Source organism: Fundulus heteroclitus, chromosome 22 (assembly GCF_011125445.2).
Source record: "Fundulus heteroclitus isolate FHET01 chromosome 22, MU-UCD_Fhet_4.1, whole genome shotgun sequence".
In the NCBI taxonomy this organism is placed as follows: domain Eukaryota; kingdom Metazoa; phylum Chordata; class Actinopteri; order Cyprinodontiformes; family Fundulidae; genus Fundulus; species Fundulus heteroclitus.
Genome location: NC_046382.1, coordinates 23,528,376 through 23,631,852, shown reverse-complemented (window position 1 = coordinate 23,631,852; position 103,477 = coordinate 23,528,376). Strand labels below are relative to the sequence as shown.

At 41.0% G+C, this 103,477-nt stretch overlaps 4 protein-coding genes and 1 long non-coding RNA gene across 11 annotated transcripts in view; 2 read left to right on the top strand and 3 right to left on the bottom strand.

Annotated features, from left to right (window-relative positions):
* Window positions 1-1,394: 1,394 nt before the first annotated feature.
* On the bottom strand, window positions 1,395-2,380 carry LOC118557030. Its single transcript, XR_004927546.1, has 3 exons — window positions 2,005-2,380; window positions 1,524-1,579; window positions 1,395-1,434 (listed from the first exon to the last, which is right to left on the bottom strand). It is a non-coding gene; the product is annotated as an uncharacterized LOC118557030 (long non-coding RNA).
* Window positions 2,381-7,269: 4,889 nt separating this feature from the next.
* Window positions 7,270-16,193, top strand: LOC105924876 (centrosomal protein of 55 kDa). 3 transcript variants are annotated; one of them, XM_036125900.1, is made up of 10 exons: window positions 7,270-7,516; window positions 9,279-9,443; window positions 10,121-10,240; window positions 11,112-11,183; window positions 11,353-11,503; window positions 11,755-11,863; window positions 11,933-12,125; window positions 14,828-14,902; window positions 15,169-15,291; window positions 15,693-16,193. In XM_036125900.1, exons 2-10 carry the CDS (start codon window positions 9,291-9,293, stop codon window positions 15,882-15,884), a joined length of 1,188 nt encoding a protein of 395 aa, XP_035981793.1. In that variant the 5' UTR covers window positions 7,270-7,516; window positions 9,279-9,290; the 3' UTR covers window positions 15,885-16,193. The 3 variants fall into 3 exon arrangements, with proteins under 3 accessions (XP_035981793.1, XP_012716103.2, XP_021171158.2); XM_012860649.3 differs by having other exon boundaries at window positions 11,752-11,863; XM_021315483.2 differs by lacking the exon at window positions 14,828-14,902 and having other exon boundaries at window positions 11,752-11,863.
* Window positions 16,194-20,174: 3,981 nt separating this feature from the next.
* Window positions 20,175-30,515, top strand: LOC105938669 (leucine-rich glioma-inactivated protein 1). The gene is made up of 8 exons (XM_021307575.2): window positions 20,175-21,218; window positions 21,396-21,467; window positions 21,927-21,998; window positions 22,098-22,169; window positions 27,748-27,819; window positions 28,197-28,366; window positions 28,449-28,613; window positions 28,681-30,515. Exons 1-8 carry the CDS (start codon window positions 21,022-21,024, stop codon window positions 29,496-29,498), a joined length of 1,638 nt encoding a protein of 545 aa, XP_021163250.2. The 5' UTR covers window positions 20,175-21,021; the 3' UTR covers window positions 29,499-30,515.
* Window positions 30,516-32,688: 2,173 nt separating this feature from the next.
* mark1 (MAP/microtubule affinity-regulating kinase 1) lies at window positions 32,689-77,142 on the bottom strand. Of its 5 annotated transcripts, XM_021307532.2 has the most exons (20): window positions 76,757-77,142; window positions 71,582-71,782; window positions 61,740-61,793; window positions 46,761-46,809; window positions 45,893-45,958; window positions 45,607-45,677; window positions 43,752-43,808; window positions 43,399-43,635; window positions 42,201-42,320; window positions 41,473-41,572; window positions 41,265-41,377; window positions 40,971-41,172; window positions 40,106-40,287; window positions 38,090-38,181; window positions 37,818-37,958; window positions 37,488-37,739; window positions 36,142-36,168; window positions 35,425-35,469; window positions 34,042-34,417; window positions 32,689-33,760 (listed from the first exon to the last, which is right to left on the bottom strand). In XM_021307532.2, exons 1-19 carry the CDS (start codon window positions 76,805-76,807, stop codon window positions 34,072-34,074), a joined length of 2,406 nt encoding a protein of 801 aa, XP_021163207.2. In that variant the 5' UTR covers window positions 76,808-77,142; the 3' UTR covers window positions 32,689-33,760; window positions 34,042-34,071. The 5 variants fall into 5 exon arrangements, with proteins under 5 accessions (XP_021163207.2, XP_021163206.2, XP_012735942.2 ...); XM_021307531.2 differs by having other exon boundaries at window positions 32,689-34,417; XM_012880488.3 differs by having other exon boundaries at window positions 32,689-34,417; window positions 41,019-41,172; window positions 76,757-77,140.
* Window positions 77,143-93,655: 16,513 nt separating this feature from the next.
* The window catches only part of LOC118557062 (EGF-containing fibulin-like extracellular matrix protein 1), an 11,089-nt gene continuing 1,267 nt past the window's right edge, over window positions 93,656-103,477 (bottom strand). The window contains 8 exon segments of the mRNA XM_036126051.1: window positions 93,656-95,434; window positions 96,167-96,359; window positions 96,437-96,563; window positions 97,242-97,361; window positions 97,479-97,598; window positions 102,782-102,901; window positions 103,042-103,050; window positions 103,053-103,197. Coding sequence (XP_035981944.1) covers window positions 95,273-95,434; window positions 96,167-96,359; window positions 96,437-96,563; window positions 97,242-97,361; window positions 97,479-97,598; window positions 102,782-102,901; window positions 103,042-103,050; window positions 103,053-103,197 — 996 coding nt within the window. The 3' untranslated portion in view covers window positions 93,656-95,272.

Genomic DNA, 103,477 nt, shown 5'->3' with positions numbered 1-103,477 from the left:
CCTGCTGCACCTAGTCAGTGAACCAGCCTTCCAACCAGCTGAAGTACCACATCCTACATAGAGTTTTACAAAAGGAATAAACTCTTTTCTTTAAAAAAAGTTTGTAATTAAATTTATTTTACATTTACTACTGCTTTTAGTCTGTGCTCTATTCTTCAGTTGTTTTTAATAGTTATACTTTAAATAAGGAATCTAGTTCATTACAAATGCAAAATTATCTACTACTACTACTATATAATAATAATAATAATATAATAATTAACACCATCTTTTATTATTATTATTATTATTATTATTTATTATTATATTATTTTATTAGTATATTATTATTATTATATTATTATTATTAATTCCTGTTTGCAGTTTTCCAAAAACCATGTAGGGACATAGCAAACATAGAAGTAGGGTTTCTGGTGAGATCAACAAAAGCTTAACTATTTGACCCATATCAAAATGTTATGCTGTTGTAAAACTAACGCTATGTGTCATATGCAGCTGTCTAACAAAGCATGGACATTTGTGCTGGACATGACAAAATGTGTGAAAAATTCAAAGTGTATGGACACTAAAACCTTTAAAATGCCATTACTGGCCAAGCTGCAGTCCTCACAGCTGTGCGAAGGAAGAAGAAGAAGCTCTCTTGACCATGAAGAACATTTAGCATCATTCTTGGGTGAGGCAGACACCCCAAATGCCTCACCCTCCACCTCTTGGCTCAGCAAACAGTTTACATTGTTACAATCAGTCACTGGAATGACTCAGTGGCTTTTATGACATGGCCTCCCCTAAAGACTCAAACTTGTGCAAGAACCTAGCCACATCTTATTACCAGAGCAATAAGCAAGCCGTCACAGCACTATGTGTTGTGATAGATGTGCGTTTAGAAAACAACATGTTTTATTTCTATTCAAGGAAACATTTCCATTGTTGTTACATGAGCATACTCTTTTACAGTCTCAACATGGTTGGAGTGAGTCTTAAGACTGAGTAAAGTTTCAACATGCTGTCCAGCATCTAGAGGAAAAGTACACTGTTTTCAACTAAGGTTTAAAGGATAATTATGTCACTGTAATCAGGCATCTTAAATCTGAAAAGATAACATTTCAAGCTGGGGATGGGTGGGGGGTGTTTCCCCTTTGCCTGGCAAGAAACAGTTATCTTTTGTTTTCCCCCTTTCTTTCCTTTTCTAATTTCACACAGATGTTCTCATGGGAATGCCTTGCTCCCCAGAGCCATTCTCCTCACCGTGCATAAATGACCCAGCTTGAACCGAAACCCATTGCACTCCAAAGTCTATCATTCAGAGTATACAAAAGTGACAGCGTTTCATACCACACTTACTTATGCTTTCCCAAGTGTTTCATAGTCCTTCACAATCACATCGATGTATGAACACGCATCCAGAGGAGAGCCTTTCAGGTCAAACTCAAGTACCTGTAATTCCACATAAAGAGCAGTTTAAACAGTCAATGACTTATTTAACTTGTAAAGTAAATAATTATTTTAAAATAAAATCAACTTACTTCATTCCAAACTGGATTCAACTCATTGTTAATTGCTTTGGTTTTCTTCTTTTCACCTGAAACCATAATAAGGGAAATCTTGTTTTTATCATTATCATTATTATTATGGCTTCTTGGCTCCTGTTGTGGCGTTTTTCCAGGTCTTTTTCTTCTGTTTTTGCATTCCTAATAATAACAATTAAGTAACGATAATAGATACGTTAAAGAACAGGCACAACACCCCAAACAGAGAGGCTATACAGGCTTATGACCTTATAAGGATGTGCCTTCACCATTTTGTGAATCACTGTCAAAATATTCAACTTTAGCCCTGTGGTAAAAAAAAAAAAAAATGCCTTAACTTCCAGCTTTATTATGAGAAGTCTGCAACCAAAACATTTTATTTAGAGAATGGGATTGATCAAAACTGCGTTAAGACTGTTTGCATCTCATTCGCGTGACAAAGGGGGGGAAAAAGTCAAATTAACAGGAGATTTCTCACCTCTGAAGAGAACAGTAGTAATTGGATCTGGGTTTCCAATTTTCTTTTTAGGAATCCCACTCGCAGACTCGACAATGACCCGCAACATGGTGACACAAATGAAGAGAGAGGAGAAAAAAAAAAAAGAAAAAAGTTTGCTGTCACATATTCCGTCAGGAGGGCTGAAGTCCTCAGAGAGAACTGAGATGCAGGGAGGGGAGGACTGGACTACAAGAGGAAACCCTCATTCATGAGTCATATAGCGACCAAAACGCAATTTACCTTTGTGTGGCTTCAAATGAGGAACAAAGATGGACCTGCACACAAGAGCCAGTCTATAGATATTCAATTTGTCTCAAAACTTTTAATCCCAGCGTAGTTAAAATGGGTCAAAGCAGTCTAGGTTTAATACAGTGAAACATCGCCCTCTAGTGAAGATATTGATATTGGTTCAGTAGTTCAAACTTATTCTACGCCAGAGGGCGCTGTTGCATCTGTTCACTCTTCCATGACTTCCTCTCAAAGACACATGAAGCTGGACTGAAACACCGATGGTTGCGCATTCTGATGGCTCTTAGATTGCGACCAAGCTGTAACTTAAAGAAAAATCCGAGTGCCTTTTCTTTTACTCTTTCAGAAAATAACCATGATTAATAACTGCATATACGTTGAGCTAAAACACAGATGGTCACATATTTTTTGATACTATGTCAAGAAAATGCGACTTTACAAAAATCAGTTCAATTCAGTGAAATCCATATCAATTATATAGTGCCAATTCAAAGCAAATGTCTTTTGAATGCAATTCACATGACAGGACCAATTAATGCCTACTCATACAGAAACATAATCAGATCTGTCCAACACATACAGACATATTCAAATTCAATTACACATTTTCGAATATGATCCTAGTTATAAAGCAAAGCTGAGTTATGTTTTTTAATTTAGTTGTTTTTTGTGAATTGCTTTGCTCCAATATAGAATCTAACAGTATGAATCCTAAAATACATAATCTTCAGTATGTTATTTAAATTACCCAAGAAAGGTCTTAAAATTGCCCATATCAACATATGTAGTCTCAGAAATAAATTAAGTGATTTAACAGAGATATTGCAACCAAATAATTTGCACATATTGGCAGTGTCGGAGACTCATTTAGACTCTTCATTTGATGATGCAACTTTAAGGATTGATGGATACAACATTTTTAGGAATGACAGGAATATATATGGAGGAGGAGTTGCTATCTATATACAGAATCATACACCTGTTCAAGTGATGCCAGACTTAATGTATTCTAGTATTGAAGTTATTTGGTTAAAAGTTAGTCTGAAACATCTAAAACCAATACTTATAGGATGCTGTTACAGGCCTCCAAATGCGAATAGTGAATATTTGGACAAAATATGTGATATGTTAGATCATGTTAGTAGTATGAATATGGAAATTTATTTGATGGGTGATTTTAACATAGACTGGAATTCTTCTGACTGTCCGAGGAAAAGCAAATTAATGGGCACAGCAATAGCATGTGGATTATTACAGATAATTAATAAACCAACAAGAATATGTACAAAAAAGGATGGTACTCGATTTGTAGTTTATAAATAGACTACAAATGTGCTCAAATAGCTTTTCGGTGCCAGTTAGTTTTAGTGACCACAATCTTATTGCAATTGTAAGAAAAACAAAAGTTCCAAAATTGGTTCCAAAAATAATAATGAAAAGGTCATTTAGAAGATTTAATCATTTAAAATATGAAAATGGTGTAAGAAATACAAACTGGTCAGAGGTAATTCTACAAAAGGATCCAGAGAAGGCCTTTCAGCTTTTTGATCAAACCTTAATGAGAATTGTAGAAAATCATGTACCAATTAAAAAGTTTACTGTTCGAAATGTTAACACCCCATGGTTGGATCAAGAATTAAAAGATCTTATGAAAGAGAGAGAGCTAGCCAAAAAAGCAGCAATTATATCTAAATTTAAATAGGACTGGCAAGTTTATTGTAAACTTAGAAATTTTGTAACTAAGGTAAATAACAAGAATTTTTTTTATATATAATTCTATATGAAAAACATTCTAGCAATAAAACATGATAGTAAACAATTATGGAATACACTGAATAATATATTAAGAGGAAATAATAAATCAATTCCAGCTTATTTAGAACATGAAGGTGAATTTTTTACTAGACCAAGTGATATAGCAAATCATCTTAATGATTATTTCATGAACAAAATAAACAAACTAAAAGATACTTCACAGCCATACAAGACAGAGTTATCAAATACACTAATAAATAAGATTATGAAAGACAAAACCTGTAGCTTTAAATTTAAGAGTGTAAGTGTTTCTAAAGTGGAATTACTTCTGATGAATTGTAAAAAAAAAAAAAAAAAACACCTGGTGTGGACTACCTTGATTATACGTTGCTTAAACCAATAGTTGCTATTATTGCTCCTATTATTGCTGATATAAATAATTTGTGTTTCATGCACAATATATGTTTGCAAGAATGGAAAATATGTAAAGTAGTGCCAATACCTAAAAATAAGAAAATGCCCTTTTCTAGATCAAACAGTAGACCAATAAGTTTATTACCAATTCTTGGTAAAATAATGGAAAGAATTGTTCATGAACAGATTCAATCTTATTTTAAGAATAATGATTTGATTACAACGTTTCAGCATGCATATAGAGAAAAACACTCAACAGCCACTGCCCTGACTCAGATGGTTGATGACTGGTTCAAGGATATGGAGGAGAGAAAAATAATGGGTGTTGTAATGCTTGATTTCACTGCAGCATTTGCACCACAAATTACTGATAAAAAAACTGGAGTATTAGGGCTTTTCACAAACTGCATTATTATGGATGGAAAGTTATTTGTCGGATAGAAGACAACTAGTTTATTTTAATGGCAGTTTTTCAAATGTAAGGGCTGTGGAACACGGGGTGCCTCAAGGAAGTTGTCTTGGGCCGCTCCTGTACACAATCTTTACAAATGATCTTCCATCTGTTTTAGAAAAGGCAAGAATCTCAATGTTTGCAGATGATTCCACCATATATTTAGCACAAACTAATATTAGTGAGTTAAATACAAAACTACAAAGAGAGCTACAGTTAGTGATGGACTGGATAAGGAGTAACAAATTGGTTCTCAATGTATCTAAAACTACCTGTTTAGTGGTTTGAACTCCTTTTTCTTTACTTTCCAAACCGAAACTTGAACTCACCATAGAGCAAAATTCTGTGGATCAAAAACAAGAGGCTGAACTGTTGGGAGTGATAATTGATAATAGATTGTGTTGGGATAGACATGTTCAGAACTTGTTAACTAAAATGGGTAATAGTTTATCGGTCATTAAAAGGTGTTCAAAATATTTTACACCGCAGGTTGTTACACGAGTACTTGATGCTTTGTTTTTTTCACATCTTGATTATTGCTCAGTGGTTTGGTCAAATACTTCATCAATTAATATAAAAAAAAATACAAGTAATTCAGAATAAAGCTGCACGTGTTGCCCTTTCATGTGGGTTTAGATCAAATGTGGACAAAATGCATGATAGTCTTTTATGGTTAAAAGTTAAAAACAGATTGGTGTATTCAGTAATGGTATTTCTATATAATGTTATAACAAATAAAACACCTTTCATTTTATATACAAAACTATCCTTTAGTACTGATACACATTATTATCCAACAAGACATGCAGTAAGATTATTTATGTTACTTTTTAATGATAAAAGGCGTTAAATGTAAATATGTATTAAATTTTGTGTAAATGTCTTGTATGTATAGTGTGTAATGTGATGTAATACATTGTATTGTCACATGGAAGACTGAAGGACCCCAGGAAGAATAGCTTTTAGCTGATGCTAAAGCTAATGGGGATCCTAATAAAACAAACAAACAAACAAAGGAAACCTCCATCTGAACCCGGTTTAGAAAGAGAGACTATCTGCCATGATTCACAAGTGGTTGAGAGGACAGCAAGCAGACAGAGAAAAAAAACATGCATATTATATTATCTCAGGTTCTGTAAATTGGAGTTATTTTTACCACTGTTAAACTTGAATATACGTTTTAATTTTTATTCGTGGCGTTTCTTTTGAACTAAATTTAGATTAGACTAGGTTGCTCTTTTTTCATTACTATTTTTTGTGTTTAACCTACTGTGGAACAATAAATAAATGTCATCTTATCTTATCTTTAAACAGTAACACTGATCCAGGATTACTTTGTGAAAAATTAATACACAGAGCTCTTTGCAGTAATTCAAATAGTGGCATTGTTTAGGCGAGAAACAGGGTTGTCAGATCTGACAGTTTCCAGCCCAAGCACAAGGTAAAACCCGCCCAACTAAACAAAAAAAGACAATCTTGTACAAATTAACCTCTCTTAAACTCATGTTACAGTAACTGCATCAAACTATTACACACATATTAAAGAACATGCAATTAACTGCACTAATGCAAAGAAAACCCCTCATAAAATGTGCAATCAGGCAACAAAACAACCTACACAGAAAGATAATTTTCCCAATCATGTTGTCGTAGCAACCGCAAACAAGTTATCTAGCCTATCATTGTATATCTAACAAAAATGTATATCTCTCATTCTTTCTCTTACCGAGTATAGATCAATCTAACGTTTCTCTTTCACATATAGTCAGAAAATATTTTGAAGGTGATCAGTTGAGCACTTATCCCAATCTATTCACAATATTGACCATTTCATAGTGACACTTGTTTAACCAGTGACTATTAATCTTTGATGATGTCAGGTTTAACAGTTTTTTGTTTGTTGGGTTATTGTTGTTGTTGTTGTTTTCTTGCCACACAAAAACTATTTTAAAATAATTTTCCTATAAAAACTTCCTAAAAACCCGCCAAATTGAGCGAAAAGCAGCCCCATTTTAACAACCTGAGCAAGGCTATATTTTTCCTTCCCATATTCAGCAGAAGCCCACTTGGGTGGAAACACCTCCAGAAAAACCAGGAGACCTACAGTGTGAGAATGAAGTTTTGGTGTCAATATCACATGAAACTAAGTTATTCAGGTAGTCTTTCAATTTAAAATATAACATTTAAAACTCTATTCTAACTCTATAACTGAACCAAATATGCTCATGCGATTTTTCTTTGTTATCATTATTATTGTATTACAACTTTTTAGACATAGACTGAGAGAAAAACATATATTTCTTTTATACATTCTGAGTCAGCGGCTGTTCAGTGAGCAACAGCGCCCCCTGGAGTCCAAATACCAAAGAGTCGCTGAACCTGCCGCCGCAAATTGAGCTCGTCCCCGCTGGACCTAAACCATCCCAAGTACTTGTCCTGCTTTGATTTAACTTTCCATTGAAGTTAACCTAAACAGAACGTCGTGATAAAACGTTGCTAAGAGGAAATAATTGTTGTTAAAACGGAAGTTATCGCGCCGAACGCCTGTATTTATTTATTTGGTTTTAAAAAGCAGAGGTCAGAAAAACAACGCCGCAGCTTGACAACTGCCAACATCCTCAGGTAATTTTAAATAAACCAATTTCAATAGATTATGTTTAATTGGGTGTGAAAAACATAAAAAAAAAAAAAACCAACAACAAAAAAAACTACATGGTAAAATTTCACCACAGCACCGTTAGCGTTAGCTTCATTTGTCCAGCTAGCTACGTTTTTTACACTACAGTCAGACCGACTTATGAACCAAGGGAAACAATTATAATTTAATTTTAACTGTAAAAACAAGTTTATCTATATGACAACTTTGCCTCTACTGGCTTGTAAAAATAGGCAAAAAATTATTTTGTTCTAGCTAATATCTCTCCCACAAACACATTCAGCTGCATGCTAGCCCAAGTTAACCAGGGCCAGTTTTAGACAAAGTTGTGTATAATATTCTTTTGTCTAGAAATATATTCAGTGCTGATTTTTTTTCCTTTTTAAAAGGTGAGCAAAGTTCAAACATGCCGGGGCTGGTTACTGGCATCAAAGTTTTTTTTATTATACCATTCATGGGATTTAAACTGATTTTAATGAGAGGAACGAGGAAAAGGCACTTGTAAATTTCAGCTAAATTTAGTGGGATTTTATCCTCGATTTTACTTGACTCTGTTTCAAAAATAAAAATAAATCTTATATATACATATTACTATAGCTGTAGCAATCAATATATTCTTTTATTTCAGCACCAGTAGAAATAAATGCTGCTTTTTAGGTTTTAAATAAAAGCAATTAGATCATGTTACACATTTTGGTTTTACATTTCTGTCTTTGTTTTGAGATAATGCTGTATTATTATTTTATATAAGATTATTATACTGTTAGAATCTCATCCCAACCCCTGCCTAAACTGCTAGTAATTAAATGATCGGTTAAGGAAGAAGAAAAAAGTAAAGTTGATGCAAATAGGAAAATTACAAAGTTGTGAAATATGTTTGTAAACCATAGTAAAAGAAAAGTCAAAACTCTTGTAAAATGTAAATTCTTTTTGAACATCTAAATACATCTGATTGCTTTACATCAGTGTTCTAGAGGAAATATATTATTGCAAAAGATCCTTAACAATGGAACAGGTCCATATAATTAGGAATAAAGTCTGACATAAGTATGATAATACAGCAGTAATAAGGGCCTTTAAGTGTATAATTGTTAATTGCCATTCATTTGGTGACAAATACTTTTAGCCAGCTCTATGTTTGCCATACAGGACCCTATCTTGTGAACATAAGGCAAGATGAGTTTGTTTGTATTGTAGATTTCAGCAACAAGGCAATTCAAAGTGCTTTACAGGATGAAATCATAAGAAAAATCACATAAAAAACGACATTGCTGTGACATAGTAAAGAAAACTTGGACTACAGAGTAAAATCAATGATGCTTCAGCTAAAGGTTTAAATAGAACACCCAAAGGCAACTTTAAACAAATGGGTTTTTGGCCTTGATTTTTTATTTTTATTTTTTTAAACAGGGTTTTAGCATTTTTGCCAGACTGGGAGTTTGTTTTAGATTAGTGGAACATGAAAACTGAATGCTGCTTCTCGATTTGTGATTCTGGTTCTGGGGAACCAAAGTAGACTTGAACCAGAAGACCTAAGGTGGTCTGAAAGCTTGATACAACAACTGTTCTTAAATATATCATGGTGCTAAGCCATTCAGTGATTTATAAACAAACTGAAGTGTTTCCCAGTCTATTTTTCGAGATACAGGGATCCAGTGTTAAGGACCTCAGAACTGGGGTTATGTGCTATACTTTGCAATTTTTTAACTGGCTCTAAACTTCTCTTAGGTGGTGAGAAAGATGGCAGCCTATAAATGTAATCGCTCGCTCAGGAAAAAGCTCAGCTCAGACCTTGTAAAGATCATCAGCAGCCTAAGGAAGGAGAATGTCTATCTGAAGAAGACTCTAGCTGAGGTGTCCCGTCATCACGCAGAACATAATAAGCTCGTGGAGGTGAGCACACAGCTAGGGATGGATGATAAGTTAATAACAATATATTGATTGCTAGACGAATATCAAAGCTAGAAAAAAAAGGGTGAATAAAAAGTTCAATAGAATAAGTTTCCTTTTGCATTCTAGCCTATAATGTATATATATATATATATATATATATATATATATACATTATAGGCTAGAATGCAATATATAATGTGTAAATATAATGTAAATTAATATTACAGTCATCACTTTCTCCCAACCAATCACAAATTCAAAGCCACGCAGTCACCAAGCGCCGTCCTTTCAAAGGAACAAAGAGCATGCTTTTTTTTGTCTTTTTTAAAAACTTGCAGGTTTAGTAAAAAGTTGGTTGAATAAAGGGTTGAGTTTGAATTCAGTGATTGTGTGTTCTGTATCTACAAAAATGTGGCAAAGCATCCGCATAAAATGGCCACGGTTGCACTTACAATATATGTTTTGAATTTGTTGATAATTATTTATATTGATCAAAGTGATTTCTATTCTATCGACATGCTTTTTTTTTTCTATATCGTCCATTCCTACACATAGCTGAGTTTTAGGTGTTGTTCCAAAAAACGGCTGCTAGCTTCAAGGGTTCTGCTATATTTCTATAGAATAGTAATGTTTTCCTTGACTTCTGAAACCACTTTTTTCTGTTGCCCTACCGACAGAGACTCCTGGCTCTGGAAACTCTGCGGCTGGAGAGTTGTCAGCAGCTTCCAACAAAGGATGAAAAAACATCTTCGTCCTCTGAGGATCTCTGCACCAAAGAGATGAACTCTGTGGACGGAGTGAGTAGGGGGGTTATGTAAAGGTGTATCCCGTTTTGCCAGAGATGTCAATAAACATTGCAAATAGGCTTTGGGCCATTAGGTGTCGATGAGGTGTCGCAGAAACTCAAGCTGGACTGAACCACGGGTTTATTTTATCGCATGTTAACACAGTGGATGAAAAAAGCTGTTTGCATTTTTGGAAACATGGCTGGTTTGTGTTGGGCAGGAAATGAGACCACGAAACGTCCGTTCAAGACTTTTCACATCTTTAATCTGACATATATGTTGGACGTTTCAACTGAGAAACAAAAAATCTGTTAAGGGAAAACACTTAAAAACACTACAAGGATTATCCATTACAAATACCGAACATATGAAATCTTAATTTTCTCCTCACATTAAGGTGAAGACTTTCTTTTTTTTTTAATGGGATTGTGAATTATCCTGAAAATACTTCAGCATTCAGGCAGTAAAATACAAAGTTCTGCTGCTTTCAGTTTTAATTTAGGAGATCCCTTGTCATACCTGGTTCAAACCACTAGATGGCAGCAGTTTCCCCTCTCTTGCATTTTTGGCCAATCACGTCTAATGGCTGTTCCTATTTTAATTTATTCTATTTTATTTTATTAAATTTTTCACTCAAGGGCGAGCCACCAGAATTGACGGAGACTCCTGGATAGGTGTCGAAACGTTTTCAGAAAGAACTGAACAAAGGTCCGGTGGCCTCCAATTTGCTGTTGCTATGACCCGGATAACTGTGAATTTGCACAGGAATCCAAATTTCCCTTTCTTTTTCTTTTTTCCCCAGTTACAGATGAAATGATGCTGATATCAGTGGTTGATTTTCAAATGTGGGATGCTCTGCTGTATGTATCTTTTTGTCTTGCAGGATTCCCCTTCAGAAAAAGAGGTTTCCTCCAATGACGAAGCTGTTTTACATCTTCAAAATAAGCTCAATGATGCAAGTGTTCCCAAACAAACTTTACTCGCTTTATTTATTGACGTAAAAAAAAAAAAAAAAAGGATGACTGTGTCCAATTCATTTTTCTCGCTGAGTGCTTCTTCATATCCTGGTGCAGCTGTCTTTTTGTGTTCTTCTTCTTATTATTTTTTTCATCCAATTCTTCAAGGCTTTGGAAAAGAACCAGCAGTGGCTGGAATATGACCAGCAGAGAGAGGCCTACGTGAGGGCAATTCTGGACAAAATGTTATGGCTGGAGAAGCAGCTGAATGAAGCCAATCAGGCCCACTCACAGCAGCACAATGAGGAGCATTCAGATGGTGAGGCAAAGGGACAGTGGGCAGCAAGCGCTCACCACTGATGCAACAGTGGGCAGCCCACTGTCACAACAAGTATTTTTAAGATATCAAGATTGTGCTGTAGTAGACCAGAGTATAGAGCCAATATCGCCATCTGCAACAGTTTGAAGATGATGTGGTTTAATAGTGCATGGAAAACACGTTTTAAGACGATGAACAGCGTTTTTCATCAGGTGTCTGTCTCCTAACTTGTGATTCGTTCCTTACAGAAGAGGCACCAAAAAAGAATAGGGAGCGCTTTGAAAGTTTCCTGAAGGAGGTGGATCTGCTTCATAAACAGGTTGAAGTGGTTCATCGGAAGCTGATCAGTGCTGAAGAAAGGTATGTGAGCTGGAAAATAACAACACACTTTCAGTCCTGCCTAGAACTTCATAAGAACGTCATAATTAGGTTCAGAGAAAGGGAGAAAGAGCTGGAGGCTCTCACACACCAGTTAAAGAGCGACACAGCAAGTAAAGGAAGCCCACAAGAAGAATGCAGCAACCCCGAGGAGGAGGAAGAACAACAGCTGAAGGAGGAGACTGAGGAGCTTCAAGCTCAGCTGAAGGAGGAGAAGCGAAGGTCTACCAGCTTTGAGCTGCAGGTACATTTTGATACCACACAATACAGCTTGTGCTTCACCTGAAGTTAGAGGCTTGAGGAACCAGGCTGTGTAATGTGGTGACTTATAACTGGTAGCCTGATATAGTATTGCCCCATCTTATGAGAGCACTCGGATTTGTAAAGTACCCAGATTGTTCCACGAAGGTTCTGGGTTAGTTATGTCAAGTAAGTTCAGGGAACGTACCCATTGTGTTCTGGTAAGGTACTTGGTGTGTTGCAGGAAGTTTCCATGTTAGAAGGAACCATATAATACGACCTGTTTGATGAAAGCACCTGGTATTATCTGAGAAATGTACCTGTAGGTTATGTAACACTACAAGGTAAGTCTAGAGAAAGTACTGAGTAGGTTTCAGGAACGTCAAAGTTCTGAGAAGGTACCTTTTATAAGTGCTGGAAAAATACTTGGTTCCACAAAGTTGCCTGATAAGTTCCAGGAAATTACCGTGTTATGAGTCAACTTACAATACAACCTGGTTCTTAAAAGTGTTATGTTAGTAACTTGAAAGAACCCTGTGAGTTCCCTTAAATATCTGATATGTTTAATAAAATTCCTGGAAAATTCGCATTAAGTTTATTAAAAGTACTGAGTCAGTTCCCAAAAATGACATTGAACGTTTCAAAAATGTTTTCGGCTAATCTTGGAAAATTACCAGAAGGGACCCAGTAGGGCTGGGTAATTTATCAAGAAAAAATATTGAGATTTTTTTAAAGAGATATTAGATGAGACGAGTTAATATTGAGATGGTCTACGCTGCGTTATAATTTTACCTTTATGTGTTCCAGTAGGTTTTTTTTCCCCAGCCATTTCTCATGTTTATCTTCAGCTGTTTGTTAAAACACGTGCCTGTGAGACATTTGGGATAAAGCTTTGATTCAGAGATGCCTTTTTTTTTTTGGTTTCTTTCTAAAAACAAAAACATATCAAGATAAATATTTTATATCAGCTTTCAGCCTAAAAATATCAGGACACTATTTTTGGTCCATAACACCCAGCCCTAGGACCCAGTAAGTTCCAGACGGTACGTTGTAGGGAAGTACTTGGTATGTTCTGGTGGGGCTGGACGGTATAGAAAAAAAGCATATCGATAAAATAGAACTCATATTGATCGAAATCGATAATCATTAAAAAATTCAAACCATATTTTAGATGCAGCTCCAGCCATTTTATGCTGTTGCTTTTTTTATAAAAGGACACGTGGCTGTGTCTCATTCCGCCTACTTCTACACTTCGAACACTTAGTTTTAAGTAGGTAGTGTAGATACCACAAAAAGTCAGTGCACTGAAAGTACCCGGGTGACCCCCTAAAAACGGGCACAAAATACAGTGTGTAACGATGGACCCTACTCGCACTAAACGGACGCCATCTTGACTACAAAGCGGAAAGGGAGGGGCTAAGGACGTCGGGAAGATGTTTCCATTTTGAAAATAATGGCGGACAATTCAGCCGAGACAGCCGGAGCTGCGACACCGCAATCATATAAATGTAAGTTATGGTGGTAATACGAGGCATTGTACTCGATAGGCGTTTGTAAAATACACGAACATACCTCATGTTCCGCCAATATTTGGAGGATCCTGCGTTGACGTCGGAGGCGATGTAATTTCAACATGCTGTGAATGTAAACGATTGTTGCTTTTATAAAAAAAAAAACGCCGGCATATATTTTTTGGCGGTCTGAAAATTTTTTTTTTTTTTTTTTTTTTTTTTTTTTTTTGTCCCAGTGTCCTGTCTAGCAATGTGGCAATAAAAATTGATATCTTAATGCCAAATAGAGCTCGACAGATTTTACTTTCACAAGTGGAGCAAACAGCTTTCGCCATAATGCTCCACTTGATTTGTGCGTGTAAATAGCTTTATTGTGATTCCTGCAGGGAGAATTTCAAATTATATGGACACTACAATGGGAAAGTAGGAGAGTAAAAGAAAAACAAGAAGAGAAAAAAAAAGAGAAAGAAGAGGTGAAAGAAAGAAGAGATAAAAGGAAGAGAATGATAAAACGTCCTCTGTCTGCTCCATCACCTGGAAAGAGACACAAAAAGAACAGCACAACCAACAGACATAAAGCAACAAATACAATCGTGTAACACCTTGATACCATTGCTAAATCATATGTATTATTATTATTTAAGCTGACATGTGTAATGTGATACCTGAAAAAAAAGTAAAAGAAAGTAAATAAATTATAGCCTTTCTGTATATAAGTGAACATTTAATACCTGGGACCCAGCACCTGTGGGAGATGTGAAAGTGCGCTAGTTTAGGTGAAAATTATCCAGAAGGAAATGGCTTGATAGTGATTGTGGAGAACCGAAGACCCACCTTCCCCGAGCACAGAGGCAGGCGTCAGGTGACCCATAACCCCGGACTCCCAAAGGGGCCCCCAAAGCAGTGCGCCCGAGAGGGGCCTTCACAGGAAATCTGCAACCTACTTGATAGGCTAGAATGCAAAAGGAAGAAAAACTGTTCTAAAAACTGTTCTGGTAAAGTTCCTGGTAAGTACTTCAAAAGTTTTAGAGACCACTTTAGGTAACCACTTGGTTTCTGGGATAGTAACCGTTAAATCCAAGGATGTACGGGTTGTTAATATGTATTGCCACCATAATCGGCCATGTTTCCATTCATGTGAGGATATGAAGCCCCTAAACTAGAAGACAAAAAAAGAAATCTGCTTGTTTCTCAGGCAAGCCTCTATCAGAGGTACATGTTAAACCATCACCATGCAGACCAGGAAAAGATTGCAGACCTAGAGAGACAGGTAGGACAGAAACGCTTATTTTCCACTTGCTGTTTCAGTTCTGATGTCTTTACTCAGAGTCGGCCCTCGTCCACACATCCACAGATTGATGACAATGTGTCGTTTAGTGCTTCCCTCCATGAAGTTATACTTATACAGAGATCCATGACATGGTTCTGAAAAGCAGTCTTCTGATATTGGTGAATGTTGGAAAAATGTGCGACCAGTAGCTCTACAGCTTAGCAGGTTTTTCTTTTTTTTTTCTTCTTTTTTTTTTTCAATCCCAGCTCAGGATTTCTTCACAAGACCTTGAGGACGCAAAGCGGGACTCTTCCTATTTAAAGAAGCAAATGCTCAGAATTCTGAAGAAGCTGCCAAAAACAAAAGGCAAAAACCCAAAACAGTCAAAGGTTTGGCACGAATACAGCGAGGAACACAGATATCAGTTCTTATCTGTGATGAAACTTAAAGCTGTATCAAAAATGTCTCCAGAACGCATTTGGAACAAATCAAAAAAATGGCTGCTCTTTGCTCAGCGGTCTGCTGCTACGCTAACTGCTTCTTGTTTGGGCTTGAAGTTGAAGACAGCAAAGCCTCACGCCGAACAGCCAAAGTTCTTATCAAAGTCAGATTTAGGTGCTCTATCGGTGGCTCTATAAGCTTAACTGCGACACTTTCATTACCGTCCTATAATCTTCTTTGTAAATTCAGTGCAGCTTTGAGTCTCACAGGATAAGAATTACAGATTCACCTAGAAGTCCTTTTTTTTTAAGCCAATCCTTAATCTGAAATGACGTTTGGTTTTATTCAGAGAGACCAGCGGGACGTCGGCGTATGTGAAGAGGCGAGCCCAGACCCCTGGATCCCCAGAGGCAGCCTGGCATCCCTCTCTCACAGCAGCGCGCTGGATGAAAGTTTCCTGGAGTGTCCCACCTGCCAGGCCGAGTACCCCGCCAGCCAGTACCGAGAGCTGCTAACGCACCTGGAGATGTGTCTCGAGTGAACCCACATAAGAAAGTTCACTTGTGTGTCTTTTGTTAGAAGGCCGCCGCACAGTGTGACCACAAGTTCAGGCTTTGTTCAAACTTTGGCTTCGCTGCCATGTTGTTTTCGCCCGCTATTCTGCGATGATTTAAGGTTGGAACAGAATTTTTTTGTAAGCCTTGTTTTGGTTTAAATAAATTACCTTTGAGATTTCTGTTGTTTCTTTGTGAAAACCCACGTGAACTAACTGGAAATCCCAGAATTTGTTTATATATTTGACAAAAACCTGAAAATGGGCTCTCTATAGCCCCTTAGTGGAAGGCTGGTTGACACGGCAGGATTTTTAGCCCAATTTTTACCCCGATCCTCCCCTTCTGAGAGGCACCGATTATCGCCATGTCTCTTAAGATACTCTTAAGAGACATTCGTGCCGTGTGTGGTGTGTTAGGAGCCATCAGGTCCGCTCGGTGGAACGTCTGGACCGCACTGACTCATGTTTTGAGTTTCTACCTCAGTTTAAGTTTCTGTTTTGGTTTAGTTATTCTCTTAATTTAACCGATTCTGTTATAGTTTTGGGTTTTGTTCCAGTTTGGGGTTTGTCTTGATTTGTCCTGAAACAGTTCAAGTTAACCTGTTTTCACCTGCCAGTCATTCAGTTCACCTCTCAGTAAACATCCTGTCTGTTTTCCTGTCCCTCCCCTTTCACCAGTCACCATCCCATCAGCTTCGGTTTACTTTCAGTCACTTCCCTTCTTTTGATTAGTTCCACCTGTTTTCTTTAATTAGTCTCTACTCCGTTCACCTGTTCACTCCCCTATTTATACGTGCTTCACTCCTCTGTTCCGGGCCAGATCATTTCCGTGCCTATTGGTGAATCCTGTTCTCTGTTCTTTTGCCTGTTGACCTGACCCGATTAGCCTCTGGATTTCTGAGCCAGCCAGACCCCTGATTTACCTGTTTGTTCTGACTGCCTGACCGGATCTGATTTTTGTTTATTGGAGCTTGCCTGTCCCCTGTTCTTGATTATTTAGTTTCACCATTCATCAGCTTTTAACTATTTTTTTTTTTTTTTTTGGACTCTGTTGTTCCATTTTTGGCTAGATGCCCATTTAAGTTCTGACTGTCCGTTATTTGTTTAATAAATTTCCTTTCTCTTCATCTCTACTTGCCTGGCTGAATACCGGATCCTGCAAATCCCGTTCGCGACACTGACCTCAACTTGGGGATATTCAACATTCAATATTCTTGCCCCACTATCCTGTTGAATGTGACATGCAGCCAATCAGAAAGCGAGGTGAGGGATTCCCGGAGAGAAAAAGACAAACTAACTCACTTCCAATTCAAAGTGCAACAAGAGTAGAGCCCCCGACCACGTCGTCTCCGTTTCTTTATCCAACGCCTTTTCTTTTTGACATGTTTTTTCTCTGTTAAAATCAGTCCACAAACTATCGCCATTGTTCTTCCTGGACTTCCATGTTTATTTACTCTGTACTCACATTGGATATTGAGAGGGTACGCCAGATTTCCCGTCAGATCTGAATGAGCTTAAGCAAAAGTTTGTATGTGGTGTGTTGAGCTCGCCCCCAGACCGGACACCACACACTACGAACAAACCTGTTTTATCTAAGATTTGACAATCGCCCGACTATGTTAGAATCCTGCCGCGTGAACCAGAGCCACAACAAAGTGAAGGCTAACACTACCATTCCCTCCTGTTTTCGCACCTCCAAGTTCCAAACGTGTAGTGCTTATAAAGTATGATTAATCATACACATACGTCCCAAATATTTTCCAGCTGGAGAAGTACATTAAGCCGGTAGAAAAACGAAGTCACGAGTCGCAGGACAGTCGCCCCAAATTCCACTGAAAGAATGGAGACGCACACTGTGGCCCATATATTTCTGGACACTCTGCTTTCCATTCTGCTGATGAATGATGACATTTATGAAACACCATCACTAAGCAGCGCAAACAATGAAGTCCAGTGTTCTCCATGTTCTGCCGCAGAACTAAAGTGAGAAAAACACTTTCTTTGCTCGGCTTCTCCAACCACTTCTTTTCTCCCTCTCTCTCCCTGAGAAGAAGGTTTCGTTCTTACTAAACAGCACACAAGCGCGCTAACTACGCCTTCCAGAACATGGCTCCGCTCCTCTAAACGTTCCTGCTTTCATTTCTACAGGCGAAATGATGTTATCGTGGCAAACTGGCACTGGGCATCTAATAGCGTAATCACATCAGGGACGCAGAGGCAGGAGGTGGACAACAGAGTGTATTTATTTAGAGACCTTTCAAAAAGCTTCTTCCCAGACGGATCTGGTGCATGCACAGCGGGTAAACATATTAATCCTACAGCTCTAATGGGATCTGAAGAATTATACGGCGAAGAAGACCTTATGGAGCTCCCAGGCGTCCCCTCTGCATGCATTTCTGGAAATTAAATCTTTTTAACATGGTGTTCTGCAGACAAGCAGAGAGGAACCCGACCACAAGGAGGGACACATCTCTGCTGGTTGTCTTCATGATTATAGCTTACAGATAATAATAGCCCACAAAATGTGAATGTTGCATACGGCCAATATAAAAAAAGCATTTTTCTATGCAGAATGTCAGCCTTCTAAAAAAAGCATGTCCATGTGCAGTAACGTATATGCACTATTTTAATTCTCGCGTTACATGGAGGGAATGGGCCCGGTGCTTTGCTTTACGTGTTAAGGAAGTCCAGGTTGGTTTTCTGGCGTCTGGTGCATCTCATGTTCCTCCCAACAATACTTCAGAGATCCAACAGGTATTGGTACTTTTTCTGCGTTTTGGCCGTCGCCAAGTCCTGGTGGGAAAAGAAAGCAGTGTCTCCCATAAAGCTTGTCAGCAGAGGGAAACACAAAGTGCTCAAGAATTTCCTGGCAGACTGCACCGCTGGCTTTGGACTTGATGTAACACAGAGGCCCGTCACCACCAGATATCTTTCTAAAAGAAAAAGTAAAAAAACAAACAAAACAGCTGGACTTTTTTCCGAAGTTTGAAGACGTTTCGCTTCCCATCCAGAAAGCTTTCTCAATTCAAATGTCTGGAGTAGTGTGGGGTTCCAAGCTTTATATTATTACAGATAACGTGCAAATTAAAACGTTGAAAACTTTCAACTTTCGAAAACTTACAACACAGCAATCGGGTTGATTCCTTCCAATTTTCACCTCTATCCTCGCCTCCATGCAGGTGATCACAACATCTCCCCTGTAAACCAGGCCAACGATGACCCTAACGACTCCCCAATTTCAAAAGGGTGGAGCAGTTTCGGTTTAATGTGCATGTTATCTAAGCCACAACAAGGCCTTTTTGGGCAATACTGTAGAATCTTCACCAGCACCAGATATCTTGGCCTCCTCAAATCAGCTCCTCGTGGAAACCTTTACACTGTATCTCACTCACCGTGGCTTCTGCGTTTACACACTCCGTCCCCCCCTCCGTTTCCCCCCAGACTTTAGGAGCACAATTTCTAAATGAAATGCCAAATCTGTAAAGAAGACTTTGGACAACTGATCACCCTCTTTCTTCTTAGCAACTGTGAGACCCTTCTGAAATTTCTGGAGTGGATAACCGAAGGAACAATAATGTTGTAGATCATGTCCTCAAGACTCAGGCTGTATTTCACGGCTTATGTTTTTGTTTTGTTTTTCAAAAAAAATCTTTCAAGAAGTTTGCTTCACAATCCTGTGAAGACTGTCCCGTGTTTATCTCTCTTGCTTGTGCACCTTCCTCTATCACACTGTTTCCTTCCACTCAACTTTCCCTTAATCTGTTTGGGTACAGCTCTCTGTAAGAAGCCACCTTTCATAGAAACGAGCTTTTCTGGTTTACCCTACTTATGGAGGGTGTCAGTGACCCATCCACACATAGTCTGCTGGGTGTAAGCAATTAAACAACCAAACAATTAAACATGTCTACTAAAAAAAAAACGCTTTTTTATTGGCTTTATATAATATTCTAATTCTCAAAAAATAAATAAATTGATAAGAACTGTTTTTTTTATTACCTGTAAGTCATAGCTATCAGAATGAATGCTTGAAATATCACTGTGTGTAACAATATGACTCATATGAGTCGGACTTTTTAGATTGAATTAGTGAAAGACGGGAACTTTCTGGTGATAATCTGACAGAGACATGGATTAGCAGACCGCGGGGCGTCTCCCATTAACAGATGTCTGGAGAACAGGTGGACTTCCCCACCATAGGCATTATATAATTATTATATTATGTCTATGTTCCCCCACACCCTTTAATTACTTACTGGCCGCAAACATTTTGCGTCTCCCAGTCACCATGGCAACCGGGTGGAAACCCGGAAATGCGCCAAAACATTTCCAATTTATCTGCCACGGTCGCGCGCAGGTCCAGCTATTTACCTGTAATTGAGGCTAATGGGTTCGTAACGAGGCGGTGTGCTGCAGGTGCATTTCCATCAGACGGCGGCGATCAATTTTAACCCGGTTTTGCAACCCGCTTCCCGCATAAACAGCTTAGGGAGCGTCTGCGCCACAATATAGGCACCGATCTGCTGGTTCGTGGCGGACTTTATTTTATAATGTACATATATGCTGGTGGTACATTTACTAATTGATTGACGAGAGGAGGAGGGGTGGAAATAACATCCACAGATCCGCGCTTGTCCATTGGGCGGAATCCTCCAGGCGCCTGTCAGTGAGCGGGTAGCGTTGGCTGAGACCATAGGCGTGGTTTTGGACAGAGATGCTCCGTCTGCTCCCGCTGGGATCCCCACCTGCCCTCACGCCGAGTCTGTCACAGCGCCAGCTGGCGTCCTCCTCTGCTCCACGCACCACAACACAACACACTTCTGACTACTTTTTCATCTGTGCCACACAGGAGACGCGCTCGTCGTGTTTTGTCCGGGCTGTGGTGTGATTGCAGATCAGAGGGGACTCCCGGTTCGATCGCCCTCCCATCCCCTCCCCAGATCGGCGGCGAAGAAGGCGCGAAGCCCCGTTTTGGTGGAGACAGCGAGGAGCGGACGGCGGTCGCTTGGCCTCCAGGCAGCAGCAGCGGCGGCGGCGGCGGCGGCAGGGGGAAGGAAGCACGGCGGAGACCCTGGTTCATGTGTAGGGCTGCTCGACGCGCAAGTCGTGCCCGCCGCGGTTCACCAGGATGGAAAAAACACGCAGAATACCCAGGAGATCGCTCTGGCTCGGCTTACTTGTGGCGGCGGCTGTTGCACTTTCCGCGGAGGGCAAGAGAGCCAGGCAGCAGCGCTGTCCCATGTCCTGCACATGCACCAAAGATAACGCGTTGTGCGAAAGCGCAGTGTCGATTCCTCGCAGCTTTCCCCCCGATGTCACATCTCTGTGAGTGGGTTTTAACCAGGGTATTGCTTTGTTATGAACATGTATGACCAGCGGCTTTACTGCTGCAGCAGCACAGCAATGCATTCCCAACGAACAGACTGCAATAACCATGACACAAAAAAAAATCTGCTGTGGAACTGAACAGTGTGTTTTTTTTGTCGCATTTTACTCCCACAGATCATTTGTCAAGTCGGAATTCACCGAGATCGCTAAGGAGAGCTTTATGCACACCCCCGCCCTGCATCTCCTGTGAGAAATCTCTCCTGAGCCTTTTAATGTTGCTGTTTGTTGCATGCTGTCATTTTCCTGAGAGCTTGATCAACGCCATGTTTAATTTCCCAAGACGTTTTCCTTCTGTTGCAACACTTTAGACTGATTGGACAAGAAAGCAAAAGAAACCTACACGATTACTTTTCCCTCACAGCTATCAGGATCCCTGCTGCTCTCAGCATGCATCCAAGTCTTGCCACATACATGTGTCTGTATGTGCCTGCTCACACAGATGTATTCCAGGGGATTTCCTTCTTTATCTGAGTCATACTTTGGCTCTGACTAAGCCCCTAAAAAGCAACTGTGTAAGACTGCCTGAAGGAATCCTCAAAATGCTTTAGTCAGTATTGTGAGGTGTTTTACGGTGGCATAGAGATGCGTTTTCTCAGTGTTGTGCTCTGACAGTAAAGTGACCAACACCGGGATCTCTCTGCACAGCCTGTTCACAGCAAACAACCTGGAATCTATCAACGAGGACGCCTTCCTTGGACTTCCCCATCTCGAATATCTGTGAGTTGATGTGAGAAATTGCATCGTTAACATTCCTTCTACTGGACAATTTGTCTTTCTTTGCTGATGCAGTTTACCCTACACCTTTTTTTATTTCAGGTTTATAGAAAACAACCAAATCCAGTCGATATCACCGTATGCTTTCCGGGGCCTGAAAACCCTGGTGCACCTGTAAGTACTTATGTTTCTGCAAAGAACGTAAAAACAAGATATGCGCGCATCAAACATACTATTAATAACATGTGTGTGTGTGTGTGTGTGTGTGTAGAGGGGGCCCATGACCCAATAAAATGCCGAGAAAGGTTATTACACTGTTTGTATTTTCCACAGAGACATTTCTCCAAGCAATGCGCAGCTGGTGAAATGATTAGAAAGCAAAATCTTAACATCCTTGCTACGTGACTGGCCAACACATTTACATGTTCTTATTTATTGTTGGCTTCCTGAATTTTCATATCCCTTGTACTTATACATTTACCTTGTTACATTTCTACATTTGACATGTTACAAACACAAATCTTTATGTATTTTATGGAGTCTATGTGATAGCTCAGCATAAAGCAGAGCATAAAAGAAATGGGGGAAAAATTATATTTTTTTTTTCAAATGAAAAGATGTAAAAACTCTGGAAAGCATCTGTATTTAGCCCCCCTAATTAGTGAACAGTCAATTTGTGTGTAATTTAATCTCAGTATAAATCCAGTTGTTCTGTGAAGGCCTCTGGTTTGCCAAAGGACATGAGTGAGCAGACCGCTTCATGCCAAAAGAGAAAGATCAGGGATGCAGTTGCAGATAAGTTTAAGGGTTAGAGTTGAAGTGGACACAGCAGATACGTGAATCAAGGTGCTCTGGCAACAAACACAATGGTAATGAACAAACTAGCCCCACAGTATAACATGCATCATGCTGTGTGGGCTGTGTTTCCTTCAGCAGGGACAGGGAAACTGATCAGAGTTGATGGGGAGATGGATGGAGAGAACTACAGACATATCTAGGAAAATAAAAAACTTGTCAGATGCTGCAGAGGATCTGAGCACTGTTTAAATGCCAAAGCCTAGCTGAGGATTGTTGCTGACCATGCTCCGGTGGAGTGGACGCTCATCTTCCTGCTGGAGAGCAACCCTAGAAATAAAGCAGCGCTACAGGGAAATGGCTTAAATCAAAATACATTCACGTTTTAGAACAGTCTTCACCTAAGTGTCTTATTCTTATATTAAAGTCCAATTGCAATTTGCCAGTTGGACAGGGAAGCTGTTTTGAGTTCACCACCAGCCTGAATACAGAGCAAAGCTGGAGGAGAATCTATGAGAGGCTGCAAAACATTTGAGCCTGGGGCTGAGGTTAGTCTTCGAGCAGGAAAACAGCCGTGCTTGTGCAGCCGGAGCTAAAATAGAACGGGTTAAATCAGGGATCTACAACCATTACCACCCAAAGAGCCATTTTTTCCCCAGTCCAGGTAATAAAACTTGCTTAGAGCTGTGAATGCATTGTTATGCTATCTTTTGAAAAAGACAACTTTTGATATCTACAATAGAATAATTGTTGTAATTTGTGAAGAACCACTGTTTTATTCTTTATTTTTCCCAACCTTAATGATAAGAAATACAGCTCTAAATGTATCAATGGTATTTTTAGTCTTAGTCTGTTGTGGATATTCCCTGCAATTATTCTCTGAAAAAAAAGGTTTACACTGGCATTTGTTATTATATCTACATTTTAAAACAATTGGTTGTCAATAATTTTTGCCAGTTATTAAAGCAGCACAGTGTAGCATTTAGCCACGGGTGCCGCTAGACTTGTAACTTCCAGGTTTAGTGCCCATGAAAGGAACTGGCAACACTGCACTGTTGCAAAAGTAAACAGTCTCTCTCCGCATTTTGAAATGTGATAGCAGACCACTTTGAACAAGCAGATTGACAAGTCATGGAGTGACTTTAAAGACAAGGCCACATTCACCCCTCTGGCTTAAATCCTACATCAGAGAACCAAAATAAGTCTGATTAGGTACGTGTCATATCTGGGGTTTTTTTTGTTAGGCAGTCTGAGCTCAGACTGCCGTAACCTAGAACGGGTCACACGATCCATTCAGCGATGGATCTGACCGTCAAAAGTTACATAGCCGAGTTTCTGAGAAGGGTAGCCCCAGTGGAACAGCCATATGCATCATGTGCTGTATATTGACCTGAAAAATCATTTAATATATCTCAAATTAAGCTAATGCTTAGGTCAAAACTTACACTGTGCTGCTTTAAGTATATGCTTTGTGAATAGTCCAAAGACCCACTTGTGGCTCTGGAGCCATAGTTTGCAGACACCTGGGTTATATTGAAGCGTATTCATGCTATATAATAGCCTACTCAAATTCGAGAACTAACTCCAACAGAGCATTAGAGGCAGGGTTTGAAAATCGATGTTTACAGATGCTCTTCATCCAATATCTAGAGCCATTTTCTGACAGGAATTGGAATACATTTCCATCTCTAAATGTGCAAAGCTTGAATTAGTGTAAAGCTAGGTGGCATCAGTGAAGAACATGAAAAAGATAGGGTCAGATGGATCAGATTACTCACTGTGTCGACCTCTGAAAAGGAAAAGCCAAAAAAAGAAATAATGTGCAAAACTGGCAGACATATCCCTCAGAGTTGTAGCTGTAATTGCAGGGGAAGGTGTTACCGATTCAGGGGCGGTGAATACAGATGCACAACACATTCTAAAGGTGTTTTTTTTTTTTGTATAACCTAAGTCTAAGCATTATTTTTCTTCAACTACTCAATAATGCAGTACACTGTGTGACTCTGTCACATACAACCCTAATAAAATGTATTTGAGTTTGAGGTTGCAATCTGACAAAATGTGGAGGAGTTCCAGGGGTTTGAATACTTTTCCAAGGCACTGTACACTCACCTGGTAGAGTAAGGTTCAGGTTGACTTGATGGCTTCATGCAGTTGTTTTTCAATTAAATAAAAATGTATTTTATTTATATAGCGCCAATTCACAACACGTCATCACAAGGAACTTTACAAACTCAAATTCAATCAAATCATACCAAATGATCAAAAAGTTTCCTGTCTAAGGAAACCCAGCAGATTACATCAAGTCTTGACAGGCAACATTCACTCCTCCTGAAAGAGCGTAGTGGCACAGTGGACAGCCGTCTACATTGTCCATGGCTTTGCAGCAATCCCTTATACTGATCATGCATGAAGCGACAGTGGAGAGGAAAACTCCCCTTCAGCAGAAAGACAGAACCTCCAGCAGAACCAGGCTTTAGTAGGTTAATTCAAATTTTGCCGTTTCCATCAATCCCCTGTAATGTGATTCTTCAAAATGCTCATTAAAAAATGTTGATGGAAACATGACTATTGATCCAGGAATCTTTTCTATGTTAAATGGTAATAGCGGATGATCTGCCCCACTGGATAGAGTCACAGCTAACAGAACACCAGACCTGATGTACCTGCTATAAAAAAAAAGAACAAAAAGTTAAAAGTTGAAATAACAAATAATGCCAGTTGGAGAACAGTAGGAGAACTCAGCAGAGCGAGATAGATAGATCTAGATGTGCTCTACCAGCCTGTGCCTTTAGCAGCATAACTACAGAGATAACTCAGGATAACCTAAGCCACTCTAATTACAAGCTTTATCAAAATGGAAAGTTTTAAGATTAGTCTTAAAAGTAGACAGGGTGTCTGCCTCACAGACCAAAACTGGGAGTTGGTTCCACAGGAGAGGAGCCTGATAGCTAAAGGATCTGCCTCCCATTCTACTTTTAGAGACTCTAGGAACCACCAGCAGACCTGCAGTCTGAGAGCGAAGTGCTCTGTTAGGAACATACGGGGTAATCAGAGCTCTGATATATGATGGAGCTTGATTATTAAGGGCTTTATACGTTAGAAGAAGAATTTTAAATTCTGTTCTTGATTTAACAGGAAGCCAGTGAAGGGAAGCTAAAATAGGAGAAATATGATCCCTCTTGTTGATTTTCATCAGAACTCTTGCTGCAGTATTTTGGATCAGCTGAAGGCTTTGAACTGCATTTTGAGGACTTTCATTTTTTTTTTCTGCTTTTATTACCAACGACCAATTTAATGCCATCCAGATTACGTGATTGATTAAGAAGTTTATTTTTTAAGAACTCTGGTCCAAAGATGACTTCTGTCTTGTCAGAATTTTAAAGCAGAAAATGTAAAGTCATCCAGGTTTTGATGCCATCAAGACATACCTGTAGTCGAAGTAATTGATTTGATTCGTCAGGATTTATGGATAAATATAGCTGAGTGTCATCAGCATAACAGTGAAAATTAATCCCAAACTGTCTGATAATTTTACCAATCGGAAGCATATATATATTTATATTTCAGATTTGTCAGCTACACAACTGCAACGAATAACCCCTATGCATTCAGCACTTGGTTGGGTCTCCTTTTGTATGAATTACTGCATCAGTGAGGCGTGGCATGGAGGCGATCAGCCTGTGGTTCTGCTGAGGTGTAATGGAAGCCCTGGTTGCTCTGATTGGTGCCTTCAGGTCATCTGTATTGTTTGATCTTGTGTCTTTCATCTTCTTCTTGAAAACAGCCCGTATATCTTCTATGGGTCAGTTGGCTGGCCAATCAAATGAGACAGGTCATGGTTATTGAACACATGATTTGGGTTTTTTCATTATCTTTGGCAGTGCGGGCAGGTGCCAAGTCCTGCTGCAAAATGAAATCAGCATCTCCATACAGCTTCTCTGCAGAGGGAAACATGAAGTGCTCTAGAATTTCCTGGTAGATCTCTGCATTGACTGTGGACTTCAGTAAACATAGCGGACCAACACCAGCAGTCGACATGGCACCCCAGACCTTCACTGATCATGGAAACTTTTCACTAGATTACAAGCAAGGTGGATTCTGGGCCTCTTCATGCTTCTCCCAGACTTTGGAATCTTGATTTCCAAATTAAATGCAAACTTTACTTTTATTTGAAAAGAAGACTTTGAACAAGAGCTGCACAATATATTGTGAATATATTGGCATTCCAATATGTATGTGCAATGTCAATATCACAAAGGCAATAATTGAGGCCTGAAATAGTTCAATTATCATGAACTTGGATTATTTTATTTTTTTTAATGTGATATTTAACCTGTATAGGACAGAGTCTCACGGCAGTGAACGCTTAAATGGGACGCAATGCCATTGCCTAAACTTCTAAAAGGCACAAAGTGTAAGATGCACAGATTAAAGAGAGAAAAGATAGAAGCATATACTTGAACTGATATTGTCATTACAATATTTACCAATATTATTGCCACTAGAAGATTTTCTAACATCATGCAGCCCTACTTTGGATCAACGAGCAACAGTACAGTTCATTTTTTCCTTAGCCCAGGTAAGATGCATCTGACGTTGTCTGGGGTTCAGGAGTGGCTTGATAAGAGAAATATGACATTTACTTTCTGAAATGAGTGACAACAAATATTAAACTTTTTCATGATTTTCAAAATTTTTGAGTTGTACCTGTATTATTTATATATATATATATATATATATATATATATATATATATATATATATATATATATATGTATATGTGTTTTTTTTTTGTTTTTTTTTAAGTGAAATTTTTAATGAAAAATATCATTTGTGTTTAAGATTTAGCTTGTACAGTCTAGTCTCTAAAAAACATTACTTTATGATGAGAGAAAGATGTAAGTGGACTTTAAATTAACTGGTGATGGAAATATGTTTTTTCCCCCTTCTTCAGGAGCTTGGCCAACAACAATCTAGAGACTCTCCCCAGAGATTTGTTCAACGGTCTGGAGGCCTTAACAAAAGTGTAGGTATAATTTGTGTGTCAAAGACCGATGTTGTACGATGAATGATCAGCTGTCTGAGCAACCTTCTATTTCTAGAACCACACATCATTTACTGCTCCTCTTCTGCCGAGGTTTGACAAATGCGTGGGCAGCTGAAGCTTTTAGCACCATTAATATTGCATGCATTAGAATGAGAGAGAAAGTCAGCAGTGAGCCTGCAGGTCATTATCCGGGGAGGATGATCAGTCTTCCTTGATGCCGAAGAAGCCTCAAAGTGAAGATGTGAGACAGAGAGAGAGAGAGAGAGCCACCATCTGGAGCTTTAGAGCGTTAAACTCAGTGTAGAACTGGAGGAGTGAAGCTTACAGCTTTTCACACAATGGTTTTGTCCCCTCAGAGACTTGCGTGGGAATCACTTCATGTGTGACTGTAAGCTGAGGTGGTTAGTGGAGTGGATATACAGCACCAATGCCACCGTGGACCAGATCTACTGCAAAGGCCCGTCCTCACAGCTGGACAAGAAGATCAACGGCCTGTCGCCTCAGTCCTTCGACTGCATCACCACAGGTGGAGGGTTGAGTCCTCACATTTGTCCTTCGCTGAGGATTTGACAGCTTCTGTAAAGCGTTTTTGTCTGTTTCTCGTGCAGAGTTTGCGCCCTACCAGTCCCTGAAATTTGAATCCATATCGGTGGAAGCGTTTTCTTTCAGGAACGATCAGTATGTCGTCTTTGCCCAGCCATTCATGGGGAAGTGCGGCTTCCTCGAATGGGATCACGTCGAGATGAACTTCAGAAACTTTGACGATATTGACAGTAAGTAAGGTGAACTAGCGACGTAACTACAACTAAAACTGGCATTAAAATACGAATGTTGTTTCAGGTACATCCACTGTTATCTGCAAACCTCTAGTCATCGACAACCAGCTGTTCATCGTCGTGGCTCAGCTGTTCGGAGGCTCCCACATCTACAAGCGGGACACCTCTGCCAACAAATTCATCAAGCTCCAGGGCATCGACGTCCTGAAAATCCGCAAGCCAAATGACGTCGAGACGTTCCGCATCGATGGCGAGTCCTTCTTCGTCATAGCAGATAGCTCCAAGGCCGGCTCCACCACCATCTACAAGTGGAACGGAAACGGCTTCTACTCCCACCAGTCCCTCCACGACTGGTACCGCGACACCGACGTGGAGTACCTGGAGATCTCCTCCAAACCTCACCTGATCCTGTCCAGCAGCTCCCAGAGGCCCGTCATCTACCAGTGGAACAAAGCCACCAAGCATTTCGACAGACGAACCGACATCCCGGAGATGGAGGACGTTTACGCCGTGAAGCACTTTCAGGTCAGATCCGACCTCTACATCTGCCTGACGCGCTTCATCGGCGACTCCAAGGTGATGCGCTGGGACGGGGCCCTCTTCAGAGAGTTACAGACCATGCCTTCCCGAGGCTCCATGGTGTTCCAGCCCTTCACTGTGGGCAGCTGGCAGTACGCCATCCTGGGCAGCGACTACTCTTTCACCCAGGTGTACCGCTGGGATGCCAAGAAGGGCGAGTTTGTTCGCTTCCAGGAGCTGAACATTCAGGCGCCGAGGGCCTTTTCTCCAGTTTCCATTGACAACCGGCAGTTTCTGCTGGCCTCCAGTTTCAAAGGGAAGACTCAGATCTACGAGCATTTAATCATTGATCTGAGCAATTGAGAGATTGTTCCGTTTTTGTTTTTTAAATCTATTGAATGGTTAGTTATTTTTGTGATCTTTTTGTGTACAAGAAGAAGTCTGTAATAGCAGATGGAGCGCTGAACTCATATTTATGGTCCTACCTTTAGAAATTTATATTCATTTATTTTTAAACTATCACAATCTCTGCATGATAACTTTAAAGATAAAAAGTATATGTTTCTTAACCCAAATATTTGTCTGAGAGGCATGCGTCTTAGGTTAAGGTTAGATCCGACAGTTTCTCAAGTCGCTGATGCATGAAGGGCCAGAAGCGGGCCTTCGGTAACCCAACAAATCTTAAATTGGCCTTAAATAGTTTATAACAATTTGTGATCAAGCTTTTAGAATATTTAACATAGTTTATATTGTTATTCTCTATGAAGTAAGGATTTACAGAAGATAACCAGACTTTTTAAACTGTTAACACGTTTTAACTGAACAAATCTGCCAAAACGCAATGTTTACATTTTACTGTCTTTCCACTTGTACGCTACAAAAGATTTGTAAATGATGCTTTTGTAAGTTTAGAGAGGGTCCAAGGCAGATAGTTGCATTTGTTCCAAGATGATTTCATTTTGTTGTGCATAAAATTTAAGAAAAATTATATACAGGAGCTTTCAACACATTCCTAATTCTTTCCTGCCACTTTAGCCCATTCTTAAAGTTTGATAGCAGAAGTTTACTTTGAAGTGGCCAGACTTAAAGTATGGAGCTAAACCAACAGTACGGAAGGATTCATCTATTGGCGGATAGATGGTTAACTGGATGGTGGGCAAAACCGGCATGCAGTTGAATGCATGGAAGGACGGTCAACTGAATGGATGACAAAAGGTTTGGCAAATAGAACTGCAAATGGACAGACGGTTGAATAATCATGAGCAAACAGATGGAAGGACAAAGGGAATGAATGTACTTATAGGATGAATGATGGACAGACTGAAAGATAAAGAGACAAACGGATGGACTTTGAAACAATGAAACTGGTAAAAAAAAAAAGTAAGTACAAATTTTTCTGGCGTCAGCTCTGCTGTTCTGTTTCCACCTAGACCTCTGAATCATATATATATATATATATATATATACATTTTCTAACATGTCTATCTCTTGTGGGGTCACGAGGGATGCTGGTGCCTATCTCTAGCTGTCAATGGGCGAGAGGCAGGGTACACCCTGAGCAGGTGGCCAGTCTATACTGTGTGTGTGTATATATATATATATATATATATATATATATATATATATATATATATATATATATATATATATATATATATATATATATATATGTATACACACACATGCATACATACATGTTGAGAGTCTCCCTGTATATCCTTGAAACTTCCACTTTTATTGTTAATGGTCTGTAAAAGTGTTTAAAGTATTTCTCAGTTTTTCATAACTGACAACTATCTGAACTGTTTTCATCCTCTTTAAAAAAAAAAGGCACTGAAATGAAAAAAAGAGACTACTGTTCATATTCTTCAACTATCATGTGCGCAAAATACATAATTTGTGTCTTGACTTAGAGGTATTTTATGTTATTTACAGTCAATAAAAGAGTTACTTCATCTGAGCTTTGTGCATGATATAACTGGAGTGTGACATCCCGGAGTTGAAGAAACCATCATAAACTTGCTTCAATGAACCCACTGTCATTTAGACAGGGCAGACAGCTCTGTGAGGAACATGTTATTTGATTTCTCCAGTGCGTTTTACACAATTCAGCCTGATTTGCTTTGTCAGAGACTCCAAAAGACTCATGTGGAGGCCTCGACAATAACCTGGATCAGAGACTACCCGACAAAAAACACTGTACTCTCACCGTTCATTTTCACTCTTTACACCTCAGACTTTCAGTACAAGACAGACTCCTGTCATCTGCAGAAATTCTGATGATGCATCAGAGATGGACAGGGAGCTGAGCACATGGAGCTGGCATGGTGTAGAAATACTCATTCGGAATGTGGATAAAACAAAGGAGATGGTTGTAGATTTCAGGAGAAACAGGAACAGGACCAACATGATTACCATACTGGGAGACGAAGCGGAGGTGGTGGAGGAGTAGAAACACCTCAGTGTTGACTTCCTGAGGAAGCTTAGGTCCTTCAGGGCTTGCAAAAGGATGCTGCAGTTCTTCCATCAGTCTGATGTGGAGAGTGTGATCTCTTAACCTGACCCTAGCCAATTGAATTTCGCTCCGCCTAGCTCCACTCATCCATCTGGGACAGATCCATAGGAATGGCGTTTCAGAAGGCTGGGCCTTATCAAAAATCCTTGCATATGATTGGATAAGCCACTTGTCTGTCATCTTTATCGATGTGCTATTTCAACCACTCACACCAAAGCCAATCCGTGACCCGTGTGAGAGCGACTCCGGAAAAAAAAACTTGCCAAATCCGGTCGGGAGAAGGGCGAAAACATCGTTTCCTCCAACAAAAGCCTTCAGAGCCGTTCTCTAATGTTCTTTTAATGAAACAATATTAGGTAGATTGGACAACATGGAAGAAATAGCAGCATCAATGTTAACGCTTGCTTCCTCGATGTGAGCCGCCATTGCTGTCTAAATCAAAACAGTCTCACGGTCGCTTCTCCATTACGTCACATCTATGAAACTCCAGCCCTGCTTCCTGATTGGCTAGACAATAAAATTGGTTGAAGAAATCACTCTCTATGGGAGAGGTTCCAAATGGATGTGAGTGAAGCTAGGCGGAGCTAAGCGGAACGAAATTCATCTGGCTCGTCAGGTTAGTGATCTCTGCCATCATCTGTTGTGGTAGCAGCAGCAGAGCAACTCAAAGAAGCTCAACAAGCTGATAAAGAAGGCCAGCTTTGTTCTAGGGACTCTTCTAGAACCTCTGGAGATGAATTTGCAAAAAAGGATTCTTCATAAAATGAAGAACATTATGGACAACTCTAAGCATCCTCTTCATCAGACTGTTGAACAGTCTGATGAAGAGAGAGAGTCTGATGAAGACAACAACAGTGTCTTCAGTCAGAGGCTTCTCCAGATCGCTACAGGAGATCCTTCCTGCAACAGCTTGCTGAAGAATCCCCATGAGTTACACCAATATTTAACTTCCCTTTGGGATCAATAAAATATTTTTGAATTTGAATCGAGACCGCAGAGCACGTCGCCGTCAACCTGACAAAAACATGACAAACTGAATAAATACAAACAAATAAAATTCTTTTAATCTTCTCCGACAAAGTGCACGCCTCAAATCTACAAAGCAGCACATTACAACGTAATGGAATAAATACAACTGAATTTAAAAAGAAAAAAAAAAAAAAAGAAATGTTGAGAGATACACAAGTACCTGCACAATCACACTTTTTGCAGTGAGTATAAATCTGGCTCTTTAGAAAGGCTCCGCAGCAAAGTTTCAGTCATGGGGCTCCTCGAGCGTCGCCGATCCTTTTGGATGGAGACGTCTGACGCGTCCTAAAGCAAACCAGTTTAAACCACGCGTCTTCGTAGCTGGAGACTACCCAACCAACGTGAAAGAAACAACCGGTGTGCACTCTCATGTTCATACACATCACCCTGGAATACTTGTGCAACCGCAGCAGGGCTCCCCCTGCAGGGAGAAAAATAAAGTGAACACGTCTTCAGCCTGAACTGAACTTCCAACTCAAGTCTGTGTGGTGCAACTTAGTGTTAGTTCTTTTTTGTTTTGTTTTTTTTTTTTCTTTCTCCATAGGCAAACATAACATAAAAAGGCAAGGGAACGTCGCATCCCTTCATTATCCACAAAATAATTTAGTCCTCTTTAAATAAAACTGGGGGGAAAAAAAACACTTTTTCAAATGGTGGTTCTTACAAAACAAGGAAAAAAAAAAGGATAAAAACAATTTCAGACAAAGAGGAATGCTCTAAGAGGCATGAACCGTAGAAGGAAAGAACTCAATCCCATGAAAAAAAAAAAAATATTAACAATAAAATTCTGTACAGAACTAAAAATCAATATACAGTACAGTACCTGCAGATGTTATGCATACAGTACAATTCTCTTTTTACATAATTTTAGTATGAGCTCCAGCCTGATCTATATACTGCCTTAACATAGGTTGGAAAGCGGTTACGTTAGCTTACAGTAATTTCAATGGTTATTCAGCGAGGACAGCAGATCTCAGAAAGTATTTAGAAAAAACGGACTGAAAACTTATTGCCGGATGGTCATCTTCGGTTGCATACTGCATGTGTTACATGACTGCGTCCTTCGACATGGAGCAGCAGGCTGACGGGGGAAACGGCGCCGAGGAGAGAGAGAGCGAGAGAGAGAGAGAAAGAGAGAGAGAGAGAGGGGGAAAAAAGGCTAGGGGTTAGTTGGTTTTTGCTATCTTAGTGAGTCTCCCTACCCTGTACAGTACATTCGCGGGCCAGTGCTGCACGCTAACCAGCCGGATCCACCTTGATTCTGCGCGGTGGGGTAGTGGCGGCGGCAATTCCGTGCTGATTTTTGTCCTGTGTGAGTCAACACTAATCCAGTGATGGGGCTAGAGCCTAACCAGAGCTCACCCAAAGGCCCGGGCGGTGTTCCATCTGCCGTCACAGTTTGAGCTCGTTGGCAATCTTGCAGGCGATGTTCTTAAAGGCGATGGACGTGCCCGATATCCTCTTGAAGCGCACGCCGTTGAGCGAAAGGCGGGGCAGCTTGCACACCTCCATCTCCCACTGGACCAGATTGTCCTGCCGCGCGTCGCCATGGACGCAGAACAGCAGGAAGCGCTCGCGCTGCTCGTAGTCGCAGCTGTTGGCGTCCAGGACCTTGCGGATCTCTCGCATCATGTCGGCGGGGTCCATGGAGGAGGTGGTCTTCATGCTCCAGGTGAAACGCAGTGAGCGGGGCTTGGAGTCCCGACCGGCGTCCTCCTTGGTGTCGCCTGACGCACTCCTGAAACCACACATTAGATGGGCAGAAAAAAAAAATAGATTTTTATGAATTTAGAAGTTAGATACAGGCTCTCCGTGATGAAATGGGGAGGAAGCAGTTTTAATGATGCCTAAGATAAAAGTTCTGTTTTAAAATAGTTAAAATCTACTTTGTAACCATGCAAATAAAGTATTTTTGTTCATCAGCTGCTGCGGAAGCAAGCTGTTTTGGGAACCCTGGGAACTCTTATTTGATTGGCTCAGGAACCAGGAAGTAAGCACAGGACTACACTTTGAACCAAAGTAATTTCGCACTGTACCTCTAGGTTTGAAAGGAGAAAAACGTGACTAAGACGTTGTTGATGGAGAGGAACGATTGTTTATAGGGAATGTTTCTTAGACTTAGACAGCTTTTATTTGTCAAATTGTATGCACAGAGTGCGTACAGAACGAAATTTTGTTTGCATACAGCTTGGAAATCACAGTGAATTGCAGTAAATTACAGGGTAAAGTAATTTACAGCATAAAATTACAGGATAAAGTGCAGCAGTGATTTAACAGTACAACAACTGAAATGTAAACAGTGCAAGAGAAAGAGACAGTGAGCGATCACAGAGTACAGGTGAGTATTTATTTCTTCCATCCCGGGTGAGAAATTAGAATGATTTAAGTTAATTTTACAGTAAAATTCCCACTTATTGCTCCTCATTCTCAAGATTACATTTCTATAGTTAAATCAGATATAAGAATAAAATCTGTGTGGGTGAGGAAAACCATGTGACTGACTGAAGTGATGAAAATGACTACTATTACTATGAATATTAATTACATTATGGCTCCACTTCCAGCTACTAACAGTACTTCCAGCACATTTTTAACACATTTGATTTAAACTGCGATGATACTGAAAGCAGTGAAGCACTTGCACGTCACCGTCATATTAATTTGATCTTAATAATTAACGCAATGATCATGATATGAAACTTTTAAATGCCCACCGTGACTGGAGCCACTCAGGTAAATGCTCACCTTGGCGTTTCAGTCCTGGCGCTGGCCTCGCCCTCACTAGGCACCCTGAAATAAAACCAAAATTGACACGTTATCTCTGATTTAGTGTCAACACCCCCCCACCCCCCACCCCCTACCCACCCACCAGCCAGCCGCCAAAACCGGCTCAATCATGACTGAACACGGGCGAGGGAGTCAGGCATCATGCCAGGAAAGAGTCCACACTCCTGGGTGTCAGAGCGCAGCACGCATTGAGGTGACGTTTCATCAGTAAAGCTGACATAAACCATGTGCATCAACCCATCTGTTGGAACACACCTTTCCTTAATCTCCACTGAGGCGTAAAGAGAGGAAAAGCGCTCGTACACGTAACACAGCTTGATTTCTGTTATCTCAATCGTTTCTCTACAGCTCTGCGTCGAAGACGGGAGAGAGTAAGGAGAGGGCAGCTCGCCACTGCAGCCGCACACACCTCGTGGCTTTTCTAGGGACGGGGGCAGGGGGGAGCTGTGACGTTCTGGCCATAAAACGAAGGAGGACACAAGGGGAGGAAGATAACACGGCATAACAAGGGTGTCAGTAGGCGAGGATGTGGCGGGCAAGTACATGGAGAAGTTCAAAAACACACGGGCCGCCGTGGGCAAAGACGGGGATGTTTTCTGAGTTACTGTTTTAGACAGGGGGAAGGGGGTTGGGGGGGATGGGGGGGCATGTGCAGCAAGCGTTTAGTTCTCCTACCTCCGGGTTGACCTGAAAGACATAGTTCTATGCGGGGAGAAAAGGAGAGAAAGCTGTAAGCTACAAGCAGGGGGCAGCTTGGAAGTGACACTCGCATGAAGAGGCTCAGTACACTGGTACCAACAGAGAGTTGGCAGACAATACCCATCAAGGCATTTCTTCTGTTTTTTTTATCTTATTTTATTTGTTTTTACAAAAAAAAGATGCACCAATAAGAGGTTTTTGTCCCCCAGACATTTTTTAAACCACCGATATTGATTTAGCCCATTCTTATTTCTCCTTATGAATGGTAATACATTAAGCTGCTGCATATATTGAATTTAGCCCTCCTGCTATGAATGGTCATTAATTGTTTGTATCAGGAGCAGAAGCACTGCAAACCAGGACTTTCTATCATTTGAAAACAAAGAGAACAATCATAGAGTTTAGCATCTTGTATTGACGAGAAGCGAGGGAGGGACAGCTTGGATTACAAAAAAAACCTTCCGTCTCCATACCTCTTCCTTAAAGAATATAGATCCTTACCGTAAGATTTTGACAAGGAATCCAACATTTCTAAATTTAGTACTGGCTGCAAAATATATCACAAATGAATAAGTAATGCAAAGAGCAGCTTGGATAAGAATGCTAAATATGCCACGAGACCTAGCTTTCCATGCTGGTAATAGATTTGGTGATGTTTCTGGTTAAATACAGCAGGAAAGGCCTCAGGAGCCACTGAAATACTACAACCAAGTTGTTTATTTGCTAATAAAAAAAAGCATATTTGATCAAATGTCACTTTTTCAATAAAAAAATAGGCTGGATAGTCTAATCACTATCTGGGGTCTAGGTTTATAGTGAATCTAAAGCAAAAAGACATCAACAATGTTTAGTTGTTTATTTATCGCCATTTATTGAAACACCATGACAGACAGAAACTAAAATGCTCAAAGATAACACTGAGCAACTTAGTTCAGCCGTCAGGTTATCTGTTAAAAGTCTTGCTCTCGCTCGCTCTCTTGCAATCTGCATTGACTACAGATAAAAATACAGTTTTCTTTTAAAATAGCTCTGTGCTTGCTTTACTTACAAGACACAGAAAATGGCTAATTCAGTCTTTTTCACTCAGGAACAACTTTCTCATTTTTTTTGTCCTGATGATCTGGAAGATCTGGTAACTGATTAGAAAAATGTGGATATTTCCAACCAGCCTGCTGTCAGTCAGGGCTTTGTAAGCTAAAATTGTGAGATTCTGGCAATCAGGCGACCACCATCTTTTCAGCTAAAACATTTTGACAAAACCCTAAAACTGTTCAAGCAGGCAAAAAAAAAAAACTACGAATCATTTGATTAACTTCACTGACCTGCGAACAAACTTTGAGGTGATCTTGCTGATGATTCCCGTGGACGTGCCCCTGCGTTGCTGCGCCAGCGCCCCCGTGTCGTGGGACAGCGTGGGCGAGGCCGGGGGGCCGTTGTAGGTGGCGCTGCGGCGGTCTCTGAGCTGAGCTCCGTGAAAGGTGCTGCGGCTTGTTGTGCCGCGGGGGAAACGGTTCTTCTCGGGGGTGCTAATACTGTGCACAGATGGGGAGGTGGACGGATCGCGTGGCGAGGAGCTGCAACGTAAAGCAAGTCGTTAATAATTCACGTCTTGCCTCGGCCTGCGGCAGCGCAGATGCTCAGCCGCAGCTCACCTAGCTTTCAGCTCCGTGTTGTCATCAATGGGGGGCAGTGTGCTTTTTGAAGGATGCCCCGACGCCGACATGGACTTCGTGTGACGAGGTCGTGTGGCGCTCAGCGCGGTGGAGGGCGTGCTTCCTGACACCTCCGTTAAACTGAGGATTGAGAGCAGAGGGCGTTATCATATTAGGACTAAACTGTGGGAATTCATAAAACAAAAAGCAATAAGCTGGAAATTAAACAAAGAGGAACCCCAAGGGCTAAAATAGCCCTGTGGTTGTTTAACCTGCTGTCTTTGCCGTTTGGAATCGCCGAATAGCGGTCGGTGGAGGATCGTTCGCACACGTACGTGTTCCTGCGAGTCATTGAGCCATTGGTCTGTTGGTGGAGAGAAACACGATGAACAATCTCACGGTAACGGCTTTATTCAGTTTTACACAAGTCAGAAATCTGCCTGCCACCATGTATAAAGAATGAGTGTACTTTTAATATCGCCTCTAAATAAAAAAAAACAACAACAACAAAAAAGACGTAAAATGTTTCGTCCTTTTTCGCATGGGAAAAATAACTGTGTCCTTATAAGCAAAAACATAATGCGGCCACCGTTTAATCATGAACCAAGTGTAATCAACAACACTTTGGTTTTCATTTCAGCACCACCACCCAGGGGTGGTTGCTGCCAAATCAGCAAAATCCACAAATCACATACAGTGTCTTGCAAAAATATTCAACACGTTTTCTGTTATCTTGTCCCATTTTGTTGTTTGCCTCACATTAAAAAGAAACACATCTTCAAAGTCATAGGCATGTTCTGTAACTTAAATGGTGCTAACTCTCCAACAACCCATGTTCATTCCAGGCTGTGAGGAAACAAAACATGGAAAATGCTAGGCTGGCCGCAATAAACAATAAATCAATTAATCTCACAGTAAATAATTAACATGATTAACCAGTCGGTCGAGGCAGATGACCGTTCATACTGAGCCTGGTTCTGCCGGAGGTTTTCCTTCCCGTTAATGGGGAGTTTTTCTTTCCACTGTCGCTTCATGCTTGCTCAGTATGAGGGATTGCTGCAAAGCCATGTACAATGCAGATGACTCTCCCTGTGGCTCTACGCTTCTCCAGGAGTGAATGCTGCTTGTCGGGACTTTGAAGCAATCAATTGGTTCCCTTATATAGGACATTTTTGACCAATCTGTATAATATGATTGAATTTGACTGTAAAGTGCCTTGAGATGACATGTTTCATGAATTGGCGCTATGTATAAATATAATTGAATTGAAGTGATAAATGAAAGATAAGCTCCATCCTTCGCTTATGCATGTTCCCCCTGTGTTTTCCTCTGCAATCTCTGAGACTGGATAGCAAAATGTTTCAGTACAGTGCACTGGTCCCTACTCACCGCTCCCTTCTGGTTTTCTCAGTAGGAGGAGTTAAATCTTGTCAGGTAGACACATGCTCAAAGTTTAGCATGAGAGCCTCATGAGGGAGAGCCAGAGAAACACCAGTTTAAAAAGAAAATGGAAATGGTGTGGAACCGCTGCAGTGTGGGAGTTTTTTTGACGCCGGCCAACGGCTTAATCTCTCTGAGCTGGTATGTCGAGAGGGTGTGCTTGTGTTATTCTGCTATTATCATATTAGTTAGAAAAATGCCTCCCAATGACAATATTATGGTTTGTCGCAAGAATTTTTAGGAAGATTAATCGTCCAGCAAAATGTGTTATCGTGGCAGGCCTAGAAAATGCCTGCCACGATAACAAATGGTGGGGGGTGAATACTTTGTACTTTGCCGCTGTAACTAGAACAACTCGAAGTAAACTAGAAAAAAATCCCCAAACCAACACTTGATGCCCTAATCCAGAAAAAGAAGAAGAGATTGTTAAAATTAAACTGTATGATCATGGTGAATGCAGTATAACACTTTGTTAGTTTTACACAAACTGATCAACTTTTGCTGTGCCTGCCACAAAGCAGGGCTGCAAACCATATGGTGAAAATATGGCCATCACAATATCAGGGGACACAATATCAGGGGACTGTTCAGGGTGAAATAATCGTTGGATAATATATTCCAAGAGTCAGGAGGTCTCACTTTGCACCCCAACGTAATATTTAGCCTGCTGGATGGAGTCTGACTGCGCTAGACGCTCACACCTGACACAGACAACGGAGCTCAATATGCAAAGGATTATATTGTGCCGGGCTTCATAATCGCAAGAGTTTCATCATGGCAGAGTTTACAAATAACATTGTCATCACATTTTGCAGGCTCCTAACTGCAGTCTCCGTTTACTTCCTCACCCCCACAGCACTTGAGGCTTTCTTCCTCTCCTGCACTCCCAGCGGCGAAGCAGGGACGTCTCCTTTGGAGGTGCTGAGCTCGAGCCGGCGCGCCCCGTCCCACTCCTCTCTGTGGTCACTTTCCACGCTCAGGGCCTGGTTGCGCTTCGAGTACGACACTGCTGGTGGCACCGACGGACCCACTGGAAGAAGCACGCACACGTGTGAATATTTTTAATACGACCCCTTAGAAAAAGGGCTTCAACATCTAAGATTTTGGGGAGATATAAAAAAAACAAAAAAAACAGCAGACAAGGTCTTTACCACAACAGCATTACGCAAAGCCACTCAAAACCAGGATTCACACGGGATCACATTTGTCAGGGTGTGATACGAGACAACACTTCGGTGTTCTAACATGTAAAGCTACAGAAGCCAAGGTAAACAAGTACGAAAAGCGGAGCTGCTGTCCCTCCTCATGCTTTGAGGTGCCGGTCCAAAAACGAGCTGCGGAAAAGCAGCCTGCCACAAGATGGCGCCACAAACAACGGCTCCCACATGACATAGGTGGAAACCGCCTGGCAACCAGAGAGGTATTCCAGCTGAGTCACTGATTGAGCATTGAGGAGACCGATTATGAAAATGCAATTGCTTTAAAAGCATTCCAGTTAAAATATTGTCTTTTTTAATTTTTTTTTTAATCTGAGCTTAATATTTAAATCTTAAACAGTTGCATTTCTAAACCTGGTGTGCCTCTTCGTTCTGTCTCGGCGTAGCATGGTCAATGCTTCGTCAACTAATCAGTGACTCAGGCCAACGTCCCCCCCCCCTACACAACACGCAGTTCGCAGCACTCTCAGACCCGGGATGTAAGAGGTTACTTTACTTGGCTTCTCTACGACACCACCACCACCACCACCATCATCATCCCCACCATGATCACTGTAGCGGCGCTGCTTCTGATTGGCCGAGATGCTGCGTGTGACCTTGGGATGGGCAGGGGAAATGCTGGAGCTGTTGTTGATGTCGCTGGTCGGCCGCTGACGCTGGCCCAGGACGCTGTTGGTCAGAGGCTCGCTGCCCTCGAACTGCGGCGTGACAGAAGAGCGGTGAGGGCTTACGGTCACGTGAGATTACGCACATTGTTGGGAAGGACACGCGGGAGATACAGCAAACTCACCTCTGGAGCTTTCCGGCCTAGCAGCAGGTACGTGGCCATGACGTCATCGTACTTCTGGTTTTGTAGCGAGTCGGTGATCTCTTCTTTAGGGAAACCCATGGTCACCATGAGCTCTGGTTGGACGAAAAGGAGAAACGTGAAGGGTCTGAGTCTGAGCAGCGGACGCGATCAAAGAAACAAAAAGCACCTTAGCACAAGCGAGACTCACCTATTCTGGACGAGTCGTTGAAATCAGACTCGGGTTCGATGTAGGGTTTGAGCTCCTCGTCGTCGTGACCCACATTCATCCAGTGGTCTTTCATGATTTGCTGACAGAGAAACGAGAACATCAGAACTCCATATTCTCAACTATAATTTCAATCGCTAATGATTAATATTAGCTACTCATGACATATATCCTGCGATTGTACAGCACAGAACAGGAAGAAATGCATGACCAAATCGCAATCTGAACCCAACACTGAGGGAGAAAGCTTTTTATTGAACTGCAGTCTGGTTCTGAGAGCAGGGGCCGTCGTTACTGCACAGGACGCAGACACTGCAGTGTCTTTCTATGGACACAATTTGTTCTTCATTCTTGAATCTGTGGAAAATACCGCATATTTCTTCCCTTTCAGATGTTGTTCATCTGGTGAAGATGTTTTTGTTTTTTTTTTACAACTCAACATTTCCATTTTCCTGATCTTAGCAAACGCTGCACACTTTCATGTAATGGACAGAGACAAGAAATGGAAAGAAAATGTGGAAAAAGTGAAAAAAAAAAAAAACAAAACAGTAAACCTTGAGATTTACTGATGAAGTGAAGCTGAGACATCGAGGATGAGGAAATAAATTGAGGGGAAAAAAACTATTTCTGAACGTTTGACAGCACCCTCTCTGCAAATCACAGGGTTGCCTGATTGCGGAAGCAGGCTGAATGTAAACAAACGGCGATACCTCTAAACTGCCTCGTTTGACGGGGTTGAGCACCAGAAGCTTCTTCAGCAGGTTTTCACAGTCTGTGGACATGTAAAAAGGAATGCGGTACTTTCCCCGCAGAACCCGCTCCCGAAGTTCCTGCAACACCAGGCAAAACAAAAGAGATCATTAAGACAGGTGGATCACTTTTCAGGTATTTTAAACACCTAAAACCAGAATATAACCAGGGTTTAAAGTTGTTAAATCAACTGAGAGGAACATAATTCCAATAGATGTACAGTTTATGATTGCTTCCACTTTGTTTGTTGCTCTGTAGAGTTGAGGGGGAGTTAGGTTATCATTTTAGATTACATGTAATAATGATTTGCAAAATTTTGCCAAACAAATAAAATAAGCACTCAACGGTGAACACACATTAAAGTTAATTAATTACTTATTGAAAATAATATTTAGAACCTCTTGAAATTAATAAAGCTTGGTGATTCCTCTTTACGATCACTCAATCAGATACCTTTTGCTGTCCAAACAAGTCTAAAATCTGATTTATTTACCGAGATTCATGATCAAATATAAAGAATCATATATTAAAATATAAGTTTAACCTGCATAGCTGCTTTTAAAAAGCATTTAGATTTACTTTAAGCAACCTAACTCCATGACTGATGTGTAGAAACATCAAAGCCGAGTCTGATCTGGAGATAAAGTCTGCTACAGAGATAAAAAATCCAGTAGCTTTCTAAGATGACCTGACTAGTTAAAATGTAAACATCTTTTAATAAAGTCTATAAAGCTTTTTTTTTTTTTGGAATTAACTAAAAGCTAAGTGTGAAAATGCCTCAAATCTCTGATCAGGTCAGAACATTTCTCATTTTAAGTCACTTTCAAAGAGACAACTACTGCACTCATTTTATTTCAGACCTCAAACATTTTTTTATTTGTTTATACTCTCATTATTTTTACATAATCGGGAAATATAAAAAGATCTCAATCTGACTAATCGTGGTTTGAGCTTTTAAATTAATCTATAAATCAGGATGTGCTTCAATAAGGAGCTACGTTAAGTTTAACGAGCAGAGCCCACAGTGGTAAGATCCGTTTATCTTAATGTGATAAAACCTTTATTTTCAAGCTTTGAGGCAAACAACATTTTCCAGAAAGGCTCGTCCCCCCATCTGTCAGCAGGATTAAACGATGCTTCCCAGAGGAAAAGGCCCACCTTTAGGTTCTGTCCGTCAAAAGGCAACGACCCGCTGACCAGTGTGTAGAGGATAACGCCAAGACTCCACACGTCCACCTCAGGACCGTCGTACTTTTTACCCTGAAAGAGTTCAGGAGCTGCGTACGGCGGGGAGCCACAGAACGTGTCCAGTTTACTGCCCACGGTGAACTCGTTGCTGAAGCCAAAGTCGGCTATCTTGATGTTCATGTCTGCGTCCAGCAACAAGTTCTCAGCCTGGGAGAGGGGACAGAAGTGAGGATTGTAAAAAAACAAAACACAGACCGACAGCAGAGGCTTGTCTTAGGATGGACCGCTAAGAGATGAGCACAAGACAAGAGAACTTAAATCACCTTTAAATCTCTGTGAACTATCCTCCTCTGATGGCAGTACTGCACTGCAGACACGATCTGAAACGCAAACAAGCGTAACGGGTCGCTACGTTAAACACCAGGATGGAAAAGAAACCTGAGTGAGATGAAAGCAAACATACCGAATCTATAAAAGTCCCACTGATATTTAGGAAGAGCTCCATTTCAGCTGCTTCCTTCCCGATTCTCTGTTTTGTGTGTTGATGCTGAGGGATAGTTCATCTTAACGTGATTCTGGCATGCAGACAGAGGCTATAGTGGCACAACTAAGATTTTTACGGGAAATTAAAGCTAATCTTTGAAGTACACACAAATATGTGAGTGAATATTTTTTGGCACACCAAACATCATTATTTTCAACTGAATAATCTTTGACATCAGCTATCATCTTTGTCAAGCATAAAACGAGTGCAAAATAAATGCATTTCTCCAGCAATCCAATTGTAGCCTGTGATTTTTTTTTTACACTAATTTATGCACGTTCTTTAGAGTGTTCGGATGTTCTGTTACAGTTTTCTATTTCCTATTTTTCTAAGTTTCATATGTAAAATTAAACCGAGCCACGTTAACGACATAACGTCCTTCTGGAATTAACGAAGGATTCAAAATTATTGATTTATAGACTGAACAGGACGGCCGAAACCAAATGTCCTATGCTCTGTGAACGCACCATATTTAACCGCTAACATAAAACTCTCTTCGGTGTGGAAGTCATTATTGGGTGAATATTGCTGATAATGAGGCATTTTCAGCATCAGCGAGGCGTTTGAAACTGTAACTCAGAGAAAGAGCCAAAAGGTGGGAGACGCTGCTAGGAACAAAGCTGCATTTTCTATGGCGGCATGGCTGCCACTCATTTAGCCAAATAGTGAGACTTCGTAGCAAACAGGAAGGGTAAATTCATCACAACATCATGCAGACAATGTTGCCGACCTTTTGAACATCTCAGTTAAGCCAAGAGTCTGCATTCTCTGGGAAACATACACACACAGATGCTTCCCTTTCCATTTAGTGACGCTAACAATGCTAATAGCTAATATAAAATGCTATAGACAGTTTGAAAGATCAACCATCTTTTTTTTTTCAATAAAGTTAAAACTACTTTTACAGTGACAACTCTTACACACACACACACACACACACACCTAGTGTAACACACAAATATTTAAGGACCGTTCATGGCTGGAAGAAAATGTTTTAAATCCCGTTTATCAAAGTTCTTGAAGCGAAATCGGCTGCAACCTCTCAACGTACCATTGGTACACCAATATATCAAGTGCAGCATTGCTCTGATCAAGATGTTTATACAATATTGTCCATAAAGGAGAGGGCCAAATCATTCATTTCAGGCTCCTTCCTGATCTAAAGTGTGTCTTGTGCCAAATTGGGATTTGCGCAGTTTGCTGTTAGTATTTCAGCCGGCCAGGAAATTTCACATATTCCAGATTATCAACAATATCTATCAAAAAGTACACATGCTGCTGTAGGGTTAGGATTTTGAGCTTGTTTGACCATATCTTTGAGTTGTTTTACACACAAGCAGAAGACTTTTTATAAAGACATCTGGCCAAAAATGACCAATAAAAAAAAAAAGTGTTCATGATACAGGTAGCCATATCAAACGCAACCTTAGCAATGTAAAAGCCGGTGGAATATTGCTACACAAGAGGCACCACTAGGGGTCAGCAGAGACCACTGGGATGGAGGCTTCAGCCGAAGCTGTGTGCACTCCACCTTCCCTCTGCAGTCGGTGACAAAGCAGGATTTTGGTGTATGCAGTCTTTCTCCAGAAACAATAAAGTAATGATGCCCAGGCGCTGCAACACTGGTGACTCACCTGCCTGAACTTGGCCCTGGCCTCCTTCTCCTTCATCCTGCCGTGAGCCACAAGGTAGTCAAATACTTCTCCTGTGGTAAGAATAGACACAAAATAAGGATTTTATATTCATTTGAAATCAATCAGCATCCCAGTTTTAGTTTTGAGCAATCCCTGAACATGTTAGATATTTGTAAGGACGATACCTATCTAAAGCATCCTGGACTGTGAGGGACTTCCACTCACCCACATAAAAAAATATAAAAAGCGACCTAGTTAAAGAAACGTGCAATGAGGCCATACTCACCTCCACTGGCATACTCCATCACCAAATAAAGTGTCTTATCAGTTTCGATCACCTCAAACAATTTTACTGCAAAAAAAGAAAAGGAAGCAGGAATTAAACAAGTTAAATGACGTTTAGAATTAAGACTTTAATAAGTGGGCCTTTAATCTTAAGAGTCAAAATAACAAGACTTCAGACAGGCAGCATGTAGCTAATTTATAAATGTATCCTTGGAGTTTCTGCATGGTTCAATCAGTTAGATTTACTGACTTTAGAGAACTTTCAATGTTTGTAAAGATTTGAATTTAAGGCCTGTGTAAATTATGAAAAATAACTGATGGGCAACATTACATAATATTGCAAGTACACTATGATCTTAATTCCAGTAAATGACTAAATTTCAATATAAGCAGGAGGATTCATTCGATGGATACAGGGAATAGTAAAAGTCTGTGTCTTGCTGAGGTTTTTTCCCGAAACATCAAGAATCGGCCAAATTAGTCAAACAACAAACAGAACAAAACTTAGTTTGCTGATGATTCCCGCAGAAATGATTTTAAAATGTATTTAATTTCTGTAAGCTCCCTAAAGAAGCAATCCATAAATGCTTGTTCAAATTTCAGATTTAATTTTAGACCAATTAAAGAATATCTACATGTATCTAAATGTATTTAAGGCTTAAAATTCAAATGGTTGCATGAAGACTTTTTAAGAACTGTAGAAACCCTGATCTTTGGAAAAGCTCAAACACAGGAAGACTAAATGTCTGGAAAAGAAAAATCAGAAATTGGTTACCTCTAATTAAGGTTTGTTTATTTCTTTAGCGAGATGCAGAGGTCAACTTTAACTGGGAAATCTGGATTCATCGGGGTGCAGCATGTTTACTCACCTATATTAGGATGATTCAGTAGCTTCATTATTCTAACTTCCCTGAAAAGCTGTGGAGACACAGAGGAGCACTTTAATCCATGCAGAACCGACATCTAATGACTTTATGAGCAATAAAACACGAGCGTCACCCATCTTCCTGGAGGGAGCAAAACGAAGGGAATGCAACTATAAGCCGCGTCTTAATCGGCGTTACACCAGCAGAGGACATGAGCACCGCAGCTCTACTATGCTGTGAAAAGCAATACGGCTGATGCCGTGATGCACTAAACTCATCCCAGCAGAGATACGGTGCAGAATTACAACTCCGGTGAGAGGCTGCAGGGGAAGGAGCCGGCCCTGTGGCCGTCACTGCAGCCACTCACAGGCTGCCAGCATCCGCAGAGGAGCAGCAAAGACCCACTGCTCCTTGGCAGCTGTAAACCTTCACAGGCTTTGAGTTTCAGGTTCCAGAGAATGGTTAAATCCTTGTGGCGCCTTTTTCTTGCATCTCCACCAGAGTAACCTGTGTTCTCAGACAAGAGGATAATCTGTGAGCTCGTCTTTAAAAAAAAAACTGCATCTCTTTAGTCTTTGTGCGACTGTTTAAGGTCAGCTGAGCGGCTGCAGCCACGCAGAGGTGCTGTTGAATCATTTACATTCTGCTGGGGACTCAACGTTTGCTCAGGCTGTGTTCGAGTGTCAGATGTCAGTACCGACATGACAGGGATTTGCACCTACACAACGGTTCAGCCACATGAGACACAACACAGATTTTGCTCTTTGCTGACTTGGCTAGACATAAAAAGCCGAGTTCATTTTTTATATTATCATTACGCAGGGAAAACTGCCTTCATCCCTTATATTGTGAAGGTGTAGATCTCCGACTTGCGTTTGGTTGGGTTTAATCCTCGTACACAACTGAATGCAAGCAACTTTCTTAATGGCACTTTGGGTATTACATAAGTTCCAGGATGGTGTGTGTTTCTAGGTCAAACGCAGCTATTATAGCAGTGTGAGCAGGCCTAGCTCTGCAGGACTTCCAGCTACAGCCTTATTATTAAAAACACTGCTGCACTAAATCTTTCCCTTGTTCTGTCTCTACTTGCTTTTTTTTTGTGTGACAGCTTTCACCTTATGGATCCAAAATATTGCACAAGAAGCTGCAGCAGACAGATTAAAGGTTCCTACATTGTTCTGAAAGTCTGACAAGCGAGTATTGGCTTTCTTTTTGTCCAAAGTCTGGTGTAGATTATTCCTCAGTGCCACAGAGCCAATACAGACTAAACAGCAGGCCACACATTTCCCTTCATTACAGTAAACATAGCGACTGGGATTTATTTGTCATAAAAAATATTATATTTATTATTTGTTATAATAAATATTATTTATTTAATTTTAAAAGCATTCTTTCAATTTTTCACCTATTTTGGCTTTAAATACAACAAATCACCTTTGGGTTCTTCAGCAGAAGGCTTAGAAGGACCCACACTATTTTTTTCTTTTTTTTTTTTCTTTGTCAATATATTTCACACCTTTGTTTCTCGTAATGGACAGAAATGTTTCAAGAACCGAACTCTGAATGGGTGTTTGGTTTTCTCCAACAGATCACGCCGTTTCTGAACTGAAATGTCACTTTGGTAAAACCAGCCTTTTCACTTGAACTTCACATTGCCAGGAAACACATTTGCATAAGGCCTCAAAAGGAGTCTAGTTGTGTGAGCCTAAAACAAAAGCTGTTTTCATACTTCACTTTAGGCTTAAACAACAGGAAAAACATATTTTTTAGAACACGGTTCGGCTTCATTTCAGTTTCTCAGCATGCATCTACCACGAACGCCGGCGTTTCTCACCAACAAGCTGAAAAATCAGAGGAGAGTGAGCATATAAACAGGGGGTCTTAATGAAAATGAATATATAACTGTTTTTCAAACAAAACGTAATGAACGGTTCTCCAAGTCAATAATAAGATATTTATAAAGTAATAATATATATAAATTAGTCAGTTAGTAATCAAAATCTGCCATTTCTCCCTGTGATCGGCATACAAAGCACAGAGAAATCCAATGTGTAAACAAGTCTGGAAAAGGACGAAAAACAAAAAACTGCATACTTTTTTGACTTCACTTAAAACAAACAAAACTTTAAATAAAATGATAAATGTAAATAAAATCAGAATAAATTTAGAGATTATTGGTCCACCGACCCTACACCAGTTATTAGCGGTAGCATTAGCGGTATTAGCATTAGCATTAGTGATTTCTGTTTTTCTTTGAGGCTTTCCTGCTGATTTTAGATAAATAAATGTAAAACACTTATTGCAAAAGAGCATGCAAAAAATAACATATATAGTCTATGTTTCTTAATACAAATGGCTGCTTTTAATTCAAGTATTGCTAGATTATTATTTTTGCTCCAGCTAATAATCCTCTCATTTTAAACAGATTTTTACTAAACTCAAAACAAAAAGTACACCAGGGAACATATTTAGTGACACTTATAAAGTTTACAAATAGGATTTTTTGTTTTCATTTTGATGGATTTAATGGACAAAAAAGATTTTCTGGGGGATTAGACTGGCCAATCACCAGTTAGTCAATCAAGGGAAAATTTATATATTTCCCTGTAACAGATGGTTTATTCATCTGTTACAGGGAAATATATTCTTGGGATATTCTTGTAGTCCTTATACTTCAATCAAGAAACCTGAAGCACATTTTTCCAGCTAATATTTTGTTACATTAAATTGGTAAACTTAAAGCATAGCTGACACAAATGACTTTGTCGTAGCCCCTAGGAAAACCACAATAAGCTCGACATGAACCGATCAGACTTTAAGGGCCAATTTTCAGTAATCGGCTGTTGTAACACTTTGTCCTGCCGATAGAGATTTTGAACGATTCAGATTTTCCTTAAACATCAATAATAATAATAACAATAATAATAATATTGGAAGATGTAGGAACAGCATAGTTATCTTCTATTCTTCCTGCTTTGAGCCGTCAGTTATTTTCACACTTTGTGTGTGCGAGAGCAGTCATTGGGAAAACTCACTAATTTTAAAACAAAGATTGATCACAGAGGTCACATGTCTCCAAAAGGCAGCCAAAAATCCTAGTTCCCAATCTGGCATGTTCCTTTAAGGAGGCTAAAAAGCTCAAGCAAATAAAACAGCTCAACTCTCCTGAAACACATTCAGACTTCCTGTTATCTTAGATAAGTGTTGCTCTCTCTCACTCTCTGCAGCCTTAATGAATGGCAGACATGTCTCAACCTGTTGTAGAAAATAAATTGTCCTTTTAAAAGGCTTCTTACATCTTTTGTGTTTCCTCCAACTCAATATTTTAGACACTTTTCTGAAACTAAAACATCAAACTTTTAATCTTCTTCCAAAGGGAACTTGCCTTCCCCTCATATATTGGTTTTTATTCAACCTTTATTTAAAACTGAGATGTACTGTTTTTAAAAGCACCAATTAATGAACGACCTAATCTGTTTTATTGAAGTTACATCATTATGTGTTATTTATTACAACTTTTTAGGCATCATGTTGCATATTAGTAAAAAACTTCATTAATATTGTGTTTAAACTCCAAAAACCAAAGCGTGTTTAAAAAGATTAGACAGTCTGAATTTGCTATTTGTCCATATTTACCTGAGTTTACCTGAGTATGCCACATTATCAATAATTGTGCAATATTTACTATGGTATTTTAACTTTTTATTTCTGGTGTTCATTTAGAACTAACTTTAGATTAGACTAGTTTGTTCCTGTTTTCATTATTAATTATTGTGTGTAACTCTATCTGTGTCTTTGCCACTGTCATGGCCAAGTTTCTCTATTGTGGGACAATAAAAGAGTCTCTTATCTTATATCTGTTCACAAGCATCTTGAGGTTCCTTAGTTTCTATATAACAAACATCTCCTATGTGGCTAACCCTGCTCCATATTCATCAGCTGCCGCACCGACCTGAGAGGTTCCCCCATGGTAACAAAGTCAATTAGAGAGGAATCGCACAGACACAAAACCCGGAAGATGCCCCGCATGACGAGACAAACATAAGTCACTGTAGGGTCAATGTCAAGCATCACTCAGGAGAGGAATCTCTTTATTATTCTGGATGACGGACTTACGAGTCAATATTTGATCTCGAGCTCACGTCCAAACTGTCTTGCACCCCCACCCCCCCTTCCCCCTGTATTGTTTGCGTCACTGCCCTAAAGCTCCTCACATGGGAAGCACGCGTGCAGTCACTTGGAAACAAAAATTAGAACAAACCTGAGCAGGGCTGTGGAAAACAGCAGCAAACACAGATCTCATCGATACACACTCAATACGGATGTAGCCACCATGAAGGCCGACGGGAGATAATGAGTTGGAGATCTTTGATCCGGTCTGCTATCATTATCGATAATATCTACAGACACAGTGGGGAGTTGCGCTGAGGGATACAGGGCTTCTGAAGGTGTGCTGTGTATGCGGTGAGTGAGTAACTGCAGAAGTGCCATCATATAGATATCAATTTATTACAACTAGCGTTTTAGCCGATAAGTTGGAAGAAAATGATTACAAAACAAAATGTGCATCCCCCAAGAGGACACACCGCGTTCAATGCGACTGAAGCGCTGTAGTCTGTGCCAGTGACCTACTTCCACCCACCCAGAGGCACCCAAACTAGCCTTAATTACAGCAGAGTCCACATGCAGGAGGAGCAGAACAGAGGATATCTGACAGGGGACACTTGCGGGAACAGGCTGGGCTATTTCGGTCACGACAGCGGCACAGCTGCTCGTCCCGCGTGGAGATTATTGATAGAACGAGGAGCCTGCAAACCCTCTTCCGTCGAATGGGTTTCTGTTTTGTACTAACGGTACCTTTAGAAACTTCATAGCAGTAAATATTCCCTCTTTGTTGTTTGACAAAGCAATGGAGAGAGAGAAACACGCAGGCAGAGAGACAGAGGAATAAAAAAAAAGCTTCCCTGATAGACTTGCACCAATCGATCGGCTATGATCATTGACAAGCAGCTCAAATAAAGAAAAATATGTTTTTTTTTCTGTGTATTAAACGCGTCCAAACTAAGAAACCCAACAACTCTCAACCTTTAAAATCACATCGACCAAATGCATCTACTTTGACAAAAAAAAGTACATTTTAAATGAAATTCAAGGGAAGAATAGGGTGACATACTTTAATACACATATGTGGATTAACTTGTGATTCCTTTGATAGAGATAGTCATTTTGAACTCAACGGAAAATAAAGAACCCCCAGTGAGGGGTTGGGGGATGGAGTTAATTTTCTGCCACACCGAGGCAGTTAACCGTACCGAGCTTGGTTCTTACGACCATTTACACGTCACGCTAGCACAGTTCCTCGCCTCCTATTGACGATCTGCGGTACTACTGCTCTCTAAGATTGAAGGAGGGAATTAAGCAAATAAAAATGATGGCGCCCGTAACATTCATGAAGTTATGCTTGGTTATAATTGTGATATTTAGTTGTTTGCGGAGAGTCAGGCGAAGAAGGCAACCTTTAGTGAATTTACTTTTGGCTTTTGGTACGTGGATAAGACAAACGAACGTCTAATAAGGGCTTACAGACGCAGGAAACAACGACAGACGTTGAGGTTCATCACACTGCTAAGCAGAATCATTACTGGAAATTGTGTGGCACGATAAGGAAGCTAGTATTATTATGAATGTCTGAAACCGCAAAATTAGTCATCTGACTGTAAGGAGATGACGCAGTCTGCTCATGCACTCTTTGTTATCAGAAAACCGTGAAACCGGTCCGAGCCCACCCATCGAACTGGTCTAGATTTAGCGCGGTCCGGTTGTGTCTGGCGCGGTTCAGTTCAGTTTGCGTCCCATTTACACTCAATAGTTATCTCAGTTACTGAGCTCGGACCTGTCTCGGCACGGTTAAAAAAGGGTATTGTAAATGGGGCTCAAGTCCCAGGATCACTAAACCCAGGCAGGGTGGCCACCGAATCTTATGTCTCCATAACTGGACCTTAGCTGATGAGCGACAGCTAGCATGCTTTGTGCTCCAAACGAGAGCGGTGAATGTCAAGTAGCACAAGCAAATTTCTGAATGAGCTGTAACAGAAGGACTGGCAGATCCAAGAAGGATTTAGTTTTAGTTACAGATGATGTAAGAGATTTTGGACTCAACAATTAAATATAAATAGGGTAAACTGTTAGTTTGGGATGCGGAGACAGCATATAATGCTTTAAGTTCACGTTCTCAGGTATTTATTGTCTATTTTTTGTTAAGCTAAAAGGTCTTGGATCTGTTATTATTGATGGCGTACAAACGGCGGTCTGAGGTGGCGTGTTTAGTTTGTGTGTGATACTATGATTTAAAGTAGCATTGTAGCCTTGTGAATTATAATCGAAATAGAATGGCAAAGAGCCCAAAGAGTCACACCTCTACCCGAGGCACAGTTTTTTCTGCTTCATGTTTTATAGCCTTTAGATAAAAAAATAATAATTGGTCTAGTCAGACTTGAGAAAAAAAAAGTCTGTTGAGTGAGTCTCTTGTCTGACATTCAGATAACTGTCCTAACCTGTCCTCGACTCCCCAGGATATGAGAATAAAAAAAAAAAGGAGAGTCTGTCTTCATCCATCTCTGCTTCAGCAAACCCGTTACTACCCACAACAATTTTAGAAAGAAAACCCTCATCGAGTGCAACTTATTTAAACTCTTATATTGAAGTCGGGCAGCACTAAATGCCATCAGACGCTGCAAATGTTAGCAGCTCCAGCATTTGATTTGTACTATGATTCAGACAACAGTCCTGTCTGCCTAATCACATTCCACTCATCTGGTCAAGACTAAAGCTCCTCTAGCCAATGAACCGTGAAGCATTTGATTGGCTAACGCAGAGTGGCAGGAGGAGGACAGACGTAAACAACAGCCACGATGAGAGGCTGACCCCACGGTGGGGTATTTTGCGACGGGCAGGAAACAACAAAACGCGGCGGCCCATTTTCAGATTTCATTAAACTTGTTGTTGGACTTTCTGTTGCTTTAGTCTTGTTTACAGATCAGACGAGCGAGCTAGCGGTGGGTGGTGGGATGGGTGCAGCGTGTGTTTTAGTGGAAGAGGGGATTAACCGTAAGGCCTATTTAGGGGTTGAAACGCCTTAAAACCATGACAACGTCAGCATCCCGGATCACAGATGACATGTGATGCGTTTCCTGCGGTGGCTGTAAGGAGGAGCTTTGGAAAGCTCAGCTGATCTCATTTCCTGTCCTGACCACTACAGACTCAGACCAGGGCCACTGAGTCATGAAGAATCAGCACCGGGGTTCATTTCTAAGTCATGACTCTATCTATGAAGCTGTCGTTAAAACATCAGGAGAACAGGCTTTAGAAAAGAACAATTTTAATAAAGATTTGACCTCTTTGTATCGGCGCAGCGAAACAAAGGAAATTGCTTGTCAGTGTAGGACGACGCTTATCCAGCTAAATCGACAAATTAATGTCAGCGCACAGGCGCAGGATTGTAAAAATGTGAGCGAAATGTTGCTAAAACCGTGACTCTGGCTTACTGAGGAGCTGCCAGTCCAATGTGTCATGCAGCTTTATCTGTGTGCATAAATGAGCCCGTACAGGATCTGCTCGCTGAGCCTGCAGTGCCAGATGGTGAGCCCACAGCCTGGCTCCTTTGGGAAAATAAAATGAAAAATCAGTGGCATTTGACAGGCTAACATGAAAGAGCAACCACTAGCGGTGAGTGGAGGAGTCATGCTGCCAAATCAGACACTAGGCTCCCACAAAAAAAAAAAACCTAGAACAACAGCAAAAACTAAAGAAAAAGCAGCTTTCCTTCGCCAGATTTACCATGATTGCAAAATGTCTCATCAACCCCAAGTCAGATTAAGATAATGATGAAACATGTTTTTCTTAGGTCCATAATATAAGGCAGCATGTGCCCTATTAAGGTAGCCCGATAGCAGCAGCAATGTCATGCTATTATATGAAAACAAATACCGGATTGCTAATTGTTCTGGACTTATTCATTAAAAGAGCATTTCTTGCTTCAAGTCATTACAAATAGATTAATGGTAATGTGGTGTGTGTGTGTGTGTGTGTGTGTGTGTGTGTGTGTGTGTGTGTGTGTGTGTGTGTGTGTGTGTGTGTGTGTGTGTGTGTGTGTGTGTGTGTGTGTGTGTGTCAGAATCTCATTATTAATGTTAGGGGCAGAGCACAATTACAATAGTACTGTAGAGCATGTAATAAAAAACAAATGGATTGATCATCCTCTATGACACTACGCACCAAAGGCACTATATGAGCTTTGTCACCATTTTTTATTTTATTTAACTTTTATTTAACCAGATTAAAACCCATTGAGATCAAGACCTCTTTCACATGATACATACAGGGCGTCTCTCATCTGAAGCGCATACTGTATCTTCTTCCAAAAATACTTAAGAGATAAACTCGGGTGTAATATTTCTAGGAACTTTAGGAAATATTTCTATTGAACTGTTGACACTGTTTACATCTACCAAACCTTTTTAGGTTAAAGAATGTGTTTCCTTTGTAGGAAATGAAAAACAGAATTAGGAAAAAAAGGGAAATCAAATTACACAGGGCTTTAATTTTCCACTTTCCACACCAGGTTGTGATGTACTCTGTAACTGGATACCTGTAGTTCTTACCTCGCGCATTTTGATGTAAAAGTGTTTTGTTGCACTAAATGTTCAGCTGATTTTACCTTGCGTTTAACAAAAGCACTCTCTAGTTATTTGGCAACACAATAAGGTTGAGCATTGCTTTTTGCAGAAAGAAATGCAGCAGCTTAGGATCATAAACAAACTATTGCAGGCATAAAGGGCTCTTTGTTTGCCTGTGATTAGTAAGGAAACTTAATAAAAGGGATTCACTCATAACTGGCTGTTCTGGATCTTTGACTTTATTTAGACAACAAATTTGGATCTTTGAAATAACTGTTCTCAAATGTGATTCTCAAAGGGTTGGTGCTTTGTTCTTGTGTTTCAGAATGACAGCTCTATCACACACAGGTCCCTTGTGCTCCCAGTATGAATTAATAATAACCACTCACATTAGGAAGACAAGAAATAAATATACAAATGCCGGTAATTATAGTTCTAAAAGAGTCAGAATCAGCATCAGCCGGTCAGAGCTTTGGGAAAACGCATGATCGATAATTGGCAACAAAAATATGAATGCTGCATTTCTGATAATCAGTACTCTGCGTCAATCCTTCCAATAAAAACAAAACTTCTCCGCCTCATCCAGTCTTTTACATCAGGTCACATTTGTAGCCCGCTACATTGACACCATATGCCATAAATGACGCCTCTCTGGAGATTTCCAAAGGTGCCGGGTGCTCAGCGATACACTGCCAAGAAAATAATGCCATGATTTGGCTCAGATATACCTGAAGTCAAATGGAAGAAACTGGAGACTGGGTAAACCACCAAATTAATATTTTCCTTTATCAGTGATTACTTATTTAATCAGATCCAATAAATATTAATTAAGAATAAACAAGTTATTTGGGAGAAAAGGACTTCTGCTGGTCCACTTGCCTTAGTAAAAAAAATCTAACAACCAACAATCGCATGAGCAAATAACCCCCTGAGGCAGAGGGCAAAATTCCTGTTTCTTTACATTAACCTCAGGGTTCAGGTTCAGTACAAAGTTTAGATTCAATGAGAAAACTGCTTTCAATTAAAATAACTCATGGAACAAGTCAGCTTTCAAAGAAAGCAAAGAGCATTCTCACACGTTTTACTTGACGCTAGTAGCAGGTAGGGCTGAGAATCTTTAGGAATTTGGCAAATCAATTTGATGACAATTCAGCAACTAAGATGCAATTATAAATCCACTCAAATAACTTTGAGAAGAGGTTCACCTTTTTCTGTGTGAAAGGGGGGCCTCTAGCTTCACTAGCCTCATGTGCTTCTGGTTAAGGCCGTTGTTTTACTTCAACCTGTCCAAACCTGTCATGTTGTTCCCCTTGGTTGGTTTTTTTCAAAGGATCTTTTCAAATTCAGACATCCTGCATAAGGCATGGACCTTCTCAGAAGCAGGATGTGCGAAAGTATCCTTGTGCCTTTGATACTGACGAGAAACCGTTTTGGGTGCCGCAGTAAGTCGATCACAGTTCCACCTTCTGGGTTCCTCAAAATTGGGTCACAAATGAACATTGAGATGATCCAGTTTTGACGTTTGATAATCAAGTCAGAATCATCCATGTCCTCAATCGGAGGCATCGAGAACTCGTTTATCTCACCCAACCCTGGTAGCAGCCTATAGAAACTATTTCCTCAGGTTTTATGATGACTAACCTGGACCACTATGTCAGTAATGTCAGGTGGAAGATTTGAATATGTTGTCTTAAACTGGAAATCCTTTTGTCATCCCTGTAATGTAAAGGTCCCAGTGTGAGCACAGCGAGCCCTAAAGGCCGTGGTGACTGAACTGAAATTAATAATGTCTAGACCTCTTAATTAGAAGACAGCCTCAAACAAAACAACCAAAAATAACAAATGAACACAAGAAAAAGGCCAAAATATTCTTGTTTTTATTTTTTTTTAAATATATAGTTTTTAAATAAGACTGAGCTTCATTTCAAATTAATTCATTTGGAACCTACTGGATAACCATGAAAACCAGTAGAAGAGGCCAGTTCTTTGGCAAATTTTCTGCGTTTTTATGTTTTAATTTTGGTACAAGCGTCATTGAAATGCATTAACGTCAGAAAGGCAACTAAGCAAAAAATGGCTTGGAGGTAGAGACTCTCTTTACTGTAGCCACTCTAAAGCTTTCACAAGGATAGCACAGGGCAGGGCGGGTCAGCGAGACAATCGATTCAGTCCAGGAGACAGCTGCTGCATTAAAAGACAAGCTTCTGCATTGCAGATGCCACATCTGTATACCATTACAGGAACCTACAGCACAGAGCGGACGGCATCATAATGGATGGCATTACACACACGCAAAGCAAAAACACAAAACAGGTGTCTAAACTTTGTGCAGTCGAAACAAGCGATCAAAAGGAGCATATCTGCACACACACACATACTCCATGTGCGCTCGTGCGATGACATCAGTCGCAGCTCATCTTCCATAAAAAGCTATAAGAGTTCTCCATATTGACCCTCCTGGGTCTGCTGCAGCTGACATATGAAAGGCGCGCTGAATAATTGATCACAGCCCTCCTGATTGGTCTGCAGGCTCGCATGATACATATGACCTACTGCGTGTGCCATCACCAGGCAGCGGACAACACCAGCAGCAGAAAATGAAATCATTCGCGACCTCGACGAGGCCCAAACGGGTTGAGTCCGTCACCTTAGGAGCAGAATCTCAATGAGATGCCTTAAAATGTTTAGCAACCCACAGATTAGAAACTGCACAATGGAGGATTAAACAAAAGAGCTCTGGCGACGAGATTTCCCTCAGTCAGACTGGATCGCACTGATCGGTTAAGGAACAGCAGTGGGGTCCTATTAGGATCCAACACAATCACAGATGTTTATTAGTGGTGAAGAACTATGGCAGGAACATAGCGGTGGTAATGTCTCAGACTAGGAAAAAAAGAAAACACAGCCTGCATCTATAAGTCCCCAGCAGTCATTCACATCCCCCTTATTCATTCACTTCATTATATTTGCTCTGCCTGACTTTTTTTTTTCAGACAAAAGCAAAGACTCAGAAGACATTTTCAAGAAATTCCTTTGTTTTGATATACTCCTCTTTAAACTGCTTGCTAAGAGCCATATATTCCGTTTCTTTGGGTTTGCAGACATAAGTGGTGGCCACAATAAAAAGGATGAGGAAAAACCCTTGAAATAAATTCAGATTTAATTGCTGTAGCATAATGTCTAACCATAAAATTAGGAAAAAAAATCTCAAACTAAGAAACTGCTTTAACATAAACACACCTGACTACTATATCTGGAACACCAACAAATCCTTTATAAGTGCAACTTAAACATTTTATGATTTCTGCTTCACTGTTTTAAGTTGATCAGAGTTCCAAGGAATGACAATTTGGCAATTAATTACTTTATTTTTCCAGTAGCGATAAATGACCTTGAGGCCCATTTTTTTTTTAGCCACAGACTGAATGAAGACCTTTGCTTATTTTTCCACCACCAACAATGGGTCAGTAGATTTCAGGGATGTACATTTCCAAGATCAAAGTTGGAATCATTAAAAGAAAAGCCTTTTTAGCTAGAACTTAGGTGGAAATTAAGGCCTGTTCACGGCAGGATTTTAGAATAGTCGGATGATTTTAAAAGCCTGAGAGACACTAAACATAAAGTTAAAACATCTTAGATAAAACAGGTTTGCTCGTACAGTGTGCGGTGTCAGGTTGGACAGCGAGCACAACCCACCGCACATGAACAAATTTCACTTAAGATCATTCAGATGTCAGACGGAAAATCTTGTGAATCCTCTCAAGATCAAAAGTAAGTTCATAGTAAATAAACATGAATGGTGGGGGAGAATAATGGCTATAAGTTGTGGACTGACGCTAGGATATCGGGCAAGACAAACCAACATGTTCAATATCCCCGATTTGAGGTTGGAGCCGTCCTCATGTTCTACTGAGTGGATCAGATCGTTCTTAACACACCAGATTATCTTAAGAGACATACTGAGATGCGCCTCTCGGAAGGGGGAGATCGGGGCAAAAACTGGGCTAAACATCATGCCATGTGAACCAGCCTTTAGGTGGGAAAGTGAAGATTCTCACCAGGCCAAACTTCTAAATCCAATATGGCCGCCTTGGAGTTAAAACTACATTAAAAACTGATAATTTGTACTTTTGGCTACTTGTTTTTCGTTAAACCGTCCATAAACACAGTAATATACAAGTTCTTATACAGAACATGTTACAATATTTAAGAGTAGACCAAGCGGAGAAAGACACAGGCTATTAGCTTATAATGCTAATAGCAGTTAGCCTGGTTAGTGTTCACATCAAACAATAAATTCTACTGGGCTTTTTTTAAACTCTGAACTTGGAAAAAGTTAGGGTAGATTTAATGTTTCTCCCAGATCCAAGTACTGACTCTCCTGCTCCCCCCCACAGCAATATTTGAACGGCATTATTGAAACGCAGCAATATATACATTTATTCAGTAGAGAAATGGCCACTGTATTACAGTGTGGTGGGTAGCTTGTTGTGCTTCTTTTTGGCTTGTTTTCATAGAGATGGTCCTTTGTTGTCCCTAGTGTGGGAGGAGTAGTGACCGGGTGGTTAGAGCAGCGTACTTGTGCTCTGAGAAGGTCAAAAGTACCCGGTTCAATCCCCGCAGACGTGCCCTGACCAAGACCCTTAGCCCCAGATTGCTCCCCGGGTGCTATAATAACTTCCCACTGCTCCCTAAGGGATGGATTAAAAGCAGAAGACACATTTCGTTGGAATGTACAATTCCAGTGACAAGATTTCTTCTTCTTCTTGTCTATCTCACAAAAACTGGCAACACTGATCATTAGCCACATGGCTATCGCTGCGCTACTCACATGTGATTATAAAACACTTTTTTATTTTGGAGGATTATGACATAGTGGTGCCAGCAAAAAAACACAAAGAAAACCTTTGTCTAAGGAGGCAAATAGGAGAAAACAAGAGTTGGATCAGGACAGAGCTCACAGAATAGTGGATTTGGTCAAGTTTAATGTTACTATTGTGAGTTTAGATAGCCAAACGTTTCCGCTCCCTGCACCTAGGAAAATTCCTAACTGTGCAGACAGTCCTGTGCGGAAAAACATGGCAGATGAGCAAGATGTCTATATTAATAAGGTTTGTAATTGTGATACGCTCAAAGACCATCGTGATCAACAAATTGTTAACAATCCCTGGACAGAAATCCCTGGACAGAAATCCCTGGACAGAAATCCCTGTTACGCTTGGAAAGTAAGAGGCTTTAAAATGTTGGGAACACCTGTGTTTCTACTTCTACATGTAGTGGGGTGTAGTATGTAGGCGTGGGAGCACAATGCTGCCCCCTAAAGTCTAGGAGAATAGTGCTACTTAGGAGGAAAAGCCACACGGAGCATAAATGCTGCGGACATTGTGTTCACACGTCTCCTCTCAGAGCGGAGTGTAAGCGCCTCAAGCATAAACCAGCCTTTAAGCATAGGAACCTGTAGCAACGTACCCTGCTGCTGTAGTTGATCACTAAAAAACATATTCTGTAATAAGTGTGCCACTGGTGATTTTACCAAGGTCTTTTTCTAAATGTGGAATTTCTTTTACGCGACCGAACAAAGGTATTCAAATTATACGATTTGTGTTTGCTGCGTTTAAGTGATTTGATTTGGTTTAAACTTTTTCACTCATTAACTGTGGTGCAAATAAATGCAACAGACACTGTAACTTCTGTGCGCTGCACTTAATTTACAATGAGGCTTCTTTTCCTGTTATTATAAAGCAATGAGAGACAAAGAGCAGAGAGAGCGAGCATGGCAATGACAAAGTCACGGCCATGACATGAATTCCTCAGATCCGCGCACACATGGTTTATTTTTAGACCTACAGCCGGTGATGGTATATAGATACAGTAGCAGCAGCAGCTGCTTTTGTTCCACGTAATCTAATCTACCTTTAGGGTTAAACAGTATCTGTGTAGATGTATGGAACCATGTATTTGTAATCAGCTGAAAGATCCCAATTGTGACTCTGCAATCTGTCTAAGCTCTTTCTTCTAATTGGTCCTGACCGCTAGACGAGTGACAACCAGGCCAGCAGGTGTATTTTTAGCCACTCATCTCCACAAACCAACAGAGTCGAGAGCTAAAAAGCAGGCAGGCTGGGGTTTAAACGTGCCTTGTGGTCTCTCCTGACTACATCTGATTACATTATGTAAAACAGCACATCCTGAGTTCAAAGAGCAGAGAAGCAGAGCAGCGGGAGTCTAGGAATGACTAATGGAAAAGACTGTGAGCGCTGTAACCAAGACATTAGTGTTTCCAAGTGGCAATAAAACACCAACTCACCTTCTGTAGACTGGTCGGATTCAGCTGGGTTTTGTCTATAATCTTCACCGCTACCTAAACAGAGAAAGAAGGACAGAAGAAGAAAAAGTGAATCAACAAGACTAAAGCAGATTCTGATTTTATTTATGCAAAAACAAATTCTGTTCCACATGGTATAAAGTGGCTCTATATTCTGTCTGCACACACAAAGAGCAGAAAACCTAGTTAGAAGAGAGACTGGTGCAGGTGAGCTTGTGCATGCACAGCGGTCAGGTCAGTGCCGTTGCACCTGACAGTGCAGCGATTGACTGCTGGCAGCGGGCTGATCCATCCGCCTCAATAATCGCCCCAAAGTGCACGGTGAAACAGACACGCTCTCCTCACTTTCCCAGAGCTCAGCAGCTTTTACAAAACCATGAGCTGAGCGATACTGCAGAGTCACCAGTGAGCCCACACAATATGCTGATAAGAGATTGACGGAGCACTCTCAACAATCCAATGTGATTACACTCAAATGCTTGTGAAATATATACAAGCCTATTTTCTGGAGAAAAAAAACAACTACTTAAAGTGTTTTGTTTGGGGGAGGGGGGTTTCCTCGCTCACAAAGACTCAAGAGTTTCTGAATTGTTAAGAATAGCAGCTGTTTTGTGGTCTAACCACAGACAATTAGGCCTTAATCCATTTTAGCCACATCTTAGGAGGCACTGGGATGCTTTGAAGATAATGTACAGAGCTGATCTGCTGGTTAATGCTGGATGGTTAGAAGCCCCAGAGAGGTGGATTGTCTTTGTTGTCCTTCCAAGTTTTTGCATTTGACAATTAAAAAAGTATAATCTCTATGAACAGATATGTGCAATTTAGACTACAGAAACTGTGTGTAAAGGGAACAACTTCATATAGTAACATTTCTGGATTTCTTGCCTTTTTTTATACCCTGATAAACAAATTATCAAATACATGTCTTCAAACAATGTTAAAATAAAACAGAGCTGTTTGGGCCTCAGGGGCCAGAGTTGTACATGTTTTGTCGTTACCATGATACCAGGTTCAATTAATGGAATTACAACCTGCGCTTACTATAAAGTTCTGCAGGACACTGACGATAATGCATCTAAATCAAGTGTTCAAGCCGGCAAAAAAAAAATCCAACACATGCAGGAGTCCAGGCTATGAGCACTGGAATTGGCAGAACTGATTCAAAAAGAGTAAAGACTGTAAAGATAAGATAAGATAAGATAAGATAAATTTTATTAATCTCACAGTGGAGAAATTCACGTGTCACATCGGCTCAATAATCAAAACAAGGTGCCAAAAGGAGGAAATGGTGCATTAGGTATATACAGTGCGTCCACATATATACAGTGGACCGAGAGAGAAAAAAAAAGAAATAAAGCAGAGATTTAAGATGACTTATGTACATTTAGGAGACTTATATACATATGGATTTTGCGTTGGTGCAAAGACTTGACGCAAGTAATTTAGCTAAGAAATTTAATAGGAGAGCAGGTTGCTAACTTTCATCAACCATATGCAGTCTAGGTTTAGACTGCATATGGCGACTGCTAAAATAAAGGTTTGTACTCCAAAGATAATTAACACAATCCACATATAACACTTCATCGTCCTGAACAGAATACCTGTGGTGAAACAGCACCACGCTGTACAGATGCCATTGTTCAATAGGGAGAGGAAAGGTCTCTACATGTTAATAGGAAGTCGTTCCTCCCCACCATCACCACATGCTTGCTCTGGGTGACGGTCGTTGCAAAGTCAAAGAGTCAATGAGATCTGCTAGGTTCAGATCAAATTTACCGATTGACATTTTAAAATGCTAACTGGCCATTTGACTATATTGAAAAAAGTAATGTAATTAGACCTTAATCTCACTATATAATCAGATTGTAGGGGAATTAATTGGATTGATATGAAATGGGAATGAACTGTATTCTACATAATTGACGTGAATTTGACCTGCTTATCTTGTAAAATGCTCAGATTTTGTGAACTGGCAATATATAAACACAATGCATACAAGTTAAGGCAAACATTCTTCATCCTTAACTAAAATACAAAACAAGACAGTGTTATTTCTTTGAGACATTAGCTGTTGTTATTTGGGGATGATTGTTCCCCTTTCAGGTCAGTCTCATAAATAAAAGCTTTTGAATTGTGGGACCATCTTCAAGATGTTCCGTGGAAGCACAATCGTGAGAAGACAAACTGCCTTTGGAGATACTATGACAGCTATAATTACAATTTATAATGACTTCGGCTCTGGCCTTCTGAGAGCATAATACGCATGCTTCAGTGGACGCAGACTGTATTGAGACTCCAAGCAGCACATTGAAGGGGAAAACCAGAGAGCAAAATGCTGAGTCATGGCACAGAGATTGCAGGTTATTCATCCCGAACAGGGTTTCCCCAAGACCAGCAGTACCGAGATTCAATTTCATCCAAAGCCTGAAGCAACACCCCATCGTGACTCCGACGTTGAGCTGCTGAAAGGAACACAGTCCTGCAGAGGCAGCAAGAGAGCCAAGACAACAGAAAGGCTCAGAGAGTGGAGAAACAAAAGTGTGCAGGTGGTGTCTATTTGTAGCTTGTCTTAGGTGGGCAGGTACTCTGAGACTTTCTGCTTCCTGCAAACACGGGCTCATGTTAAGAGTTTAAACGCTGCTCTATCTGCATGTTAAAATTATCCTCTCCGTCTCATTCTTTCATTCTGCGCGTTGCAGCAGACGTTGTCATCGTTAAACAATGTTGTGAAACAAACGCTTTTAAGCTCATTTGACAACGACGTGGATGGACGCAAAGTTTGCATTAATTGTGCGGCATGATCACGCTAATGGGTGAATAATTCATCTCAACAGCGACAGAAGGCCAATGTGCATCTCTGTTAATTATGCAGGGCGCTTGTAACTCAGCGGCCATATGCTCCTCGCCGTACGCCCGCCTCGTCATCGCGCACGCCTCTAAAACACGTGCAGATTTGTGCCGACGATGTGAAGGGGAAAATGTAGCCGTGACGCCACATAAGTGCCTGAAATGCTGTGCTACACTTTTATCCCTCTCCGAGCGCTTTCTGCACGAGCACTCGTACATGATTTAGGACGTAGTTACACAACGAAAAGAGCAGCATCACTGCTGCTAAAAAGAGACAGCAGTGTTTGAAATCAATATTAGCGCCGTGACACGCCAAATGTACAAGAAGCCGCATAATGTTTCTTACTCCCAGCTGTAGATCAAAGCAGATTATGAATAATGAATGCCTGCTTCTCCAGCAAATATGCTATTGACTTCAGCTTCTTCATATTGACGTGCGCTCCTTCAACTCTGCAGTGACACAGCTTTACCTTCTTCCTTGCAGTGCTCTGCTGGGTTAAGTTATTCTCTGTACTGTATGTGAGAAATGTGAGATCCTACAAACCAGAGATTTAAACATTTTTAAAAGAACCAAGCTACTGCCAACACCCTTAAATAACAACAACAAAAAAAAGCTTAAACAAGGGTCAAATGGAATGTCCGTTTTTCTTACTGTTGCTGTAGAACCATGAAACAAATGAATTTAAGACCATAAAGTAATTTAATAGAAGGGCAGAATATTTATTCAGTCTAAAGAAGTTTTTACGTGTTTAGTTTGGAATAAACTGAACATGCAAAGCAGCTAGTTAAGCCGGGAATCATGCTAAAGCTAACGGCTAACAGTTAGCTGACTTTCTGCTGGGGTAACAAGTCCTGGCAAAACATATGGAAACACAACTCCACCAAGTACGTTCAGTCAACTGTAGGAAAAAAAAAACATTACCTGCACAGGTCTAGTTACGCACACAAGTCTGGAGTTCAAACAGAGCGCTTAAAGACTTTAAAACAACCACAGCTGAAACAGAGTGCTGCAAATTATAAACATAAATTAAAAGAACAAGAATATATAAATATGGCATAGGAGCCATAAAAGATTAAACACGACAAACAACAATTAAAACCAACAAGGTCAAAAACTAAAGCCTTACTGGTGCTAGAAGCCAAAGAATAGGAGTTTTAGACGTGTTTTAAAGGTAAGCAGTGAAGCAGCCTCTCTGATGTGCAGGGGGAGGTTACTCCACAATAGAGGAGCAGCAGTAGAGAAAGCCCTGTCCCCTCTGAGCTTCCTCCCGGGCCTCGGTACCTGCAGGACCTGCTGTTCAGCCAATGGAAATGGAGATGCTCAGAGAGGTTCAACACTTAAAAACAAGAAGAATACTTTTAAAATGAGCTCTAAAATGCACAGGCAACTGGTGGCGTGAGGCCAGAATAGGGGTGATACGCCCTGTTTTTGGAGTACCGGTTAAAAGATGCGCATCTGCAGACCACAGAGAGCATTGACTGACTCACTCCACTTTGGTAGTTGATTTACACACAGGCAGCCATGTTGGAGGGTACCTGGATCACGGTTTCCAGTCCCAATTCAGAAAATTTCCCCCTTTTTCAACAACACGTATTTGCACAACGCCAAAACAGGCTGCCTCCGCTGCAGATTTCTGCTACATTTCCTTTTGTGTTCCCTGGTTTGGTAAAAGCAACGTGACGGAGCTGGTCATCTCTACATGTAGGACATGTTTCTCACAAATATTTATCATCCAGTAAATTAGGCCAATGCTTGAAACGTCTTTAAAATCAAATCAAGCTGTAGCTTAGTGAGTGATAAGTTAAGCACAAGTGGTGCTTATCATCTGTTGTGGAGAATCTGCTTCTTTCAGAGGGCGGTGTGCAGAGCAGATCTGTAAACACGATGCAAGTGAGTCACCTGAAAATTTTCTATCACCCGATCTCTAGAGACACAGAAGGAGAAAGAAGCTGCTGCTTCTGCCAGCTCAGAGCATCTTGCTGGTACATGGATGCTTCATAGCCAAGGAAACTGTCAAATGTCAAAGAAAACTGACAGATGGGGGGAGGGGGGGGGGAGCATAGGCCCAACAGAATCAAAATAATCTATCGGTGGCCCAGATTTATTTCAACATCAGTCGACTTTCCACCAAGAAACTTTTTTTAAATGTTGCAGCTTTGATACCCGTTCCATCAACCCACATTGTCCTCAGTTTTTCTTCTGTCTCCATCAAGATGTTCCTACCGCTTCCCATGAGCTTTAGCATCCAAGACACTAAAATCTATACACACGTGCGGGCATCGTAGGTAGTCAGTTCATCCATCTGGACAAATATATCATGTGAATGTGGAGTGAAAATACATCAAACTGGACATATAAGAGTCTAGATGTTGCTTTTAGACTGCAATGATGCACATGCTGAATGCAGCTCCTACTGTATAACAAAAACAACACAACAGTGTAGTTAACATCTGTTTCAAACAACTAAAACAAGCTAATATCCTTTAGTAATCCAACCGTTTTTCTATCAGCCGTTTGTAAGTGTTTAGTAAGGTATGCAGGCCAGAATCCTGGTAGGCCCGTGCTTCCATAACACTGCCTTCAGCTTTTATAGGTGCTGTTGTTTCCATCTATTCTCCCCCTACCTCTTGTCCATGTCTTTGCATTTTGATGAGCCAGCAAAGCCTTTCAGACACACAAACCGGAGCCTGACCTTCTCTGCCAGCACCGGGTATCACATACGCAATTTTCTTGTTTAACATTAGCATCAAAAGCCCCCGGGACGGATCAAACCGGTACCGTTAGACCTGAGGGAACAGTTGTGCTTTCAATACGCTGATAAAACCTCGTACTTTCGGAAAAATCTGAAGATTAAAGGAGGCAAATGGCAAAGACCCAGAGATGAGAGCACCTGTGAGGTACATCAGGGCTGTCAAGAGAGTGCTGTGGGTCGTGGAAGCAGGAGGTGTAATTACAAACACACACCAGCGCAGGTTGTCCATCACCCTGACAGGTCAGCAGGGTATGAGCCTGTTTTATGTGTGTGAGAGGACACAAGATCAACACCAAAATGGGTAAAACATGGTCAATAAAACAAAACAAACAATGAGAAAACCATTTCAATTGACAAAAACACACGTCTTGAGCACTTACTTAGATTTCTAACATTTTCTTAGACAATATTAACAATGATTAGCTTCTTTAACGTTCAATAGGAAACAATACCTGGCAGTATGTGGGGTCACCTTTATTTAAGCTTATGCAAAAGATGGAGAAACAGCAATGTGAACTTTGCATTATTTGCTGGTTGTGCTCAGACATATTTGCACTTGTTAACAGTATTGCAAATGGGATTTGCACATCAATATATTCTAGTTGAGAAAATATAATTAATCAATAACAGTTCTTCCCTAAACGAATTTTGTGTTAACTTTATGACTCTCAAACGTTAAATTTTCATTTCTCATTTTTATTCATTTAAGTTTGCACTGAAACAGAAATCATCTTAGGAACTAGACTTTTAATTTGACACCGTAAAACTATTGAATCCGATCATCACAGAAATATTGTGATAATTTTTTTTCTGTCTAGGTTAGGATTGGAAAAAATACGTCGTATTTTGAACATCTCGACATTAAGGCACAACTACTAATCTACCAAGTCATGGCCATCCACCTAAGCTAACAGGCTAGTAGATATTAATATTGAAACATTGCGGTATTTCTCGTTGAGGTGACTGCTATCACTAGTCAGTTGCGGTCAGCATAGCTTCGCCTGATGAAGTTGTACTAGATGCCCTAACCAGTCTCCTAAATTCCAGATTAGGGATTTAGGAGACTTTTTACAAGTTAGAACCAAAGTATAGCAATCCATCATGTGTGCATTTTGATCGCACAGGGATTTGTAATCTCAACGAAATTAGCATTACTATAAAATCACGGCGCACGCCATCAATCGCAACTGGGATTTCTTTAAAGTATCATTAAAATCTCATCCCGTCTTGTACTCATGAAGTCCATATTGTGTCTCGTCTAGTCTTGGGAGTTTTAAGAATCCGGGGTATACCCCAGCATATTGTTAGCCAGGCTAACAGACCAGCTAGCTAGGGGTCTTTCTGGACATCTTCAACCTCTTCCTGCAGCTCTCCATGGTTCCTGCCTGTGTGAAACCATCCTTTATCGTGCCTGTCCCCAAGAAACCAATCATCACCTGCCTCAGTGATTATAGTCCCATCACTCTGACCCCTATCATCATGAAGTGCTTCGACAGGATCCTCCTAAAGTACATCAAGGACGCCACCCCTGCTGGCCTGGACAGCCTGCAGTTTGCCTACAGGGAGAATTGCTCCACAGAGGATGCGGTCTCATTAGCACTGCACTTAGCTCTGACTAATCTGCAGCATCCCAACGCTTATGTTGGGATGCTATTTGTGGACTTCAGCTCGGCCTTCAACAACATGTTCCTAGACATGCTGGTTCTGAAGCTCCACAACCTGGGATTATCCACACCTCTCTGCTCCTGGATCAGTGACTTCTTCACCAACAGGTGGTGAGGACAGTGAAACACACATCTGCTCCACTGATCCCTAATACAGGAATGCCCCAGGGTTGTGTCCTCAGCCCTGGTCTCTTCACCCTTTTCACCCAGGACTGTTCTGATGTCCACCCCACAAACACAGCGGTGAAGTCTACAGACAAAACCGCTGTAGTGGGTCTCATCTCCAACAACGATGAGTGGTGTTCCAGGAACAGCCTGATCCTGAACACCAGTAAGACCAAGGAGGTAATAATAGACCACAGGAAGTCTAGGAGGACTGAACACGCTCCTCTCTGCATACAGGAGGAGGTGGTGGAGCATGTGGACAGCATTAGGTTCATGGGCATTCACATCACCTCCGACCTCTCCTGGACTGCAAACACCTCCCACCTGGTGAAGAAGGCCCAACAACGACTCTTCTTCCTCAGGAAACTCAAAACGACTAGACTTTCCACTAAACTGCTAAAATCTTCTACAGGCCTACCATAGAGAGTGTTTTATGTGTCAGCATAACTGTGTGGTATGGGAGCTGCACAGTACAGGAGAGGAAGGATTTAGCACTGGTGGTAAGAACTGCGCAGGGGATTATGGGATGCCATCTGCAGGATCTAGACTCAATTTAAGCAGAACGAGTCCAGAGAAGGGCCAGACACATCTCCACTGATCCCACCCACCTAGATAATGCACTGTTTGCCCCTCTCCCATCAGGTAAACGCTTCAGAAACCTCAAATCCAAAACAAATAAAGTTAGAAAAAGCTTCTTCCCAAGAGCTGTGAGGGCTATCGCCCCTGATGGTACAATTCTTTTAAATCACCCCACTGTTACTAGCCCGTCATGTTACAATTCACCTAAATGTTACTGCCTACTTACACACCATCATCTCAGTAAATCTATATGTATATTTCTGTAAGCCTAAATCATCATTGCACAATAAGCACCTTATTACCTCATTATCTGTTACCTGTGACTCATGAAAGACAACTAGTTCATACAAACTTTTGAATCATCCTTTACTTTTTAATCTCACTTGAATGCTAACAATGAAAAAAAATACTGTAACACATGTTCATTGCCTGTTTTTTCGCCTTCATTATGTGTACTCTGAGCCGGAGTGGCCAAAAAGAAATGGTGGTGACAATAAAGAATCTTTGAAACCCTGTGTGTTATTACATCCCTACAGGCCAGGTATGGAGATTAGTAACTGAAAAAGCAGCCATGAGGCCCATGGTAACTCTGGAGGAACTGCTGTCCACAGATCTAAGCTTTATTGAAGATTAGCAATAAGAAAGCCATTGTTCAAAGAAAAGCCGTGACAAGTCTAATTCAAAGATGGCCGCAAGACATGCAAGGAACTCAGTAAACATATCCTGGAAAGTGCATCTCCTCCAAACACACCATTCCACTGTGAAACATTAGGTGGTGGCAGCATTTTGCTGTGGGGATGCTTTTGTTCAGCAGAGACAGGGAAGCTGGTGGGATTGGACAGGAGGACGGCTGAATGTCAATGGTCAGGAGGAATGCTTGAATAAAACCAGTTAGGGGCAACGACCCTAAACATACAGCCAGAGCCTGAGCTCTTTTGTCTTCTGCAAACAAGTACGGGCATGAATTTCATTCACAAGTCGCCCAAAGCTGGTAGAGATGTATCCCAAATATTTTCAGCTGTAACTGCAGCAAAAGGTGGTTCTACAATGGTTTGTCTCAAGAGAGCAGAATACAGAATATAAACTAACATTTACGATTGATATTTGTAAAAAACAAACAAAAAAAACATTGAAAACCCGTCAACCTTTTTCCTTTCAATGATACCTTCTACTTTGTCCTGGTCTGTCACATAATCCCAATAAAATACATTTACGTCTGTGGTTGTAATGGGACAAAATGTGAATAGGTGCAAGGAAAACGGAACGCTTTCCGAGCCACTGTAGATAAAACGTTCGTGTTAAAGCTTTGTAAACGGTTCCTTGCAGTCACAAAGTGCTCTTATTGATGAAAAACTAGGTGGCTTCACATCAGTGGAACCCAGGAGAACTCAAGACTGCTCAATGCCGTTCCAATGCTTCTTCAGCCTTTTCTCCTGGCGATCCCGCAGCACATGTTTTTTTAGAAATCCATTTAATAGATTTTTGCTGAGATCTTCCTGAGCAGCATGTTGTTGGGTTCCCAAATAGAAAGGAGCTTTTCACTAGCATAACTGATAAAGAAATGCCCGATTGAGTTGCTCTACTTCAGTAGTCTCTCCAGACTTCTTCACACACACAGAGTTTCATTTATTCCTTTCCAAAACTTATTGGGATTTTATTGTGAAAGGTACACATAAAACGTGCATTTTGTAGTTAGCTTTGATACCCTGATGATGTTGGGAAACAACTAAAAGCAATGGAAGTAGTACAACACTATGCAGGGTGATACATAAGAGGACAATGACATTTATACGGTGTATACAGAATAGAAGCTCACCTCTCTTCCAGTCAGGATGTGCCTCGCTAGCTTCACTTTGGCAAAGTTCCCCTTTCCAATGGTCTTAAGGAGGCGGTAGTTGCCGATATGAGGCTGCTCGTCTGTGGAGGTGAAAGAGTTGCGACATCGTGGCAGGCTGTGACGACTCGCAGACTTTGTTGGGGGAGCTGGGGGCTCGACAAAGCCATCCACCGACGAGTGCTGCAAGGAAGGCACACATGGAGATTAACCAAATCCACATCTGCTCTCTGCAACTTTGGTCTACATACATTTCGGTTTTCCAGTGCCAAACAAGGCCAGAAAGGGGCCTTTTTTATTCTTAAGTTTGAAGCAATTACTGGTCTATGGCGTCAGTAGGGTTGCTGCAAATGTTAAAACCATTTAATAAAAATATTTATTGTCATATCTGGGCACAAACCTACAAAGATGAAAAAAAATATACCCCAAATAAAGTGGATAAAGTTGTGGTTCAGGGAAATACTTTAATTCCTGCAGATATTTGTAACACGATTTGTAACAAGATAATTAAAAAATTACACATCTTGACTTCAGAGTTCATGGACACACGTTTAATGTCTGAAACATAAACAGTATATTCTTCTCCCTCAGTTTGGCAAGTACTTCGGGTCACAGCTTCTAATCACTGTGTTGGACTCGGCACGTCTTTGTGTTGTTTTGTTGAGATTCACCGATCCTAAAGGAGGACCCTCAGTAGGTTGGGAAACTCTAATGGCGGAAATCTTCAGCCTCTATTTTCAACGTACATCAAGGTGTTTTGTGACCAGAAAGTGACACTCGTTAGTTTGATCAGTCATGGCGGGTAAGAAATAAAAATATATGTTTTCTTCCTGTTCATTGAACGCATCGTACTTAGATCTACGAGGTCATGCCGACAAACTACTCTCTTTCATATGGGGGGCTGTTACGGAAACAAGAACACTCAATGCCAGTTAGTTTCAGAAAGGCGTTTGAAATAAACTCAGAGCAAACACAGGCTTATAAAAAGTAATTTAAAGGAAAACGTTTTTTTCTACATTTTCAGACGTGTGACATATACAGGCTGTGAAAGTTTGGGAGAGAGAGCAAGACTTCAGTAGGTAACAGGAAGGCTAACCAGAGTGCAGCAAAGCAGTCTCTGTCATAGAAACTACTGGATTTGGAAATGAAAGCAGCCTTTTGGAAATATCAGGATTAAAGTAAGGACCTACAGTATCTAGAATAAATATGTCTCTAGGCGTCTGCTGTTTTTATGATGCTAACCGCTAATGTAAAAAAAAAACAAAGCCAGTTTAAAATGTCAATTCCATAACCATTATGTGTGTTTGTTTATAAATAAATGGTAAAAAGCCGGATTTACAGCAACCGCTCTCTCACACAGCGGTTTGATGCTCGTAATAATTAATGACCATTTATGGCAGGAAAGGAATCCTGCTCCTATGTCTTCTTACATTATAGCTGTTGAGCAGAAGTCAGAATCCTCTGGGTATCGGCAGGTCAAAGGTTTACAAAAAGCAGAGATGTGAAATCAGCAGAGCTCTGATTGTTGCATCACCATAAAAGATTATTTGTGTGACTAGCTTCATCACAAGGCTGATCAATCCAACTCCCTGCTTCACAGGAAATGTACCGTCTGCATGAAATTGCACAACGCCATTTAATTTAGTGCATCCATTTCACCTGCTATTCTGTAGAACCTGGCTCCAAAGCATATCTGGTTAATGCATTTTATAAACTCGTGATTCAGATTTTTTTGCTCTCAAAAGGTAAACAAAAGCTTTTCTTTGCAAAAGAAGCCTTAACGACGCACCAGAAAATCCCAAGTCTTCGTGGAAACTTGGCAGAATGCAAAATACCTTCAGCAAGATCAAACATGGCTTCATGCATGCATTCTTAACTGCACTACGAGTCTCAACCGTTGCCTCTACCGTTGCTGGCAACCGCCGTATGACAATCTGCTTGAAAAGGTCTTTAAATAAAGAGTCATTTAAGTGAATAATGGTTATACAGCACTACTCACAAAGAAAAACCAAAATGTGCTTGCAGAAGCTAAGAAAAAGACAGACAGAGGACAATGTCATCCATAAACTAAAAAACATACAGCATAGTAAGGTGCTAAAAATAATCCAGAAATCAGATTTTTAAAAACATCAACTTCTCCTGGTTTGTAGATATTACAGATTTTAACTTCAGAATTTGAAGCTTTTCCTAATCTGACTGAGTAAACCTGCAGCTTGTTTTTTTTTTGCAAGGTGTGGATGTGCATATTTTCATCATAATGAACCAACTGAGGGCAACCCAGGCTGACTGAAGGCCACTGAAAGTGAAACACCTTGATTAAAGTTAGCGTTTGGTCCGTGTTCGCTCTGAAAATTAATAAATTACCAGCTCGGCTCTTTTTCCATCATCCCGTGTTAATTTAATTCAATTTTCCATTTTATTATTATTTTATTTGTATTTAATTTTCTTACAACTGTGGTTAAAACTTTAGCACCCTCTCCGAGTACTTTTCTCCTTGACTGGGCCATGCACAAGGGTCACAAGCTTCCTCCAGTCGATCCATGAAGCCCGACTTCCAAACACGATAAGCCGCAGTGCAGGATTCGACAGCAGAGGACAGCAGTAACCTTTGGCGACGCCTTTCTAAACGTGGAACGCCGAGCCACGCTTTAGCATCGGCGAAGTTTCCCCCGATATGACGTGATCCGAAGGTGAACTGAGAACAGCTTGTGTTGTGAACGCAGCACTGGTGCAGGCCCGGCCTTGCGCAGTCTCCTCTGGTCTTCTTCCTCCTCCTCCTCTCCTCTACGACAGCTGCTGATGTCAGTCCAGGTCAAAGATCCCATGATCCTCTGCTCCCGAACGCCCCCCCCCCCCACCCCACACACACACACACCAGAGAATAAAGCCTCGGTTGGGTTACTCAGGCTCACCGTGTTCCTATTTCACTGGGGAAACGCTACACCCTGCAGGGTGTGCGGATCACCTCCGCCAGCCTGCAGCCCGGCAGAGTCGGGCAGAAAATTCGCCCGTTTTTTGAGGTAAAAAAAAAAAAAAAAGAGGAAACGCCGCGCTCTCATTTCACGGCAACACTCGGCTACAAAGGCTGCCCATAAAGCGAGAAATGCACGCACAGCGACGTGACCGAGTTCTCGTGTTTGATTACTGTACAAATGTTGTCTCGCTCGTCCCAGGCCAGTGACATTCTGTCCTCGGGGAGGCCGTGCTAAAGAAAACAAACACGCATGCTTTAGAAGCGCACGCACGCACACAGACTCAAGAACACCAGAGGAGAGAGATGCCTCTTTATTGCTGGCCTAAAAGCCACTCACCTCCCTAAGTAACGCCGTCTTATGCAACGCAGTTTAGCTGCTGATTTTGCCCTACAAGGCTGTGGGGCTGCGCTCGTACAGGAGCAGAGTAGCCTGGCTGACTGCTTCCAGGGATGCTGAGGCCGGGCTTTAATAGCCAACCTGGCCATCTACGTCGGCGGGAGCAGCTTTTTTTCCCCAGACGTTTACATTAGCAGCTGATGCATTATGGAACACTAGCCGTGCTCGGCAATGCATCTAATGATGGTCTGAGAGGCAACATAATCGCGTAAAGGAGGGCTTGTTAAGCTACGTTTCTATGCTCCTAAAGGAAAATGCATTCCTTTATCTGTTTATGGCTCCCCCGATGAGATAAAACGCATCTGCTCTCTGAAAAAAGAAAACGCGCCGAGAAGTTAGCTGTCGTCTTTTTTTCCCCGATCGGTATGTAAGCGCTGACTGGACAACAGCACTCTTAGGTGTGGGTTGTGAAAAAAGATGAAGTCAAGCCGTTTTTTTTTTTGTTTCAGTCATTTGTTGAAAGTTGATGTCAGCGAGGGGAGGGGCACATAAGGTGTAAGAAGCTATTTAAACGGAAACCGCGGTCGTTTCCGGCTGCGGGAGAGCGAGAGAGAGCAAGACTTCAGCGGGTAACAGGAAGGCCGAACAAAGCGCCGCAACGATGACCCCGTTTGATCTTCTGTTTGTGGGCTTTCTACTTCTGTCTTTCATCGGATGCGCTTGAGCCGGAGAAGCCGGAAGACTTTTTGGAAATCCGAGGGAAAGTTAGCCTCATCCAGCGTGTTCTACGCGCCGTTCTCCGCCAACACCGGCACTGGCAGCTCAAAAGCTTTACCAAATCCCAGACATCATAAACAGGCTGCAAAACTTTTTACATCAGTGCACGTCTGAAGACATAAACGCCCCTGATAAAATAAAATAAAAAAACAGTCTCGTTAAACAAACCATTAAAGCAACTCCTTCCAGTCCGCCTCAACAATACGGTTAAGTGGACGATCAGGTCTGCAGGAAAGATCAGAGGGAGCCCTCATCCGGGGTCATCTCAATAGACCCATTATGTTATAGAGCTGTGATGGGGACATGGGGGGGGGGGGCGGGGGGGACAAACAGGAAAAGCCGTTCATAAACATTCCCTCACACGGAGAGGTCTCTCGTGATTTCAGTGATGTCTCTTAATAAAAGCCTGTCTGTAGCTGCTCCCCTCCTCCTCCTCCTCTTCCTCTTCCTCCAACACTGAGTGTGCAGTTACGGCAGGGCCCAGTGGGGTGATGGATGTCACATTGCGATGCTACCAAACGCTGCTGCGTCCGAAAAGTAGGGCAGCACCCCCTCCTCCTTCACGGGTGGTCAGCAGACACACACTGACGCCGAGGAGCAGGAAAAAATACCCCAGAGCCGCGCCGGCGGAGCGCGGAGGCATCCGTGAGAGGACGCGGAGACAACATGTCATCCTTTATGTGTCGGAAGCAGCGCCGCCGCCGCTTTTCGCCTCGGCGTTAAAGCCCCGCTGACGCAGTGCGTTGTTTCGGGGCCATTGTGCTCTGGGAAAAAAGTGGGACAACACGGCAGAGCTGCACCTTTTTCTTTTTTTATTATTATTATTATTATCCCGGCCTGCTTACACTTGAGCTCCGTGCTTTTTGCTCCCAACGAGGGGAGGAGGAGGACCAGACATCGGCCGGTGTCGCTCTGCAAACGCCGTAGCCTCCATTAACCAGAGCGCCCCCCACAATAAATAACAAGATTTATTTAAAAAACAAACACCCTGTTCCCGGACGTCATTGCTCGGCTTCTCTTGTCTTCTGTATCCCTGTGTCTATTTATTATTATTTTTAAAAACACTTACATTCTCGGTGTCACGCTCGTTCACTGTGGGCAATGGCGTTCTGGTCGACATCTTGTGAGGCTCGCAGGCCGCTCAGCGATGCAGCGGGCTGGGCAGAGCGGACACGGCGCGGCGCGGTGCCTCGGTCCCCGTCTCTACATCCCCTGATGGCGGCCCTTTTTTTTTTTTTTTTTTTACCGCAGCATGTCGCGGACGGGCGGACGGACCCCGGCGGACGCGTCGGATTTCCTTAGCGGGTTTTGGTGCACTTCCCCTTCAGGTGGACTGGTGTCAGACAGGAAAGGAGGAGAAAGAGAGAGACCGACAGAGAGAAAGAGAGATGGGGGGGGAGGAGGAGGAGGAGGAGGAGGAGGGACAGGCCTGGAAGATGCGTCGGTTTGGACGGCTATGCGCAGCTCGTCTCAAACCTCCCACCAGGAAGGATGGATGGAGGATCTCTCTCTCTCTCTCCATCTCTCTCTCTTTTCTCTCATACACACATTCCCTTTGTTTGCTCCTCATTCAAGTCACCAGAAAACAGTTAGGTACTCATTCTGAACAGCGTCCTTCACATTTAGACCCAAGCATGATAAACTCCCTTATGATCTAGAGATGGATGTCTGGAAATGTTATTCATTGTGCCCTGCCTAAAAATATTAAATTATCTCTGCAGTTATGAAATCTCTCTCTCTCTCTCTCTCACACACACACACACACACACACACACACACACGCACACACACACACACACACACACACACACACACACACACACACACACATATATATATATATATATATATATATATATATATATATATATATATATATATATATATATATATATATATATATATATATATATGCCTTACTCGGGGATAAAGCTTGGCTCACATTGTAAATCGAGTGGATTTTGCCACCTGTTGGGCTCCCCCAGCATTGCACCCTTTACTGTTTATCTGCCTGCGAATAAAAATCTAACATTCATGAGTGGACAAACAGCAAAACAGAGCCACCATCCGATTTCCAGAAGAGAGAGGTTTTGTCCCCCCTTTTTTTTATCAATGAAATGGTCACATGTTGGTTTCTGGGTGTGGTTATGCTGCTGTGCGTCCAGTGGTGTTGTCGCCATTTGTCCACTAGGTGTCAGGCTGCTGCCGCACACGTGAAAGCGGAGCCTTTCAGTTCAATTACGTTCACTTCAATGATGACCCCGTTGTTTTTGGGACGCACTAAAAGAAGATATTGTAAAAAAAAAAAAAAAAAATCCTGCAATTCGACAATCAAATATCAACGATGAAAGACAGTTTGAACATGAATATGAAATTAAATTAAAAACAATTAAAATATTGCAAACGATGATTTCAAAGATTAGAAAAAAGAGGGCAACCTGCGTACTAAAAGTGTCCAGATCAAACTATGTTGTTTAAGAGTCAATCACTGCAGCGGGGGAGAAGTGGAAGACCTTTTTTCTCTCTCTCTTTTTCTGTTGCACACACATTTCCTCACCAAGGCTGTATGCCAAATTGTAATAAGTTCACCATCTCTGCTTGGGAAAAGAGAACCATGATCTTTTTTACCAATCCCACGCAGTCTGTGTCTTCTTAGAACGTGCATCCTCTGCTGCAGTTTGGAAGGTAGGCTGTCAAAATGCTTGTTCCAAGAAAACATATTGTGTACATTGACCCCCCCAGGTACTAGCAGGAGCCCAGCTGACTGACCACAGAGTGATAAATGACCAGTGGAGTATTGGAGCTTTGTTGGGGTCAATTTCTCCACTGATCTCTCTTTTTTTATTTATGACAAAGAGCTTTATGTCACACTAGCATATAAAGTTGTTGATTTCTGAAAGATAGCATGAAGTATTGCTATTTTTGTGTAACAGGTTGATTGTACCTGTGTCATCAAAATAAAAGAAGATAGTTATTGAAAAATGTGCTCATACATTTACAATTTAGTGTACAATTTGAAGAGCACTAGAGAACTGACATCTGTTGTTTTTCTGACCAGAGAGAGTGGTTAACTTTCACCCTCTGAATGGGACGTGTGAGAAATGATGTGTATTATTCAATGACAGGGTGGATATTCATATTGATAATTTTATGAATTAGTAGATGCTAACTAAAATGAACTAAGGGTAAACGGGCACTTAGAGTCATCCAGATGTTTCAGCACCAGGCCAGTGATGCTGATTACAGCATCATCGGTAACTTTCTTTCTGGCTATATGGAAACTGGTACAGGTCAAGCAGCGGGTTGATATCTACTTTTAATATGGACACAGTATGTTTGTCTGAGTGTTTCATCACTACGGTGATGAGAGCTATCAGTCTGTAGTCATCACAGTCCTGTATTACAGTTACAGTCAGCCAGAGTGCTTTTATAGAACTTAAAAAATAAAAAGCAAACAAGTAAAGAACCATTACCATGGTTATAACCAATATGAAATAGCAAGATGACTGAAAAAAACAAAATACAAAAAATAGATTCACTGTATATTTGAATCTGAAGTAATTTTAATATATATATATATATATATATATATATATATATATATATATATATATATATTAGGGCTGGGCAACGATTAAAATATTTAATCGCGATTAATCGCCCTGATTAATCGCGATTAATCGCGATTAATCGCATTGTATTTACAAACTCCAAGAATGAATTCAAAAGTAGTGTAAAGAACACTTTTATTTTAATGTTCTGCTGCCATATGAACAAAAGTGTTGTAACATTTGTAGCACTTATCAGTAACACATATTTAGTGTAAAGCTCAACTTAAACATGTAAAACAAAAAATAGCAATAATAATAAATTAAAGCTTATTGCCACTGACAGGGAATTCTCTTTATGGGGAAAAAATCTACCAAAAACAGGCAATTTCTGAGGTAACAGCAGGGAGCAGTATTACCATTTTATGTTCAATACCAAAGTTTAACTTGGCAGTGTTTACAACTAACTTGTTTCTGTCATATTCCATGCTGGAAGAACTTTAAACTGAAATGCTTGCTAACTCGATATGCTTGCGTTGCTTGCGTTTATTTGACGTTGACACACGGTTTTTAGTTGTTGCTTTCTTACGTGCATATAGTGAATGGCAGGGAAAAACAGGCAAAAACACATGGATACTTTGAAGCGAGAAGCGACTTCACCGACGGCGTCGATGCAGACCCCCCCGCTCCGCTCCGCTCCGCACAAAACTTGTTCCGGCCGCCAACTCACCGCCTCGCCTCGCCTAAGCTCGCTCGCGGTACCTGCGGGAAACACCGCCTTCCGCATGTCGGCTTTGTTTTTTTCCGGCCAGTATCTTTCTTCCTCTGAATCCGAGGCTTGGCTGACAGCGAGGTTATTGGCGCATTATCGCACCGCAGCAACAGACCTTCACAAAATAAAAGCATGTGACCAACATGCGTTAATGCGCGTTAAAGAAAATATCGCCGTTAATAGTCTAATGAGTTAACGCAAAATTAACGCGTTAACTTGCCCAGCCCTAATATATATATATATATATATATATATATATATATATATATATATATATATATATATATATATATATATATATATATAAAAGGAAGCATTTACTGCTTCCTTCAATGATTTACCAATTGATGCACAAATAGTTACTCTGACCAGCAATGTACCTGTTCTTAGTAGGCGATTCACTTAGGAAGATCAAAGGTGGCACACTGCCTCCAACCTCTCTTTTTTGGTAAATAATAATTGGGTTCTGTCTAAATAACCACCTGTTCGTAATATTGTCGTAGCACAAACCATTATAATGTGTTTCGGTCTGAAGACACGAAAAGGTCTCGGCCCTTTTTCAGACTAGCCATCCGCCTCAGCTTCTGACAGGATCTAACCTGGATTTATCCCAAATGACCATGGCAAGAGAGTTATGCACTGCAGGTGAGATATCAGCAGCTTCAAGCCTCATAACAGCAACTCACATTTAAAATCCTGAACTTTACCTTTAAATGTTCTGTTTTAATTTATTTGCGCAACAAGTCGTTAAATAGTCTGGAACGCTATGTTGTGATGAGGAACAGGCGGAAACGTCCATTGTGAAGTTTTTTGCATGGGAGGTCAGATCTTTTTCGTTTCGGTGGTTTTTAATATGAGATTCGGGCAGAAAGAACACCTTTTTGGTACTTCTTGTTGCTTTACTGGTGGTTTGTCTGTTGCGGGGGAGATTTCCCAGACCACAACAATGGACACAGCATGACACGATGTGTCACAATAACTGATGGATACAGGATCTGAAAGCCACTGAGATCATTATGTCCGTTTTTGTGGTTTTGAGGAATCTTAAGCTTTTTTTTTCTCCCCCCCACCCACCTCTGAACTGGGCTCTAAAAACCTTTCCCACTCAACAGCAGAGTAACTCTGGAATGCTTGAACATGCTGAGTTTGAGATTGTGTTGAGTTGATAATATTTTATGGTTTGCAATCAGAGATGGATCAGCAAAAAAGAAAGATTTCAACACCACCGCTTGGCATGTTGATTGGGCATTTCTGGAATTCTGCATCTGATGCCAGAGTGGATCAGATCCCAGCATAGCAGATCTGATCCCACTGATCCCTGACAACCAAGACCTGCACAAGTACTCCAGCCAAACAAATACTTTCTCCATTGTTGTGTTGCCGTCTAACTTAGCTTTATTGCTGCTTTCTCTAGATTTATGTCTCACTAAAATCATACATTTTGCACAAGAAATTAAACGGGCACTTTGAAAACAAGTTCAGCAGAATCTGTTCGTTTTTCTTTTCGTGAGCTCTCTGAGTTCACGCCTGGGACTTGCACTCTCTACCTGAGCTGCACTGCCATGGAATGCGCTGTAATAGGCACTGACAATGGTTTAATGAGTGCATGTACACCCTGGGCCAAATTCAATTACATGCTCTCACAAGCAACCATCAAAAAAGGAGGCAGCTGTTTACTCCCAGTCATGGCGGATGGTCATGCAGTTAACTATATTTGTGGAGAATTGTGGGTGAGAGGAAAGTAAAGAAAGATGGAGGGGAAAAGGGAGGGGGAAGGGGCTAAAGTCATTATGTGAGATAGCAGAGCAGCATCTGTCAGTACTGGCAGTTTACCATACTTCCCTGTGCTTGAGTCAGATTTGCCAGAGTGGGACAAGCTACACTCTCCAGTGGGTAAATATGTTGCACACATCCTGCAGAAGTGTGGGAAACAACAGAAGCAGCACTGTACTGAAAGTGGATGGTCTGTAGAGCGACGCACAGTTGTTGTTTCTCGTGTATTTGAGTTGCATGAGAAGAAGAAATGCACGAGAATACAAAATTGTGCAGGTAAACGTAGAAAAATATTAAGGGTTTCTTATTTGCGCTGTGGCAAATTTAAATTATTCCCCTTTAGGATTTGTTTTCCATTACTTTTTCAGGGACCGTGTGGCTGCAGATTTGGTTGATTTCGGGAAATAAGAAGCAGCCAAAAATCCCCACATTTCCAGATTTATTGGATAAAGCTCAAACCGATCAGACTTCAAACAGCTGTCTGGTGGTCACATAAGTATTTAAATAACTTTTCCACACATTTACTAAAAGCACACCTAGATGCAGCAACTCATTTCTTTTTCTGCGTTGCGAGTTAATCAATGACATGACGGACACTCGGTGCATTTAAATTTCTCAACTTGCTGAAGCCGACATCAAACCACAGATCACAACGCAAAAGAAAGGAGACTTAAGGGACTTTGAATGTGTTGTGGTTGTTGTTGCTCTCTGTTTTTCAGAAACTGAGGATTTTCATGAACAACCATCTCTCTGATTTACAGAGAACGGGCCTGAAAAGTCTGTTGGGTGGATGAAAATGCCTTTCTTATGTCAGAGGACATTGGGATGACAGTTTTGAGACATTTGAAATGCAAACGTAGCTCAAATAAACTCTTTTACAACCAAGGTATGTAAAATTCCAGCTGTGGAATTTAATCAGGCAGAAACTCGTATAGCCTCAGTTTCAGCTACAACATTTAGATGTTAGGGGTCATAGATTTGACATAAACGGCATGAACACATGGATCCATCCTGATGTTATATGGCATACTCTGGGTGCTTCAGGACTATCTCAGCGTAGTTTAAAGTATTGTTGAGGACCAATTCCATTCCTTTTGCACAGTGAACCCATTTTCTAATGCTTTTTCCAGAAACACAAGTCAAATCAAGTTTATTTGTATAGCACATTTCAGCAGCAAGGCGGTTCAAAGTGCTTTACGTCATGAAAACATCAAAAATAGTCACCGTTTGTGAGGCCAGTAACAAACATTAAATTTTATCAAGTGAAAACATCAATACACATGAAACATGTTGGTCAATATTCCTGTAATTATGGGTCGAAAGCAACTCTAAACAGGTGGGTTTTCAGTCTTGATTTAAAGGACCTCAGAGTTTTGGCTGATTGTTCTGGAAGTTTGGAGCATAGAAGCTGAATGCTGTTTCTCCATGTTTGGTTCTGGCTCTGGGTATGCAGAGTAGACCAGCACCAGAAGATCTGAGCGATCTGAAAGGTACAGCAACAGGTCTTTAATGTATCTAGGTGCTAAGGCATTCAGTGATTGACAGACTAACAGAAGTATTTTAGTCTATTCTCTGAGCTACAGGGAGCCAGTGGAAGGACTTTAGAACTGGGGTGATGTGCTCCATCTTCCTGATTTTAGTGAGAACATGAGCAGCAGTGTTCTGGACCAGCTGTAATTGTCTTTATCACACTGTGTCCTGAAGCTCAACTTTCAAACTGGTTTCTTGAACATGACAATGAGTTCACTGTAGTTCAGTGGCACCCACAGTCTCTGGATCTCCATCCAACAGAGCAGTTGGATCATCTAGGATAGCACAGGTAGATTTGACACCGTTTTAGATTTACACCATGAAGAATTAAAGCCATGCAAAAGGCAAAAATGTATCCAACTAATCACTAGCAAGGTATCTAAACATAAGACTGGTATGTGTGTTCCCTCAAGACATTTGTGTGTGATAAAAATGTATCTCAAGTTCTACCAGAGTTTTTCCATCCTTTCAATTCAATTTATGTACTCTGTTCCACATTTAGCGTTATTCCATAAAAGATCCAAACCTCAAATTAGATTTGTGATCTAATTTATCTTTTAAGCACATTTTCCAACAACGATTTGGATACATGCTGAGGCCATAAGTACACACTGTCTTATCATAACGGATGCATTCTTAGCTAGAAATCCCAACAAGCAACAGAAACAAAAGTATTCAGTGCCTCCTGGGTTAAAAAACCTGTAAAGCGCACACCTTACAAGGCAGAGCTTGCAATCTGCTGTCTGCTCTGACAAGTCAATAAAACCCACTGGTATGCTGAACTTTGTTGGAAGGCAAGCTAGAGATGGGGCTGCAGTGGAATTTGATCAGGCAGAGAGCCAGCCTGCTATTTAAGACAGCAGACGTGCAGCAGGCATGCACACCTAAACCCAGCCTAAATTATTACTGACCGGCATGTCCAGAGCCTCTGTGGCCACCCTTCTGGATGCTCGTCACAATCTTGCTTTCACCACTGTCACATGTACATATGGTCACACCCACATGCGCACAAAGATATTGTGCTCTATTGTCTCAAGCTCTTCCAAGATGCACTGGGAGGAATGGCAGGAGAGTGGAAAATATGAAAAGGCTTGGAAAAGCGGGGTAATGTCAAACAACAGGGTGTGTGTGTGTGTGTGTGTGTGTGTGTGGGGGGAGTGGGTCCATTTGATGCAAACAGCTTGGCTTCAAAACAGCTTTTTCATAGTTTCCATAGATTGTTCTGGGAAAAATATGCTTATTAATTTGACTAAGTTGTCATCATCATTGATTATTTACGGACTTTAGGGTGGGCCACAATTGTAAAAAAAAAAAAAAAAAAAAAAAAAAAACTTCATATCCACCCTTCACTGGTGAACTGCAGCTGGATTTCATGGGGAGGGTAACATGTGCGAGAAATAGTGACCTTTCTTCAAGGATTATCTCTTCAAATATTTCCTGTTTCTTCTTGGCTGCGGACCAATCAAAGCCCGCATGGCAGAATCAGTCAAGTACAATTTTGTCAGTAAAATCGGTTTATAAGACAATCCAGATTTTTTTTCTTTCTTTTTAAATAAACCCTAGTGAATTTATGATAAAACATTTGGGCTATTTTTGGATAAACTGAAGAATATCCTTGTCAGTAGAAATTGTTCCCTTCAATGTTTTTAAGGATACAGTATTAAATCCAAAATCTTTGACCGCATGAGATGCATCAGTGCAAACTCCACGGCTAATTCTGCTATCTTTAAAAAAACAATTTTACAGTGGCTCAAAAGTCTGCAAACCCTGAGAAAATCTTAGGTTTTTGAGACCACTGTAAATTATTTCCAAATGTTTTCCACATTTTATCAGGTTGGGGGGGGGGGGTGAACCTGAAATTAGACAACACAGAGATACGTTAAAACGGGTTTATTGAAAACGTTCAATGCTGACGGATCAGGAGTTGCTGGCAGGACCAGACTTGACCAGCAGCAAGTTGAGCACACAAGAACTGAAAGCAACCATGGCAGCAGAGCGTAAGCGAGGCGACGAGACGATCTGTCAGTGAGTGGGTATATGAAGGTTGGGGAACAGGTGAGCAGAGTAGGAACTGATGAGTGGCAGCAGGTGGAATGGGTCTGGGCTGAGGACTGGTGACTGAGGAGTGGACTGAGCTAATTGGATGGTTTCTGTGGCTGAGAGGCGACAGAGCTGAACCCGGAAAAGTCCAAACAAAACAAAAACCTAAATTATGACACATTTAATGCGAAATATGTTGTGTTCAATTTATCTGAAAAGCAAACAATTGTGTTGGGGTCATGGACAACACACAAAATGTTGCCCCAATGACCAGATTTTAGAAGTAGGTAAACCCTCATAGTAAAAATGTTTGAACTTCTTTTAGAGACTTAGACTTAGACAACTTTATTTGTCATTCTGTATGTACAGAGTGCATACAGAACAAAATTTCGTTGCATACAGCTTGTGAATTATAGTATAAAGTGCAGCAGTGATTAAAAAGTAAACAATTGAAATGTAAACATTGTAGGAGAAAGAGATAATGTGCGTTCACGGTGTACAGGAGAATATTTAAACCATTTGTATGTGCAAAAATGATGGCGCAAAAGGCATTTGTGCAAAAATGCAAGCAAAATGTGGAGATGTGGTGCAGAGTCCAGTTTATAGTTCAACAGTTCAACAGTCTGATAGCAACGTGGAAAAAGCTGTTGCAGAACCTGGTGGACCTGCAGCGGATGCTGCGGAACTTCTTCCAGTCGAAGGCACTGCACCCTCCACACCACACAGAGAGACAGCTGGTCAGAATGCTCTCTATGGTGCTTCTGTAGAAGGTTGTGAGGATGGGCGGGGGCAGGTGGGTTCTCCTCATCCTCCGCAGGAAGTACAGTCGTTTCTGTGCCCTCTTCACCAGTGACGTGGTGTTCACAGACCAGGTGAGGTTGTCCGTGATGTGCACCCCCAGGAACTTGGTGCTGCTGACCACCTCCACAGCTGAGTTGTTGATGAGCAGTGGAGCGTGGTTGGGCCGGTTCTTCCGACAATGAGCTCCTTCGTCTTCTCCATGTTCAGGATCAGGCTGTTGTCTCTGCACCAGCCCACCAGCTGCTCAACCTCTTCTCTGTAGTACTGGTCGTTGTCGTCTCTGATCAGGCCCACCACCGTTGTGTCGTCTGTAAACTTCACAATGTGATTGGTGGTGAACCTGGGGATGCAGTCATGAGTCATCAGAGTGAACAGCAGGGGGCTCAGGACGCAGCCCTGAGGGGAGCCCATGCTGAGGGTGATGACATCAGAGGTGTTCTGTCCGACCAGGACCGACTGAGGTCTGTTGGTGAGGAAGTCTAGCAGCCAGTTGCAAAGAGGTGTGCTGAAGCCCAGATGTTCTAGTTTTCCTACCAGGTGCTCTGGGATGATGGTGTTTTGATTCAGTTACAGCATTTATTCTTCTCAAGTCTATCAGCATGAAGATCTTGACTGAGTAATTTTTCACAATCTGTCTTGCAAATGTTCCTCAAATCTCTTAAGACTGTGAGGACCTTTTTTGTCCAGAGCCGTCTTCAGGTGATCTCACAGATTCTCAGTCAGTTAGTTGTGGACTCAGCGAGGCACCTCCAGACCAGAAACTTTTCTTTTTTTTTCAGATTAAACCTCAGCTGCATCTGAAGAAAAGCAGCACGAGATCATGGTGCTTCAAACACCATTTTTAATTGTGGGCATGGTGTTGTTTCAGTGAGGGAGTTTTTTTGTGCTAAATAGACCTTTTGGAGTTTTGGCCAAAACATTCAAGCATTGTGTCATCAGACCATAACAACACTACCTCAATCCAGACAAACAAAGAATGCAGGAGAATGATTTGAGACTGGGACGGAGGTTCACTTTCCAGCAGGACAATGACCTGAGGCATACTGCTAAAGCAGCACTCGAGTGGTTTAAGGGTAAACAATTAAATATGATGGAATGGCCTAGTCAAAGTCCAGGCCTCACTGCTATTGAGAATCTGTGGTTAGACTTAAAGAAGGCTGTTCATATGTGAAAAACATTATGAAGGAGCCGGAACTGTTTAGCGTTGTGGAATGGGCAAAAATCCCAGTGGCAAGATGTGGCATGTTCACAGAGAGGTGGTTCTACTTTACTGCCTAACCCCCTGATATACAGAATCGAGAGGGGTTGAACAGTTATGCACACTGAAGCTTTCTGTTATTTTATCATATTTGTCAATTGTTTCACAATCAAAAAATCTTTGTAAAGTTGTCAGTAAGTTCTGTAATGAAATGGTGCAAACTCTCAATCAATCCATTTGAATTGTAGGTTGCGAGGAAACAAAATGCCAAGGGGGGTGATTTCTTTTGCAATGCAATGTATACATTATCTTCTCAAGTTTCTTTTTTTTTTTTTACAGCAATTTATTTATATTTTTGCTTCAGTTGTGACTGTGCATTGTAATGTCCTTTGACAGTATAAACTGTATGTTAACCTCTTTATAGATAAACTCTTCCAAAAGAATGAGCCTATTTGAAGCTCTACTACCCCAAACTGTTTCCTCTTTTCGCCCAGCGGCTAATGATAAATGCTTTACAAGGCGGAATGAAATCATACGTTTTCTCCCTTCAATGAACATGTATCCTTAAAGGTAATGGCACTTACTGTAACTGTTCACCTAGATAATTGTTAACTTGTGAAACACACATTTCCTTGTAATTATGTCATAATTCAAAAGCTTTTCTGAAGATCTGAAAACCATCAGGTACGTCTTCATCTAACAAGCTCCTTTCTGATGAGTGGGCCTAATTATTGTCAGGATATAATTACATTCACAACACCCCAAGGGCCCGTTCTTTTCTGTCATCTCAGAGTTACCGCTCCAAACTGTAATTAGGGACTGTAATCACACAGGTATGAACAGCCTGGATTTATTTTTTAGTCTGACAGAAGGCTGATTGAAACAACATCTGAAGCTGGATATCAGGCGGAGGGTGTTTGTGACCTGGCACATGTTCAGCGGTCAAAGTCAGGAGGACCGGGTGGCATAACAAATCACAGGAGCAGTTCAGACAGCTCGCAAACACAAACGTGCGCAGATGGACTGGATTCTTGTCAGTTCTGTGTTTTTTTTAAGCGGCAATCATCTACATCATGCTTTGCCCTGTGAATGTCCCTGTGTGGTACAGTTTCCAAGTGTCAACAAGTGACTTCACTGCGTAATGACTTTAGGATCTCGAACAGCCATCCAATGAACAGGCCTTTTTCTCCCCGCCTTATGCACTGCCTTTCACTATAGAAACTCCTCTCTCCTCTGAACTGGAGGGTGAGAACATAAAACAACTTCAAAGGGATTCTGAGGAGATGATGCTTAAATTCCATGAACTTTCTTTGCGGTGCAGAGTTTAAGGTTCAAAAAGTGGAGATCAAGCCTATGTCCCCCTGATTTTATTTGAGCTGCTGTCACACACGTTTGTACCTGGCTATCTGCAAATGCTTTTAACATGGGTTCAAACATGAAGAAACAGAGTTTATTTTTTGAAACATATATATGAAGTATACTATATTGACAAAAGTCACCACAGCAAACCTCTGAATATGTGTGTTTATATCGCTTTGAACGTCACAGGTGTATAAACTCCAGCATTTGAGCATGAAGACTGCTTCTACAAACATTTGTGAAAGAATGGGTCACTCTCTTGAGCTTAGTGAATTCCAGTTTGAGATATCCTCTCTTATATACATCCCACAGTTAATCACCATTGGTAGTGAACAACAGCAGCTCACCCAAGAGGAGGCAGGTATTATAAAACCACAGATCTCAGCGGATGATGAGGAGGGTAGTGCAAAGTGGGCGTGTATAGAATCCATTAGCAATAACCAAGTAGATTGTGGTAGTTTATAGTTGAGGAGCATCTTAGAGCCATCCTTAACAGAATGCCATTAGTGGCTATTGGCTAGCATGTTGCAAACTGGAAGTAATCATAGGACGGTTTGAGAGGGTTGTGCTTTGGCACACTTGTAGGTGCTTGTAAAGGGATGTAGCATGACAAGTTTGGCCTCAGAACAGGCAAGTACTGTGGGAGTTATTAGGTATCCCTCCCCCTCATCATTCGGAAGTCAAAGGTCCCACAGACACCAGTGCGGGCTCGTACTTCTCGGAATGACACCCGAAATGACATATACATACCTAATCCACCTTTTCCTCCTTTTGGCAACTTGTTTTGGTGAATTTCTCCACTGTGAGATTAACAAAGTCTATCTTATCTTATCTTATCTTATCTTATCTTATATCCAAGATGGCCAATAGAACACTGTTTTTAATCAACTTTGTCTTAGCTCCATTTACTTTGTTTGTTGGGAAGCTCAGAGTTAGATGGTCCAAACCAGCTCACCCTTGTGTTTCTAGCCCACTCCCATGTCCCTCAAATGCCCCCGAACCAACCAAGGAAGAGTGTCCGTAAAGAGGTCCGCACATGCATGGACAACACTTTTCAATGAAATCATTAGGGAAATAAGGGGCCTTCCGAAAGCGTGTCTTTTTTTTCGATTAGCGTAGGAATGTTTGTCGTGAACGTGTTTGATACCGTCGTGAGGGGCCAAATCAGACGGTTGAAACAAGCCCAACAACTCCACACTAAGGAGTTTTAAGTGTTTTTCGACTGAATTCCCCCCCAATAGAAAGAACTTGAAAGTCTCCAATATAATCTCAATCATCTAGCTGGATGGAAGCTTGGCTTGTGTGACTATTGTACTAGTTATCATAGCTGTATGTTTGCTTAGAACAGGCAATAGTAATTGCATGGGTAAGAAAGATAATTTGCCAATATCTTTTACCATGACTTCTACAACAATTTGAACAATTCCTATCACAAAAAATGAAAGACAAAAAGTCACAACAGACAGTGCCTTTTTCACAGAGGTCGCCAAGCCTCTGCAAAGTCATAGCTTTAACTCTCCAAATTTCATGCGGCCTTCAGATTAGCTCCACATTAATTTTTATGGAATGGGGTTTTGATTGTTGAGAAGTTGTACCCAAGCCATACATCACCAAGCACAAAGCATTTAGGGGTGCAACGTATGCAGCCAGTGGACACTAGAGCAGTGAAGCCATGTTCTCTGGGGAGACAAAACACGTATCTCTGTCTGGAGAGACAGTAGATGCCAGGGGAACAGCACTTGCCTGACTCCATTGTATCATGTATTAAAGCTGCTGTAGAAAACTTTTGCATGAATATATTTTTTACATATTTGTTAAAACTGTCACTATGTCCTGACAGTAAAATATAAGACAGATAATCTGTGAAAAAAAAAAAAAAAAAGCTCCTCTGGCTCCTCCCAGTGGTCCTACAGCCATTTGCAGAAATACACTGCTCCCGGTCAAAAAACAACCAATGAGAGCCAGGCTCTCACCCCCCTCCCCCGCACAGCGCTATCCTCATTCAAGCTCAGGATTGCAGGTGGGCTGCAGCAATGGTGGAGAAATTACCTACTTTATAGGAAAACTGCCAATTTCCTGAGTGGCACTTGCTCAGAAAACAAAGACAGGTAAACATTGGAGCAGCACGGCAGGCTTTGCTGTAGGGGAGGAACTGTGGAGGGAGCGCTGCAGCCCAACAGAGAGCAAGGGGAGGGACCTGCAAGGTGTGCTTGGTCAGATTTCCAAGATAAGTCCACAACTTTCTCAAAACGTCTTGTTACAGCTTTAAATTTGGAGCAGAGGGAATTATGAAGGAGGCAGTTTTACAAAAGTTGGGTTTTGGCTCCTTAAAGTAAATTTCAGCACCTTAAGGACCCACTGGCTTTCTTAGTGTAAGGTTAGACCATTTGGTCGTTTGGGGAATCAGACAGAAATACCCGCTACATCAAAGATGTAAACATGGCGATACATGCCGGATTCATCACAGCTGCCAAAATGATCCGCAGATCATGAACGTATATTTCTTCTACGGATCCTAAAAATTTGTTGCCGTCGGTGCTGGAAATGGTGTCATGAGAACACCAAGCTGAACAATAATACAGCATTATGTTGAGACTGCTTAACACAGCGGCACACTTAGATACCAGGACTATTCTGAGAGATACTGGCAACAGAGTTTTTTCATGTGTTTTTTCCCACTTTATCTTTTAAATTTAATAAAATTAATTGGGTACAATAGGTGTGACCTGGTGTATGGTTGCTTTTCTTTTTCTAGAATAGATATTGACAAACCAAAAAAATACTTTAATGACAAGGCCACGCTGGTGCCTTTAGGTTGTGATTGCTCTCAGGCTGCAATAATCCTGCAGCTGTGGGCGAGTATCTTGAGAAACAGCTATAATAGTCAGCAGTCTGATTTAGCGGTCCTCATCTGAATCACTACACAGTTCTTAAAATTTTGAAACTTCAAATGCTTAAAGTGGCAAACAAGTTGTAGCAATTTAACTCTCTTTGCTCCTTTTTTAGTTGAAACCTAAGGAGGTGGATCTCCTGAAAAAGTATAGATTCAGATTAAAATATGCTGCCTGGGAGGCCAGAATGCTAATGCTGACATTTTTTTTTTTGTTCTGGTTATCAAATCTTAGTAAGCTGGCTAAATATGAAGAAGATCATAACAGATAACATGATATTAGCTTGTTATCAAGCTGACTGACACAGAATGACTAAATTCTGGCTTTTGCTTTGGCTCTTAGAGGCATTTGTTTCACAAGAAATTGGAAACGATCCTGTCACATTTTGGACTGTGTGAGCACGACTGCATTACATAACCTCAGCAGATTTGTCAGCTGCACTTGCATTCTGCCAATCTCCTGTTTCTACTACTCCCAAAGGTGCTCTATGAGAGTCAGATGACTGCCGGTTTGAGCTTCGTGACATAGTGCTTGAGGCTGTGGTTCCAGTAAATAAGCTGTGGCCACAGGGAGACCCAAAGGTCAGTGATATTCAAACAATGATTGGTTGGTATTAATGATTAAAGTGAGGGAAAAGATTTCATCCATGATTACCAGCTGCTCACCCGAGAGCCCATTTGATTTGTGGGCTCAGAAAAAGAAAAATGAGAATAATTTCTGCCTGGTGTTAACATCTCTCTCCGGTCCTGAGCAAGTTGTAAAGTAAAGTGGGGATTAGTGATCGCCTCACGTGTGTATTGCACAGGAGAGATGACAAGAGATAAAAACCATTAAACTGACTGAACTTTTCCTCTCCTTTGATCTGTAGCCAATAGGTTCAGCTTTGATCTGATCAATAGATTTTCCTGTGATTAATGAGATGTCTCACTATGCGCAGGGAGATTAAGTTAATTAGCCCCGATATTATCCCGATTGGGGAAAGAAATGGAAATGGTGCTTTTCCTTGAAAGTTCTGCGCAGGGTTGACCCAAACAAAAAGTGGGTGAGCGGTGTTTTCTCATGGGGGTTTGATAACGCACAGCCAGCAGAAACAAAGCTTGGATGCAAGGGTTGCTGAGTTTGGTGTTTGGGGAACAATGACACATAGTGTATCATCTTTCACGTCCCAGTGCTGCTCGGACTAACGCCTGAGACAGCGAGATGATTGAGTAACAACTTACCATAAAACCACACCCATCCAGTCCCACATCGAGATAAGTGTGCGCAGGGTTCACGCTTGTCCCTCGGCACACCCCGACTCAGCCGCATTACTGTCTCCCCTCTGGATGTCTTTAAACAAGATAGATACAATGCCTTCGGCATCATGTTAGCTGCATTTATCATTGTTCATTTCAGATGAAATCATCTCCAAGCATCCCTGAAGCATAGAAAGAATAGCACACTTCATGTGCTCTTTCTCCAAATCATAATGGACAACAAACTTCAATGCATTTTCTTGGGATAGTCCAACAAAGAGTAGTGCAGAATAAGGAAGTGGAATGAAAAGCATGATTTGCTGAACCACCTTTGGATGTAATACCAGCTGGACTGGACATCTGCGTAAATGTTCCGAAGCTCGTGTTGGATGTTGCTTTGTAGCCCAACCCTGCTTTAAACTTCTCCACAACTTTATCCTTGACCCTGCCCGGTGTGCTCCTGATCTGGAAGGGGGATGCTTATCCACTAATGTTCTGTAACAAACCTCTGACAGCTTCACTGAATAGTTGTATTTGTTCCCTGGGGCAAAAAGTCAGGCCCGCTTTTAATATTTTTACTTGTAAAAAGATTTGAAAACCATCGGTCATCCACCTTACACATCACCCTTATCCTCTACCTTGATTTGGGCAGTGACAGACAATGCCAATAAACACATTGATGTTTGAGGTTGTGAAGGTACAAAAGGTAAAACAGAGGACTTTTTAAAGCACTTTATGTATGTGGTCATTTGTTCCTGTTAACTTTGGTGAGTGCAATGAACAGGTTGGTCATTTGTTTTCACAGAGCAGAGCGAGCCATCCAGATTTTTATATCACACTTTATTAAACAATATAGCTTTTGCTCTTCAGAGTACAATCATTACAAGATATAAACGACAAAATATATATTTAAATAGAAAATGAAACAAAACATTAAGGTATCTCACTGAGGAAAGTAAAAAGTCTTGACAGCATGAATGCTTTGCTTAGTGTTACAGGTTTTGTACAGGGCATGAAGGCAAAACGACTTAATGAGAGCTGAAACCACACAAACGGGATTATCTTAAGGCAAAACTTGGCAGCTTTTTGCACTTACAGGGTGATGACAACATGTCCGTTTCGCAGTGGTGTGAATCAACAGTTTACAGTGTTTCAGCATTGAGCCAGAGAGCAGACACATGGAGCCAGAAAAGGCAGAACAGGTAGTGAAAGATCTCTCACTCCGCCAAACGTCTGGTGGCATTGTATTAACACTTTAATAATCCCCTGTGTCAAGCATGAAGCCGCTACAGGGCAAAACACAGCAATTATCTTTTATAACGCAAGCCAGCCTGGTGCCAGTGTGACTTCTTGACTAGGACTGACATTAGAGTCTAGCTGTAACTCTGGTGAATAACCGCAGCAGCGGAGAGTGGTGGAGTTGCCAAGGTGTGTTACCAAAACCATCATTTCCTGTATGTGTTCTCGAGTTTAACGGTCTCTGTTATTGGCTCTGTGATGGACGCTGCTGGGATGGCATCACAGAAACGCATAAACAGCTCGGCCACATCCACCGAACCCAAGAAAGGAAAGCGAACACTTTCTCATTCTTTCCCCTTCTCTCCCGCTGTGTTTCACACTTACATCTGCATTCATGCATAAACAAAGCTAGCGGCGCACACGCATTCATCAACATCGGCACGTACAAAGATTTTTATTTTCTTTTACCTATTTATATACATGTCGTTACTCTTGTGTGTCTGGTCTCCAAACTTTAAGCCCGCTGCAAAAGAAAGTTTAACACTCCCTCAACTCAATGGGGAATTACCTCTCTTGTACACTTTTGAACTGTTCCTAGTTCTCTGGAAATTGTCACTTATGAGGCAAACCACGCAGAAACCTGCACCCCTAACCTCTAATATTCCTCAATAGAAGCGTGGCAGTAAAAACTGTAGATTACTATTGCATAAAAAGCTGCTAATGCTGGATATTTGTCCAAGTGTGGCTTTCTCAAACTACAGGTGCATCCACTGATTAGTTAAAGCAGTTCTGATTTGAAAAAAAAAGGGACGAATGTCCAATAAGTAGAGCTGAATTTAAATATAATCCAGTTAGTGTGTCCACAAGGCTTCCTCTCATGAGTGCCACTGCACTTTTTTCCAGTTGTTTGGAATTTAGCAAAAAACAAAAGATTACAACTGAATTTAAAAGATTATAGATGGCATGTATTTGAAGATCAAGGCACGCTGACTAGAACATGATGGCTAACGGTGATGTCATAGCACAGATTTGGTTTAGTTTTTCAGCAACTATATAAGAACAGCTTTTGCTGGTGTTTAAATGTGAGGAAGGCTATGTTATATGCTTGTACTGAGAGAGAGGATGTAGCGTATAGTGATAAAGGCTTTTGCTATGTTTGCTGAAACCAGACCTATGGGAGCTGCTAGGACCGCTAAAGCTCAGAAGGGATAAGCCCCCACTATGATGGTGAGCCGCAGCAGGGAGCTGGACTGGTAGTTCATGGTCAGATGGTGAGTGATCATCTCCAGGTCCACCACGTACTCCTTGGGCCCCGACAAAGGCTTGGTAAGCACCAGCATGGCACCTACGTTACTGGAACGCTGCAAAAAAAACAAGAAGATAGTTAGCGTGTGTTATTTAAGAGGATATTCAACTTAAGTTGACGTGACACTAAAAGAACAAAGATAAGCTACAAAAAAAGCAAAACCTAAAAAAAGGATTACTTAAAATATTTCCCAAACTGATGGTCCTCAGTTGAAAAAATAAAATTTTCTATTTGATGAATTAAACATTTTTGTGATATTTGCACTCAAAATAATTTCTTTTATCTCAATTTTTATCAACTTTTATCTTAAAGCTAGCAATAGGACTTTACACTGAATTGATTTTGATTGGGTAATTGCAGGAAAAAAGAGATTATTTAAAAAAAAATTATTGCACATTTTTATTGTCATTTCAATAAATATAACAATTAAATTAGGAGTAAAAGTAGTAAATTAATAGAATAGAATAGAAATCCTTTTATTGCCCCCACAATGGGGCAATTCGAGTGTGACTGTTGCAAAAACTCACTAGTAATATGAATAAAATAATCTAATTTAAAGGTAAGTAGCAAAGCAGAAGAGAATGAACTTATGAGAAAGGGAAGACAAATAGTGCACAATTATTAATTGATAATACAGAATATTGAGGTGAAAATGCATACATTGTGTAAAAAAACTTGAAATTCAAATTATATAGAGCAAAGACAGCGGCAGATTAACAGAACAATGTGAGAAAAACTATGCAATATGCATCATCATGCAACAAATATCAATCCTTTTCCAACTTACCCGAAGGAAAAACTCTCCGCCTTCATTTCCGGCTTTAATCCTGAAATTGTTGCGTGTGTTGGTGAACATATTGGTGGCCTGAATCTGGAAAATGTCCGCTGGCACAGATCGGTCCGCCTGGATGCTCATGTATTTGTAGACTATTGACGGAGGGAGACCCTGGCACTCGGCTTGAGATTGACAAACACAGCGACTGCACATACACAAAAGTTAGGTTAAAGCATTTCGTGGAACTGGACAAGCAGAAAAAAAGGGTAACTGCTCACTGACTTTTCAGAGGTCAGGGTGTAAAGAGAATCGCAGGGGTTTCTGGGATAACAGCGAAAGCCTCCATAATAGTTCCAGCACATTTCATCGTCTTGGCAGTTGTGAGTCCCCATCTCACACTCGTTCATGTCTGGTGAAAGTGACAGAAAGAAAATTGCCTCAAACTCAGAAAAACAGCAGGCGAACCATACACCACTGTTTATCCACTCAATGAAACAGATGTTAAAGATCTATCAACGTTTGGGGTCTGTAGCTTGTAATTTGCAGGTGGCAACTCCAGGAAACCCTCCACGTCTGTAGTTGAGGAGCAGCCCCTGATGCACTCCTGCGCTGGCCAGCAACTGAAGCTCTTTCAGTGAAGCAGCGTGAAAACAGAAACATCAAATATTCTCCAAAACCACAACACTATTTATGGAGCAGCAACATGAATTCATCATCTGAACGTTCCCTCAGAACCCAACAGGCTGGCTCGCGCATTTAAAACCTGTACCTGAATACAAGGAAAAACTAACCGCTCTCCCTTTGAGAGAGTGCCACAGCTTCAAACAAGTATACTTAAATAAACCAGGACCGTGCATTTGAATTCGACAGATCTGACATTGCAGGGCAACACAAAGCTGGTGTGCACGTGTTGCTAAACTTTTGCATACTTTTCATGATAGTGCTACCTAAGAAGTGGAACATCAAGCAGCCTTTACATTTGACATGAACGAAGGTACGACCAGAACTTAGGAAGTTTATTTTGGGCAAAAGGAGGTCAGACAGGTAAATAAATTAAGAAGGGGAAATGATTTATGGATGACTTTACCTTGACACAACCTGTTTCCCTGGAGCTGATATCCTTGCGGGCACTCGCATGAGTAACTCCCAGGGTTGTTAATACACTGGAACTGACACATGTAGCTGGACAAGCTGCATTCGTCAATGTCTGTTCAAAATATGCACACACAAGCACAGATGAAGGCTGTAGTACATGGTGAGAATCAATGCATTTTATTTTCTATGTGGATGCCGAATGTAAGTGTGGATTTATGTGTGCGTCCACCTTGGCAGGAGACCTTGTCTGCAGCCAGCTCAAAGCCGTTGTTGCACTGACACAGGAAGGAGCCCATCAGGTTGTAGCATTGATGCTGACATGGATTTTCCACATCACATTCATTCACATCTAAACAAAAGCAGATTTTTTTTATTACACATGGATTTAATACATATATCATATCAGAATTCACTTTTGACTTGGTGCAGTCGGTGATTAGACATAAGGCTAAGACCAATAGGGCATTCCTCAAATGACGTCAAATTACTAAATTTAGACGCATGAGCTGCACCCATGTTGTAGTCGTACAACCAGAGCGGTGACGCTTGAATAGTTTACTTGTTTGAGTCAAATAGTGAAGAGATGTGCCCTGAATGTCAGGACAAAACACCACAACTGCGTTGGTATCTGCTAGAGTGACTTGTGATATGGTATTCGTGACCATATGAAGGGAGTTTTTTTTCCCATTGATTTTCCACAACCCCGAAGGATTACAGATAAATGTCAGTGTTGGACTTGAGATTGTTACAGAGAGGAATTTATTGTGGAATCTGACCAAAGATACCTGAATATAGTCTCTAAATTTCCTCTGTGGTAATGGAGCCAATATTTGAAAGTTCAGCCCTGATAACTGCGACTGCAGCATCTGTGCAGGTAGGCTACGTTTATTTGGCTTTTTCCCAGTGGCTTTAAAACTTCATACAATCCATGAGGGGTGTTCATGTGAGCCTCAGTGTTGCATTTAGTCCGCTTATTACAACTTTGGGCTTGTTTTATTCTCTAAAGTCACTTTTGTGAGTCGGTGGTGGTGGTTTCTTGTGGTGGTTTCTGAACGTGAAGTCACTTTTTTGGGCTTCGTTTTTTTCAGACAGAACCCCTTTTTCTGGTAAACGTGCCACGCAGCAAGAGTCTCGGTGTGTATAAATACCAGCTAAATACATGCTTTTGTGATGATTAGAAGTGGTTGCAGTTGTTGCCAGTGTAATTTGCACTTTTCCTGTACGACCAGCGGGGAAAACGACTATCTTAGGAAAAATGTGGCGTCATTTGAGAACTGCCCCATTGTCTTTCAAAGTGTCCCAAAATCTTTGCCTTATTTTGGGTTTTGTATATTACAAAGTCCTTTTGGTCTTTGTAATATCAAGGTTACATTTTGTAAGTTTGCTGCTGTAGAACTCATGTTCAGACAGTTTCTATTTTTGAGAGCTTAATTATTTAATTAACAGTAGGAAGAAAGAATTGAGACATTTGGCTTCTATCAAAGTTGGATAATGTGCCCCCACAACATTTTTTTTTCCAAAAGCTGCTGAAAGTCACTTATGTGGGTGTAAGTATGAGTAAACAAACAGCTTTTTGTGAAACATCAAGTTTTCTTGTCCTGTGCCCCCATTTTGTATTGTGTGCATGTGTGTTGGGATGAAAGGTGTAGAATTCCAAGTAATTAGCTACTTCAGAAATACTTTTTGCTATGATTTCCCTGTCTTTCCCAAGTCAGGTTTGCTTGACCGTCTAAGGATGAAAGTTCAGTGCTCTACACATAGTCTATCACTGTCTCCTTGTGGTCAAATAATGTCAAATAATGTAAAACTATTACCAGGGGTGAGTGAATATTCACCAGCGAAATGTCATGTGTGGTGGTGAGTGGAGGACTCAAGCGCAGATAAAAACAACCTTAACCAGATGTTTCAAAAAAAAGGTAAAAAACAAAGCAACTGGACTTGTTTTCCGTAGTTGAAGACGTTTCGCTTCCTCTCCAGGAAGCTTTCTCAACAGACGACCTTATTTGGAGGCCAACCAAGAGACTGTGACAACCCATGAATAACCTTGTCTGCAGGTTGACCAGAAGACTGTTCTTTCAAGAGGTTGGCTGGGAAACCGGAAGAATCCAAAGAGAGACCAGGAGGCATGGAGAACCTACAGAGAACATTGTAAGGAGGTCGACTAAGAGGTATAGTGGACCCACAGTGAACCTTGCCTGGTGATTGACCAAGAGGTGTAGAGGAAAGACAGCTGTGGGATCTCAAGGAGGAGCTCATGTGACTTGTCCACAGAATGCTGGAATCCATGGAGGAGCTCTGGAAACTGTAACCCACATGGGAGCTCAAGAGACTTGCACCCTCAACCAAGCTTTGGAGAATGGCATGAAAGCAGGAGGATCCTTCGACAGAGCTATGTATCAGGAGATGAATCCACTTGTATACCCTTGTTGTAGATCAGGAGACCGAGGAGAGCCCATCTCTTGAAATACTTGGTAACAGTAACAGGAGAAGTCCTCCTCGGAGAAGTCGGGATCAGGATTAGAATTCTTGAACCCTTCTGAGAACTTAAGATCAAGAACATGAGATAATTTGCCTCAAATCCTTCGAGAAATCAGAAACAGGATGGTGAGGTTTAGAGCTAGGGTCAGCGATTTTTCCGGAAGTTTCACGAAGTTGCTTTTTGAATAACTGTGCATGCGTAAAACTGTCCTACATTGCTCGTCCACTCTTCAGGGGGTTGAAAAAAAAAACATCAATCTCTGTGGGAGTTGCAGGACTGTAAAAACTCTAACCAATCACTTCTTTTTGCACCGAAGAGCAGAGTGTTGTTCCTGCTCTCACTCTCCTCTTTCCTTGTTAGTTGGTGCTTGTTGCCTGCGCCCTTCAGTGTTTATGTGTCCGGTTAGCTTAGCGGTTAGCTTAGCATTTAGCTTTGTGTTGGTCGTTCATTGTAGCTCCACTGCTCTCACTGTATAATTTGAACATGGCTGAGAGTTGCAAGAAGCAAACAACATTCATGCTTTTAAGATGAACATGAAGGTCTTAGTAGAAAGAAATGAGACCCAAGTGGATTTGGGAGATTTTATTCACACAATCCCCCGAAGAGCGGAAGAGCAATGAAGACGGTCTTGCGCATTTGCAGTTATTGAAAAACGGACTTGGGGAAACTTCCGTAAAAATCACAGACTGTAGTTTTCAGGGGAAAAAATTGCATAAAGAACAGGCAGAGAAACAGGCAGACTAATTGAGAAACAGAGTCAAAGGCAGTAGAATGGAGGAATCTGCCAGTGAGCAGATATAAATTGGGGGTTTAAATCCTCAGGCAGGGTAGAAGATGATAGTATGCAGCAAATGAGGCGTACAGGTAATAATGAGAAACAGCTGAGGCAGAGTGAAAGCAGGCAGCTGAGGGAAGGAGACTAATAAATCAGAAAGGAGTTGAACAAAGACAAAAACAACTCAGGGAAACAAAGAGCAGGAGACTAAACTAGAAAATAAATTAACTAAAATGGGAAGACCTTAGACAACATAGTCAACAGGGAAATGGTGAAAACAAAGACAAAAGAAACCCCAAAAAACTCAAGCACCACAGGACCATAACACGGACTCTGTGGTGTACATTGTAGCATAGAATTATGTAAGGTCATTGTTTCATTGCAGTGACATTTTAGCTGCACCTGCATAAATTAGAAATTAGTGACATATACTATATTGGGATTTATGTGGTGTCTCAGAGTTTGTAAATTTCTAATGTCCATAAAATCAGTTGTAGCTTGGCTTAGCTGGAGATTAAATTGTGTATGCTACAGAGTAAATGTGTAGAATGGCAATACTGGAGTGTTATTTACCCAAAGCAACATATATTCATATGACACTGAAATATAAGGCATACACAATAGTATGAGGGTATCAGCAAACCAGATCATTTTAAACGTTGTTCCAGCATGTTGAACATTAAAGTGAAGTTATATATTTTTAAAACAACAAAATCAATTAGTTTCATCGAACAGGATTTAGTTGGTTCTACGATAACCCCTCACCTGAACAAAAAAAGGGGTGAATGTTGCAAAAATTAGTTTTAACTGAAATTGACACAATATCCCACTTTGCAATACATTTCCAGCTGATGATAACTGGAGACCAGAGGGGAGAGTAAAAGCAATGAATCAAACAAAGCTACGCAGATTCAGCCCAAGCACACAGATGGATGTTGCAGCAAAGCTGGGGGCCATTTAGGGCTCTGACTGGATTTGCATCATCACACGCTCAGTAAGTCCATTTGACTTTAGCAGAAGATGTGTTTCAGTGGATGTTGATGTTGGGATAATCTCATGATAAATAAATGTTTTATGCATATAATCTTTATTTTTATTATTATTTTCCTTTTTTCCTAAGTAAAACAAAATGTATCTTCCTTCTGCTCCTGTTTGTTCATGTATAAATCAATTTAAGTAAATATATATTTGTAAAAAAAAAAATGTAACAAATGCACGAACAAATAAATAATTCCTTCAATTTAAAGCAATATAAAATATGACTTGTTTTTTTTTTGTTTTAATTGCATTTGCAACCTAAGAAAAAGGGGGGTTAAACTAAAACATGGAATGTGCTGATAGCTCCCCCAGATCAGAACTTGAATTGAGTTAATTTTGTTGAGTTTAGTTTTAGTCACTGTATGTGTATATTTTCTATATTTGCTTTTTAAATGCTAATATGGTGAAGATCTAAAATGTAAAATGTACAGATTTGTACAGTTCTGATTTTTTTCTTCTCTTATAAAAAAGGTATAGAAAGTTTGGAAATCTTATTAAATTACATGTTAAGTATCAAAGGATAACTAATGAAAGCGAGTTGAAAGTAATTTTGGTTACTAGGATGAATGAGAATGGCAGAAGTCAAACCTCAAATTAAGCAAAATACACAACAAAATATCAGGACCTAATAGCACAAACCAAAGCAGACAGTATATAAACTTTAGATTGACAAATTCTGTGGTTTATGTACATTAGTTTTAGGTAGCCACCTCTTTACATTTGTTCTTCAATCAACTATGAGATTTCCTTCTCTCCCATCCACTGGATAGCTATTTTATGCGGTTATGGTTTTATCTGGATGGTTTCATTTGCCACCTGGATATGCGTAAAAGAAATACAAATCTAGAAATAAAAATGCTGACATAAAAAGTAAAGAGGCAAAGAGAACTCGGCTGATGACCAGAATGTGCACATTTGCAGCCTGAGCGGTCCTAATTGGAGACAGATATGGTGCGTTCACTGATCAGAAATTTACCTGATCAAAGTGCTGTAAGCGCTTACAACACGCTTCACTGAGGATGCTGTTACTAAGAGAAGAATACTCAATGCTAGGTATTGTTAGCACCAGTTTGTTTAAAAAGTTTGTCACAGAAAAGAATGTGCAGAAAAGCTATTTAAAAGGAAATTGTGTTTGTTTTTCAGCAACAGATCGACAGGTCTGCTGCAGACAAATGCAGAACCTCTAAGTCGGGGATCTCTAATGATATGAATTAACACTTATGTTTTTTCAATGACTTACCTATACATGAGTGGTTGTTGTTGGCTAATTTGTAACCGGGATGGCATTCACAGTAGTATGAGCCCTGGGTATTCACACATCCTTGCATGCAGTAGTGCCTCAGGGCACACTCGTCTCTGTCTGCATGTGCAAGAGAGTCATGAAGACACAGGCGAGAGGAAGATTAAAGCAAAGCAGGTACTGCCAATTCTTTCAAAAGCGTCACTATCGCGTGATTACGTGACAGGAAAGTGTGGGTTTTTTTGTGTCTGTTGGCTCACCGACACAGCGTCCCCGTTCTGATAGTAGCCAAGAGGACACTGGCACGTGAAGGAGCCTCTGGTGTTGTAGCAGGTGTGCCCAGGCCCGCAACTGTGTGTGCCTGTTGCACATTCATCTATGTCTGCAGTGATCACACAGAGAGACTTGAGAGGAAGCTGCACAAAGTAAAAAAAAAAAAACTGCGCATGCAAGAAAAAACACGGACAAGCCACAAAGCAGAGCAACAAGTCTGAACTGCATGCACCCGATGATGTATGACCTGCTTTAAACAGCGAGCTGAATCTACGATCACAGACACCATCAAATAAAACAGGCACGTTCACCTGGAGAGCAGGATGTTAATAAAGAGGGTGTTTGTTCATCAGCTGGGGGTGAACGGTTAAAGCACAGATTATATCTCCTACCAACAAGACAGCTTCTTGTGGGGGGGGGGGG

Excerpts from the sequence above, each read along its gene's own strand:
- LOC105924876 (XM_012860649.3), top strand. The coding sequence starts at position 9,291 with ATGGCAGCCTATAAATGTAATCGCTCGCTCAGGAAAAAGCTCAGCTCA. Across the intron at positions 11,184-11,352 it reads TTCAAAATAAGCTCAATGAT|GCTTTGGAAAAGAACCAGCA; the intron begins GCAAGTGTTCCC and ends CAATTCTTCAAG. Across the intron at positions 14,903-15,168 it reads TTGCAGACCTAGAGAGACAG|CTCAGGATTTCTTCACAAGA; the intron begins GTAGGACAGAAA and ends TTTCAATCCCAG.
- mark1 (XM_021307531.2), bottom strand. The coding sequence starts at position 76,807 with ATGTCGACCAGAACGCCATTGCCCACAGTGAACGAGCGTGACACCGAG. Across the intron at positions 71,783-76,756 it reads ACGAGCGTGACACCGAGAAT|CACTCGTCGGTGGATGGCTT; the intron begins GTAAGTGTTTTT and ends CCTTCCTTGCAG. Across the intron at positions 38,182-40,105 it reads AAGCCTCAAGTGCTGTGGGG|ACCAATGGCTCAATGACTCG; the intron begins GTGAGGAAGTAA and ends CTCCACCAACAG.
- LOC105938669 (XM_021307575.2), top strand. The coding sequence starts at position 21,022 with ATGGAAAAAACACGCAGAATACCCAGGAGATCGCTCTGGCTCGGCTTA. Across the intron at positions 27,820-28,196 it reads CTGGAGGCCTTAACAAAAGT|AGACTTGCGTGGGAATCACT; the intron begins GTAGGTATAATT and ends TTGTCCCCTCAG. Across the intron at positions 28,367-28,448 it reads CTTCGACTGCATCACCACAG|AGTTTGCGCCCTACCAGTCC; the intron begins GTGGAGGGTTGA and ends TTTCTCGTGCAG.